Consider the following 127,578-nt stretch of genomic DNA (forward strand, 5'->3'; position numbering starts at 1 on the left):
GCTTCCTGTGCCGTCGCCAATAATGGCCAACTTCTGCGTGCCGGGCCCCGCTGGAGCCCTTGACATGCATCGTCTCGTTCACGGCAGCACGCTGAGGTCAGTGCCGTTTGCACTCCTGCCAGAGGCCGCAGGTGGCCAGGATAGATGAGGGCAGTTTGAGGCCAGAGCCTGAATCATCTCAGGACCGCCCCCCCGGCCCGCCTCCCACCGTTGTTGCTCATTCTCTCTGTCTGGCGTGTCTCTAATCTAATTTGTACTTTTTTTAAAGATTTTATTCATTTATTCATGAGAGACAGAGAGAGAGAGAGAGAGAGAGAGGCAGAGGGAGAAGCAGGCTCCCAAAGAGCAGGGAGCCCGATGCAGAACTCGATCCCAGGACTCTGGATGATGGTCTATGAATAAATAAGGTAAATAATGTAATTCTCTGTAAATAAAAACAAAATTTTGGTCACCATGCCATGTGGAAACAGCTGGGCAGAATTCACCAGACCTGGAGGGTTGGCTTGAGACAGTCTGATCTAAAACGTGAGCAAAGTAGAAAAGACATATTTTGCTTTGAAACAGAGGGACTCCAAAGAGATACACCATTTTCCACTACAGTGGCTGACACGGGGCCAAGGAGGGAACCAGAGGGCCCATGGCACGGACAGCCAATACGAATCTAGCGCCACTGGGTGGGCATTTTGCACTAGAAACATTCTTCTGGGCCCAGTTGTAGCTGGATGACCTATGCTCCCAGGAAAGGAGCGCAGGACTCATCCACATGTACAAAGAAAGAAGGAAAAGAGAGGAAAAGATGCCCTCCAAGAGAAGCTTTATTACCAAACCGAAAGTTAGTACAGATCACTATTCATTATTATAAGTTTAACAAATTATTCTAAGGTTTCAATAAACCTTATTTAACAAGAGGGGCTGTTTTCTGGCTGGGCTACTACTCAATACAATATTGAAGTTCATCAGTGCACCTGTTTCCCTCAGCTGCTTTGCTGTTATAATTGAAAACATTTTGGGAAACAAAGGGACAAATCATCCATAATCCCGTAACCATCCAATCTGGTTTTTTTTCTTATTTTATCTTTTTTTTTTACATGGTATGTATATTTTAAGCTCAAAAATTTTAAAACCACATAAGAAATGTGGTTTCCAGTTTGGGAAAATGGAAAATAAGCAAAACAAAGTTACTGAAAACTCCACCCAGAGATAAGGATTATCATCCATAGATATGAGGTTTTACATTTTTCCTTCAATTGTGGTAAAATACACATAACGGAGCTTACCATCTTAACCATAGTTAAGTGTGCAATTTGAGGCACTGTGACACCCACCCTGTTGCACTACCATCTCCACTGTCCATCCACGGGGCTCTTTTCATTTTGCAAGACTAAAACTCTGTACCCATGAAACACTAACGCCCCATTCCTTTCCCAACGCCCCAGCCCCTGGCAGCCCCCTTCTACTTTCAGTCTCTGAATTGGACTATTCTAGGTATCTCAGAAAAGCAGAATCATACATTTGTCCTTTTGTAACTGGCTTATTTCACTGAGCATAACATCCTCAAGGTTCATCCATATTTTGGCATGTGTCAGAAGCTCCTTCCTTTTTTAGGCTATTATCCCCTTGCGTGTAGACACCACATTTTGTGCCTCTCTTCATCCATCTATGAACACCCAGGTTCCTTCTACCTTTGGCTATTATGAATAGTGCTGCTGTGAACATGGATGTACAAATATCTGAGTCCCTGCTTTTATTTCTTTTGGGTAAATATCCAGAAATGAAATTGCTGGACCATATGGTACCTCTATGTTTAATTTTTGAGGAACCACCAAAGTGTTACAGACTCATTTTCACAGGCAGATGGGTCATCATCTGATCTTTTGCCTTGCTATTTCCTAGAGGGCTGCAAAGTGCCTCACTCTGCAGTTTTGAAAACGTGCTCCATTAAGTCTTGGGAAAAGTCTTGTGAGTCTCTTAGGGGCACAACCGGAGGAGAGTGGAGCTGGGTGGTGAGACTAGGAAGTTGGGGATCACCATTTCAAAACGAGCGTCGCCACGGTTAGGTGTTTTATGTGACGCTTCCTCCAAAAATAGTTGTTTAAGAGGGAGTGTCTCACATTAAAAAAAAAAAAGTGTGAAGGCCACTCTAAACATAGATCAGCCCCAACCAGTACAATTTGTTTTAAGTCTCAATGTGCAAAAACATCAACAAGAGAGTACAATAGTGGTATAGTTTGCAAACTCTACACATGTTAAATGTTAAAGTCCCTCAACTGTCCTCAAATCACAATGGCTCTCAGGAGCCTTCAGCTACACAGCTTGTCCTCGAAGTCTGCAGTTTCTGGAAGGCTGGTGTGTTGGCCAGGGGCAAGCCCCCGGCAGAGTAGGGTCCAGCCTCCTCCGGGTCACTTCCAGCCCACACAACCTCACCTTACACATTTCGGGCAATGTCTGGCCAGAAAGAGCTACTCAAACTCCAAAGCACTTGGGTCCACCAACTAAAGAGACCCAAAGAGGGAGGGAGAGAACTAGGTAGAGACCACAGAGACACAAATAAAATTTGAGTTTGGCCCTACTTGACCTTGAGAGTTTTGCCCTCTAGATGAAGCAGGCATAAACCTAGGCTGGTGGGTGTGCGTCTGTGTGGGTGTGTTTGACCGTTCTGTCTGAACAGGTCAAAGAATGAACTTGAACATCCCATCAATCTCAATCTTAGATTTTTTCTTTTTTAAGATTTTATTTATTTATTTGACAGAAAGAGATGCAGCAAGAAAGGGAACACAAGCAGGGGGAGTGGGAGAGGGAGAAGCAGGCTTCCCGCCGAGCAGGGAGTCCGATGCAGGACTCGATCCCAGGACCTTGGGATCATGACCTGGGCCAAAGGCGTCTAGACGTTTAACAACTGAGCCACCCAGGCGCCCCTCGGTCTTAGATTTTAACTACTTTGACTGCCTTGTTATGGCCTACTTACGGTTTCTCCTGTCTTTTCTTCCATCTTATTTCCTTGGCTCCATTCCTTTTTAGCATCCAGGTGCTGGGCAGTAGCGGCGTTTCCCAACATTATCCACTGCAGAGCCAGGATACACAGGCGTGCATGCACCTTGCACAGTGTGCTTCCAGGGGCATGTCTCAGCTCACACCAATGTCAGCAGGGAGGAGGGAGGGAGCAGAATGACTCGTTCTTCCACTTCTTGGTGCCTCAGTCCCCTTGTACAGTTAAGCTTTTGAGAGGGTTCAAACTTTAAACGACGTGGATCTCTGGGGGCGCCTGGGTGGCTAAGGTGGTTAAGCGGCCCCTCTTGGTTTCAGCTCAGGTCATGATCTCAGGGTCCTGGGATCGAGCCCTGTGGGATTCTCTCCCTCCCTCCCCCTCTGCCCCTCCCTCTCAGCATGCACTCTTTCTCTCTGAAATAAATAAATAAACAACATGGACGCCCCAGCAAAAATCTAAAAAGGCATTCATTTCAACACCACACGAACAACACGTGCGGGCGCCAGGGCCACGTGCCACAGGGGAAAGGTCTGATTTCCAGCCATTACAATGAATTAGCTTCAAACCAGTTGTCCTTTTACAGGTGAACAAATAAGGCCTGGGGCGATTAAATTACTGTCCTCAGACGTGGCAGAGTGACAGAATCTCAAAAGCAAGGTTTCTGCTTTCCAGTATGGAGGAACCCCCCCAGGAGCCTTGTATGCCTGTGAGCTCCCTGCTTCTCTACACACTGCCCTACGTGAGTTTATTCAAAGAACACTTATGTAGAACTTTCCTTATATGGTTTGGGGGATGAAAATGCAAACTCGGTGTTATAGGTTCTCAGCTGGAGCCCAGCCCCCAGGGGAGAAGAGATAACCTGAATGCATGGCTGGCCCAGGAGCCATGAGCTCGGTGACAGCTGCAGGAAGGGCACAGACACACAGGGCCTAGGTGAGTGGGCCTGCAGGGTTTTCTGTGAGAATGTGGTTCGGGGCAGAAAGGGAGGCTACCTCGTGGCAGGTTGACGAGTCTGAACTTGGTTTGGAATGTCATGCGTGGTTTTAAACAAATGTTGGGTATGAGTACTTTGGAGTTTTAGAAAAATCACGTGGCCCACCACCTCCCACGTGGCCGGTGGGAGTCGCTGGGAAGCCCGTGGGGAGGCCACCGCAGCAGACCACCAGGCGCTGGGATGCAGAGATGTCTGTCGGACAAGGAGGGGAGAGAATTGCTGGCCCGCGCGACGGGTCAACTTAGGCTTAGGGAGCAGGGAGAAGTCAAGGATCAGTATGGGTGTGTGGCACACTTCGGGTGAGCCGGGGGCCACGGGGACAGCTGCATGAGGAAGCCGGCTCAGAATGGGGAAGCTGACACATTCCCCATGAGGTTTGTGGGACCTCCCAACTGAGCCCGTGACCAAGGACAGCCAAGGACTGCTGCGCATTCAGGCCGGAGACTCAGAATCAGTAGGGATTCTCCTGTTAGGAGCCATTAGCCTTCCCTATTCCAAGAGCTTCCATGTGGTTGGATGAAATTCCTAAGAAGGTGTAGTGGAGACACAAGGAAAGAAATTCAGCTAGTTCTGGGAACTTTCCAGTATTTGGAGTCAGTAAGAAGAAGAAGAGGTGCCTGTGACTCCTTTATGGGAAATGCGAGGAGAACAGAGAGAAGGGGGGGATGCGTGTGAGGAGGCAGGGGAGGCCGTGGAGGCAGCTGCGTCTGAGTAGGAGGCCTCAGCGGTGGAGGAGGAGGATCTGGGGTGAGGAAGTGAGCTAAGGGGGCTCCTGCCATGTGACCCGAGGGGCATCCTGGTGGAGAAGCATTTTTCCAAGTTGAGAGGAAGCGACAGATGAAGGCAATAAGCTTAAACTGTGTGGTGTGGTGTGGTGTGGTGTGGTGTGGTGTGTGGTGTGGTGTGGTGTGGTGTGGTGTGGTGTGGTGTGGTGTGGTTGGTGAGGTGTGTGGTGTGGTGTGTGGTGTGGTGTGGTGTGGTGTATAGTATGGTGTGTGGTATGGTGCGTGGTATGGTGTGGTGGTGTGGTGTGGTGTGGTGGTGGTGTGGTGGTGGTGTGGTGTGGTGTGGAGGTGGTGTGGTGGTGTGGGGTGTGGTGTGGTGGTGTGGTGTGGTGTGGTGTGGTGTGGTGTGGTGTGGTGTGGTGTGGTGTGTGGTGTGGTGTGGGGTGGGGTGGGGTGGGGTGGGGTGGGGTGTGGTGTGGTGTGTGGTGTGGTGTGGTGTGGTGTGGTGTGGTGTGTGGTGTGGTGTGGTGTGGTGTGTGGTGTGGTGTGGTGTGGTGTGGTGTGGGGTGGGGTGGGGTGGGGTGGGGTGTGGTGTGTGTGGTGTGGGGTGGGGTGTGGTGTGGTGTGGTGTGGGGTGTGGTGTGGTGTGGTGTGGTATGGGGTGTGGTGTGGTGTGGTGTGGTGTGGTGTGGTTTGGTTTGGTTTGGTTTGGTTTGGTTTGGTTTGGTTTGGCTTAATCAGGGCAAGTGCAAGAACACGAGGTCACCAGTAAGCCACTGGCAGAGGGACCAGGCGGATGTGCGGCCGGGATTGGCCCAAGGGAGGCCGTGGCGGCTCCAGGCCTCACTCTCAAGGCCATCAAATCCAATGCAGTGTCACCACCCGCCCACCGCTGCCCCCGGGCCACATGCCCGAGGAAAGACACCTGGGCCCCCACTATTGAAACGCCCAGGCCCTCCGGGCTTCTGCTCCCAGGCCTCCGAGGCCACAACTCCAGCACCACGCCAGGGCAGGGGGGCGGGGGGACAGACCCCCCCATGTGAGACGCCCCCCCCACCCCCAAGACGCTGCAGAGGGCTCTCGGGAGGACCCCCGGCACCCGCACCCATGCAGCTCTCCTCTTTCCCTCCTCCTGCTGTCACCTCCTACCCCCTCTCCCCGTCTGCAGGTCCCCTGCCTGGGCTCTCCCTCCATTCCTCTCCCCCTGCACCCCCCTGGAGCTCTCTCGGGAATGTTCCAGCCTGGTCCCCTGAGGACCTCCCCAGTTCCTGCACCTGGAAGGTCCCGAAGGCCTGGTGACAGGAAGGTCTTGTTGGAAACACGGGTGCCTTTTTATTCGGGCTCACGGAAGTGTGGCCAACTCAACTCTCCTTTCTTGACCTACCGCCTCTCTGCCCCTTCTGTTTCAAGGAAAACAGACCCCTCCCTCTTCCCCAGGACCTAGTGGTTCCATTAATTGCCTTCTCTCCTGTAGGTTTAATTTCCCGTACCGCATGGGAGTCATGTTATTCACGTCTCATCCATGTGCCCAGTCTCCCCCATGTTAAAAACCAAGTAACCACACTTCTCTTACTTCTCATGGGCCTGTACTCTATTTTTCATTCTTCTCCTGACAGTCAAGTTTCTTTAAAAAAGTATACACTATTGGGGTGCCTGGGTGGCTCAGATGGTTAAGCATCTGCCTTTGGCTCAGGTCATGATCCCAGGATCCTGGGATCGAGCCCCACGTCTGGCTCCCTGCTCAGCGGGAAGCCTGCTTCTCCCTCTCCCTCTACTGCTCCCCCTGCTTGTGTTCTCTCACTCTTTCTGTCGAATAAATAAATAAATAAAATCTTTTAAAAAAAAAGTATACACCGTTGCCTTTTTCCCATATTCTGATTTATTCCTCACCCACTGCAGTTTGACTTTCACCCCAATATTCCCTGAAACTGCCCCCCTAAGGTCACCAATGACTTCTAATTGCCATAGCCAAAACTATATCTCCTGGCTCATATTTCATTTTATGTTGGTAATGTCCAGCTCTTTCGCCGTTGCTGCCTTCCCAGGGTTTCCAGAGGACCTTCTCCTGGTTCCTTTCCTTTCTTTCCACATTCTTCCTTCCACCTGAAATGTCCCATCTTTCCATTCTAAGCTCTCTTCTTTTCATTCGGCAATATGCTCTTCTTGGATGACCTCTATATGCATGGATTCAAGTTTTGACAGTTACTGATTATGTCCAAATCTCTGGCCTGTCTCTTGAGCTATAGGCATTCCCAGTCTCTGTACTACTAGACATCTCTCAGAAACCTGGGGTGAGCCTTTTGCCCCACTCCCACAGCTAAATGATCAATGGTCCTGTCACTTCTACCATCTGAGCATCCTTCCTGTCCACCCTCTCCGGTCACCTCCATTGCTTGTGTGAGGCTCTCCTTGTTTCTCTCCTTCATCTGATCCATGCTGACCTGCTCTCCACACAGAAGCCCAAACAATCATTCCAAATCTAATCACGTTACAGCTCAGCTGAAAATCCTTTATAACATCCTCTTACCCCAAAGATCAAGTCCAAACTGTCAATCAAAGAGTGTAAGCCCTTTAAAGTCTTGGCTATGTCTTCGTTCCTTTCGAGCTGTGGTAAACTTTTTGTAGTCCCTCCATATCCTGCATGCACATTCCTCTACATGTACACCTGGGGCACCTGGCACCCTAGCTTCTCTATCAAAATGCAGCTCAAACACTACCTCCTCCAGGAAACTTTCCCAGATATCTCCAAGTAGTGTATGCCTCTTTTGTTCAAAAAATCCCATGGCCATTCTGAACCCCAAATCAATTAAGTGAGGATCGCTTTTGCAGGAACCCAGGCAGTAGGATGGATTCCAGAGTGCGGACCATGGACCACTGAGGGAGAGTTCTCCGATTCTCAATCATTCCCCATGTGATTATGGAGGATGGCAGGTTCAAATTCTGCAGGGCAAGGTGAGTAGGCTGGACACCCAGGGAGGAGCTGATGCCCACCTGGAGGCAGAATTCCCTTTTCCTCGGGGGACCTCAGTTATTCTCTCTTAAGGGAAACTGATTGGATGAGGCCCACCCATGTGGGCAATCTGCCTTACTTGAAGTCTGCTGATTTAAATGTTAATCTCATATTTAAAAATACCTTCACAGCAATATTTAGACTGGTGTTTGACCAAATATCTCAGTACTATGGCCCAGTCATAGGTGACACATAAACTTAACCATCACACCAAGTTTCCTCTTTTGTCTCATGAATTATAAGGGAATCACCAAAAGATCTTAAGTGATGAGAAGCATGGCCATTTCTATGTTTCAGAAGGATCCCCCTGGCTGCATTATGATGCGTATATTGTGGGAGGCTGCCAGTGAGACATGACATGAGGCAAACCCAGCCAAGGTGAGAGATGAATAAGTGTCACGTGGTGGAGGCTGGGGAACACAGAGGCAGCCCTAACCAGGGAGTTGTAGTTACCTGATGAGAAGTTTCCAGACCATGACTCAGTCCCACCTTCTGCCTTCTTAACCTCGACTTCGTTTCTCATACCTCTTCAACTGGTACTTGGAGTTTCTGTGATTCCCAAGTCCCCACTCCTTGATGTGGTTTTTCTGACTGCCTTGGCTCTGGACTTTGGAGACTGGCTGTGTTCTGGCTACGTAATTTGCAGGATCCAGTGCAAAATGAAAATGAAGGACCTTCTGATCAAAAGTTTGAGGTTCAAGACAATAATAAGAGAGCATTAAACCAAGTGTGGGCCTTCTGCCAGGGGCTCAGGATGGCTGCACAGGCCACATGCCTAAGAAGCCACGAGTGCTGGTCAACAGACAAGAGCCAAGGGATGATGACAAGAATTTCAAATTTGTGAATAATACAATGAATGAAAAATCATTAAAAATTTTTAATAAGATCATATTGAAAAATAAATTTTTGAAATAAATACCCGTGACATTTCAGCAGATTCAGCTAAGAAGCAAGTTAAAATATATTAAAAGGTGGCAAGAATAATTATTCTGTTTATTTTTAAAATTTAGATAATCAGGGGCACCTGGCTGGCTCAGTCCGTGGAGCGTGTGACTCTTGATCTTGGGGTTGTGAGTTCAAGCCCCATGTTGGGTGTAGAGATTACTTAAAAATAAACTTTTTTAAAAAAATAAACTCTTTAAAAAATAAGTAAAAAAAACATTTAAATAACATATTTTTTAATTGTGCTTTAATTTATATGTTAAATTTAATGTTTTGAAAAAAATATTTTTAAAGACCATTTTGACAAGAATTACTTTTAGGTCCACTTTAATAAAAACCAAGTTGGCAGTCAGTAAATCAATTTCTAAAAATAAAACAATTATTTTCATGACCTCTTTCATTTTCAGGTGTCCTAGTTTGGATACACTACATACCTAGCAAGTATATTTGATTTCACACTTTAATATTTCATGTTATATAGATGTGTATAGGTGTTACATATGCTTTATAGACTGAAAAAATAATTCTATGTTTTCAGAAAAATGTGTGAATTGTTCTCTAATCTGATTCCAGCTGTGTGTTGATCTGTTTCCTCTAAGGGGGAGGGAAAGGAAATGTTACTTCTAAAAAAGATTTTTTTTTTTAAAGATTTAGTTATTTTAGAGAAAGAGAGAGTGCTTGAGAAAGCAGGAGGAGGGGCAGAGGGAGAGAGAGAATCCTCAAGCGGACTCCACCTCCTGCGGGTGGAGCCCAACTCAGGGCTGGATCCCAGGACCGTGAGATCATGACCTGAGCTGAAACCAAGAGTTGGACGCTTAGCTGACTGAGCCACCAGGTGCTATTTTTAAAATAGCTACAAGTTCACAGAAGAGTTATGACACCTATTTTCAGCATTCATTTCCCTTTATAGCTCACTACCTTTTAGCAAAGTGACATGGGTACATGTGAATATCAAGAAAACTGGTAACATAACTGCCCTTGGCATTCTAAGAAAGTATCTAAAGGACTATAAAAAAGAAAGGGTTTTTAATAATACTGGGAACTCTTTTCTAATGTTGAGAAGAAAATGTATCTAAAGTTTTGTCTACAGATTAAAAATAGCAACAGCTATTTAAGTGATACTTATCTCAAAAGGTATCTATGGAAATTAAATTAGTGTATGTAAAGGGCTCTGCATTTGGTCTAGCTGATTAAAAAATAAAAAATATCAATAAATGGGCCTATTATTGTGTCTCTTAGCCACTGTGTTCTCCTGTAGGGTTAGATAGCTATTTCTGCATCTACTGATAGCACTACACAATTTTGCTCCTTTGTTCTGTAAATGAGACAGATGACATTAATTTGATCATGTTGTATTTACTTTGCATTCCTGGGATAAACTCAACTTTTCCATTGTATCCTTATATTGTCAAGGCTGTGGTAGCCACAAGCAATGAGACTGATTTTTTGTTTTGTTTTGTTCTATTTGGTTTTGTTTCATCCCCCACATATTTTGGCTAAGACTGATTTGTGCCTTGATCACTACATACAGTTTCTCCTGCTGGGAATTTGAACCCAGGTCCCATCTGACTGCAGGGCTTGCCCTGCTCACCAAGATCCAAACAGTCTCAGTGAGGGAGTGAATAAAAAACATGGCCCCCAGTGCGTTCACGAAACAGTTGGGCCTTACCTGATGACTCCATTCTCCTTTCTTCAGACCATGCATTAAAGCTTCAGAAAAAATAATATGAAGTCAAAGTACTTTACTGAAATAAAGATACTGAAGTGCATCCAAAGACGGGCACCTCATTTGGCTCTGGCCACTAACTGCATGACCACTGTAGGCCAAATTCAGAGAGGGTCAATCCAACCAAAACTGTGCTTGCACTGATATTTTAAGGCTGAGTCATTTGAAAGAATGAATTGATATAAGAACTTGAGGAAGAAGGAGGATAAGATGGGAGAAATGTGAGAGAAAATCTTTTTATGACGATTTAAAAGGCATTTATGATGATTTAAAAGGAAAATACATCTCCAAAAAAATATTAGCAAACTGAATTCAACAATATATTAAAAGGATCATACATCATAATCAAATGGGATTTATTCCAGGAATGCAACACCCACTAATCAATCAATGTGATACATCACATTAACAAAATGAAGGATAAAAATCATATTATCATCACAATAGATGCAGAAAAAGCATTTGACAAAATTCAACACCCATGCATGATTAAAGTGCTCTTCAACAAAGCAGGTATAACAGGAACACACCTCAACATAATAAAAGTCACAGCTATGGCAAGCCCATAGCTAAAATCATACTCAATGGTGAAAAACTGAAAGATTTTCCTCTATCTGGTACTTACAAGGATATCAACAGTCAGCACTTTTATTCAAGATAGTACTGGAAATCCTAGCCAAAGCAATAAGGCAGAAATAAGAAATAAAATACATCCAAACTGGATGTAAAGTAGTAAGTAAAATTGTCTCTTGTTACAGATGATATATTATATGTATAAAACCCTGAAGACTCCACACACACACACAAATTGTTACAAATTATAAACAAATTCTGCAAAGTTGCAGGATGTAAAATCAATATACAAATATCACCTGTATTTCTATACACTAATAACAAACTATCAGAAAGGGAAATTAAGAAAACAATCCCATTTACAATTGCATCAAAAAGAATAAAACACCTAGGGGGTGCCTGGGTGGCTCAGTTGTTAAGTGTCTACCTTCGGCTCAGGTCATGATCCCAGGGTCCTGGGATTGAGCCCTGCATCGGGCTCCCTGCTCCGCGGGAAGCCTGCTTCTCCCTCTCCCACTCCCTCTGCTTGTGTTCCCTCTCTCGTTGTGTCTCTCTCTGTTAAATAAATAAATAAAATCTTAAAAAAAAAAACCACACCTGGGAATAAATTTAACCAAGGAGGTGAAAGACCTGTATACTGAAAACTATAAGCCACTGATGAAATAAATTGAATAAAAAGATATTTTGTGCTTATGGGTTGGAAGAATTAATACTGTTAAAATATCCCTGCTACTCAAAGCAATTTACAGAGTCAACATAATCCCTATCAAAATTCCAATGGTATTTTTCAGAGAAATAGAACAAACAATTTGTTTGGAACCACAAAAGACCCCAAATAGTCAAAGCTATTTTGAGAAAGAACAGAGCTAGAGACATCACACTTCCTGATTTCAAACTATTACAAACTACAGTAATCAAAACTGTATGGTATTGGATTAAAAAAAACAGATAAAAAATTAATGACAGAATAGATTAACAGAAGATTAACACATAGATTAACAGAACAGAGAGCCCAGAAATAAACCCACACATATATGGTCAATTAATTCACACCAAAGCAACCAAGACTATATATACAGTGGGGATGTATACACACACACACACACACAATGGGGAAAGGATGGTCTCTTCAATAGAGCTGGGAAAACTGGAAAGCCTCATGCAAAGAATGAAATTGGACCACTATCTTATACTATACACAAAAATTGACTCAAAATGAACTAAAGACTTAAATGTAAGATCTGAAACTACAAAACTCCTAGAAGAAAACACAGGGGATGGGTTCCTTGACACTAGTCTTGACAATGACTCTTTTTAGATTTGACACCAAAAGCAAAACCAAGCAAGTGGGACAACTTCAAATTAATTTTCCATACTATGATGATAAAGGAAACCATCACCAAAAATGGTTTCCTATAGAATGGTATGAAAAGGTATGAGAGGGTAACCTATAAAATGGGGAAAAAATATGCAAATCATACATCTGATAAAGACATATATATAGGGGCACCTGGGTAGCTCAGTTGGTTGGGCGACTGCCTTTGGCTCAGGTCATGATCCTGGAGTCCCGGGATCGAGTCCCGCATTGGGCTCCCTGCTCAGCGAGGAGCCTGCTTCTCCCTCTAATCCTCCCCCCTCTCATGTACTCTCTCTCTCTCAAATAAATAAATAAATCTTTAAAAAAAAGACATATATATATGAACTCATACAACTCAATAGCAAACAATCCAATTAAAAAATGGGCAGAGGAACTGAATAGACATATTTCCAAAGAAGACTTACAGATGGCCAACAGGTACACGAAAAGATGCTCAGCATCACTAATCATCAGGGAAATGCAAATCAAAACCACAATGAGATATCAACTCATAACTGTTAGAATGGCTTTTATCAAAAAGATGAGAAATCCCAAGTGTTGGCAAGGATGTAGAGAAAAGGGAATCTTTGCGCACTGTTAGTGGGATTGTAAATTGGTGAAACCATATCATCCAGTAATTCCACTTCTGGATACATATCCAAAGTAAATGAAATCAGTCTCTCAAAAAGATATCTGCATCCCCATGTTCACTGTAGTATTATTTACAATAGCCAAGACATGGAAACAACCTAAGTGCCCACTGATGGCTAAATGGATAAAGCAAATGTGATACACACACACACACACACACACACACACACACACACACACAGAGGAATATTATTCAGCCATAAAAAAGAAGGAAATCCTGCCATTTGTGACAACATTATGTTAATGAAGTAAGTCAGACAGAGAAAGACAAATACTCTATGATATCACTTGTGGAGAGAATCTGAAACAAAGGGGGGAAATCCAAAATTCATAGATACAAAAAACGGATTGGTGATTGCCAGAGGTGGGGGCTGGAGCAGGGGTGAGTGAAATGGGTAAAGATGGTCAAACTTCCAGGTATAAGAAATAAATCTTGGGGTGCCTGGATGGCTCAGTCAGTTGAAACCCAGATTCTTTGTTTACTCAGGTCATGATCACCCTGACCTGGGACGGAGACCCTAGTCAGCTCTGTGATCAGTGGGGAGTCCGCTTCAGGATTCTTTCTCTGCCCTTCCCCATTCTCACTCTCTCTCTCTCCCTCTCTAATACATTTTTTTAAATCTTAAAAAAAAGAAACTCAAAAAATATTTAATCTTGGGGTATAATGCACAGCATGATAGCTATATTTTTTTTAAAAAAAGGAAAGAACAGACCCCACATACCATACAAACACAATTCCACAATATTTAAATATAACAAAGCCTTTCTTTCCTGTACATAGTATTAAATAATATTTTCCCGATTATATAAGAATACACGTTCACTGTAGAAAAAATTTAAATTACTATATATATCTCCAAATAATAATAAGCAAAACCCACCTAGAATCCTGGAACCTATTTCTTGCAGCTCTTCTACTCACCTGGAGCCAGTGAAAGTTAGATCACTGCTCAAGATGATCTGGAGGGCGGGATTCGGAGTCCTGTCCGTTGTGGACAGGTGTTTAGGAACTCAGTGAAACCAGAGCAAGTAAGGGAACTTAACACCCTCCACAGGTGCGTCCAAATCCCACCTCCTGCGGCCCGCCTGCTGGGATTCCCATCCGCTGGGCCCTGCTTCCCCCTCCACCGGCCAGGATCGCTGAGCGCGAGTCCTGGGGCCCCGTCGGTGCTGCCCATCAGCGGCGTGTAAGATCAGGATCCGCTGGTGCGCGAGCCCCTCGCTCCATCCCCTTCTACCCAGGCTCTGCAGTCCGCCCTCGGGCTCCGGGCGGTTGGCGTGCAGAGGGTGCGGGCCTTCGCAGGGCGCCCCCAGCCGCCACTTCCCTGCGCCCAGGGCCTTTCTCCAGGCGTCCAAGGCCTGCACCCTCAGTGAGGCCGCAACCCCGAGGCCCCTCCTCTGAGAACCGCAGCAGAATCGTGGGGTGGGGGACGTGGGCTCCCCAGCACGTCCCTCTGGCACTCCTGAAGGGGCTGCCACCCCTGCGGGTTCCTAGAGCCTGCTGCGGCACCTGGCCCTAGCTCCACACCCATGGCCCTGGTTCGGGGTCGTTTCGTGTGTGTTCAGGGCTGGAAATGTCCCAGCCCCGCTTTTGCAGATGAGAAAACAGAAGCAGAAGAAATGAGACTTCCTGTTAGAGGCTGGGACATCTCCTGCTCTCCGCCCTGCTTTGCTGATGATGGCTGTCCTGATGGGAACACTGGTTTCCACTCAGCCCCACAAAAGGCGGAGGTTCCGTTGCATCCATCCTACTGACCTTGGAGCTGGGTTCTTGCCTTTGCAGGCTGCAAAAACTTGTTCATGCTACTTAACCCTTTGGGGCTCAGATCCTTCCTGGTTTATTCATTGCTGAGGATCAAATAAAATCATCTGAATCGCTTCTCAAATAAAATTGTTTAACACACTGTAGTGCAAAGCAGGTGCTCTGTAAACATTTGTGAGTGGGTGAGACCAACTCTTTCCTAGAATTAAATCCTGGGGGGATTTTATGTTGTAGATCCTTACAAGAAGCACTGCACAACAGAATAGAAATGTCTTTTGCTAGTCTCATGAGACAGAAGCATTAGTCAGGTGACTGTGCCTTTTACTAAAATTATGTATTGAGTGATCCTTTAAGGGCAACTTGACAGCTAAGTGAAAGAATTCTGGGAGAGCTCTTAGAGCAGCAAGCATGTTTATTCCACATGCACTGTGACTTTTGACGTGGGTAAGTTCTTACTGTGCGATAGGTCTCCAACAGATGGGAGCACTGGTGTTCATTTGTATGACTTACTACTGATCCAGCCTGGCAGTTCTCCTCCAGAGAAAGGGCAGACAGACACCTTGAAACCTGGTTGCTTAGAGACTACCGGCAGCCAATGCGCACAGTGCTGGGGGCAGGGAGGGGGACGCCAGCCACCCAACCAGCAACCCCCTCTCGTCCTCTTTCCTCTTCTCAAGCCACTCATCCTTTCTTCAGTCCCAGCCTCTCCCCACGGCCGAGCTGCTGGCTTGGACACAATGGGGAAAGTGGACCAGCAACTAAAGGGAAATAACGAGTCCCATCAGTTAAGCTCTGATCGCATCAACATAGGTCATGGAGGAAGTCCCTGTGGCTGTCCCCAAAACACAGCACAGGTCTCCTCATTGAACCTCACCCATCAGTAGGCTCGCGTGTCACTGAGCACGGTGATCACGTTTCTAGCACAGAAACCTTGGCCACCTCTTCTCTAATACTTGCAGTGGAACAAAGAATCATCTGGTACTTACAGCTCAGGGAGTTGTCTTAGACTACACCACTGTGAACGGAACCTGTCTAATCATCTCCGGCCCTTGGTCACCATTTAAAGTGTTCAGAGAAACTGGATGGTGTCCATTTGAATGCGCATGTGACCACAGATCCCTGTGATCGTGGACTGCGCTAGAAGAAGCCACACGGGTGGGCAACGGGGCTGGTTTCTCAGTGGTCTGAGTTAACCGCTCTCCCAGCTTCCATGCTGGCTTCTGGAGTACTTGCAACACATTTGGGATAGAGCTCGCCGAGGGGGGTCTCAGAGCCCTGCTCCCCGTGGCGCTCCATAGGCTGTCACCCTGTCCTCTCACTAACGGGGCCACAGAGCAGAGAAGAGACAGGCCCCATGTGTCCTCCTGTGCCTGCAGGAGAGCCGCATTCTGCCCAAAGTGAGGACCCGAGGGCCCAGCAGGTGTGAGGCTGAATGGGACGACACCTCCCAGAGCAACGGGGTTGGCTAAGTGGCCGGTGCTGTCCCTGCCAATGTGACAAAAGAGCTGCCCGAATGGCAGTTTCTGATCTTCGGAAACATTTGGCACGTGAACACACACACATACGGGAGTCCAGAACATGGGGTTTCAAAACTGGGCCTTTTATTTTAGGACTGTCACCCAAGCTCACTTTGCACTGTAGGCACACTGTGAAGAGTCAGGAGAAGTGGGCCAGTAGGAGAGACGAGGACTCCTACGGGGCCGACCATGACCTCATGGGGAGGAGAAGCGGCCACAGAACAGGATGCTGTTGGTCTTGCTGTGCTGGATGAAGAAGAGGAAGGGGTGGTCGGCACAGAACCGGGGCATGATTCTCACACACCGCAACATCATGATGGCCGCCGTGGCGGCTGCGGCCTCCGTGCCTTCCTCGTTGACCTCCACGAAGGCCTTGTGCACCACCCTGGACAGATACAGGTCTTTCCTGGACGATATTCCAGAAAAGTCTGCCTTGGCCTGCTCGAAGGCATCGGTCATGCCCAGAGTGCAAAGGACACTCTCCATGTCGTAATTCTCCTCCAGTTTAAATCTAGGGAGGAACACTTCCGCCTCTTCTTCATCCAGCATGTCTGGCCTCGTCCACTCTGTGAATTTCTCATAAGTGAGTTCTTTCTCCACCTAGAAGAAGAGAGTTGAAGATTTTCAGACCCAGAACAGTGCTGCCCAACAGAACCATCTGCGGGGCTGTGAGTGCTCTGGGCGGTGCAGGACGAGGGGGCAGAACGGCAATGGGACGTCAGGTGAGCTTCAGAGCAGCCCTCGGGGCCCTGCCAGCAGGCGCCATCGCCGCTCAGCGCTCCTTACCGTCCTCAAATCCGTGTTTTCATCTGGAAGCATGATGATCATGTTCAGCTCTTTGCCCACATAGGGAAGCACCAGAATTTGGGTGAATATTTCTCCTATATAGGTCATTTGAAAGGTAGATTTCTTAAACATCATCTGCACAGGCTTCTCCTCGTTCTATCAAGGAAAGAGATAAACGTTAAGTTGAAACCAGACCCATTGGACACACCGGACAAATCGACAGACCTGGCCAGCGCGGGTTCTACAAACACTTCCTTGGCTGGCTTCTGGAATACCGCACCGGCCCCCTCTTCTGCCAACCCATCTCTGTTGCCTCAACCTCTAAACACTGGGGTACGCAGGCCTCAGTCCTTACACTGCTGGTCTCTCGGTGATCTCAATCTTGTGACTTTAAACAGAATTCCCAAACGTATACTTCTAGCCGGGACTTCTCCCCTGTCCTCCAGATAGGTTACACTCCCACGTACCCTACTGCTTACTTGGCCCCTGCATTTGGACAGTAAAGCAACCTCCAATGTCGCATGTCACACTGGTCTCCTAACAGTCCCTTTCAGGTCCGCTCCATCTACCATGTTCCCCAGCTCAGGTGACGGCAATGCCATTCACCCCATTGTCAAAAACTCTGGAGTATCCCTGACTCCTGTCTTTCACCCCACAGTAGACTCATTAGCAAGTCATATTGGCTCTGCTTTTTAAAACATTAACATAAATGAGATCAAATCAGTCTTGAACACCTTTCTGTGGCTCCCCCTCTATTCCAAGGGAGTAAAAAAGCAGAAGTCCTTAAAGCCCCCTGTGATGTGACAAGAGCTTGTCCCCCGTGCTCTCCGCTTCCATCTCCCTTTGCCTGTCTGCTGCAGTCACAGGGGCCCCTGGATGCTTCCAAGGGCAAACCCAGCCCACCCGACCCCAGAACCCAGAACCCAGACCGCACGCGCCCTTGCATTGTTCTGGCCTTTGCTCAGTGAGGGCTGTAACCTGAAACCGTACTCCCAGCCACAGGCTGGATCCTTCCTCTGTGTCTCTCTGGATCACTACCACTGTCTCATACACTCCCATTTTCCCAGGTACGCTCACGGTCTCGCCCCCAGGAAAACGGCAGCTTCGTGAGAGGGACGCGTCACTGATTTTGCACACACTGTGATCGTACCGGGCACCACGCCTGGCCCTCAACCAGCATCTGCTGAATAAATGTATCGACAACTAAAGGACTGGAAGACTGAAAGGACCAGGCAAAATGAACACATCCTACTAGGAGAAAAATGCATTTGTCACCAATGCGTCCCTAGCCAGGCGGTAAGAAAGACCCAGGGACGGTGACTACATCCTAGCCAGCAGCCCTCCTCGGCTCCTGACTGGCATGCAAGCCCCATGCTGCAGTCGCCGGTTCTCTGGGGAAGCACATTACTCTGCGTCACACAGGAGAAACTTCTGTTTTCGGCTTTTCACCTGTGCCTTGCCAAGGCACGTCTGAACTGGCCTCAGCCACGCCTGCCCCCTCGTTCCTCAGCACCCCATTCACCTCCTGGGCCAGGAGTCATCAGCACTCTTTTCCTCTAACAGGCCAGACAGTATATATTTTCAGCGTTATGGACCATACAGTTTCTGTCTCAACTACTCAACTCTATAGTTGTGGCATGAAATACATAAATAAGCATGGCTGTGTTGCATTAAAACATTGTATGTTAAAAAAAAAGAAGAGAGTAGGGAGGAAAGAATGAAGGGGGGAAATCGGAGGGGGAGATGAACCATGAGAGACGATGGACTCTGAGAAACAGACTGAGGGTTCTAGAGGGGAGGGGGTGGGGGGGGTGGGCTAGCCTGGTGATGGGTATTAAAGAGGGCATGTTCTGCATGGAGCACTGGGTGTTCTATGAAAACAATGAATCATGGAACACTACATCAAAAATAAATTAATTTAAAAAAACTTCATTAAAAAAAAAAGTGGTGCGTTGGCTTCGGCCTCAGGCTGCAGCTTGCTGACCCTTGCCTGAGGCAATTTCTCCTTCTACCCAACCAGGACCCAAAGCCCCCAGGCTTATAATATAAAAGGGTCCAATCTCAGTAACTGAATGATTCATCAAGTATACAATTAGCGATGTTTCATTTTACTTAGAAATAAAGGAATTTTAAAAATCTATAGGAACTCAAAATCTGTTTACTTTCAGGCACAATCCTCCAGCCTGATAGGCTGCTGCGCTCAACACCTAGTGCGCTCCTTTTGCCTTTCTCTACTGGAGAGATTAGGAAGCAAGCTGGAAGTCCTCACCTCCCTGCAGCCAGCAGAGGTCAAACAACATAATAGGGCCCCTGAGACACAGAAGAGAGGCTTCTCTTTCTGACTAAGATGTCAGAATCCCGAAGGAGAGCACGTTTGCTATCCCCCCTTCATTCTCGCCCTCCCTCCCGCCTGGATGGCGCATGCCTTGACAGGGCGGGGGGTGGGGGGTGGGGCGGGCCCGGGGGGGGGGGGGGGGGGCGGGGACAGGATGAAGGCTGCCTGCTAAGCATGGCTGAGCAGCAAGACAGGGAGCTGGTCCCCAGCGGCCCCACTCTTGGCCCACCTGCAGGCCTCTGCTAGGGGAGATGAACTTCCCACGAATCGAGTCCCAATATACATCTTGTTAAAGATGAATTTCAAGGAGAGAAATCATTTCCCTGGGTGAAAATAGGGCAGTACATTTCAGAATAAAGCTCAAAGGAAAATGTATTTCTTGAGAAACTGAAAGTTCAGGCTCATGTCTGCTTAGAAGATCTAGCTCATGGTCAGTGACCAAGACTAGGCTGTAACTGATCTATTCTGTCTACTTAGATGTATGTGCAAAAATCTCTACAATTAGAGATTAGTAAAAAAGAAAGAATGTACTAGATTCAGTGACAGAAAAGATATAAGGCCACCAGCAAATAACATCTTCAAAGCTGGAGATAGCTCAACTTGCTGTCTATCCTTATATACATGTCCTTTTGTTTTTTAAACAAAAATTAGTGTTTGTTCTCCTTAATATCAAAAGAAGACTGCAGATCAGTCATTTGTTCAGTATTCATTGAGTACGAACTATATGCCAGGCACTGGTGAGAGCCATCTGCCCTCAGATGGCCTTGGGCATTCAACCACCGCACTGCTGCCCTGAGGACGGGGGAGGACAGTCAGGGAAGGCTTCCAGATGCTGCTGGAAAGGAAGGGGTATACAGGTATTGATGGGAATGAAGATAGAGAAATGGGGATACGTGGGTAGGATCTGGGTCTACAAAGAGCCTTATATACCATATTTTGGAGTTCAAACTTTATCTCAAAAGTTCTAGAAAGCCGAGAAAGACCTTAAGCCTGACAACTGACATGGGATTTATGATTGTAGACAGAACACCTGGCAACAGTAGCCTATGAGTATGTAGCTACCTTTGATGACACAGCAAAGGAGAAGGGCAAGGCACCCTGGGGAGCCCAGCTGCTGACTGCCTGAGGCGGCACAGGGCACAAGTTAGCTTGTGAGGTGAGCTTTCTTGCATGTTTTAAAAACCACTGTGAACACAGGGACTGGTTCCAAGAATCTCCTTTGTTATTCCAAAATATTCACCTTGCTGACTTTAAATGGTCTTTCCATGGTCTGCGTTTTGTTAAACTGATTATCCCAGTTTCCTTTGAAATAGATGGCATTCACGAGAATCAGATTCGTCATTGGATCAACTGAACCTGGAGATAGCAACTCTGTAATTTTACCTGAAAAGAAGAAATAAAGAATCAGTGAGCTAAAAGAATTGCAAGATGGTTGGAGAAAGACAAATACCACGTGATCTCACTCATGTGTAGAATTTAAGAAACAAAACAAATGAGCAAGGGGGAAAAAAAAGAGAGGGAGAGACAAACCAAGAAAGAGACACTTAAGGATAAAGAACAAACTGACCATTACCAGAGGGGACCTGGGGATGGGGAGAGGTTGAAACAGGCGAGGGGGATTAAGAGGGCATTTAACTTGATGAGAGCTGAGGAATGCACAGAAGTGCTGAATCGCTATATTGTACACCTGAAACCAATCTTACACTGTACATTAACTAACTGGAATTTAAATTAAAAAAAAAAAAGTTTCCTGATGCATGCATCAGGGACAATATTTAAATTGGGCAATCTCCTTGTGAAATACACAGATAAAAGGAGTTTACTGTCCCCCAAATATAACCATGTAAGGGGATTCTGGTCCTTAAAACAACAGGACAACAAAAACTTAAAAAGCCCTGGTAAGAAAAATACCATCGCTTGAACAAAACATAAAATGGACAAAGTAGTACGTGCGGGATAAATGCACAACAAGTGAGATAGAAAGGAACGCTTGGCACCTGTGATCAAAGACAGGCACGTAAGGGATTGTCGGAAAGGTGAGCGGCGGTGTGTGCATCCAGGAGAGTTGCAGTGAAGAGCCGCAGAGGAGGAGGGCTTGAGCAAGTGTGCTACTGTAATGTGTGGCAGTCTGGACAGCATGAAGCTTGGATCTGTCTTTTTCTTTACAGTATTTGTGAAAAGAAGGACTATATTAACAACAATGACAACCATATGGATTGGTCTAGAAGAGGTGTACTGAATATTCAGACATCACAGATGCACTGATGAGAACAGGGAAGAGCTAGAGAAAAGAAGCAGACACATCATATTTCAGAGGCAGATTTTAAAAAAGTTTACAGTTATTCAAAGAAAACTGTCATTCCTGTTTGCATTTTGATGGTCTTGTGAAGGAACGGAGAGTAAGATCGATTAAAAGACTATTAAGAAAAAGTAACACTGTCTTTTCACCGTCTGTCTTTTCGGCCACCCAGGTGTTGATGTGTGCCCTGGACTCTTCCGTAGCGTTATTAAAGTCGAGCTCTTCCATCTCTGCTTGGTAGAACTTACGGCAGGAGTCTTTGAAAGACTAGGAGAGACAGAGCAACGTAATCACAGGGCTGCAGAAAGAACCCACACTTACAGCTTACTTCTTCATCGCGCCCAACCAGAATGTTGGCAATGTTAATGATTTACACCGGCAATATACAAGTAAGCGCGAGGAATTAACTGAAAATCCATTTTTCAGCTACATTTAACCTTAGCTTATAAACCAAGTAAAATAGGGGTCTGAATATCAAATAAACATCCTGAATTGCTGGATTCTGTGAGGGATGAGCTGCACATCAGTGAGGCAAGTACAGAGACACGGAGACTGAGGCTAGGAGAGTGTGGTTCCGGGCCAGCCACTGTGTTTGCGTTGTGAGTCCCACCCACAGCAAGAGCCACAGCCACCTCCACGTCCCAGAACAACGGACTGGAAGCCTGCTGCTCCGTACAGCAGGGCAAGTGCGCGATCCCACGCCACTCCTCTTCCACTACAACTTTCTGTGATGAGGTTAGCAATGTTGGAAGTCTGAGCGGTCCCAAGCTGTGCCTTGTGCAGCTTGGAACACATGAAATGTGGCCCATGCCACTGAGGAGCTGAACAGTGAATGGTAACTGTAATTAGTCACACCGAAATGCAAGTAGCTACATGTGTCTCGTGGCTACCGCTTTGGAGGGCTCTGTTTTGGAGGGTGAGCAACTCTCAAAAAAAGTTTAAACTATATCTTGTTAATATAGTCTTTTAAATGATGATGACATTCATGAACACGTACATCATGCCCCATAAAAGCAGGAAACCTGCTAGATAGTAAATGGACTGAAATAATTCATTTGTGGCCAGTGTACTACAGAATGGTTTCCCGATCTTTCTTCTGAACAGCTTATGGCTAAATACTTCATCCCCCTTTTCAGGCCTGGTTTTCTATTACAGGATTTCACGTTTCTCCTTCGAGACAGCATCACGGACGTAACGGGGCACAGTAGCAACCAACGCTGGTCCTGCAACTTACTAAGCTGTATGACCTTAAAAAATCACTTTGCTTCTCTAAGCCTCCTTGTCTTTCCCTGTGAATGAGGATATGGCATTCGTCTGAGGGCTTATAAAAAGATGACAATTGCCTAAGACTGATAAAATAAGACAGGTTGCAAAAAATCACACTGTGGTGAACAAATCTTGCCAATATTTGACCTCATGCTTGACTACATTTACTTTGCTCCAATTATCTTAAAACAATTTGAGTCTGAAACAAGTTTAAAACATAATGAAATCATATCATAGAATAAGATTGATAGCCTGAACATAGAGAGAACTCAAAAAACAGTAAGAAAAAGATATATAGCCTAATAAAAAGCGTGCAAAGAAAATTCTCAGAAAAGATACAAATATTCAATAAACACAAGGAAAGTTGCTCAATCTCATTAATCATCAAAATTTAAGAGGTTAACCACATGAGGTGTTGATGATGGTGAGTGGAAATGAGCACTCTGCTAATATCTCTAGAGAGAATGTAAATGACCACAGCCCTGTGGACAATCTGGCAATATTTGCTATAACTTCAAAGCTTCACTCTCTTCCTCCCTTCTACGAATCCATCTTGGAGTAACACACACACAGAGGCACAGGATCACATATAGTAATGTTCACTGTCTAAATGATGTGTACTATGTATGTTTCAGTACATCCATACTGAAGAATAGCAGATGACAGTGAAACAGAGGTAGATGCCCAAGATGCAAAGACTTTCAGACACAGCGTTGGGTGAAAAGAAACAAGTTATGAAATAATATTATGGTATAACAACGTTAGGTAGAGAAAACCCCCACCAAACAGATTTCTCCATGTGTGGGGGATACACCTCATATCTATAAAAGCTCTTATACTGGGAGGGGAGTGATGAGGTGTGGAAGGGGTTGTGAGGGCTCTTGCTTTGTCTTGCTTACTTGCATCTCTATATAACAAGAACACACTCATTGTATAACAAGAATGTGTTCACATATTACTTGAGTAGTTTTTGAAAAATGAAAAAGAAAAGCCTGAAAGCACTATAAATAAAGAGAACCAGTATAATTAGACAGGTAACTTTGTAAAAATTCTGCACTGGAAAAAAACGATAAAAATATTTACAAGTGTAAAAAGCTGACCGAGTCACAATGCACAAAAAATTATCAATATGTGGAAAACAATGATTAGAAATATTCATTTTGATCACTTCTTTGTTTCAGCCAATTTACTTTTTTTTTTTAAGGATTTTATTTTTAAGTAATCTCTGCACCCAATGTGGGGCTCGAACTCACAACCCTGAGATCAAGAGTCACATCTCTTCTGATGAGCCAGCCAGGCGCCCCTTGGCCAATTCACCTTGAATTGTGTTTGCTCCATGTTAATTCTTTTATAATTATCTCATTTAAACTTCACAAAAATCTGGATGATTATCTGTGATAAGGCTCATTTTACAGATAAAATGGAAGCAGGGTTCAAGGGAATGTATGAAGTTAGTGAGTAGAAAGCCAAGTTCCTGCCCACCGGAATGAATTCATAACCTCCAGGCTTTCTGCTATTACCTCATGACCCCTCCTCTCCACCCCCTTGGCATCTTTACTTCTTTGGTCAAAAACAGCGAGTATGACTTACTGAGAGGAATTCATAAGACTTGTCTCCAAAGAGCCTGTTGGCGGTTCTAAGCAAGTACGCAGCATCGGTCCTGTTGACTTCTGTAAGAAGTGACTGGAACCCCTGGTGGACATCGCCTCCTCCACCGCTTTTACTTAAAGAAAGTGTCTGAAATCCAAAACAGAATACAATCACATAATGTCAGTGTGCCCGGGCTTCAGGAAACGGATATGACACTAAACTCAGCCTAAGAACTGTACAGATCGGGCATAAGAGAAGACTGGCCCAATGGAAGACAAAAGGCACTTCCTCGGGGGGCGGGGGGCGGTAGAGGCAGAGTGGTGGCCCCTCTGCAAGCCATGCTCTGTGGGATCACTACTTGTAGTCTGTCTGCAAATAAGGCTGCCAACCAGGCCTCCCATCTCCACAAACACAGGCCACTCCTGAAACAGAAAGGGCTTGATAAGCCTTTGTGCATTTAAGCTGGTCCTCTTGGAACCTGGGTGCCATCCCATAAGGAAGCCCAGGCTACCCTGCCAAGGAGACACGCGGAGAAGGCCACGTGGAGGAAGCCCGAGACCCCACACTAGTGACCCGGCTGAGGCCAAGTGGAGCAGAAGCATCCCCCGACACAGCCAGAGTCAGGGCCCAGTAAACTGGCATCTTACACTGCGAAGTTTTAGGGTACTGGTTAGTCAACAACAAACTGAAACGCCACTGAAAACATTAGTGGCTGACCAGTGTCATTCTAAGAAGGTTTTACACTTCAGTGACAAAATTAAAATAATAATTTCTAACAACTGAAAAGCAAGTGACAACATCCAAAGAGTATCACAGAACTCAGCATGGGCCCTGTGACTGAATCCCTACTCACAGACTCAAACTCGTGTATAAAGCATAGTCGGGGCTGGTGACTTCACTCATCCTTCTAAATGGCACACACCACTTCCTCCCTCACAGATCCCAGGCCCCACTGCAGGGTGCTCGCTCACTCAGGACTAACGTGTCACCCGGCAACTCTGTCCACATCCCGCAACACCAGCAGAGGGATGTGTCAGGAGCAAATCCTGGAGGTGAAAGTGAAGACCAGCTCAACTGACAAATTAACAGCATTTACTGTTGCCCAGAAATGGCTTCGGGGACGTACCTGGGACATCTGGGCTGCTGTGTTTCCCTTTGCGCCCATGAAGACCATGGACAGGGCAGAAGAGATGCTCATGGGTGAGAAAAACACATTTTTCGAGTTGTCTTCACCCAGCTTTTTCAGAAGACTTAAGGCAAAGGTGCCATTTGCCTCTGAAAGAGTATCCATGATGGTGAGCCTGAAAGAATGGTTTTAAAATCAGTATCACATTCCAAATTAAATACATACATACATAAATAAATAAGATTGGTATCACATAAATATAGGCTTACACGCTGACTATATTTTACTCTTATTAATCGTGACCACTTTGGTTCGGGGGCAAATAGGTACATACACAAAACTCTATTTCTTTTTGGGGCCCTCAAAATTATTTCGTGTGCTTCTAATATTAAGTGAAAGAGAAAACTGAATAATGATATTAATAATCTAATCCTGTCGTGTGGGGGCAAAAGGCAGTGGGGACTGCTACGTACCCCCTTACCTGGGAGCACAGAGGAAGTGGGAAAGGTTACACACCTGACAGCTTACCCAAGTTACTGCCTGGGGGTCGGATTGGGAAAGGAGTTATTATAGGCTTTTGCTTCCATTTCTTATTGTTTGGTGTGTTGTGTGGGTTTGTATGTATCATTTAATCATTTAAAAATCATTCAATCAATCCAACTACAAGGTTACACAAAAAAAGATGGTTGAATGTTTTTATAATGTGGGAGGACTCCATTTTAAGATAACCTGAAGCCTAAAGATAAGACAAATCGAACCACATGGAAAGATGTATGAAAGCCTTAAAAACAAGGACTTTTGACCTTCAATTCTCCTTCCATGAAACCTCTGCTTGTGCCGAGGCCTAAATCTATGGCATTGTTCCCCAGACCCCCTGCTGCCCCAGGCCCAGAACTTCTTGTTCTGGACAACGAGGGCCTGTGGCAGAAGATGCGTGCCCATGGCCACCCCTGCATACAAGCCTCAGGGGCCAGGGGTCAGACTGCACATGTCGGGCATGGAGGGCCTGTGGCCATGACCCCCGTGGCCTAGGCAGGGTCCAGAACAGGAATACTTGTGGGCAGTCCGGGATGGGGTGGGTATGATCTTTAGAAAGACCTATTATCGACTCCCCATTTTACGACAGGGGATCTGAAGGTCACAGAGGTGAAGTGATAAATCCAAGCTAAGGAAATGAATAGCTAAGGCTGAACTCAGGGCCAACACCTGTCTTTGCACTGCGGCTCTGGAAGTCCCTACTTCAGGAAGGACAGAGGAGCAGGAGAGAAGGGAAGACGCAGCCAAGGGCCCCTCCCTCAGATAGCTGCAGACGTAGCAGTAGGCTGGGGGAGGAGCATACTCTGGGGGAAGCAGCACCTGCCTGCTCTGGTATCTTTATAAATATTTACCAGACTCCCATTTCCCCAGTCTCTGACTGGGGAAATGACTCATCTGAGCTGTGAGTGGGAACCAACAGAACAAGGAAAGGGAAACAGGAGACTAGATATTTCCTGGAGTAAAAGGGAGAGGGAAGGACAAATCTAATTGAAAGACCCAGCCAAGAGAATGAGGAGTTAAACCCATTCTTTACCAACCATGCCTTTCCATTTATAACTGTGGTCCGCTGAATACGGGCAGCAAAGATGCCGCCATCCCAACCCTTGGGACAGGCGAGCGTTCCCTTACATAGCAAAGGAGACCTTGTAGATGTGATCAAAGGAAGGATCTCCATATGGGGAGATCATCGTGGATTATTCAAGTGGACCCTAAATGTCATCACGTGTATCCTAATGAGAGGCTGGCAGAGGGGGATGCGACCAATGAGGAAAGCAATGTGAGGACAGAAGCAAAGTGCTACCCTGTGGCTTGAAAACTGGAGGAAGGGGAGACGAGCAAGGGATGGGAGAGCCGCACGTCTAGAAGCCGGGAAGGGCGCAGGACAGATGCTCCTCTCGAGCCTCTGCAGGGAGCAAGTCCCTGCCAACAGCCCAGTGTCGCTCAGTGAAACCTGCCAGCCTTCTGGCCTCCGGAAGTGTGAGAAAATAAATGTGCTGAGTTTGTGCTGCACAAAACTAACACTATAATGAAAATGCCTGATAAATCTTATTTACCGTCCTTGTTTAAACATTTTGTTTTCAAACTCCTCTTTATTCATTATAGAGAAAAGTTGGGGCGCTGGTTTGCTCAGACTTTCCATAAATACCTTAAATTTCCGATTTCTGATGAAAGGACAATAGAACATACACATTACTAAAATTCTCCTGAATACAACTAATTGTATGATGATACAGAAATAACTTCAGGATTTTGCAGGGCTTTGGGAACATCAACATAAACAAAACTAGGGCGCCTGGGTGGCTCAGCTGGTTAGGCGTCTGCCGTTGGCTCAGGTCATGATCCCAGGGTCCTGGGATCGAGCCCCACATCAGGCTCCCTGCTCCGCGGGAAGCCTGCTTCTCCCTCTCCCACTCCCCCTGCTTGTGTTCCCTCTCTCGTTGTCTCTCTCTCTGTCAAAATAAATGGGGGACGCCTGGGTGGCTCAGTCAGTTAAACATCTGCCTTCGGCTCAGGTCATGATCCCAGGGTCCTGGGATTGAGTCCCGCATGGGACTCCCTGCTCAGCGGGAAGCCTGCTTCTCCCTCTCCCTCTGCCCCTCCCCCCTGCTCATGTTTGCTCTCTCTCTCTCAAAATAAAATAAAATCTTTACCAAAAAAACATAAACAAAAGTAGCCATTATATGAAACTGATGTGAAGTTATACTGTTTATTTGGATATTAGCAAATGCTCCCTGCTTACCAATTTTAAATGAAACAACTGTTAAAACAGGTTTAAGAATAAAGAACTAGGTAAGAGGAGGTGCCACGGGACAAGAAGCACAGTCCCAAGCATTCCTGATACAATCAAATGGCAGGACTCAGGTGTCTGTGGGGGCCAGTGTGCCCCCGCCAAACTAATCTTCCTTTTGCCTGGGGACAGGGGCACCTCTGACTTTGCCCCCAAGATGGCTCAGCCCCCACCGACAGGCTACACAGCCCCTCAGCGAATCAAGAAAGCTGAAAGATTTAAAAGTATATTTTTTTAAAAAAAGAAAGAAAGTTGAAAGACCAGTAGTTCCTCAACATAAAACAGCTCCAGTATTTAAATACTGACCCTGGGAAGAACAAGCCAGGACATTCAGAGGAAAAGGCACGAGTCAGGAGGGAGATGAGGTTTACAATCCCAGCTCATGGACTCTAAATATGTTCTTGATTTCTGCTCCCTGTATGAGGAAGGGGATGTGCCAGATAATGTGTTCCCTTCCATCGTCAACACCTACTAATGGTCAGCTAAGTGTGGCTCACTCTTCAAAGCCCACAGTGAAGTCTAACAGCTTCCAGTTCTCAGCGGCAAATGACTGAGAGCCACCAAAGGTAAAATTCCACCCATATCCTGTAAGAATTGCTAAATAAAAAAGAAACATGAAGTCAATGATGTCTCATAGGTTTATCCTAGATACGCAGGATAGTCTTAGAGCAGAAAATATGTCAATCATGAAATAACTAAATTGCCCACTCATAATAAACGTCCTTGAAACAAATAGGAAATGACACTTCCTATACTTCCTTAATGTGATGATCATTGATGATAAAATATTAGAAACAGTTCCTTTGTTCTCCAAACAGGAACAATAACTAATAACTAGATTAAAAAGCTTTTACTTTAGAAAGATTAATAAATATCCCTTTTTGAGTATGTACTACACACTGGGACCTACGTTAGCACTTTTTCTAAAAGACTCTTACAACTCTATAAAGCTGGTTGAGAATATCAGCATTTGACAAGCAAAGAAATTGCGCCATAGCTCTTTTATCTTGCTCCTATGGCCAAAAGGCTATACAAGTAGTAGGGTGGAGGCAGGAAACCAGGTCTGGGTGGCTCTGGAGTTCATTCTCTTAATCACTATGGCATACTGACTTCCAAAAAAAAAAAAAAAAAAAAGGAGAGGTGGAGAGCAAATTAAAGATACATTTTCAAAACACAATTTTTGTAAGTTCAAAAACCATTAATCTCCAACAATGACTAAGATACGTATTCCTTCCTATTCTGTGTAAATGATGCTATAAATTGGTATACCACTATTTCCGGAGTGTAATTTACAATTATATAAAAAATAAAGGAAGGAAGACAAAAATGTCATGAAAACATTCATATTGCCTGAACCAAAAATTCCACATCTAGGGATTTAATTAAAGGTAAAACTCAGAGTTACTGATGCAAATACCATGCCTGGACCAACATGGCAACATAGGTCGTTCCTGTCTTCACTCCCCCTCACAAAAAGAACTAACATCTATTCAAGAACAACTAACATCTATTCAAGAACAAGACACCACTGAGAGAATCCTAGAACATGGGGTGAAGCTGAAGACAGGCTGCATTAGACAAGAGGACCAGCTACACACTGACCATACTGCCCCCCGCCCCCCAGGACAGTGCAGCACCATGTGGAGGGGTCTCCCCCGAGTCTCCAGTTTCTCCAGTGGGAAAAGAGAACCCAGGGGAGACAACCAGCCTCCCCCAGCGTTCGGGTTGTTTTGCAGGAGCCCCTACTCTGATCTCGCACTACAGAGATTGCAGGGGAATCTGCAGGGCTCAACCACTGGGCATCTGTGATGGAGAAGAGGGGAGGGGCTTGCAACAACCAGCACATGACTCTTGGCAGACCAAGTTCATACCCTCAGTGTCCAGCCAGTAGTCCCAGGCAGAGGCTTTGCTCATCTGTAGGACTAAGTCAGGGGTGCGCTCTGACCAGGGAACACGCTGGGGTGGAAATCTGCCTGTCAGATCCTCAAACTAGGAGATTGCCAGCCCTAGAGCCTGGTTTGCCTGTGCCCAGGCAACATGCTGAGTCACAGCCCCACCTGCTGTGGAGAGTGCTTTCCAGCCCCATCTGCCCAGAAGGCCTGACGACAACTCTGGAAGCTGTGTTACCCAGCGGTGCTTGAGCTGACAGGCCGGCAGGCAGAACCGGGTATGGAGGCAGGGGGATTAATTCACAGAGGACTGAGGGTAGCCCCGGGACTCTCCTAACCAGACAGCCTGTTTGGGAAACTGAGAGCAGCTTGGAGCAGCCTTCCCTTTCCCACCCCGCAAGGTAGCTAAACCACAGCCCCACCTGCTGTGGAGAGGGTCTTCCGACCCCATCTGAACAGAAGGCCTGGAGACAACCCCTGGGAGCTGTGCAGCCCAGTGGTGTTGAGCCAAGAGAAGGACAGAGAGAGCTGAGAATTTACAGAGAAAAGCCAGTGGTCCTGTTCAGCAGGGAACTTGGGGTGTGGATCAGTTTGAGTTAAGACAACAAAGAGTTCTACCATCTCTAGAGCTGCTTCTCCCACTGCACTGGAGCAGGGAATCTAATTCATAGACCCACTCATTGCTGAATACAGCCTTCAGCCCATCCAATCAGGGAACCTAACCAGAGCACATCAGAAGCTCTATAGCCCATTCAACATCCCTAAATACAAGGGCTCTTGAACAGAGAGCACAGCCTGTGGCTTCCCCCATCTGCAGAGTGAAATCTGTGGCCTCACCTGAGTAGGGAACTCAGTGCACACTCTGGCCTGATTCAGCCCCCCCAAACAATGAGTTGTATAGGCCCTGGGTTCTGGCCAGCTGCCCTGCCAGCGCAGGAAAGCTAATTCAGAGCCCCAACTGCTACTGAATACAGTACCCACTCCTGACCCTCTAGTAAGCCAGACCAGAAAATCCAAACAACTGCTGAGCCCATCAGATAACCTCACCATAGTCCTACCCAACCATTCTCAGCCAGTGGCACAACCCACCATCTCCACCTTCAGAGCTCAAACAGTTGCCTAACCTCAAAACTGACCATAATAACAGGCCCCACCTCCCAAAAACATCAGCAGCAGATGTATCCAGAAACCCAGCTGTGCAGATGGGTGAAGAACTGTCTCTGCCAACACAAATCTGTAAAGTCTAGAAGAGGAACCCCATTAGTCAAATGCGTAGATACCAACGTAAGGAATCAAGGACCCTGAAAAATCAGATAAGTAGGAGACCACCAAAGGAAACTAATAAAGCTCCAATAAGAGACCTAAAAGAAATGGAGATTTATGAACTGTCAGAAAACAAATTCAGAATAATCCTCTTAAGGTAGCTAAGGTGAACAGGGGCACCTGGGTGGCTCAGTCATTAAGGTAGCTAAGGTGAACTAAAAGAAAGTACAGACATACAACTAAACAAAATTGGGAAAACAATGCAGGATCGAAATGAGAAGTCTGACAAAGAAATAACAACCATCAAAAAAATCCCAAAAAACGGAAATCCTAGAGTTGAAAGTACAATAACTGAACCAAAGAATTCAAGAGTTTCAAAGGTAGACTTGGATCATGTAGAAAAAAGAATCAGTGATCTGGAGGGCACTGGAAATTATTCAGTTAGAGAAACAAAATGAAAAACAAATGAAAAACAGCAAAGAAAGTCCATGGGAATTATAAGACACAATGAAAAGAAACAATATTTGCACTATGAGAATTCCAGAGGGAGAAGAGAAAGAGAAAGGGACAGAGAGTTTATTTAAAGCAATAATGGCTGGAAACTTCCAAAACCTGAGGAGAGAAAGGGATGTCTGCATCCACGAGGCCCAAAGGACCCCAAACAGGTTGAACATGAACAGGGCTACACCAAGACACATCATAATTAAATTGTCAAAAGACAAAGAAAGAATTTTAAGAGCAGCAAGAGAAAAGAGAGAAGTTATATACTTGCAGGAACCCCAGTAAGACTATAAACAGATTTCTCAACAAAAACTTTTCAGGCCAGGAGAGAATGGGATGACATTAAAAATACTGAAAAAAAAAAAACAAAAACAAAAACAAAACCCAAAACCCAAAACCGTCATCTAAGAATTCTATGCCCTGTGAAGCTACCCCTCAGAAACAAAGAAGGGATAAAGACTTTCCCACACAAACAAAAGCTGAGGGATTTCATTACCACCAGACCTGCCTTACAAGAAATGCTAAAACTCTTCCAGTGGGAGTAAAAGAACACTAACATAAAAACACAAAAAGGTAGAATAAATCTCACTGGAAATGGTAAATATATAGTCATAGTTAGCTTCTGCCACATGGTCACAGTGGTACATAACTCACTTACAACCTTAGTTTAAAAGTTAAAAACAAAACAAAAAAAAGCTTAATGTAGCAAAAAAAATCCATAAATATAATAATCTGTTATTAGTTACTCAACATAAAAAATATGTTAGTTGAAACAGCAATTATCTATAATGTGAGAGGGAGAAGAAGTAAAAGTGTAAAGTATATGAATTCTATTGAAGTTATTATCTGTTTAAAATAGGGTTCATAGGGGCGCCTGGGTGGCTCAGTCAGCTCAGCATCTGCCTTAGGCTCAGGTCATGATCTCAGAGTCCTGGGATCAGATTGAGCCCCACATTGGGGTCCCCACCGAGTCTGCTTCTCTGCCCCTCCCCTGGCTCATGCGCAATCTCTCTCTCTCCCTTTCACTTTCTCTCTCAAGTAAATAAATAAAATCTTTAAAAAAAATTTTTTTAAACCAAACCTTAGTAATCATTTAGACTTCTATAAACCTTATAAATCAAGACTTACAAGTCCACTAAGCTAGGATCACCTAAGACTTTCAAACATGTTTAAGAACACACAAAGCATTACAGTGGTTACAAAAATCATTTCTACACCTGTGCTTAAGTCTTGCACAAAGGTATTAACACCATGGATTTAATGTATTTTATCTTTGTTGTATCTTCTTAAACATTTCCTAAGGTGACAGTAATGCTCATTTTAATGGTTCTCTGGGGCTCAATCTTAAGGGACCAGCCCCTCCCCACACAAGGAGCCTGGTTCTTGGTCACTGTGAGGTCCCAGCGGCTCCTTGGAGCTCGGCACTCACTCTTTGGTAGACAAGCACATTCCAGTAGGTGGGGGGAATTTTGAGCTTCATTTTCCCCTTTTCTGGGGTTTTACAAGGCCTAAGCCAAACACCAACTTTCAATTCCTTGTAACCCAGTGTCCTTCCTTAAGATGAGGTATTATTTGAGTTTTCCTCTATCTGGGTTGTATAATTTTTAGGCCTTAGTTTGGCTTGTGTAACTACTGTGCTTGCTAGCCTAGGAACCTAGGATAACAGAACTTTTTACATTAGCAATCATCACACAGCATTTCCTGAAACAATACTGAAATTTCTGTGAGCCTTTTTAAAGCTCATTTTGTCTGCCTCATTTGAAGTTATTAATGGCCTCAGGGATTTTTACAAACAATGCATTAGCTGATCTGAGTTTTCTTCTTGGTGCTCAAACTGCCCTTAACTGGGCTAGTGGGAGGTCTCTTTAAACTGGTTACTTTATCCTGACATGTTGATCTCGAACATCCTTGCTCTAGGGAAACAACCCTAGTTCTTACCAATCCATTTTGATTTTTTTTTCCAGTCCAAAGACCTGAGGTATCAGCCCCTCTCCTGGTTTCTTTTGATGAAGAAACGTTGTAAAGTACAAAATCTGAATCTTCAAGGAGTATGTGAGTTTTGGTGCTGTTGTTTGGGCCACGTCAGCAACAAAGCTGGAGAGATGTTTCCTTTCAGGTCCCAAATGTGCCATGATGTAAATGAGACTGCCACATAAAGTTTTTATACACCTGGCTTTTCTAAAGCATAATCACACTTAGAGGCATTCATCCGGGCTGGCACTGTACCACCCTGCTCTTTCATTATACTCATGTATTGATACCACTGTTTATCAGCCACGTTTTGGACACACCGTTCTCCCGCATGCCACACTGCTATCTTCTCCGAGAGATCTCTTTGCCAATAATATCCTTTGTGTCGGACCCCAATGTCTTCCTACTTCATGGTTTACTCCCTTATTTTGATGAAGCAAATTGTCCAATAGTTTTCCAAAATGGAATACATACATTTTGGCTTCTTGCATGTCCTGAAGTCTTTATCGTTCCATTTAATTGACAGTTTGGCAGGGTCTGGAATGAGCTGCACAGCATTTTACCTCCAAATTTCTGACGCATTGCTACATTGCTTTCCGGCCTTCAGCCTGCTGTTGGGAAGTCTGATGATATTCTGACCCCAGTTCCATCCCTCCTTCCCCATGTCTCCATTCTTAAAAAGCTCATAAAATCTTATCTTTACCCCTGATATTCTAAAATGTCACAATGTGTCCTTAAGATGGGCCCAGTTTATTTATTTTGCTGTGCACTTGGTGGGACCTTCCAATCTAGCAATTCAAATTTTCCTTCCTCTCTGGGGAAAATTTTAAGGCAATTGTTAGTTCCCTCCAGACTGACTCTATTCTCTTTTTTCTGTATCCCCTATTAGTCAGGTCCTAGAAATTTGGACTGATCTCATCAGATTTTGCCTAAGCACCTTCATGTCACAGCACACACAGAAAAAGATATTTGTATAACACTGTGGGATGGGCAAGTCAGCTTACTGCAGAGACACTGCTCTGATCTTCCCTCTCTTGCATTGTCCATCACAATGACATTTTTGTTCCATTTCTTGGAAGAGGTCCATGACTTTATCTTCTAATTTTTCTACTGATTTTTTTTCTAATTTCAGCCATTTTATTTTTAATTTCCAAGGACTTCTCCTTGTTCTCTGCTGTTCCTTCTTTACAGCCCTCTATTCCAATTCCTTGGAGAACATCATTACAGTTTTATTGAGTTATCGTCTGCTCCCTACACCATCTCTCTTTCTCTGGAGTCTTTTTTGTTATTGTGGTTGGTGTTTGCTTTATTTAGGTCTATTTCATACATAGGCTTCTCACAAGTGCCTGGCGATCCTTGGGTATCTGTCACATTTAAGAGGAAAACACAAAGCAATGTTGGAAATTGTTTATAGGGGGAGGAAGTCAGCTGGGGGCTTTGCTGCAGTATGCTCAAGGGATCAGTTGCTTTTGTTGTGGTTGTCCAGCAAATGGAGGAACCCCCTGGTCTGGCTGCTGGTGTGTTCTGGAAGCAAGCTGTGTAGGGCTGGGGAATTTCTGTTGGATCTGTAATCCCCTTGTTTCAACCCAGTGCCTGGCAGTCCCTGAGTTTGAGCATCAAATCCTATATGGGTGAGACCTGATCTCCTGGTGGATGGCTGGTAGGGCAGGGAGGGTGGCTGCCTGGTTGCCAGGGTCAGGGACAGCAGGTGGGGTCTAATAGATCTGTCAACACATGTTCTAAAAAGACCCCGTTTTGCAGCCCTGTACTTCAGCCCTGCCTTTCCAGGTACTGGAGCCTCCAACCTTGAGAATGTGGGATCCATGAACATAAAAACTGGGTATTAAGGTTTTATTAATGAACAATTTCATATATGTGTGTGTATAAAACACGTCTAACAAATCTATTCTCTCACCATTATTTTTCCCTGTAGTACTATCAGTAACTTTGAGCAATTAATGTTCACAATTGATTTGATTCAACGGATCAAGTGTTAATTTTTTAAAGTGTCACTGTTTGTGCTTCTTGTCTTCTTGGATTAAGGATGCCTTAATTTCTGACAAAATCTAACTAATTAAAGATTGGCTTAATGGAGGCCTGGGCTTCTGCTTGGTCCCTACATATGTTATCTGGTGTGCTGTGTGTGTTTTACTTTTCTGAACAGCATTTCTCCAATATGTAAATATGACATGATTCCTTCTATTTACAGGTTTACTGTGAGGATTAAATAATGTCCGGCATCCAGTTGGTATTCAACAAATGGATAGAATTATACACTATTTCCTTTCTTCTGATGTCTAGGCCTGATCTCAGATCAGCAAGCTTGGAAATGTAAGATGTGTGGTCTTCTCCAGATCTTACAACAAACACCAAGTGCGATGTAGGGTGCTTAGTATAAACAGAAAAGGATGGTGATTCCATTCATTCTAATTTCACTCTACTGTTCCAGGTGGAGCTAACTATACAGTATATGCTGAATTATAATAAGATGCCTTGGATTGGAAATGGCCTCATATAATTTTAAATAATCAGTTGATGTGGCCAAGTATGACTAAAATTGTACCCTTTCTCTGTGATGGCATAAAGGAAAGGCTACAATCACTCAAAAGTAGTCATGAACTACTGGATCACACCCCTATAATACTGATAACAGCTTCATTTATGTTAACCACAGTGCACATTTCTTAACTCAGCAATACAATGCTGAAGGACCTGAATCCAAAGGTTACTTTTGCCCTCTCACCTCACCACGTCAGTCCTAAACCACACCAGGGAAGAAGCAGGTAGCTCCGGTCGGTCATAGTCCTGTCCTCAGGTACAGCTGTACTGACCCAAGGAGTAAAAGTGCCAATACTGACCCAGTTCCCCCCTAGCATCTAGGTATTTATTCCTGGCAGCATGTGACTGTTCATTTCCCATACTTCTCTTTTCTAAAACTGAGCTTTATGGGGAGAGAGGGTGAAAGAAAGTAACTTATGTGCCAAGTCCATCTAGCGTACTAGCCCCAAGTATGATTAAAATTTCTACCATGTCCACTTGGCCCCTTAGACACCACATCTTGGAATATTTGGCCTGCGGGGAATTTAATGAAAAGACGCAGAAGTCACAAGATCTGGAATGATGCTCACGAGTATCTCTGCAGGCCTGAGTGACCTGGAAAGCGCTGCGGAATTTGCGAAGCACCCGAGCGAGCACAGGCCACACCCGGTGGGCAGGAAGCCCAAGGCGCAGGTTCAGTGAAGAGGCGCTGGGCAGCCAGAATCAGGCCGCCTTTCGCACCGACCCCTGGCCTCGTCTAGGGCCTCCAGCACCACTCCCCGCCCTCACCGGATTCCCACCGCCCGGCGCCCCGCGGGCCTAGGCCGCGGGGCGGGCGGGGTTCCCTGTAGCCGACAGACGGGCTAAGTCACCTGTGGCGGGGGACGGCGCGAGGTCACCTGTGGCCTTGGGACCCAGCGCAGCAGTTCCGCACGCTCGGCGCTGTCCCCATGCCCGCTCCCGCTTCCTCCACTGCGGGCGCGGGCCTGCGGGTCCCGGTCCAGGCGGCCGTGCACAACTCACCAGATGGCGTCACTGTCCGCCAGACCGCCGGACGTCTCAAAGTAACCCGAACCCAAACGCTCACACCCCATCCCCGCCCAGCCAGGACTGCAAGGGTCACGGCCCCGCCGTCCCCACGCGCGACCCCGGCCCCCGTGCGCGCCAGCCCCCGACCCCCGCGCGACTATGCTCAGCGCCCCCACTCGCCGCGGCCGCTCCACCCTGCCTCCCGCGCTCTCCGGGCCTGGGGGCGGAGGACAGACCCCCGCGTGCGGGGCGGGCCCCACACCAGACACGTACCTCAGAGGGTCGGCGGTCTGTAGGAAGGGGACGGCTCCGGACCTCAAATACCTGCGCGGCCGGAGGGCGGAGCGAGTGCGGAGCAGCGAGCCAGCGCACCGCCCACCCCGGGATCGCCGAGCAACGCTCGGCGGCCGGGGGCGCGGAGGGGGGCGGTGGAGGGAGACGAGCAGGTGAGCGCCGGCGACGCCACTGCACCTGGACCGCCACCCGGGAGCCCGCCGATCCGCGGGCCGCGGGAGGGACGCGGCGCCTTGCTGGGCCAAGTTTCACTGACCTCGCCCACCGGGCCACCCGGGAAGTGAATCAAAGGAAGGCGTGACCCTCCAGAGGTCTTCAGTCGGAGGTCGGCCCAGCGCGGCCACACCAGCGCCTGACCCTGGCTTTGTAGAGACCGTGAACTATGTTCTCGGTGACCAGAAGAGTGCCAGTTCCTGGTACATGGGCATAAGTTGTACAGTGCAGGGCAGAAATTTATTTTTTATGTATTTATTTTTGGGGGGGGTGGGCAGAGGGAGAAGAGAATCTTAAGCAGGCTCCATGCTCAGAGCCCAGCCTGTCCAGGCTCCATCTCAGGACCCCTGAGATCATGACCTGAGCGCAAATCAAGATGGGGATGCTAACCCACAGAGCCACCTAGGCGCCCAGGACAGAAATTTTAAATGAACAAACTCTACGTGATCATCTTGTGTGTTCAAAGACTCCAGTAGTCTTCCGACCCATGCGAATTAACTCCAGGGTATTGACAAATTAAATAAATGAGTAGGAAATCCACGCTTGCCATCTTAGAGCAGCCTTGGAGAATGGAAAGGGCTCAGGTGACTGGAGGAAGGGAAAATGCTAGCCACGTTTTAAAAATGAGTTCAATTTTGGAAACTTCAAACTGTTTTGTGCTTCCTCCATCCTTACCCTAGGCCAGGAGTTCTCAACGTGGACACTATGAACATCTGAGCTGGATAATTCTTGGTTGTGCTCTGACACTGTAGAACGTTTAACAGCATCCCTGGCCTCCCTACCCACTACATGGCAGCAACAAACCCCGCCATCCCTCTCCCAGTTGTGACTGTTTTGATTTTACTTTTGGAGTAATGAAACATAAAGGAATACCCAGAGGTATCACTCCAACTTTATTCTCTCCATTCCTTTTCAACCCAGTTTTATTAGCTTCAGGTTTGTCTTTCCAGCTTGCCCTTTTGCAAACATGTATATGTGTGTGTGCGCTTATCAAAAAGGTGGCATTCTATTACTTACCTATCCATCTTTTATCTATCAGTAGTTCTACAACTTTTTTTTTCCACAATAAACTTTGGAGATCTCTGTATTTGCTACAGAGAGCATCCTTATTCCTTTTCATGGCTACATCACATTTCATCACATGTCACTGATGGGCCATTTGGGTTGTTTCAAACCTTATGTCATTACACATAATGCCACCAATAACCTAATGCTGTGCTTCTCAAGATGTGAACAATCTGAGGTATTGTTAAAATGTGGAGCATTTCTAACAAGCTCCCAGGTAGCCGAGGCTGCTGTCCCATAGACCACACTTTCAGTAGCAAGATATTAGTGTAAATACTGTTGTGGGTTTTTTTTAAAGATTTTATTTATTTCTTCATGAGAGACAGAGAGAGAGAGAGAGAAGCAGGCCCCCAAGGAGCAGGGAGCCCCATGTGGGACTCGATCCCAGGACGCTGGGATCATGACCTGAGCCAAAGGCAGACACTTAACCATCTGAGCCACCCAGGTACCCTAAATACTGTTTTGTATTAGTGGAGAGATATCCATCAATCCAGATTCCTAGATTCCTAGAAATGGGATTGCGAGGTCAAAGGACAAATACACGTATTTTTGTTAGTTATTGTCAAATTCCTCTCCACAGGGATACTTGGACATCTTTGGATTTTTACCAATCTGATAGGGGAGAAATGTTATGTCATGTCATTTTAATTACCATTTCCTTTATTATGAGTGAAGCTGAACATCTCTTTCATATGTTTAAAAGTATTGCCTCAGGACGCCTGAGTGGCTCAGTTGGTTAAAACATCCCACTCTTGATTTCTGCTCAGGTCATGATCTCAGGGTCATGAGATCCAGCTCTGTGTGGGGCTTAAGATTCTGTCTCTCCCTCTCCCTCTGCCCCCACTCGCGTGCACATGCATGCTCTTGCTCTCTCTTTAAAAAAAAAAAAAAAAGCATTGCCTCTTTTCTATTTCCCCCTGTGAACAAAATGACTTTTGTTCATTTTTTAAAATTGTATGGTCTTTTTCTTGTTTTTTTTTTTAAGATTTTATTTATTTATTTGACAGAGAGAGACACAGCGAGAGAAGGAACACAAGCAGGGGGAGGGGGAGAGGGAGAAGCAGGCTTCCTGCTGAGCAGGGAGCCTGATGCGGGGCTCGATCCCAGGACCCTGGAATCATGACCTGAGCTGAAGGCAGACGCTTAACGACTGAGCCACCCAGGTGCCCCTTTTCTTGGTTCTTAAGTGCTCTTTATAAAATAGCACTAGTCCTCTGTGATATAAGTTGCAAATATTTTCTCCCAGCTCCTCCTGTTTTCTGACTTTGTTTCTGGTGGCTTCGGCATACTTTTTTGTAGTCAAATTTAATGATTTTTCCTTTACTGCTTCTAGATTTTTTCTAACTACTAAGACTTTCTAACCCATGAGTCATAGTTAGAAAGTCTTTCTCTAGACTATACAGTTCACCAAGGTTTTCTTCCAGTAATTTGTTTAGTTTCGTTTCAGCCCCAAGTAATGGCCGGAGGAAGATAGGGCAGTGAAGATAGAAAGCAAGACTATCCCAGGGCATATGACGAAGGCCACCCACACAGTTGTTGCTCAGTAGTACTCGGAGATTCGTTGGTGTCTAAAGTTTAGAAAATTCACTCCAAATACAGCAGTGTTGTCAACAAAAAAGATCTGATTCCAGAGAATGTCTTTTATTTCCAATCCCAGTTTAATTGGTCTCTGTTGTCAACCCTGACTGAAAACATATAGCTCTGACTCTTGGCAATAGTGTGGCATTTTATTTCCCCAAACTTCCCTGGATGGGGGATTGGTTCAATTTCAGTTTCAAAGGACTTTGGTACTCCATGTAAGATAAAAGTAAACAGAACTCTTTGGGTGTTTATAAAGCAGTCTGAATTTATAATCAGTAAATTGGAAATAAAGATCAACCAAGAATCTTGATTATGATACTACACACAGCTCATTCTACTTATGAATTTGGGATTATTACAGGTAAATATTTTGCTGTGTTTTATTTTTGAAAATAATCCCCTTTTAAATATTGGAAATAATAGATTGACAAAAACCCATTCAAAAGCATGTGGCAACCTGAATTCAGCTCATTTAACACAACTTGGTTTTGACATGAGTGTACAGAACAGTAACTCACCCATGACCAGATCAAAGAACAGTAACTAAAACATCATCCTGAATAAATGCATTCTGTTCTGCTGACATTTCAACCCTACTACAAAAGGAGAAGAAAGGAGGGTCGCCTGGGTGGCTCAGACAGTTAAGCATCTGCCTTCAGCTCAGTCATGATCCCCAGGTCCTGGGATCTAGCCCCACATCGAGCCCCCTGCTCAGCAGGGGGTCTCCTTTCCCCTCTCCCTCTGCCTCTCCCCCTGCTTGAGTGCTCCTCTCTCTCTCAAAGAAATAAATAAAATAAATATAATAAATAAAAATATAATAAATAAAATCTTAAAAAAAAAGAAGAAGAAGACAGGAAACTCCTCGGGCACCTGCTCAGCAAGGAGCCTGCTTCTCCCTCTCCCTCTCCCACTCCCCCTGCTTGTGTTCCCTCTCCCGCTGTGTCTCTCTCTGTCAAATAAATAAATTAAATCTTAAAAAAAGAAAAAAGAAAGGAAACTCCTCTCATTAACTGGAACCTATGACCATGACATTTATGTTATGTAATACTGTTGTTCTCTATATATATTCTCAGTGCTGTGTGGACTAACTGGAACTAAGTTCCATAAAACGGGTAGAACATTTCTACCTTGACCTCAGTAGTAAAGATGGATTTGTACTGATTTAGCCATGCCTTTTAAAAATCAGATTACAGTAAATGAGCCAAGCAAGACTAAGTGTCTAAATAGTCACCTGGGGCCTTAAATGAGTTTAAAAAAGAAACCCTAATGGATTGAACCATCCCTGATTAGGTCGATTCCTTATCAAACCCAATTTAATTAAATAGATATTTACCACACATCTGCAGTGCAAAACTCTGAGACTGGCCCAGAACTAGAACCGCTGTCCCCCTCATAAAGTACATAATGTAAGTTTCCGGGCAACCATCTAACATCTATTTGGTTTTCCATACAGATCATAAGCATTGCGATGTTTCCTACAAACAATATAAAAGTTATTCAAATAACATGGCAATGGCCTATTAGCAATATCACAATACTTACTAGTTCTGCATACCTAATGTTCTTTCAAAGAAATTGTGGCAGCCGCTCCTAGAGAGTCACTTGACTGACATGTTCAGGTCATAGGTCACTTCTGAAAGACAGACCAGGTTGGCAGCAAGAGAACAGAGGCCATGAACATGGAGAGTGTTGGTGGAAGGTCGATCCCTGCTAAGGACAAAATGTAAACTTGTCTTCTGCCAGTGACAGGTCATCGAAGAGGCCAATGAAACAACACCCTGAAATCAACACTACAATGAGATATCACCTCACCCCTGTCAGAATGGCTAAAATCAACAACACAAGAAACAACAGGTGTTGGAGAGGATGTGGAGAAAGCAGAACCCTCCTACACTGTTGGAGGAAATGCAAACTGGTGCAGCCACTGTGGAAAACAGTATGGAGGTTCCTCAAAAAGTTAAAAATAGAATTGCCCTGCAATCCAGCAATCGCACTACTGGGTATTTACCCAAAGAATACAAAAACACTAATTCAAAGGGATACATGCACCCGTGTTTATAGCAGCATTATTTACAATAGCCAAGATACGGAAGGAGCCCAAGTGCCCATCTACTGATGAATGGATAAAAGGATGTCATGTATATACATACACAATGGAATATTACTCAGCCATAAAAAAGAATGAAATCTTGCCATTTGCAATGATATGGATGGAGCTAGAGAATATAATACTGAGCAAAATAAGTCAGAGAAAGACGAATACCATAGGATTTCACTCTGTGGAATTTAAGAAACAAAACAAAGGAAAAAGAGAGAGACCACAAGAAATAGACTCTTAACTCTTAGAGCAAACTGATGGTTACCAGAGGGGAGGTGTGTGGAGGGATGTGTGAAACAGCTGATGAGGATTAAGGAGTGCACCTGTTGTGATGAGCACTGGGTGTTGTATGGAAGTGTTGAATCACTATATTGTACACCTGAAACTAATACGGCACTGTGTGTTAACTGGAATTAAAATATAAACTTAAGAAACATAAAATAAGACATTGCCCAAAGTGAGCAAAATGTAAGAAGCAGAGATCCAGTCAGCGGGCAGTGGGTGAACAAAGGCCATGCACTCCCTTCCTCCGGGAGCTGGTGACCCCCTTTCCCAGGAGAAAAGCATTTGGAAAACTAAGGTGAGGTCTCGATTTTTTTTCTACCCCAGAAAAGCTTCTGGAACAACATCAAAGGAGCTGAGAGGTAGATGCCCGGCTTCTCTGCGTTTTCTCTTTAAGGAGAGTTTGGGGAGTACCCAAGACTCTGAGCCCTCTACAACCCAGCTTGTGAGTGCTGGCCAGCACTGCTCCCACCAGGCTCCTCGCTCCTCTACTCACCGCAGAGAGCTGGGTCTCCTCCCAGTGCTTTCTGGGACTGAGGCCGAGAACCTAACTGCCTGGAAAAATAAGTAAATAAAACCTATCTGCCTTCTTTCCTCAAATACCTTAGCAGAGGTTTAGGCACCAACACTGGAATATTTTTCAGGGTGAACATCCTCCAGCTTTCTTTCCAGACTCCTAGGGACCCCGTACTAGAGAAGATTCCTTATCCCCCCCTGGCTTTCCTTCTCTAACATGTGACCATAGTCCTGCAACTGAGGTAAATCCATGGTCCTTCAAAATAGACCTAATATTGACTTTCTTAGTCCTTACTGGAATTCTTGGGAAAATCCAGGATGGATTGGCCTCTCCAACTTCCACAATTAAAAGAACTCATCTATGAGGCTAAAGGACTGAGAGATGCAACAGGCAGTACTCTCCTGTGCTCCTTTACAGTTTCCTATCATCCCGTGTTTAAAACTGAGAAAAGGTGATTTTTTCTTTTTAACCACGAACTTCTTTTCACATTCAGATGCCTGTATTTTGTAAGTCCTCCCCCAGTGGATTCATACCCTCGAAGCCCCACTAGATAGAAGAGTTGGAAAACCCCAAGCTTCATTTATTAAACATTTACTATACTGAGTATTGCATTGGGCACTGAAGCTGCAGGAGGTGACTGATTACAGTAGGTTACAGCCTCCCGGAACCAACCTCCAGGAAGAATCAAAACCAGGAAGAACTGGAAACCAGTTCAGCAAAGGCAGGCAAGCAACATGTTTAAACCATCAGCTATAACCGAAATATAATGTGTTTAGAGAACCTAAGGGTCTTTCTCAGGTCTATGTGTAAATCAGGAAACCTTACTTTTTACAACCACAACAAATTATACCTTGTGGTGCACAAGTATTCAGAGCACTGATTGCAAGCAGGTGCCCCTTTCCCCTTCCAGCTAACAAGCTTCGGAGCGGTTCTTCTGAGCAGTCTGAAAGACTGCCTCCTAGACTAGAGTCCTCAAGAAGACAATGAAGAAAGCGTTCGCTAAGCTACTTTGAGGTTGGTTTTCTTTCAGTGGACAGTATCAGGTCTCAAAGAAGTTGAGAAATAAGACTGAATAAAACATGGTCCTTCCCTTTTTCAGCAGTTCAGATGGATGCAAAGGGAGATTGTGTTTGCAACATTCGGTAGTGGTGGGACCTGTTCCAAGGCCTGAAACTGCCTGGTAGCAAATCCTATGTATACTATATGTTTTCCTATACATACATACCTATGATAAGGTGTAGTTTATAAATAAAGCACAGTAAGACATTAACAACTAATAATAAAATAGAACAATTATGGCAATATATGTAATAAAAGTTATGTGAATGTGGTGTCTCTGTCACAGTGAGGGTAAGCAGAATTAGATGGGCAAGGTAGGGCTGGCCTGGAAAGGGTCCTTACAGCATTCTTTTTTTTTTTTTTTAAGGTTTTATTTATTTATTTGACAGAGAGAGGCAGACGCTTAATGACTGAGCCACCCAGGCGCCCCTCCTTACAGCATTCTAAGGAGTGTGGGATTTATTGGTCAGGCAATGGGGAACCATTATAGGATTTTAACTAGAGGAATAACATGATTCATTCATTCCTTTCCCTACTCTCCCTCCCTCCCTCCTTCCCTTTCTTTCTGACTCTAGCATCAGCCTTTAGGATGGTTTGGATGCAGAAGACAGTGGCCCCAGGAGTCTGTTAGGAGTTGGCTTTAGGGATCCAGAGCACAGGCCATTTGGGCCTAAGCCCATGTAGTTGGCAACAATGATGCTGGTGAGGCAGGGAACTAATCAGGAAGCAGAAATCATAGGATAGAATGCCCAAGTGGATTTGGGGGTAAGAGACAAGGAAAATAATGGAGTTCCAGAAGACTTAGTATTCTAACTCAGGTAATCGGATACAAGATGATATAATTAACAGAAAGAGAGAATATCAGGGGAGGAGGATAGGTTCAGGGGTCAAATAAAGAATTAATTTGAGTCAAAAGGGCTTTATAGTGCTTGTGATACATTTAGGTGACGATGTCCAGAACAGTGGTAGAAATAAATACAAAGCTACGGGACCCGGGGGCTAGAAGCCAGAAGAGGGATGCATCGGCCCAGCCAAGCTTGTTGATCAGGAAGGCATCTGTCTGGTGACAGAAGGCGAGGCAATAGCAACCAACATTTTTTTTTTAAAGATTTTACTCATTTATTTGACAGAGACAGACAGCGAGAGAAAGAACACAAGCAGAGGGAGTGGGAGAGGGAGAAGCAGGCCTCCCGCGGAGCAGGGAGCCCCATGCGGGGCTCGATCCCAGGACCCTGGCATCACGACCCGAGCCGTAGGCAGATGCCCAATGACTGAGCCACCCAGGCGCCCGCAACCAACATTTTAAAAGATTGCTAGGGGGAAAAGCACATGGCAAAGAAGACTCAGAAGAGCAAAGGAGGCTGGACATTGGAGAGTGAGGTCAACGGCATTAGAAGCTTGTGTTGGAGGAAGTGGAGTGTTAAAGAAGGGAGAGGCCACTTGTCATTCCCAGGTCAATAGTTACCTTAGTGACAGGCAGGACAACCAATAAAGTGAGTGCAATTCCAGATAAAAAGAGACAGGTGGAAACAGCTGTCTTAGAATACTCTTTGAAGAAACCGCCATGACAGCTAAGAGGGCTCGGTATAGCTGGGGGTCAGCTGGAAGGACGGCTGTGTTTTAAGGACTGAACAGAGTCGAACATGCCATTTGCCTTCTGAATAGTCGCAGTCAGGAATAACCAGGAAAATACTAGGAAATTGTCTGATTTAAAAGAAAACCTAAAATGGAAAAATGATTGTTTGGTCAAGAGTATGAGGGTGAAGCAAAGCAACGCTGCTTATTTCTGTCTTGACAATTATTCTTTGTTATTTTAGGCCATCTTTAATCCAAGGGCTCAGATGAAATTTGCACTTTCCAGCCCAACATGTTAACCTAGTACCTGAAAGACAGGTGTCCCTAGGAAGAGGGGCCATAGGAAGGGCCCATTGGAAGGGGCTTAGAGCTGGTTCATCTACGGTGTGAATGGCTCTACCTGAAGTCCAGAAGGAGTTTTTCAGAATGTATGTTTCAGTTCTCTTACTTCATTCATTTTATTATTCACTTATTTCTTTTGAAATCATGCTTTCTTATTTAAAATCTGAGTTAAATCAAGGGAATCTTATTACTCTGGAGATTTTTTTTTTTAATATTCATGACCATATGATTTTAAGAAATAGCTAAATAACTGAATAGAGGTTCCTCTCCCGCCCCCCTTACTTTTTTTCCCCTTTCTTTCTTCCTCACAAGAGAAGCTTGTCTTCTTAGGTGGTCTGGAATCGCTTGGGTGATACATTTCAGAATGCAAATGAAAAGAAAGGTGAATGGGAACCCTTTGTCCTGGAATAGGGTGCCCCTAGCTCTGGGCCACCTGGACCCTGAGGTCCAGGTCATTGCTGAAAGGAGCTAGATGGATTTGCATGAGAAGCCCAAGGAAATTGTTTCCTCAAATGCCAGGCTAGACAGACTTAGTGTGCCGGGCCAGAGCAGTCCCGACCAGGCCCTATACTAATGAAGCTCCTAAAAATTTTTTAAAAAGCAAGCAAACAAACAAAAACGGCTGAGAGCAGGGCTCAACAGTTATGAGTGTAACTTCAGCCAGTCTGTGGCTTGTGCCAAGTTGTAAAAATCCCCTCCAGACCTGTCACCTATCACAGGGCGTGCTTGGGGAGACCAGCTGAAACCAGGATTTGTATTACTGAGCAGTGACCTTGGAAACTCAGAGGAGTGTCTTCTTGGGCAAGCTTAGTGCTCAAGGAGTGGGATACCCATGATGATGCACTAGACTTTGCACAAAGGGCAGGAGGTTTAATTTCAAAATGCAGGTTTTATCATAGAATGAAAGCAAAAAGGGACACAAGATATGCATTTTCATTACTTATACTTGGTGAAAAGTGGTCAGAACATTTTCATTCTTTTTAAACAAGGGCAAGCAGTTCCATCACGTTCTAGGTGCCCATCCACCTTGAGTTGGAGAACCTCAGTCCCTCATGACGAAGGTAACTATTTGCTGAGCCACAGGGATGAAACATCAAGGACTGAGGGAGGAGCTCTATCACCTTATCACTATCGTGTGACATACATACTTTCTCCCAGGGCCATCACAAATTCCAAAGGCAATAGAAGATGTTCACAAGGACTGTGGGGAGTTCTTATCCTATGAGTTATCTAAGCAATATGATGAGCAAAGTCTTTTAGATCATTTACAATGGTATTCTTTGATAATGTTTGCTCATCAGCCTTAATAACTTTATTATATGAACTACCTGGCATCCATGAAATGGTAAGTGATGTCCTAACTGGTGGTATGACTCATTATTTCATTCACGCCACAAACTTTTATTGAGCACCTACTATAGGCCAGGAGCTACGCCAAGGTCTGGCAATATGATGATAGAAGATAAGGTTCCTGACCTCAAGATATCAAATAGATAATGTGAGATAACAGAAAACATATATATTGGTCTACCCCCTGCTCCTAACAAGGAACCTCCTGAAACCTTTGTAATTTCCTAAGTGATAAGAACACAAGGAACACCTTTTGTTCTAATAGTTGGTCGTTGACTCCAGTTATTGACATAGGGCTCCTGAAGCCCTTGTAATTTCCTGGGTAATAGTAATGTCTTTTTCTAATGAGGCAACTCTAGGTGGGGTCCTGGGTGGCTCCTGGATGAGAGCCAGTCACTGGAGAGACCAAGCCATGATTAGAAACTTGCAGTTTTCAGCCCCACCCCCCATCCTTTTCAGAAGGGAGAAGGGCTGAAAGTGGAGTTAATGACTGACCATGCCTACATTATAAAGCCTCCACAAAAATCCCAGCAAGATGGGGTTTGGGGAGCTACCACATTGGTGAACACATCCACACTGGGAGGGTGGTGCATCCCACCCCCAACTCCAGAAGGACAGAAGCTCCTGCACTCAGGACGCTTTGTATAATTTTTTTAGTATTTTATTTATTTATTTATTTGAGAGAGAGAGAGAGAGAGAGAGGCAGAGCATGAGTGGAAGGGGAGGGGCAGAAGGAGAAGGAGGAGCAGACTCCCCACTGAGCAGGGAGCCCAACCTGGGGCTGATCCCAGGAGTCATTCCCAGGACCCTGAGATCATGACCTGAGCTGAAGGCAGACACTTAACCAACTGAACCACCCAGACGCCCCTATATCTGTTCATCTATATCCTTTATCTATCTTTTAATAAACTGAGAAATGTGTTTCCTTGAGTTCTGGTGAGCCCCTCTAACAAATTAAGCAAACCAGGGTGGGCTCAGGGTAGGGGGACATCATGGGAACCTCCCATCCGTAGCCAAACTGGACAGGAATTGTGGGTAACCTGGGAACCTATTACTTGCAACTGGCATCTGAAGCTGAGGGAGGTGAGGCAGTTTTGTGGGACTGAGCCCCTAACCTGTAGGACCTGACACGATCTCCAGGTAGAATGTGCTAGAATTGAGTTACATTATAGGACTTCAGCTGGTGCTGTGGAGAACTGCTTGGTGTAGATTTGAAATCCCCCACATACATTTGGTGACCAGAAGGGTCAGAAGTGAAGTATTTTTTATGAGCAGTAAAGGAGACACACAGGAGAGAAACACAGGAGGAGGAAAGGACTGGGGTTTTTCTCTCTTCAAGAGGAAGACTGGACTGAGTTTTTTCCTTATACAGATATGCAAACAAATGAAATAGGATTTGGCATGTGCTGTAATGGCCTTAAGTATAAGGGGCAAGAAAAAGTAGGAGCACAACAAGGAGTTTGGCTGGAGGAATCAGGAAAGGTGTCACACACTCCCTAACACTTGAGCGGAGATCTGCAGAATCAGGCTGAGCTAAGCAGAGGAAAGTATTCCAAACTGGGAGACAGGGAAACTTGCAAAAGTATGCATGTTGGAGGAAGCAACTATTACAATGTCATCAAATACGAGGTAGTTTAGACTAGACATCTGTGAAGGGCTTTATAGGTCATGCCAAGACATTTTTATTTTATTTTATAGGCTGCGGAGAGTCTCCAAAGAATTCTGAACTGTGGGACACATAAGCAGAGTTATTTCCTGGGAAGATTGCTCTGCAGGAATGCGGGTAAGTGGGATGCGAAAAATACTGAAGTGTCAGAGCTGCAGTCCTTGAAATGAAAGACCCCCGTCTGCGCAGGAGCAGTGGGGGTGGGCGGGATGGAAGTATTAAAAAACAAAATTCAACTGAGTCTAATTGGTTTATTAAATGACTCCTGACTCAGGCAGTCTCCCATCTAGCAAGTAGAGGGGCGCTCTGAGGAGTTGGACAAAATGGAAAGTTTTTATAGGAAGGAGGGAGGGGTACGAAAGTTAGAAGCAAAAGCAAAAGATCGTTCCAGGCAAGGTTTCTTTCCCTGAGGGGGATGAGCAGGGGGTTTTATCAGATTACCTCGTCTTCCTTCAGAGGGGATGGAGAGGGCCAAGTGACAGACTCATTGACCCCAATCAGAAAATTCCTGACTGACCTGGCTAAAACTGCATTGCTGGAGGAGGTTGAAACTATAATTAGATTAGGTATTTAAGCTTGGTTTGGTGACTCAGCCTGGACTAAGTAACACCATTTGGGGCCTGTGGCTTTCTTTTTAACAGAAGGAAATGCTGTTCAGGAAGAAGGTAGGATAGGACCTGGGGGTTGTTGGTTGGGTAGATAAGGAAGGAGGAATCTAGCTGACTTTCAGATAACTGAGTTGGACCAGCAGGTGAATGGCAATGACCATGAGCAAGACTGGAAGATTGGAAACAGGGAGACAAATGACTTTGGAGAAGGGAATGAATTTTGATTTTGTTAGGGCAAGGTTGAGGTTCCATGGAAGGCTCAGGTGAGAGGTCTAGGCACCAGCTGTCAATGTGGGGGTCATCAGCAAATGTATGAGGTGAAGTTACGGGCTGGAGAGGTTGGCCAGGGAGAGCATCTTCCAACTCTCAGGAATGTCAATACATAAGATGAATAGAGGAAAAGAAGAGCCAGAAAACGACAAGGGAAAGTCAGGCATGAAAAGAATCTGGAAAGGGAATTATTAACAACAAACAAAAGAGAAGAGAGTTTTAAAAAAGGAAGCCAGCAGTGTGTGGTCGAGGGGTATTGTCGTCGTCAGAATTGAGTACGTGTAGGATCTGATGGAGACCCTAATAATGGCTGCGGAGATGTGGACTGATGATTCCAGCGGGATGGGTGGCGGGGAACCTGAGCCAGGTGCTGAAATCCTCAGCCTGTGGGGAAATGGGGCCAGAAAGGAGGGGGGAGGTTGGTGATAGCCGGTGGCTTGGGAGGGGCCCCTCCCTTTCTTCCCCAGCCTGAGCTGGAGGAATCAGAACCTGCGGCGTCTGCAAGAAATCCTGCAGGGAAGGCGAGGCTGGAGAGGGTTGGGGACGCGGCGGTTCCGGGTAACCAAGAAAGCGACAGGGTGAGTCAGGGCAGAGCTCAGGGATGAGTCTCCAAGTGCAGGTCACGATGCTCCCGGAAAGAGGGGAGGCAGGCCGGGAAGGGATCGCGTCCCGCCTGGGAGCTGAGCTGGACTGAGCCCGGAAAGCTGCAGGCACCGCCCCATGGGCCCAGCCCCGGCGAGGGAGTGGCGGGACCCGAGGCGCACCGCGCGGCTCCTCGCCCGCCCGACAACGGGGCGCGCGGGGTGTGCCGCCGGGGACCAGCGAGAGGCGGGCGGTTCCGGGGTGCCTCCCCTGCCGCCTACTCCTGAGGCGTCCCTACCTCCCTGCCACGCCCCCGGCACCCGCTGCGCCGATCTCCGCCGCACCCCGCGATTTCCACCGCACCCCGCAATCTCCGCAGCGCGGCGTACTGCCAGCCGAGCCCCCTGCGCCCCAACTCGCCGCGTCTGGGAGGAGCCAAAGACACCGAGGCAGGACCCGGGCTGGACCCAGGGGGACGGGCCCCAGAGCCAGGGCAGCAGGGTGTGACAGGGGATTGCTTGGGGTGACTCACCTGGGGCCCAGGCTTCGTAGAGGAGGGTCAAGTGACACTTGGGTACACCTTGAGGAGGCCCGTTAGTCTCTCCCACAGCGCCCTCTTTATTTCCTTCACAGCACCAGCCACCGTCTGTAACGACATGCGTTGTCTCATTGTTGGTTGCCCCTAGGTGATTTCCAGGAGAGGCGGCCGGGTCTCCTGGAGCCCCCCACCGCTGGAACAGTGCCAGACTCGCAGTGCATCGGCCGGTGGAGGAGGGAGTTGGCTGGTCAGGCTGGGGAAGAGGAAGAGACCGGCGCTCAGAGTGAGCAGAGCTGGGCGCAGCACCTGCCCGGGCCCGGGTCAGCGTGGGGTGCCCGCATTGACTGTGTCCGCGGTCCAGCAGAAGGGGAGACTCATCACATTACACTGGACCTGCCGGTCCACCTTGATGCCACTCGGACCTCTGCCAGAACCCCCCGGCTTTGCCAAGGTCACGTCCTGTGTAATTGTATACAATTTCTGGACAGGAGCCACTCCATTTTGAAGCTCGATTTCCTTTCTAACAAATGATCTGGAACTGTGCCAGAAGCGGGCATTGTTTTACGAGCAGTTGCTCATAAAATCCAGCAGGATCGCTGGCATTCGGACCACAAAACTGTTAATAGGAACTTTATGAAGACATAAAAGTTAACTAACGCATACCAGCTATAGTTCGTTTGATAGCACCAATAAAAGTCGATTAGATGGTAATCAAAATTAGCACTGAATTAAGATTTTTTTCTCCTTTTTCTCTAAATCATAATGATGCCGTCTTTCTTTCCCATAAAAACCCCTTGCTTTCCCACAGGAATGGGACATTTTTCTGGTTACTCCAGAATCTGTGCTGCCCAAATTGTAATTCTGAGACCTCAAATAAAAGCCTTTGTTCGGTATTAGTTTAACTCCTTTTCTCAGTAGACAGCTCATGGCCCATCAGAGCCTCACCAAGTCCTGCTGCCACCAGGACAGAGTCTGCTCATGGAAGTGCTGAGGCCTAGCTTTGTCGTCACTCTAATTTTTGATTTGATATTTGAGATCTTATCTACACTTTAGACCATTTTTACAGCACTTTCCAAAACAAACACAAGGTATAAATAATTTAACTTCAACCCCAAAGTAGAGTTTTCATTATCCGATGCAAATTCTTAAAATACTAGATGCATCTTGCTGGTCACTTACTTTAGTGTACTACGTGCAAAGTAGTCTGAGTAAGTATTGTCAAGTTTTGCTATTCACGTGGGTGGGCAAGCAGCACTGTTGCTCAAGAGCTGATCTTCCTGATTGTTCCTGCTGGGGTCCCTAATCAATCACCTGTGGTGAGTTGCCTGAGATCCAGGGTGCTGTACCTGCAATTCTGTGTCCCCAGGGGGGACAGGCCTGGGGCTTTCCTGGAGCTGTTCCTACCTTTTGTAACCGGATGCTCTTGTGAATGTTTTGATCAGTGGTGTACTTCTTTGCCAATCCCAGCTTTCTATTTTTTAATCCTTACTAAGAGTTTGGTTTTTTTTTTCCTGATCTCCCGAGGATTCTCTTGTTTTCCAGTGGGACTGAGGATTTGTTTCTAAAATATTTCTATTTGTAGGGATGTGGATGTGAAGCCCTCAGCATGAGCTGTCTGCCCTCCCCCAACAGAATGCTTTCATCCTATTTTAATTCTGCAAATGGTAGCCTCTCCCCTTCCACTCCAAGCTCAGCCCAGATTGTTCTACATATCACCTTACTTTCATAATGTTGCAAAAGCAATATCTGTCGCTGTGACGAAATCAAGCAATCCAGATTGGAGTTAAAAAAAGAAATATTCCTCTCTTTTCTCCCCTAGATGCCCTTGTATGTATGAAAATATGTATATGTGGAAACATCTACATTTACATAATATTTTTACAGTAGAATCATATTACCAATAAAAAAAACCATACTATTAATAAAAAGAAAAATCCCTAACAGAAACTGAGACCACTTCTGTCACTACTCGGAAATTGTTTTGTTTTCCCTGGAAACAAATGAGGTCAGCAGATCATGAATATTATCCGTTCCTAAGGTCTGTGAAAAAGACAGGTTATATATATTTGCACTGAGAGAGAACATGTAATATCAGCAAATAATTCCCTACAGAAAGACTCTTTATTTAAAAATCCTGAGCATTTGGGTGACTCAGTTGGTTGAGCGACAGACTTGCGATTTCAGCTCAGGTTATGATCTCATGGGTTCTTAGACTGATACCAGAGTCCAGCTCCACACTCAGTGGGGAGTCTACTTGAAATTCTCTCCCTCTGCCCTTACCCTCACTAGCATGCTTGTACTCTCTCTCTCTCAAATAAAGAAATCTTTAAAAATAAAATAAAAATCCTGACATAAATTAAAAATACACACACAATTTATTTTGCAATCATTCTCTGTCTTAGCTCCTGTTCAAGTCCATTGCCCCATTAATTTGTAAGCTCCGTGACACTTGGGGACCAGGGAACCAAGGTACCAGGGTCTGTTTTTGCTCAGAATTGAGTCCTCCATGCCCCAAATAGTGACTGACACAAAAAGGTGACCAGTAAACACTTTTTGAATGAATGAATGAATCTTACCACTCTGAAACTTCTAGAATCCCTCTATTTTTTTTAATATATTATGCTTAAGGTCTAATTGTCAGCCTTTGAGATAGTGTTGTGCGTGTCTTCCTTTATTCTGCTTTGGTTTCCATGTGGTCAGTTCGCTTGTTAATCTACTTCTCGTTTGAGTTCACAATAATATACAACAGTTAAAGAGTTTTAATTTACTAGAAAACAAAAACAAAAGATTTCCTTTCATTGATACTTAATGTGAGATACTATGATAGAGGCAAAATGTCTCATAAAGATCTTGTAAAGATGTGATAAAATGTCATAATTTTCTACCTTTGGTGGTAAGGCATGACACCATTCTTTAACCTGTATTACAGAACCAAGATTTGATTCAGAAAACAGATTTGCTTGTACTAATTCATACACTGTTCATGTCAGAGTTCATCTTTCATTTTATTAGACAAATACAGGAAAAAAACAACCTAGAGTGATGAATCATTCTCTAAAATTAACATAACAGCTGATAAGCATTGTATAGCAGGGGTTTTAAAAGAAATTAGGAAAACACATTTTTTTGGAGATCTTTGTATTACTAAGAATATCTTCTTATAATTTATGTATATATGAAATTTACTCTTCTAGCTCATGAGATTTTTTTTTTTTTAGCAAAGCTCAGTTTTATTTTCTGCAGTAACCAACATTTAGGCAACAAACAAAACAAATGGACCCTGAGTGCCCTAGGGCCAGCAGTAGCAGAAGATCAGGCCTCCCCAACACCAGAAGACCAGGCCCCCCTAACACCGTTGCAGCTACTACTACAGGGATCACTGACCCAGGGAAGGACGCAGTGCCTTGGGAAGGGACAAGATAGGCCTTAGCCCCCTCTCCCCAGCCCAGGCTTAGCGGGAAACGGGGGGCCCAAAGCGCCGCATGGTCTGCATCACCAGGGAAAGCTGATCAAGAAAGCTGATGATGGAAATTCGGAGGAGGCGAGGATCTTCACCTCTCCAGCGGACGGCCACGACGCTGCAACTCACTGTGAGCTGCTTCTCAACAGCCCCTCTGTGGAGTTCGGCATCTGGGGTCAGGGACCGATAGGCGATCTCCGCCTCCAAGCGGGACGGGAAAGGCACGCAGAGGGCAAATACGTGTATCCGGCTTTCCGGCCTTAGAGTCGTGGAAGCAGCGTCTCCGCCTGGCCCCGGAACGTGCCGTGGGCGCGAGATAGGCCGGTCCCCGGAGAAGGCAGCAGCCGCCATCGCCCCCTCGCCGCCGGGAAGGCGGAGCCAGCCGCGACCACCACGGCAGTCCCGGCCGTCCCGGCCGGGGTGCGCACCTCTCGGCCCGGCGCCTGCGCCTGCGTCGGCTCCTGCCGCCAGCATGGCCGCCTCGCCCCGCCTCCCGGGAAGACTGGTTTCCGATGCGACCCCCGGGTTCCTGCGGAAACGGGCTTCTAGTGAGGCCGCCAGGCATATGGTCGCTTCCTGCCCAGTCGGCCTTTTCGCCCTTGGGCCCTGGGAGACCCCCTGGCTGCCTAGCCAATGAGCGCTTCCTCACAAAGCTCAGCGCCTTCACACGCAGTGCAACTCGGGCTCCCCGGAGGGCCCGCGACACTCCCCCACCGTCCCCTCCCCAGTGATTCTGCAGGGCCCCTCGCTCATGAGATTTTTTTAAAAAGTAAGGATGATAGTATGTGTAAACTTTGAGATATAATAATTATTTTAATACAATTTTTATTTTGATTCACAAAAAAAGTTGCAAAGGTAATCCAGAAAGTTTACATACACCCCCTAACACAGTTTTCTCTAATGTTAATGTTATATTACCACGGTACGTTTGTCAAAACTAAGAGGCCAGCATTGGTACCTTACTATTAACTAAACTCCAGACACCATTTGGATTTCACTAGTTTTTCCATTGATGTCAGCATACATATTTTAAAAAACAGGTAGGAGAAAAGGGGAATTTAATTTTACAATGGTAATTTATAAACTATCAAATATATTCTTGAGAAACTTCAATAGCATACCTTTAACTATATATTATATTGATATAGCTGACAAATCAGGCCTTGGTAAAGATGTTTTTCACTATACAATGCATATGAAATGTACATGACAATGGTACTTCAAGAATTACAAAGCATTAAATTGAAATACTATTTCTGAAATGTAAAAAGATAAATGTAAATGTCACATTAACAAAAAACTTTTAAGGGATAAAAATTAAATTTGTCATTCTTCCTAGCTATATAGATATGATAATATCTCTAGAGTACATTATTTTAATATTTATGAAAAAAAAACAATAAGTTTGTTTTTTTTAAAATGACATGTTTGTATCATGGTGCATGAATCTACACATCCAAGCAGTTCAACAAACTCCGAGTAGGGACTTAAAGAGATCCACACTGAGACACATTATTATCAAATTGGTTATAAGACAAAGAGAATCTTAAAGGCAGCTAAAGAGATGCAATTCTTTACATACAAAGGAGCCTCGATAAGATTTACAACCAGTTTCTCATCAGAGATGATGGAGGCCCAATGACAGTGGGATGACATACTTAAATTGCTGAAAGAAAAACTGTCAATCAAGAATTCTACACTCAGCAAAACGGTTCTTCAAAACTGAGGGAGAAATTAAGACGCTCCCAGATAAACAAAATCTGAGGGGGTTTGTTACCACTAGATCTGCCATACTAGCAATGCTAAAGGGAGTCCAATTTGAAACAAAATGACATCAGGCAGTACCTCAAAGCTGTATGAATATAAATCTCCAGTAAAGGGGCACCTGGGTGGCTCAGTTGGTTAAGCGACTGCCTTCGGCTCAGGTCATTATCCTGGAGTCTCGGGATCGAGTCCCACATCGGGCTCCCTGCTCAGCAGGGAGTCTGCTTCTCCCTCTGACCCTCTTCCCTCTCGTGCTCTCTATCTCTCATTCTCTCTCTCAAATAAATAAATAAAAATCTAAATAAATAAATCAATCAATCAATCAATCAATCAATCAATCAATCTCCAGTAAAGGTGAATACATGGGAAATATAAAAGCCAGTATTTTTGCACTGTTGTTTTGTGACTACGCTTTTTTATTTCCAAATGCTCAAAAGACAAATGTATAAAATAGAAATCTGGGGCGCCTGGGTGGTTCAGTCATTAAGCATCTGCCTTCAGCTCAGGTCATGATCCCAGGGTCCTGGGATCGAGCCCCGCATCAGGCTCCCTGCTCCGCGGGAAGCCTGCTTCTCCCTCTCCCACTCCCCCTGCTTGTGTTCCTTTTCTCACTGTGTCTTGCTCTGTCAAATAAATAAATAAAATCTTTTAAAAAAATAAATAAATAGGGGTGCCTGTGTGGCTCAGTCGGTCGGGCAGCTGCCTTCGGCTCAGGTCGTGAGCCTGGGGTCCTGGGATCAAGCCCCACGTCTGGCTCCCTGCTCAGCAGAGAGCCTGCTTCTCCCTTTCCCTCTGCCTGCCACTCTGCCTACTTGTGCTCTCTCTCTATCTCTCTGTCAGATGAATAGGTAAAAATCTTTAAAAAATTAAAAAATTAAAAATAAATAAAATAGAAATCTATATTAATAGGCAAAAAATGTATAGAGATGCAATTTGTGACGATAATATAAGGGAAGGAGAGAGAAGAGTTTAATTTAACTACTGAAATTAAGTTGGTATCAATTCAAATTAGATTGTGATAAATTAGGATACTAAATGTGATCCCCATGGTAACAACAAATATCTAAAGAATACACACAAAAGGAGATGAGATGGGAGTCAAAATGATCCATTTAAAAAAAATCAACTACATGCAAAAGAAGACAATATGGGAAGAAATAAGGGACAAAAGCCTGTAAAACACACAGAAAACAAACAGGCAAATGGCAGAAGTAAGTCTTTCCTTATCAGCAATTACTTTGAATGTTAATGGATTAAAGTCTCTAATAAAAGGCAGAGATTGGCAGATTACATTAATAAAACATGATCCAACTATATTCTATATCCAAATATGCAAATAGGTTGAAAGTGAACAGCTAAAGAAAGATATTCCATGGAAAATGTAATCCATAGAGATCTGTGGTGGCTATGCTAACATGAGGCTAATAGATTTTAAGTCAAGAACTGTAACAAGACAAAGAAAGCACTATATATTGGTAAAAGTTTCAATACAGCAAGAAGATATAACAATTTAAAACATTTACACATACCTAAGAACAGACCCTCAAAGTATAAGAGGCCATAAATGACACAATTTAAAGGAGAAGTAGATTACTGTACATTAATAGTTAGAGACTTTAATACTCCACTTTCAATAACAAATAGAACATCTACACAAAAGATCAATAAAGAAGTAGGGAACATGAAAATAACTATACACCAACTAGGCCTAACAGACATGCTACATTCAACAACAGCAAAATACACATTCTCCAGGATAGGCCATATTTTAGGGCATATAACAAGTCTTTGTAAGTTTTTAAAGATTGGAAACATAGAAAATATATTCTCAGACCACAGTGGAATGAAGCTAGAACCAATTTTTTAAAAAAAGGAAATTGAACCACACACTTTTAAATAGCCAATGGATCAAAGAAGAAATCATAAGGGAAATCAGAAAATACTTAAGAGATGAATGAAACAAAACAACATACCAAAACTTATCGGATGCAGTAAAGGCAGCACTCAGACAGAAATTTCTTGGTATAAATGCCTACATTAAAAAAGAAGAGAGATCTCAAATCAAAACCTTAACTTTACACCTTGAATAATTAGAAAAAGAAAATGAAACTAAACACAAAGCAGAAGGAAGGAGATAATAAAGACTAGAGATATATAAAATAAAAAATAGAAAAACAATAGAATCAGTGAAACTAGAAGCTGTTTGAAAAAAACAACAAAATTGGCAAAACCTTAGCTAGACTGACAAAAAAGACAGATGTAAATAACTAAAAGCAGAAATGAAAGTGGTAACATTATTTTGATCTTATAGAAATAAAAATGATGACAAGAGAATACTATGAACAATTAATTATATGCCAGCAAATGTAATAACCTAAATAGAACAAATGAGGTTCACAAATTACATAAACTGACTGAAGAAAAAATAGGAAACCTCAACAGATATATAACAAGTAAAGAGATTAGATCAGTAATCAAAAACCTCTCATCAGGATGCCCACTCTCACCACTTTTATTCAACGTTATATTGGAAGTCCTAGCTAGAGCATTTAGGCAAGAAAAAGAAATAAAAGGCACCCAAATTGTGAAAGAAGAAGTAAAACTATCACTGTTTGCAGATGGCATGATATTATATACAGAAAATCCTAAAGACTCCACCAAAAAACACTGGAATAAATAAATTTAGGAAATCTGCAGGGTGCAAAATCAATATACAAAAATCTGTTGCATTTCTGTACACTAATAATGATAAGAAAGAGAAATTAAGAAAATAATCCCATTTACACTTGCATCAAAAAGAATAAAATACCTAGGAGTAAATAAGAGCAAGGAGGTAAAAGGCTTTATGCTGAAAACTATAAAGACAGTGATGAAAGAAATTGAAAAACACAAATAAATATAAAGATAATCTGGGCTCATGGATTGGAAGTATATTGTTATATGTCCATACTACCCAAAGCAATTTACAGATTCAATGCAATCCCTATCAAAATTCCAATAGCATTTTTCACAGAAATAGAATAAACAAATCCTAACATATATATGGAACTATAAAAAGCCATGAATAGCCAAAGTAATCTTGAGAAAGAAGAACAAAGCTGGAGGCATCATGCTCCCTGATTTCATATTACAAAGCTATAGTAATCAAAAAGTACGGTATTGGCATAAAAACAGACACATAGATCAACAGAACAGAATAGAGAGCCCAGAAAAAAATCCACACATATATGGTTAGTTAATTTACAACAAGGATATACAATGGGGAAAAAACAATCTCTTCAATAAATGGTGTTGGGAAAACTGGACAGCCACATGCAAAAGAATGAAACTGGACCACTACCTGACACTACACATAAAAAATAACTCAAAATGGATTAAAGACTTGAATGTAAGACTGAAACCATAAAACTCTTAGAAGAAAACCATAAGGGCACTAGGGTGGCTCAGTTGGTTAAGCATCTGCCTTCAGCTTAGGTCATGATCCTGGAGTCCTGGGATTGAGTCCCACGTCAGGCTCCCTGCTTACCAGGGAGTCGGCTTCTCCCTCTGCCTCTGCTCCTTCCCCCACTCATTTTCTCTCTCAGTCTTTCTTTCTTTCTAATAAATAAAATCTTTAAAAAAAGAAGAAAACCATAAAACTCCTGGAAAGCTCCTTGACATAAGTCTTTGCAGTAAGTTTTTGAATCGGACACTAAAAGCAAAAGCGACAAAAGCAAAAATAAACAAATGGGACTTCATCAAACTAAAAAGCTTCTCCACAGCAAAGAAAACCATCAACAAAATGAAAAGACAACCTACTGAATGGGAGAAAATATTTGCAAATCATATATCTGCTAAGAGGTTAATATATAAAATATATATGAAGAATTCATACAACTCTACAGCAAAACAAACAATTCAATTTTAAAAATGTGTAGATCTGAATAGACATTTTTCCAAAAGAGACACGCAGATGGTCAACAGGTACATGGAAATATGCTCAACATCACTCATTATCTGAGAAATGCAAATCAAAACCATAGTGAGATATCACCTCACACCTGTTAGAAATCTGTATCAAAAAAACAAGAAACAACAAGTTTGGACAAGGATGTGGAGAAAAGGGGACCTATGTTGGTGGGAACATAAGTACAATCCCTATGGAAAACAATATGGAAGTTCCTCAAAAAATAAAAATAGAACTACCATACGATCCAGCAATTCCACTTCTGGGTATTTAATCCAAGAAACCAAAAACACTGATTTGAAAAGTTATCTGTACCTCATGTTCACTGCAGCATTATTTGCAATAGCCAAGACACAGAAATAACCCAAGTGTCCACCAATAGATGAATGGGTAAAGAAGGTGTGTCTCATATATAAAATGGAATATTATTCAGCCAAAATCTTGCCATTGGTGACAATATGGATGGAGTTTTAGGGCAATTATACTAAATGCAATGAGTTGGTCAGAGAAAGACAAATACCATATGATCTCAGTTATATGTGGAATCTAAGGGGAAAAAAAAAACCCTCAGATACAGAGAACAGACTATTGGTTGCCAAAAGCAGAAGGTGAGGATGGGAAAAAATGGGTGAAGAGGGTCAAGAAGTACAAACTTCCAACTATAAAATAAGGAAATCATGGATGTAATATATACCATGGCCCCTATAGTTAATATTATCATATTGCATATTTGGAAAGTTGCTGAGAGGTAAATCTCAAAAGTTCTCATCACAAGAAAAACTATTTTTTGCAACTATGTATTTTGACACATGTCAACTAGATATATTGTGGAGATCATTTTACTATGTGAACAGATATCAGATCATTATGTTGTAAACTAGTATGTCAATTATATCAATAAAAAATTTCACATTTCTCTGTATATCATTATAAGAAAATAAATAGCGTTGGGTATGCACAAAGCATTATGGAAAGTGTTAGCACTACTAATTTATAGTAATCAGACATGTGCCCTGCCATCAAGGAGTTTACCCTAAAATTTATTTTGTCTTTTCCAATTAGAAGGTAAATATCTTCAGGACAGTGGCTATATCCTATCCATTTCTGTAGTTTCATATCCAGATCACCTGCCGTCATGATTTATTATCTTGTACATTTTTTCAGGTTAGGAAATTAATGCTCAGAAAGCTTTTAAAACTCTGGCACAGAATCACAGCTTATAATTGGTAGAGTTTTTGCTCTAACCATTTTTTTTTTAATTTTTAATTTATTTGAGAGAGAGCACGAGCAAGGGGGAGGGGCAGAGAGAGAGGGAGAAGCAGACTCCTCGCCGAGCAAGGAGCCCGATGTGGGACTTGATCCCAGGACCCTGGGATCATGACCTGAGCTAAAGACAGATGATTAACCAACTGAGCCACCCAGGTGCCCCTAACCATTTTCTTACTTCAGGTTTAACCAAAGGGAAGTAGATACGGAAGTGAGAATAAATAGACCATTTTCTCTGGAACATAGTTTTTTTAAGGGTAGTAGAAGCAGTTTATTTTAGAGCTTGGGTGAGAAATAGTCAAAGCAAAAACTGAGTGGAATGCTAAGTTTTTTAAAAAAAAATCATTCCCTAGGTAATAGAAAGACATTCAAGCTTTTGGAGTATTGTGTGACAAGGAAGCAATGATTTACAAAACTGTATATGGAATTGCCAGGAAATGGGAAAGTCTTTTGCAGGGAAGTGAATTAAGAGACTGTAACAATATATCACTTGTATTGAGAAGTGGTAAGGACCTGATGAAAATATACAAGTTTCTTAGCCCCTCCCTTGCCCCTGCCTACTCCCTACAAACCAAATATTCCAATTTAATGTTAACTTAAAAAGAAACAAAGAAAACCTCTCAACAAAGAAATGTCCAGAACCACGTAGCCTCATAGGTGAATTCTATCAAACATTTAAAGAATTAACACGAATCCTTTTCAAACTCTTCCAAAAAATTAAAGGGAGAACATGTCCAAACTCAGACCTTGATAACTAAAGCAAAACAAAGACATTGCTAGAAAATAAAACTGTATGTAGACCAATATCCTTATAAATATTGACGTAAAAGTCCTCAAGAAAGTACTAGCAAACTGCATCCAACAGCATTTTAAAAAGACTATACATCATGACCAAGTGGGACTTAGTCCAGGAACGCAACATAAGAAAAATCTATCAGTGTAATACATCACCTTAATAGAACAAAGAAAAAAAAACACATGATGGTCTCAACTGACACAGAGAGGACATTTGACAAAATCCAACACTATTTCATAATAATAATTTTAAAACACTCAGAAAACTAGGAATAGAGGGAACTTCCTCAACATGATAAAGGGCATTTATGAAAAACCTACTACTTCTAGCTAGAGCAATCAGATGAGGCAAAGAAAAGTCATCGAAATTGGAAAGGAAGACGTAAAACTATTGCTATTCACAGATTACATGATCCTATATATAGAAATGTATCAAATATATAAAATATCTAGAAAATCCCAAATACAGAAAATTCCAAATGCATAAAATATATAGAAAATCCATAAGAAAGCTACTAAATCTATGGAGAAATGTCTGTTCATGTCTTTTGCCCATTTCTTGACTGGATTATTTATTTTGGGGGTGTTGAGTTTGGTAAGTTCTTTATAGATCTTGGATACTAGCCCTTTATCTGATAAGATATTTGTAATTATCTTTTCCCATTCTGTAGGGTGGGGGGATGGGGCAACTGGGTGATGGGCATTAAGGAGGGCACAGGATGTAATGAGCACTGGGTGTTATATGCAACTTATGAATCACTGAACTCTACCTCTGAAACTAATAATACATTATGTTAATTAATTGAATTAAAAGAAACGAAAGGAAAGCTACTAAATCTAATATACAAATTTAGCTAAGTTGCAGGATACAAGATCAACATGCAAAAATCAGTTGTGTAGGGGTGCCTGGGTGGCTCAGATGGTTAAGTGTCTGCCTTCGGCTCAGGTCGTGATCCCAGGGTCCTGGGATCGAGCCCTGCATCAGGCTCCCTGCTAGGCGGGGAGCCTGCTTCTCCCTTTGCCTCTGCCTCTCTCTCTCTCTCTCTCTCTCTCTGACTCTCATGAATAAATAAATAAAACATTAAAAAAAATCAGTTGTGTAATATGTGTATATGATGTAATATGATGTAATATGTGTATACTATATATGTGTAATGAACAGTATGTAAAAGATATTAAGAAACTCCATTTACAATAGCATGTAAAATCATAAAATACCAATAAAATAAAATAACAAAATACCTAGAGTAAATTTAACCTAGAGTAAAGTTAAACTACAAAATATTTCCGAAAGATCTTTAAAAAGAGCTAAATAAATGGAAAGACATCTTGTGTTAGTGGATAAGAAAACTTAATTGTCAAGATAGCAATACTACTCAAAGCAACCTCCAGATTCAGTGCAATTCCTATCAAAATTTCAACCGCATTTTTTATTCTGCAGAAATGCAAAAGCCAATTCTCAAATTCAAATGGAATTGCAAGGGGCTCTGAATAGCCAAAGCAATCTTGGAAAAGTAGGACGAAGTTGGAAGACTCTCACTCCCTGATTTCAAAACTTACCACAAAGCTACAAATATCAAGACAGCATGGTTTGGTATTAGCACAAATACAGACATATATGTTAATAGGATGGTGTTGAGAGTCCAGAAGTAACCCCACACCTCTGTGGCAATTGATTTCAATAAGGGTGCCAAGTCCACGCAATAGTGAAAAGAATGGTTTCTTTCATATGATGCTGGGGTAAGTGGATTTCCACATGCAAAGAAGAAGCTGTACCATTACTTCATACCATACACAAAATAATCAAATCAATCAACAATCTAAATATAAGAGCCAAAACTATAAAACTATTAGAAGAAAACACAGGAGTAAATGTTCATGAACTTGGATTTTGCAATAGGTCCTTAGATATGACACGAAAAGCCCAAGGAGATTATGCTAAGTGAAGTAAGTCAAGCAGAGAAAGACAATTATCATATGGTTTCACTGATATGTCGAACATAAGCAATAGCACAGAGGACCATAGGGGAAGGGAGGGAAATCTGAAGGGGGAGAAATCAGAGAGATGAACCATGAAAGACTCTGGACGCGGGAAACAAACTGAGGGTTTCAGAGGGGAGGTGGGTGGGGGTATGGGGTAACCAGGTGATGGGTATTAAGGAGGGCACATGTTGTGATGAGCACTGGGTGTTATAGTCAACTAACGAATCACTGAACATTATATCAAAAACTAATGATGTACTATATGGTGGCTAACTGAACATAATAAAAAAAAAATAAATTAGATAAATTGGATTTCATTAAAATTAAATTAGTTTTGTGTATCAAAGGACATTATCAAGAAAGTGAAAGACATTGGAAACCAGGCTTGAATGAAGAGCCAGCCAAGAGGCATGAAGACACAGGTGTGCTGTAGACTCACCACTGTGCGATGACTTCAAGTCAGGTTAATGTGCTTTAACATGTTGCTACCCAAGAGCGTTCTGGGGCTACCCGAGAGGTTGGTGAGTTCTTTCTAAGGTCGATGCTGTTGTTTGCTGTTGCCCTACAAAGCTGAAAAGTTAGAGGATATAAAGAGTTGTACTTGGGGTGCCTGGGTGGCTCAGTCGTTAAGCGTCTGCCTTCGGCTCAGGTCATGATCTCAGGGTCCTGGGGTCGAGCCCCGCGTCGGGCTCCCTGCTCCACAGGAAGCCTGCTTCTCCCTCTCCCACTCCCCCTGCTTGTGTTCCCTCTCTCGCTGTCTCTCTCTGTCAAACAAATAAATAAAATCTTAAAAAAAAAAAAAAAGAGTTGTACTTCCCGTGAAGCCTTTAATTCTCAGATCCTTTGGAAATAGACTCCATTTTTTATAGGGTTTGTGGTTCTGATTTTTGTTTTAATCTTATGAAAAATTAATAGTTCTGACTTCCCCACAGCCCCGTTATCCCATTGGGGGTATTTTCATTCAGTATCATCGTTAAAAGATGGGCTCTGGAGCCAGGTTGCTTTGCATCTTTAACTAAACTCTTTGGACCTCAGTTTTCTCATCTGGAAAATGGAAATGATAATAGAAACTGCATTTTGGTGCTGCTGTGAGGATTAAATCAGACAGTAAAGAACCTAGCATACTGCTAGTACGTAGTAAGCCCTCTGTAAATGCTAGCAATTCTTATCCCACACTATCCTTATTTCTAATAATTACCCAGAATATTAAGTTGCCTTTTTAGCTTAACCTTGAATAGCAGGGAGCACTTATTCAATTCACATTCCCTCATCCAAGTTTCATTACGCTGAGTCATGAAGAAAGTTGGGGGAAAAGTCATAGAACAGAATTCTGGCTTAATTACATTTGCAATTCCCATGGTACAATCTTTAAAGTACCATTTATCTACAATTTTAAACCAAAATTTTACCCACTATACATCAATGTGTACAGTGAAAGCCTAATATCTCTATTCATACAATTGCCAGAAGGTTCTGATTGATTTGGGGTGGTGATACAAAGTTTAAGGTTTGGTTGGGCCCAAGTACACACAGCAGTCATTTCTAAAGGCATGTTGAATTTGCCAGTATTTGGCTGTCAACTAAATCCTTAGTTACAATAAGTTAAGATATGAAAGGTTTGTGTTCTCATATTTGAGTCATCAATTATTCATGGTATGAATGGCCACTTAACATCAAAAACCTATTTAATACCACTCTCACTCTCCCTCACGTGTTCTCTCTCGCTCTAGCTCTCAAATAAAATCTTTAAAAAGGGGGGCGTGAGCGCCTGGGTGACTCAGTTGATTAAGTATCTGCCTTCGGCTCAAGTCCTAATATCAGGGTCCTGGGATGGAGGCCCAGGATGGACTCCCTGCTCAATGGGGAGTCTGCTTCTCTCTCTCCCTCTGCTCCTCCCCCTGCTTATGCTCTCTCTCACTTGCTCTCTCTCAAATAAATAAGTAAAATCTTTAAAAAAAAAAAACAATTTAGGGGCACCTGGGTGGCTCAGTTGGTTAAGCACCTGCCTTCAGCTCAGGTCATGATCCCAGGGTCCTGGGATGGAGCCCCGCATCGGGCTCCCTGCTCCGCGGGAAGCCTGCTTCTCCCTCTGCCACTCCCCCTGTTTGTGTTCCCTCTCTCGCTGTGTCTCTCTCTGTCAAATAAATAAATAAAATCTAAAAAAAAAGTTAAAAAATAGACCTAATAACAAAATTTGAATGTAGTCTCTACCGTTTTGTTTAGATGCTATCAACTGACTACTTATTAATGCAAAAATTTAAATAATACCCTGTTGCCATTAGAATTCCACCCATAACTTTTGAGGAATCAAGATTGATCACTCTTGACAAACAGCAGACCTTTCCAAAGTACCACAGGGAGAGAAACTTCTCAGAAACCAGGGGTTCTGTAAGGAGACGGACATAATAGCTCATTTCCCAATGAAACTGGCAGGGGTCAATGTCTTCCAGTTAAGTTTGAGGAAAAAGCCATTAGATTTCTTCATGACATCTCAGAGTTTGGATGATCTTCAATTAGAGACAAAGAACACCCTCAAAATATACAACATCTACTCACCCTGAAATATCCAAAGAAACCTGAAAATATTCAGAACTACCAGTATGTTCACTGAATAAAGATTATACCTCCATCCCACCTCCAAGATCTATTTCCTGAGAACTCAGCAGCAAGATAGAAATAACAATAAAAGGGAATTAAGAAAAAGAATAACTGGTTAATGGCTTACAGAGGAATAGGACCTCCCCCAAAAAAGTGAAAGATGATGTACAGAATGGGAGAAAATATTTGCAAATCATTTACCTGATAAGTTACAGAATATATCAAGAACTCTTACAACTCAACAAAAAAATAGACAAGAGACAATTAAGTGATGAGCAAAGTACATGCAAAGACATTTCCCCAAAGAAGATCTACAAATGGTCAATAAGCACATGAAAAGATGCTCACCTTCATTAGCCATTAGGGAAACACAAATCAAAACAAGGAGATACCACTTCCCACCAATTAGGATGTGTGAAAATTAATAAAAGGAAATCCCACTAAAGTAGAGTCCTGAGCCTAGTAAGGGGAGCCATACAGAGGCAGTACAGGGGAAATGAGAGAGACTTCATTCCTGTATAGTCACTGGTGGGAGGCAAGGGTGCAAAGTTTCCATATGCTTAGAGACAAACACATCCTTCTCAGAAAGAGAACAAAGGAGAGAGAAAAAGTTGTCAGGGAGTAACGGTTGTTTGAGCAAAAACAGAAGAAACACTCTACCCAGATATAACAATTTAAAGCCTGTCTGCACAAGTATTTCTGTTTTTCAGGTGCCCTAAAATATGTCAGCCATTAAAGAGCGACGACCAGAAAATAACGACATTTTTCTTGTCAGCTCCCTTGTATACAAGCTATCTCTAAAAAACTCCACCTGTATTCTTTCTCTCGAGTTCAGTGTTCATTTCTATGCCATTGAGACTCAAGAATCTGGTTTTGGGGGTCCCATAATATACCAATTACAAGCAGAATTATTAATTACAGACCCCAAAAGAATAATCATCAATTACAGGCTCCAAAGGGAAAAGATGTACCTTGCATTTCCTACAAGAAATTGACCACCCCTGCAACTCAGCCAATGAGAAATCATCATTGCCCTGAACTCTTGCTCTTCTCCAATGATCTTTCTTGCAAAATAATCCCTCCTAATTTCCTCCCTCTTCATAAAATAACATTCCTCTCCTTTATTGGATTTGCCTATGGTTTTGTCATAGCTTTCATGTCCCAAATTGCAATTCTCTGTTATTCCTAAATAAACCCATTTTGCTGGTAAAATAACTGTTTTATTTTTAAGGCTTGGTTATAATAATTTTTCAAAGGAACATCACAAATGTTGGTGAGAATGTAGAAAAATCCGAACCCTTGTATGGAGCTGATGGGAATATGAAAGGGTGGAGTCCCTGTAGGAAAGTTTGCCAGTTCCTTAAAAAGCTACACAGAGGGGCGCCTGGGTGGCTCAGTTGGTTAAGCGACTGCCTTCGGCTCAGGTCATGATCCTGGAGTCCCGGGATCGAGTCCCACATCGGGCTCCCTGCTCAGCAGGGTGTCTGCTTCTCCCTCTGACCCTCTTCCCTCTCGTGCTCTCTATCTTTCATTCTCTCTCTCTCTCGAATAAATAAAAATAAAATCTTTAAAAAAAAAAAAAGCTACACAGAATTACCCTAAGCCCCAACAATTTCACTCCTAGGTGTATATCTAAAAGAACTGAAAACAGGGATTTAGACACTTGTACAGCAATATTTTCATCAGGATGATTCACAATAGTCAAACGACCCACGTATCCAACAGATGAATGGATAAACAAAATGTATTTTTTTGTGCCATGGCATATGATTCAGCCATTAAAAGTAATGAAGTTCTGTCTGGAGCTGAGACCGTGCCGAGAGAGCGTCAGGAACCCACACCTGTCATGCCTGCTTTGGCCTCAGCTAGCCTCTGACTTGGTGACTCAACCTGTGACTCATTTCTGTCTCAAGGACAGCCTCAGGGCCTGCTAGCCTCCATGGATCACAGTTCAGCAAGCTCCACACACTTTCCATGCAAGCAGCATCCTTGGAATGCCGCTTCTCATCACAGCAGTGAGGGGCAGGGATCCCTTTTAAAAAAGAAACGAATGCCGTTCCAATACGTGCTATACTATGGATGAACCTTGAAGAGGAGATAGGGAAGCTAGGAGGACTCCATTTTTAGAAAGGCTCTATCTCTGCTGTTTTTCTGTTAGGCCCCATTTCCTCATGTTCTGTATTTTGCATCTGCGTAACCCAAAGAAGCTATGTTCCCACTCCAAGGGGGAAGCACAACAGTTAGTTATTCTCTGAGTTTTTCCCAGGCCCCCAAACACCTGATAACATCTAAGAAGAACCGGGTCCCAAACATGTGCCAGGACACTGGATTTAAACAAACCTCAGCCAACGCTAGCATCAATACCCTCTACCTTTGATGACCTATGAAATAACACTTATGATTCACCTGTCACTCGCCTTTGATCAGACCCTACCCTGGATTCCTGAAGGAACACGTACTCTGGACCCCTTGCCCCTAACTCCAAGCAACAATGGAGATTTGTTCTCCTTTCCTTCCCTAGTCTCCCAGACATTCTGTCTGCCATAATTGATCACTAGTCAGTAACCTCTGCTTTTACTTCCTCCAGCTCGAGTTTGATTTCTGTCCTGTGCAAAGCCAAGGACCCTCCTGGCTGGTCCTGTGGGACCTGCCGCTGGGTCCTTGGACCCAACTTTCCTGCATCAAAAACACTATGGTAAGTGAAAATAAACCAGACACAAAGGGCCACATATTGTATGATTCCATTTGCACAAAATATCTAGAATAGGCAAATTCATGGAGGCAGAAAGTAAATAGGTTACCAGGACTGGGGGGGGGGGGGGTAGGGAGTGATTGCATAATGCTTACTGAGTTTCTCTTTGGGGTGATTAAAAATTGGGGGATATATATAATGGTGTTGTTTGCACAACATTGTGAATATAATTAACACCACTGAACTGTGTGCTTACAATGGTTAAAATGGCAAATCTTATATACATTTTACTACAATTAAAAAAAAATACGTTATGAGAAAGAATTCTTTTCCCAAAGGAAAGGGGATGCTGTTAGCAGAGTGAAAGAAAAGTCATTAAATAAAACCCAAAGTAACTACTCCTCTAGGAGATAGTTCAAACTGCTTATATTAGCTTTAATGTAGCCCTCGATAGTCATTTTCACCAGAAACATGAGTATAGGGAGCTGGGGAGAAGACGAAGTCTGTAACTGGCTTAATTGCCTCTTTGCCTAGAATGACTAATTCAGTTCTTGCATTTCTTCATAGCAAGGGGGAAAGGAAAATGGAAATCTCAGAAACCCCTCGAGGTGATGTTTATTGTTGCTGCCAAATGTATTTATTTTGTTTTAATAGCACCACCTTCTTATTAAACTCAGAATATACATATGGTCATATCTTATTTGCTTGCGGTAAATGCTCAGCTGCCCATACCAGATTCACAGGAAATTCTGTTATTTTCTCTTGGCAGATGGTCTCCTACTGAACTGTGCTAGAATCAACCACGGGGGCTCACACTGCTCCAAACCCAAGGGAAGGCCAGCTTCCATTCTGAAGGGGGTAACTAGCTCCGTCCACATGTGTGATTGCTCCTCACTACCACAAGATGGTGCTGTCAGATCACACAGAAGCATAATGAACGCCGAGCTCCAATCCTCCGTGTACCTGCTGTTTTTCAGAGGAGAGGATGAGTCTTGGTCTCCCTTAGGGCTCAATTCCTTTCTTTCAGTTCCCATACCAGGAACTAAGATGCTCCTAAGACTGGTTCTGATACTTGCTATTCCACAGTTCCCTGGTCTTCCCATGGGATCTACATCACCCAGAGCTCTTAGAAGTCCTCACAGCATAAGAGACCTGACAATAGGGTTACTTGCGCTCCTTGTAAGGAAGCTTACCTTCAGTTATACCAGAGGGCCTGCACCTTCCTTTTAGGATGACTGGTTTTTTCTGTGACACAGAGATGATTAGAGGACATCCCTTCAGTGAGTCAACAGAAAGGGGGATAAGACAAAACGAATTTTGCCTTTGGGGACATTCTAGTCCATGAGAAAATGCCTCGAGCATGCCTCTAGGATCTCCTGAGCTCACAAGACAAGGCAGCCCTGTTCCCTGCCGGCACGAGGGCATCTCAGAGAGGCCATGTTCTCATTGCTGAATACATCAACAGCAGAAAACATCCACAGCAACCCAGCTGGTCTACAAACAGCTGCAGTTATTTTCATCAGGAACATTATGAACGCAGGGGAAAACTTACTTCTGCTTTATATGGTCATCTGAAGACACCAAACATCAAAGCACAGAATGTGGGGTCCTTAAGAAGGTCACAAAAGTAGGTGGGCTATCAAATGAAGTAACATCAACCAGAAAGTGCTGGGAAAAAGAAAAAAGATAATTAGCCCATACTGCTCACCAGCACCCCCCCCCAACACACACACACAGTACCTCTCAGGTACCTCTCTGCCTTCTAGGGGGTATTTTTGGCCTAGAACCTTCTCCCCCTCTCCTCCTCCTCCTTTTTCTTTGAATAAGCTTTTTCTTTTCAGAAAATTGTAGACTCACATGCAATTTAAGAAACAAGCCAGAGGGGCATACGGGTGGCTCAGCTGACCCTTGGTCTCAGCTCTGGGCTTGATCTGAGGGTCGTGGAGCCTACAAAAGAGAAAGAAAAGAAAAGGAAAGGAGAGGAGAGCAAAGAAAAGAAGAAAAGAGAAAGAAAAGAGGAGGGAGGAAGGAAGGGAGAGAGAAAGAAAAGAAAACAAAAGAAAGAACAGAGACATCCCCTGTGTCCTTTATTCAGAATCCTGCAATGAGAACATCCAGCTAAACTACAGTGCAATATCACAACCCGGATATTGACATTGATACAGTCCCATACGGAACATTTCCATCACCACAAGGGTCCCCGTTGCCCCAGCTACCCCCTTCCTAAACCCTGGCAACCACTAATCTGTTCTCCATTTCTATAATTTGTCATTTCAAGAATGTCACATAAGTCATACTGCATGGAAACTCTTGAGATTGGCTTTTTTCATTCGACATACTTTTCTGGAGAGTCTCACAGGCTGTTGGGTTTTCGATCCTTTTTCTTGCTAAGTATTACGCCATGGACCTGCATTTTTTAAAACTTGGATACGTAACCAGGGTTGGAGTAGGGAAGAAGCACAGAGCAGGAGGACTCCCCGCCACCTGCAACCCCGGTCCAGGGCAGGGCCAGCGCCAGAGGTGTGGGGCGGGCACAGGTCAGGACAGCCCGGGCGGGGGCGGGGCGGCGCGCCGCGAGACGGGAGGGGGGAGGGGGCGGGGCGGCGCGCCGCGAGACGGGAGGGGGGTGGGGGGCGGGGCGGCGCGCCGGGAGACGGGAGGGGGGTGGGGGGCGGGGCGGCGCGCCGGGAGACGGGAGGGGGAGGGGGCGGGGCGGCGCGCCGGGAGAGGGCCGGGAAGAGAGAACCGCTGGGCTCTGGGGACCTGCGGGGCCGTGCCGAGGCAGCACCAGTGCACGCGGCCTGGCGGCACAGAGCGCAGTCGCAGCTCTCCGCCCGGCGGACAAGTGAGAGTACGGGGCCCCGGGGGGCCGGAACCTCGCGCAGACGCCTGGAGCTTCGCTTCCGAAGGCGGAGGGCTGAGTCCTTCCGCTGCTTCTCCCCAGGGCCTGCGCTGCCCGCAGTGTGAGTGCCTTCCCTCGTCGGGGTGCGGGGGCTTGGGGCGGGGGCACTTTCCGGGGCGCTGCTGGCCGCACCGCGGGCCATTTACCGTTTCGACCCTGGGATTGTACTTACCTCTTACCGCGTGCTAGGTCCGGATTGTACTTACCTCTTACCGCGTGCTAGGTCCGGTTATAAGTGCTTAGCGGAATCGTCTCCTTTAATGGGCCCTCTGTCTTAGGAGGTCCGTGGTGTGATTACCCTCGTGTTAAAAATGAAACAGGGCAGTCCAGGGTCAGTTTGGACAGGGGCTTCCATCATTTAGGCCTGCGGGACACCGGCCAGGGCTATGCTGGTCGCAGGGAGCCGCCTGTTTTGGCTCATGGCAGTCTGTAGCAGATCCTAGAAAAATAATCTTAAGCCTTTTGTCTTAATGAGAATATTAGCTAAAGAAGCACATGAAAAGGAATATGTATTAAACGAGACATCGGCTAGCAGTGCTATATATAGTTGGGGGGAAACAAATACCTTAGGTGCCCAGGAAGACAAACGGTCACAAATGGGCATGCGTACATAGTGAGATGTTGTTTAGCTGTTGGAATAACTGGCTCCAGGGCCTGTCTACATGGAAAGAGGTATTGGAAATGTTAACCTTAAAAATAAAAGTGACCGTTATTTAACCAGCAAAAAAGGGGGCGGTTTTTTTGGGAATTGCAATCTGGGACAGGCAAGCTTAGGTAAAGCCATAGGCAAGTGCCCAGAAGAAAGGGGAGGAACACTGGGAGAGGGGTGGTTGGGAAGCCTGTAATAACCAAAAAGTCCATTGGAGTAAAAAAGCCGGAGTTCCAAGTATACTGGCTTCTCATTGGGCTGAGTTTCACCGCCTCCCATTGGCTGGGCTGTTGCTGGGGCAGGAGGAAACCTTTCTACCTCCTGCTGGGACAGGAGGTGCAAAGTGCGTTTGTCACTTCCCCTGGGGGCTGCAGTTGACCCCCCCCATAAGCGTGCAAGAGCTACTCCTGCTGGCCTCCGACTCCGAGTGACTTTTCCTTTTATTAATTTTCACAGAAATCAAATGACAACATTATAAAGTAGTTTCTGCATGCTGATTAGGATGAAATAATATGATAAAAATATCAGAGCCCGTTTGGTGTGACATACATTATTTAATAACCTGTTGACCTAAAAAAAAACAAAAAAAGCTAGTTATTTTACCAGCAAAATGAGTGTATTTGGGAATAGCAGAGGAATTGCAATTTGGGACCTGCAGGCTATGGCAAACCATAGGCCAGTCTGGAGAACAAAGGAGAGGAACAGAGGAACATTATTTAAAAAAAAAAAAGAGGAAGTTGGGAAGGGCTGCTTTGAACCAAGGTCTGTTGAGCCTGTTGGAGGAAAGCAAGAGTTCAGGGTGGTGATGGTTTCTGGTGGGCTGAGTTGTGATAGTTTCTCACTCATTTCTACCTGCTGGGGTTGTAAAATGACCTGTTCAGGAATGTGAGGTAAGCTGTGAGGGAAAGTGTGGGTGAGAGGTCCCCCTACAGGGTGTCCTGACTCCACTTCAAATGAGATTTCCCTTTATCAACTTCCACACACCACGTGGTTCCTTTTTCTTATTGAGCTGGGCAAGTGCCTCCTTCCTAACAAAACTTGGCTGTGCAGCAGGTTGTTAGGGAAGGTGGGGTTGGGGGGGGACAGCTAGTAAAGAGCCTGGCTTGGAGTCTTTTCTCTGATTTTGGACAAGTCGTTCATGTCTTGGGCCTGTGTCTTTGTACAAATAGGAGAATGGACGAGATGTGGAGTCACAAACTCAAATGCGTCAGGTGGCCGGGTGTGTGATGTAATTCCATAAACTGGGCCAAGCCAAACAGCAGGGAACGGTGAGGCGTGGGGATGCAAAAGAATGCATTTCTTGTCGTGGGCATTAAAACTAAAGCATTTTATCCGAACCAAAATGGAGTCTCAGGATAAGGTGTTCCCGGAGCCCGCAGTGACACTGATAACCTTTTTAAAAGGTAATCAGATCCTATCATTCTCCTGCTTAAGATGCTCCAGTGGCTCTCTGTCAGGCTTAGAATAGGGTCCTTGCATTGTCCTACAGACCCCACCCCACCTCTCTGACCACCATCCAACTCTTTTTTTTTTTTTTTTTTAAACCACAAGGCCAGTCAAACAGGCTTTCTGAACACTCCAGGCCAGTTCCTACCTCAGGCCTCGTACTTGCCATTGCCTCTGGCTGAACCTCTGATCTTTGCATGACTGGGTCTATATCATTCACATCCCTGTTCCCCAGATACTTTCCTGGACTATCAGATGTACCCCTGGCCATTTTAGTCACAAAAGTACTTTATTTTCTTATCACTATCACTATTACTTAGCGTTATTATTAGTACTTAGTCACTATCTAGAATGTTATGGTTGCCTTCTTTGCCAGCTGGTTTTGTCTGCCTAGCCCCCGGCCGAGAGTATAAAGTTCCATTCTAGCCTGTCTTGTTCACCACTGTGGCCTCCCCACCTGGCCACAGTACCTGGCCAGAGGGTGAGTCCTCCTGCGCAAGCCGGTGACCCAGCTGAATGAAGGCATAGATTGGAATTGTGTCCCATTCACCGCTGTTCGTGGAGAGTCAACTCCACACGGCTTAACCACAGTTCAGAGGTCGCTCTCCCATATAAAGAAGTCTGAAGGTTGGCAATTCAGAACCATCTCACAGCTCCAGGGAAGCATCAGGAATCCAGGTTCCTTTTGTATTTGTGCTCTACCATCCTTAGTCCAGAGCTTCTACCCCCGTGGTAACAAAATGACTGACCGAGCCTAGCTATCATTCCACAGTGCAGCTCGGAGGAAGGCCAGCGGCAGGGGCTGAAATGGTACCTCCACCCTCCTCACACCCTACCCACCCCCAGGTCAGCCCTTAAGGATATGTCCTAGGAGCCACACGTAATGACTTCTGCTTCACCTCTTTGGTCACCCCTGAGTGGAAGACTGGGAAATGGAGGGATTAGCTGCGCACACTGACACCTGAATAAATTCAGGGACTGTTCATAAAAAACAAGAGGGGATGTTGGGTAGCCAAAGAGGCAGATTCCTAACTGTTCAGTCAGTAGTCAACTCAAGCAAATGGGCAGGATTTAAACTCACATTTGAGGTATGATGGTGTTTGGAGTTCCAACCGTCTGTCTGACGAGAACTGTTTGTGCCCTCTCCAGTTTAAGTGTCCTGCCTGCCCTCAACTCACCTCTAGCCACAATTATGTTAACCTCTTTTTCTTTCTTCCCTGGGACACCCAGCCTGGGCCAGAGCCCATTCCCCTGCAGCCCACCCTCATTTCTTGGCAGTATTCTGCATACCTTAGCCCTGTACCTGGGGCTCCCGGACAGCTGGAGGTATGGAGGGCCCAGGAAGAAGCTAATTCAGGCTCTGCTCCAGATTCCAGTCATGGCCATGGATAAGCCTGATTTCTGTCTCTGTTCTTCTTGTTATCCAATAAAGATGCACTGATAGATGTTAAAGTTGTCATTTGGATACAAAGGGCATCATACAGCATCTCCACACTGACCCTGAGTCACAGGCTCTGGGCTGTTTTTTTTTCTGGCAGAGGAAGCAGGTCTGTTAGAGGTACCTTGTCTCTCCCAGAGTGGAGCAAATTTCAGAGTTGGCTAGCCAGCAGTGAGGATTCAGGCTTCTCTTGTGCCTTTGAGGCCTTCTCGGGAAAACGAACATTTTTTCCAGAGCCTTATTAATGTGCAGGCCACCATATGTATGTCTTGTCTGTCTTGTTCTTCTCAGCCATGCTGGGATTTGCAGACTGCAGTAGACATGGTAACTGAATTTCTTACCAACACTCCTGACCTTTGTCTCTTCAGCTGTATTGGGGGCAGAGTGAAGCACGGAAACGTGGGAGAGGGAGGAAGGACACAGATGCATGTTTCCTGCTTATCTCATTTTCTAGGACTTCTTCATTTTGGCTGCCTTCGTGGAAGGTTCTGAGTCCTCTCAAAAAAAAAAAAAAAGTCTTGGTTTTGGCAACCTGCCTGATTTGTCCTCTGAGGCTTAAATCTCCAAGTGGTTCCTTGCCCCTCAAAGCTTTTTTCAGACATGTCTGCATATCCTTCCTGAGGCCTGCAGTTGGTACATTGGCCTCACCACCACATCTCCCCCCTTCCCTCAAGTGTTTGTGTTCTCTTCCAGATTGTTGGCGTTGCTGAGGAGAGTGACCACAGCTGAAAGCCTGCAGCTCGCCACGCTGAATCCTGTGCCCATGATTAACAGCAGACCCTCCCTCTGGTAGTAGTCAGAAGGGAAGAATCCATCTTCTTAGAACATGGCAGGTGACTGTTACCTATGGGGAAGATAAACTTTTCTAAATAAAAATTTTAATTAGAAATTAAATATGTTATAAAAACCCGAACAACACTGGACTGTATTAAAACTTGTTTTTAACATGAATCACTATTTGGAATTATCTTATTTTGTATTTTCTTACTTGTTTTATTGTCCATTTCAACCTCACCAGGTTATAAGTTCCTCAAAAGTGAGAGCCATGCGTATCTTGTTTTGCTCTGCCTCTAGTTTCTGGAATGATACCCAGGCTATAGTAGTGCTCCATAAATATTTATTGAGTGAATGAGCCCCAGGAGTAACTGTGGTTTAAAATTCAGCATGACTTGGGGCGCCTGGGTGGCTCAGTCTTTAAGCGTCTGCCTTCGGCTCAAGTCATGGTCCCAGGGTCCTGGGATCGAGCCCCGCGTTGGGCTCCCTGCTCAGCGGGAAGCCTGCTTCTCCCTCTCCCACTCCCCCTGCTTGTGTTCCCTCTCTTGCTATGTCTCTATCTGTCAAATAAAAAATCTTAAAAAAAGAAAAATTCAGTACGACTCGGGGCACCTGGGTGGCTCAGTCAGTTAAGCGTCTGCCTTCAGCTCAGGTCATGATCTCAGGGTCCTGGGATTAAGCCCCGCATCGGGCTCCGTGCTCAGCTGGGAGTCTGCTTCTCCCTCCCCCTCTGCTGCTCCCCCTGATTGTGTGTGCTTCTCTCTCTCTCTGTCAAGTAAATAGAATCTTTAAAAAAATAAAATTCAGGGCGCCTGGGTGGCTCAGTTGGTTAAGCGACTGCATTCGGCTCAGGTCATGATCCTGGAGTCCCGGGATCGAGTCCCGCATTGGGCTCCATGTTCAGCAGGAAGCCTGCTTCTCCCTCTCCCACTCCCCCTGCTTGTGTTCCCTCTCTCACAAACTGTTTCTCTCTCTGTCAAATAAATAAAATATTTAAAAATAAATAAATAAATAAAATTCAGTATGACTCAATTTTTACTCTTGTCCCTGTTCTGCATATACACAAACACACACAAACACACACCCCATGCTGCAACTTTTTTTCCTCTCAAAAATATGGCATAAAAATTGTTTCATTTCAGAATATAAAAGTCCACCTTATTTTACACAGTATGCTGTAGGGCTTCTCTGAACCTCAGCACTAATGATATCCTGGGCCAGTAATCCTTTGGTGTGGTGTGTCCTATTCGGTGCAGGATGTCTAGCAGCACTTCTGGTATCTGTCTACCAGATGCCAGCAACACCCTCTCCCTAGCTGTGACACCCCAGAGTGTCTCCAGACATTTTGAGCTGTCCCCGTGGGAGGCGACACTGCCCCCACCTGAGAACCACCGATCGATGTAGATGTTTCATTTGTGTCCATTGGTAGATTTCCTGTGTCACCAATGAGTCTGAGAAGTTAAAATAAAAATGTTAACCCTTAACCTAAGCCATGGAATCCAACCTTTACATCCAGTTGAGTGCCCAAAACTGTTTGCTTCAAACGAACATTGGTATTTCCTCCTTAGGGGCCTAAAATGAAAAATTAAAATCAAGAGTTCAAACATTTTAGTCTTAGACATTATTACTAAGGGCGAATTTAAGCAGATGACCAAAGCTGCCTCCCAGAAGAAATCAGTACGTGATCTTCCAGAATCTTCTGAACGAGGGAAATGTTACTTCAGAAGCTGTTGGTATTAATGGCACAGCCAGGTCCTGTAAGACCTGACTCTTAGAATTTCTTTGTCATCAGCCTTGCCACGCAAAGCGGGGCTCCATCTAGGCCCTGCCAACCCCCAGGATTAGGGGTCTGATTTTCCCTATCTTGTTTACTTGTCCCATTTCAATGGGCCTGGAGGAGGAGGCAAAGATGTATGTCCCGTACCTGATGCCTGCCAAAGTAGGGTTAGCAGGAGAGATTAGTTATGGTAGCTTTCAATTTCGATGTTCGTCAACAGGGCAGAAACCTCTGATAGAGAATATCCACGATAGCTTGGGCTTTTCAAGAAATTCGTGGTGTTATTTTTGAGGAATCATTTGACCCATTTTACATTTGTGCATTAGTAAACTCAGGCAACAATGAGCTATGTTATAACTGGATTTTTAGGAACGTTCGTTACGTTAAAACTGTCACCCATGACAAAGGGTGGTATTTCTTAGCTTGAGCCTATGATGCACCTACGCATTTCGTTGTTATCTTAGTCTTCATGGAATTTTGACAAAGAGGAATTGTTCTTCAAGAGACATCATTTATTTTCTGATACAGGCAAGAAAGTGCTCATTGTCTATGCTCACCAAGAACCCAGGTCTATCAACGGCTCCTTGAAGAAAGTGGCAATGGAAGAGCTCAGCAGACAGGGCTGCACCATCACCGTGTCTGACCTGTACGCCATGGACTTCGAGCCGCGGGCCACCAGGAAAGATGTCATCGGTGAGTTGTGGGCTAAACGGTTGCGTTTTTGTTTTTTTTTTTTTACTTTTTTAAAGATTTTATTTATTTACTTGAGGGAGAGACAGAGCATGAGCGGGGTGAAGGGCAGAGGGTGAAGCAGACTCCCCGCTGAGCAGGGACCCCCCCCCCCCCCAACGACAAGGGGCTCGATCCCAGGACCCCGGGATCAGGACCTGAGCCGAAGCCAGACACTTAACCGACTGAGCCACCCAAGTGCTCCTGGTTTTTTAACTTTCTTCTTTCTAGTTTTTTAATGGAAAAAAAGTTATGAAAAAACTCACCATTGCACATGAGACGCAGTTCTCAAGTCGAAGGAGTCCACGTGACAAGTCTTTTTCCCATCCCTGTCCCCCAGCCACCCGTGTCCCTGCCCGCAGGGTCACCAGGGTGCTCACTTGTCTCTGTGTCCCTCCAGAGACGTCCGTGCTATGGAAAGCAATTACGGGCATATTCTCCATTTTCTCTCCTTTGCTTCAAAATGGTAGCCTATTTTACATGTTTTGCACATTGCATTTGTTTTTTACTGCCCAAAGTATTCATTGTGTGGAGGTGTCATAGTTCAAGTAGCCCCTACTGAAGGGCATTTCAGATCATTCCTGATCTTTTCCTATTACAGAGCTGCAAGGAAGAATCATGGCCACGCGTGTTTTCCTACATATGCGGGTGTGTCTAGAGGTGGAATTGCTGGTCAGAGGGAAGGTGCATTTTTGATTTTCATAGATAATATCAAATAGTAAATGGACCAGTTTACACTCGCACCAGCATGTTTGCAAGTGCTCATTTCCTCTGCATGGCCAATGTTTGATAATTGCCAGTCTGTCAGGTGAGAAATGGTCTCCCAGTATAGTTCTGATTTGCCCTACAGTGAGCTTCACTGTCTTTGTGTTTATGTAAGAAGCATTTTCTTTTTTCCAGCTGCATTAAGACATAATTGACAAAAGTTATATATATTTAAGATATATAACATGATGGGGGTTTTTAGTTTTTTCCCCTAGTATTTTTTTTTATTAGTTTCAGAGGTAGAGTTGAGTGATTCATCAGTTGTATATAACACCCAGTGCTCATCACATCCCATGCCCTCCTTAATGCCCATCACCCAGTTACCCCATCCCCTCACCCCAATCCCCTCTGGCAACCCTTAGTTTGTTTCCTAAGATTGAGAGTCTCTTATGGTTTGCCTCTCTCTGTTTTTATCTTATTCCATTTTTCCGTGCCTTCCTCTATATCCATCTGTTTTGTTTCTTAAATTCCACATATGAGTGAAATCATATGATAATTGTCTTCTCTGATTGACTTATTTCGCTTAGCATAATCCCCTCCAGTTCCATGCCACCTTCACTGTGATTTAAATTCCCATGTACATTTGATTCTGTTCTATACCTTGTATTCTGTTGGTTTTTTTTTTTTTCTTTTCTATCTGTTACGGATTCAGTACCACATGGCTTTAATTATTTTGGCAAGTGATAGAATATCTCTGTGTTTGCTTTATTTTCTATTTTTTCTAGCTAATTTTACTTTACTTTTCTATAAAATCTTTTGAATTAACTTTCCAGATTCAAAAAGTAACCAGATGATATTTTTATTGAGATTCCATTAAATTTACAGATGAGCTTTTATTATGCTGATGCTACCCAGGAGAATGGTATGGCTTTTCATTTGCTCACATCTTCCTTTACAAACCCTGCAACTCTTACAAGTTTTCTTCATACAGATCTTGAATAATTCTTGTGAATTGGTTTTTGTTTCTCTACGTGAAGAGGGTTAATCTCTGTTTGTGTGCCTGCGAGTGTGTGTGTGTATCCAGCCATGCCTGATTTTCTTACTGTTTGTAGTAGATTTCAGCTGATTCTCTGGGGCTTTCCTGATAGACAATCAAATCATCTGCAAATAATGATAATTTCACTTCGGCCTTTCCAGTATTTAATACCTTTAATTTCCTTCTGTTTGTAATTGTGTGTGTGTGTATATATATATATATATATATATATATATGCCAAGGCTTTATTTTGTTAATGATAATCCCAAGGTTTAATATTTAATATTGATGGTAACAGCTGACATCCTGTATCTTCTTGTCTTTCTTCCATTTTAATAAATCAGTCAACAATTTTCACTTAAGAAACAACAGAGCAGGGACTGGGAAAACAGACTCTTATGTTAAGGAGCCACTGGTTTTTAAGTGGATGAGTCTGTTGAAGGACTGTGGATTCAGCTCTCCTTTCGGATCCTCTCCACGTGGCTGGGGGTTTGTCGGCTCCTCTCCAGACCCCGTGTGGTGGGGTGGGGTTCACACCTGCTCCCACCTCTGCTGCTACCAAGACCTCTGTGGTGTTGGCACTTGTCACTCAGCCTCTCTAAAGTCTCGGTTTCTTCTTCGGTAGACTTGGACTTAAACTTACCAGTTGCTATAAAGATAGAAGAGGTGATGTGTGATGGAACACAGCACCTGATAGGTAGGAGGTCCTCAATAAATGGTAAGCTATTATTAATACTGATTAATGTCTTTGATGAATCCTTTTGGTTGATAAGATCCCAATGGACGGTATAGATCAAAATAACTTCTCTTTCGTTTTAGTTGCCGTGGGCAGTGCTGTAAGTTCTAGCCCAATCCCCCGCCTCCCACCACCCACTGCTGCTGCCTGACTGAGCCCGTCCCCCCACACGCTTGCTCTCGAATCCCTGGGGCTACAGTGAGCTCGTCCACACCCACTTCAGAGCATTTATGTATTTCCCTGCATATGCCACATGGCTCACTACACGCAGGAAAAATTCAAGCTCTTTAAGAAGGCTTACAAGACCTGGCCCATCTCTCTACTCACATCACCTGCAGCCCTCCTGGCCTTTCACCCATTGCCCTGGAGGCGCTCCTAGTAGCCCTTTCCTGGGTGGCCTGTTGTCGGACACCCAGCCTTCTCTGTGTCTTACGCCCAGAATGTCCTGTCTCTTCTCTCCAAGGCTCCAGGTGGCCTGGTGAACTCCCGATCCATCTTCAAAGCCTGGTTTACAAAGCTCATCACTAACCCAAACAAGCAGAGCCAGGCACTGCTGTACTGAGTTAGACCACAAGCATCTTGATTTTAAGACAGGAGGCTTATCTGGCCGTAACATCAGACTGAGCTACCTACCTATTGTTTTGTATGTTAATCATTTGATTATTTATCTACTCTTACTGGACTTTGAGTCCCTCCGAAGGTGAGAACAGTAGCTTCCTCTCTTTTTATTACCATGGCCTGACCCCAGGGCCCAACACCTGGTGGGGTCTCAGTGAATGGGGACTTTAGGGAGTCCAGGTAACGGGGATGCTAGTGGGATTGGCCAGGATGGGCTGTGGGTGTGCATGTGGGAGTGTGAACATTTGGCCTGTTCTTCTCCAGGTGCTCTCTCTAATCCCGAGTTCTTCAACTATGGGGTGGAAGTATATGAAGCCTTTAAGAAGAGGTCTCTGGCCAGTGACATAACTGACGAACAGAAAAAGGTTCAGGAAGCTGATCTAGTGATATTTCAGGTTTGTTTTGCCTCTAATTATTATAACAAATTAGATTTATTCCATGTACAAGCTCCTTCCAAATACTGAGTCGCACACTTCTAGAAATGGTGTTAATGTTAGCACATTTGCACACTTATTTGTGTCTAGTTGGGTAAGGAGATCTGTGTAGCCAATATTCATTCAAAATTCTGACTCCCAAGCAAATAATAAGGAATTCTCCATTAGCCCAGTAGTCCAAGAAACATCTGCATCATGCCCAGGGGATTGCCTTCATTTCTTTCTGATCCCCACCCCACATAGGCAGAGGCTGCGTGAAAACCAGATTTGTCCACATGAGTGTTTATCAGGGGTATTTGGGCTAAATGTAACTCCTGCCCTAAATATCCTAATCAGAGAGGAAAGTCTTCTTTTGATTCCTTCCTGTCACTGGTTGAGTCCCCAGCCCACCTTCTGTGCACTCATTCACAAGTTGCCCCAGGCCAGGACTCGCTGTGGAGAGAACTGGTCCAGGACCCTGCTTCTGTGGGCTCTAGCCCTAGCTAGACAGGCATGTGTACCCACAGAGGAAATCGTGAGCCTGGCAGCAAAAGAAACATGTGCTTTTGGGGAGCTGTTGGGTTGACAGAAATCCAAGTCAACTAGAAAAAAGGGATTTATTCTCAGGGCCCTGGTCCCTTGGGTCTCCTGAAGCCAAGGACAGGCTGGTTGGGCTTCAGGGACCGTGGAACCAGAGGCTTGGACCCCTCGGCCCTCTCCCTCTGATTCTCCTCTGCTGCTCCCTGCATGCCGGCTCTGTCCTATTGCTGCACACCAGGGCCTGGGGGCTCTAGATCTGGAACCTCCAAGATGGATCCGATTGGTCCCGATTGTCTCTGTTTCCAACAGGGCGTGAAGACGGGGAGAGGGTGAGAGAACAAGACCCCCACGTGTGGGGGAGGGGTGAGGATGCGACCAGTCTCCCGGTGAAACAACGTGTCCAGAAGGGAAAGTTCACGAACCCTTCATAAAATAACCCTACCCCTTTGGGCGGAGGGAATGCTTCAGTCCTCCTCTTCTGCCCCACCCAGGCTACCTCTAGACACCCCTTCCCGTTCCTTTCTTTCCCAGGCAACCTGGAGCTGCTATCTGATCAGAGTACGAGATGTTCTTCCATCCTAATTCCACGTGGCTGGATCACGGTGCCACAGAGCTCACTCGCCATGTGCTTTGTCATCCACAGAATAATAGCCACACCAGGACAGTGGGGCTGTATCAAGACTGGCCAGCAGTCTGGGTCCGTGGTCCAAGCAGAGCCATACTTGGCTCTCTCGATCTTCTCTTCCTGCCCCTTGGGGCAGGTGACCACAGGGAGCCCGGCTGTCCATTCTCCTTGCTCCTGCACTCTTGCAGCTGGAGAGCTAAAGCAAGCCAAGGCGTGTTCCTTCTGTAATGGTCTTTCTTTTTCCCTACTCCATCTCACAGCTCTTTTCCCGCTGCCTTCCCTCTTTTCCTGGTACTTTGCTCAGAGGGTCTGCATTATAAGTTTATTGTTTTTCATTCAACACTAATAAGAACTTCATTCCTCACTACTACTTAGTCGTGATCACTGCTCCCCATCACTCACTGAGCATTTACTCTGTTCTAAGCACTGTATTGTCATGGAATCCTCCCCACGATGCTGTGACCTAGTAACTTGTACTAGCCCTAATGGCAGATCAGGAAGAGGGGACACAGAGAGGTTAAGTAACTTGCCAGCATCACCCAGCAGTGGGTTGTGGAGCTTAAATTTCAATGCCAAGTCCTGTGTTAGATTTATAGCAAAAGCACATGAAACATGGGCTTCCTTCTGCCTTTGGTAACATTATTATCGGTGTTCATCTCCTATCATTGATGATGGTTCTGGATATAGTGTTAGGGCTTCTGTGGAGACCAGAGTAGACTTTAGGTAGATCTTATTGCTGGTGTGTGCAATCTGAGGATAAGGCTTTAGTTTGTGTCAGAATCTGGAGCTTCTCAGAACTTAACTGAGTCTGACTTCCAGAAGGCAGCAACTCACGCCCGGGAAAGGGGCAAAATCTTTTCCACACCCTTCCTCTCGTGCCCCTTGATTGGATCAGTCACAGGGACTGCTGCCGCTGAGCCAATGTCCAGCAGAACTTCCTAGCACCCGCCCCCCACACCTGCTCAAGGACCAGCCTAAGGGGGCCGTCCCTGGGGGACACAGAGCCACCTGTAACGGCAACCAGGACGGTGGTCAGCTCTGCCCCCTCACCCCACCATCACCCTGTCCACACTGCATGTCCCTGCTCGTGCCACTCCCCGGCTATACTCGCCTGCCCAGCACCTGGGAAGAGGAAGACTGTGGGATTCCTTCTGGATCAGCAGACCTGCAACCTGAGGCAGCCCGCAGCATCTGTCCCTCCCTGGTCTTATGTCCCCAGTTCCCGCTGTACTGGTTCGGCATGCCGGCTATCCTGAAGGGTTGGATGGACAGGGTGCTGTGTCAGGGCTTTGCCTTTGACATCCCAGGATTCTACGATTCCGGTTTTCTCAAGGTACGTACCCTGGGATAAGGATCCCTGTGTACTGGTGGGGGGCAGCTCCTCGAGTCCTATTTGTAGTTTGCTTCTTTATCAGCAAATAATGATTGAGCCACCAACTGTGTGCAAAGCCCCGTGTGCTGTACTTGGTTAAGAAAAGCATTGTTTCTGAGGTCACGGGGCTTTTGTCTGGTGAGGGAGATAGATGCACCCACCACGAACTACACGAGTGGCCAAGAAGGGCAGGGAGTTGGTGTTGCGGGAGGGTTGCACTGGGCCCCCACGGTGTCCACTCCGGCTCGGGAGAGGGCGTCTGCACTGTGACGCAGAACTGAGCCGTGGTCTCACACCACTTCACCTCGCAGCTTCACGTTCCTCCTTGAAAAACAGGATGACTTGCGTGCTGCAGGGTGAGTGTTGCACAGAACCCGGTGGGTGCGCTGTGCACAGTAGCTCTGAGTTGCTTACTAAGTTCATTCCTTACTGAAATAAATAATGTCTTAATTCTGAAAGCCTCAGAAAGTAAGTACACGTAAGGAAACCGTAGAGTCACACGGTCCGTCGTGGACGGTGAAGTAAGGCCACCATTCCGTGAGAATGGTCCTGGACCAGGGGCCGTGCACTGCCTCGGTCGCCCTCACAGCAGCCCCGGCCGTCGGCACCCGGCACCACACCCTGCTCTCTACCAGCAGTTGGGGCGCACCAGAGCCCCGTGTTCACTCAGGCCAGTCCCTTCCCTGTCCCCGCCGGCTGTGGCTGCCCCCTGGAGCCGGGCGTGCCGAAGGAGAGTGTTCTCACGTGTCCATCTCTGGAGGGACTGACCTCAGACTCTCCCTCCTGGTTGGTCTAAAGCTTGGGGCCGGAGTCACATGGATTTGTTTGCTCCTCCGCAGAATAAATTGGCCCTCCTCTCGTTAACCACGGGGAGCACAGCCGAGATGTACACGAGAACCGGAGTCAGCGGAGATTTCCGGTACTTCCTGTGGCCCCTCCAGGTACCCCCGGCACCCCCCACCCCCTCCGCTACCCCTGCAGCTCCCCCGGGTGTCAAATAAGATGTGATGTAAGCCTGAAACCCAGACTATTTTGACTCCACCTGAATACAAGAAGTTAGAATGTTTTGCCCTTTCAGATGCCTTACTTAGCACTGAAAAAGTGGGCCAATAGGGAAAACACATATTTATTATAATGATAGCCTTTGAATTTGTTGCATGGAAGCTAAGCCGAACCTGGTTAGCGGACATCTGCTCCGTGGTGGCCCTGCGTGTGTGCCGAGCACCAGGGACCCCGTCCACACTGACTGGCAGCGCTTGGTGAAGGCGGCATCCCGAACCCTGGCAAGAGGTGCCCCAGAACCAGGAGTCCAGATAGTCTCACACCTCCCACAGGTGATGGGTTCTGGGAGCCAGGGGCTGTGCCCCGTCCCCAGAGCCCACACCCCTCCCCGGGTTCCCAGGACTCTGGGTCTGCTCTCTCAGGTAGACACCGTACTGCCTCTGCGCACCCCTGGGCCATCTGTGAAGGGGACAGCAGGGGGGCAAAGCATATGCAAGCAGGCTGGGGTGCCCCCGTGTGAGGCACCCCTTGCTGAGGGACCGAGCTGGGGGTCAGGGCAAAGGGAGCAGGCTCTGGGTCAGGCGGCCACATACTGGCTCCGAGCTTCCAGGAGACTCAGAAACCTAGATGCAAACCATTCTTCCAGGCTGTTATGAAGGGACATTTGTCCAGGGAGGAGATCACATATTCAGCGGTTTGTGAGCTTGCTTTAAAGATATAGACAGTGAGGGCGCCTGGGTGGCTCAGATGGTTGAGCGTCTGCTTTCGGCTCAGGTCATGATCCCAGGGTCCTGGGATCGAGTCCCGCATCGGGCTCCCTGCTCCTTGGGAGCCTGCTTCTCCCTCTGCTTCTTTCTCTCTCTCTCCCCCTCTCTTCTCTCTCTCCCTCTGTCTCTCATGAATAAATAAATAAAATCTTTAAAAAAAAAAAAAAAGATATAGACAGTGACCCCTCGTAGGGCAAGCCTGGACAGAGGTATGGGTTTTAAGGGAAGGAGTGCAGAGAGGGGAGGGTGATACTTGTAGTAAGGTTGTCTTTGAAAGGATAGTGATTCAATTTAGTGATGTTCTGCGGGAGAAAGAGTGATAACTTACAGGCCCGAACTTCCCTTGCCCCAGGTCAACTAGTCTCTTAGGGGTCATGAGCCAAGCTTAAGTTCTTCTGGTTTTTTAAAAATCTTTATATATTCTTTTCAGTTTTCAGAAGTATATATTATGAAAAAAGAATGTATAAAATATAAAAATAGAAAGTCTTCTTAGTCCCCCCTTAAAAATAATTGCTTTTAATAATTTGATGTATTTCCTTATGGCCCAGACGTATTTTTATATGTATATTTTTTATTATTAGGGTTATTATGTTTGTTTTTACATAAATGGTGTACCACGAATACTGCTTCAGATTTCTTGTTATTTTTACTTGACACATCTTGAACAACCATACGTGGATATACATATACTATAGCTGGAATAATGTCACATTGTTCTAGAATAATCCATTGTATGAATCTACCATAATTTGCCTAATCAATCAAAACGGTAAGGTTTACTGTCTGAATCAGAAGTGAAGATTACAGATGAGTTTCAGTTAGGATCTGAAGTTTCCAGTTACCTGAAGTTCTTCATCTCACTTGTCAAGGCCCGCATCTTAAGGTTATAGGGCAGTTCAGTTGTCTTCGGTGACCTAGTAGCAGTGAAGTTGTTCTTTTATTTTTTGAAAGCTTATTTCAGGCCATTTGCCCCCTTTAGTTGTTTACCCGAATGACAGAAAGGATGCAGCTTCTAATCAGCTCTCTGCTTTTTCTGTGGCTGCAGCATGGGGCACTGCACTTTTGTGGATTTAAAATCCTCGCCCCTCAGATCAGTTTTGCTCCTGAGATTGCCTCAGAAGAAGAGAGGACGGCTATGGTGGCGTCCTGGGCCCAGCGGCTGAAAACCATCTGGGAGGAAGAGCCCATCGACTGCACGCCTCCTTGGTACTTCGGGCAATGACACTTCGCGCCTTATCCACGGCACAGGCACTGCCTGCACATGCAAAGAGATGATCCCGTAATAAAAGGAAATTACAACAGAGTGAGCTGGAGGTAGTTAATGTCGGGTAGGACCGGGTGTCCTACAGCCGATCCAGCATTTCAGCCGTCCGCTGGTTACCCGGAATTCTGTTCCAACGAGGCCGTTATTCACCCGGGCTTGCTTTTCTCTTCTGATGTCTTTCCATCTCCCTGTGTTCAACCTTTGTGGGTATCTTGTTCTCAAACAGTTCTCCTGGTGTGGCATAGTTTTTTCCTTTTGTTTTATTTCATAACTCAACTTGGGAATTTCTGTTTTTTCATAGGAAGGTTGAATATTTGATAGCCAGTGTTGGAGGGCTGTGTTTGGACTTCTTTCTTCCATCTCTCTCTCTTTTTTTTTTTTGTACGTGCATGCATGATGGCTTTGAAGTTAATCCATTTGTAAAGTCGCTGCATGGAGGTTACCGTGAAAGTCTCCCAGCGTCACTCTGATGCGTTCACATGACACTACCAGTAATTACCCTGAGTGGAGGCACCTGTAGCAGGAGGGGTCTCCCTGAAATCAGGTTTAAGAGATTAAATCTCCTCCTCCTCCTCAATCATCACTTCCGAGGATGGAGCCACTGCCTGCGCACAGGGACCATCCTTCCTTAACGTCCCCAGTGCCACCCACAGTCCCCTTGTTGGACTGGCCACACAGCTTGTACCTGGACTCTGCTCATCACACTCCTTCGAGCTGGCACCCTCATCCTTGAGCAGCCTGTCCCCTGCTCCGCCACCGCCTCCCTCTTCCTTAGCATCTCCAAACCCTTTTCCATCTGCCTTTTCTTCCTCCTGTTTTCCACCTAGTGCATAATCACACACTTTCCTGTGTGCATCTCCTTCCTCCTCATCTGAATCCCCACGGCCTTCCCCACCAGACACTCCCTCAGAGCCACCATCCGCAGATGCTCAGCTTTCAGGACTGTTCCTTCCTCTTTTTTTTCAACACCATTTTCCTCTAGTTATTTTTTTGGAGCCCTCTTCAAAATCCTTTTCAGAGCAATCTTCCAATTCTCTTTCCAAGACGTCTTCCTTTTCAGATTTTCAGGGTCACCTTCAGACTTTTTTCAAATTCTTCAGTCTTTTTTGAGGTATTCTTTCGAGACCATGATTGGAACTGCCTTCTTCAGATTCTTTTGGGACTGCGTTCTTTAGCATTTTTTTCAGAAGCATCTTCAAAATCTCCCCATCTTCTCATTTTTCGAATATCTTTCCATGTCTGGATTCTTTACATGCCATGTTAGTTGTGGCTTCTTGAGCATTCATCCTAGATGTGCTCGGGTGCTCTGGAAATGCCTTACTTTAGAAAGCCTTGCCTTTTGGAGCAAAGATGGAAGTTGAACACAGAATGCCTCCTTGGCCTCAGGACACTGAAGAAAGACTTCCCTTCTCTCAGCCGTTCCTCCCTCCCTCTTGGGGTCTTCTCAGCCTGGCCATCCTTAGTCCCACCCCATGTTTCGACAGGGATTCAGTGGCCACCAACACACCTTCCATCGAAGGTTTGAGTGCACAGATAGTTTCCTCAAGACATCTGGGTGTCTCTCTAAGAGAAGGAGCTTCCTGACTGGCCCAAGCTTTGAACAGTCTCCAAAGTCTTCTCCTACCTTGATCAGCACCAGCTCAAAATCCATGGGATGAAACATTTTGGTAATGAGCACTCCCCCTTGGGGCATTCCACAAGCATTCCAACAGTCCAACTGCTTTTATTACAGAGCCAGCCCCTACCTGTAGTGCCCCCTCTTCGAAGACCCTTCCGTTGAAACTGAGCTACCTCACTATGCGATTTCTAGCTTCTAATTTCATCTTCATCCAAAAGCATTATTGCACAATCCAGAGTCCCTCTTCAAATAACTGCAAAGCCCATCTGCTTTAAGATTCCCTTGGTTTATCTTTGTAAAACTTGACCATAAATTCTGTCTGGGGATCTCATAATCATGCAAAATTAGAAGCTGTATAAAGGCCTCCGCTATGATGTCAGTAGGCAAACCAGTTGCATTTACATTTGTAGTTCTGTCTTCAACGTGAAGCCTTCCTTTTATCTCCTCTTTTCAAGATCAGTGGGTTTGAGGCTCTTTTCTGCAGAGTTTCTTAGCATTGCCGGCACCTCTCGTATGTTGGCCACAGACCAGATGTGCCGGTGCTGAGAAGCTGTACGTGGCCCGATGCGCGGTGATCTCACACCTGCCACCTTGCCCAGGTGCCAGCCGGCCGCTGCCCGGAAGATTGGCTTTCTCCACTGGGATTCTTGCTGTCTCTGTACAGTTCATTCACAGTTGCTCATTTGCAGATTCCTCAGCCAAGTACACTTGACCTGTGAACGACATGGGCTTGAACTGCAGTCCATTTACACGTAGATTTTTTTTTTCCATAAGTACATTGGAAAAATTTGGGGGGAGTTCCAACAATTTGCAAAAACTCCCAGGTGAACCCTGTAGCCTAGAAACGCTGAAAATTTTAAGAAAAATATATTATTGTAAGAATACAGTAAATGCATATAGAAAATATGTGTTAATGGACTTTATATGTTATCAGTAAGGCTTCCGGTCAACAGTAGGCCATTAGTAGTTAAACTTTGTGGGGTCAGGAGTTACACACAGACTTTCTGGGGGTGTGGCTGGTACCCCCAGCCTTGCATTATTCAGCTATACTTGCTGCCTGAGTTTCCCCGCCTAGCCTGGAGCAGGCTCCAGGCGAGCAAGAAGGGGCTGGCTCGCTCTGCCCCGCCTCAACGCTGCCTGTCAAGGTTCAAGGTCTGGTATGTTTTTTGTTATTTTAGCTGTGCCCGGCTTTCTTTTTTGGCACTATTTCCCCATCAGACTCTGCCTCTGGAATCTCTCAAAGTTGCTGATCCTTGGATAATTCTACTTGACTGTCTTCTGGCACTTCTCATTCAATATGTCGTCACTGAGTTTGTCCGCCTACCCACACCCCCCTTACCACCCCTTATCTCAATAAGTGGCAGGAACATTCCTCTGATGTCGGGCCCCAAACCTGGGCCTCACCTGGACTACCCACAATCAAGCTTCATGTCTTGCTGACTCCACCTTCTACCTACGATTCATTTGCCCATTATTTCCATCCACAGTTCTAACATGCTCATCCAGGATACCACCTTTTCTGGCCTGGATTATTGCAACAACCACCTGGATAATTTTCCCTTATGCATATCTGTCCCTTCCAACCCATTTTCTACAGAATGCTCAGAGCACTCTTTTGAGTGTGCACACACACGCACACACACACAGAGCTTATGCCATTCTTGAGGCCTAGTCATCCTTCAGGGGCTTCTCATGGCTCTTAGGAAATGTCCAGAGTCCTTGAGCTGGTCTGTAAGGTACAGCATGTGATTCTGTCTCCTAATTACAGGCTTTCTGGCTACTCTGTCTACATCCCAGCCATACTGGACTTCTCACTCCTCGTCTTGTTGCAGGGGCTGCTCCCTGTGGCAGCAGTGCTCTCCCCATCTCATTGCCCAAGCCACCTCCCATGTCACTTAAGGAAGCCCTCCACAACCTCTCGGATGGAGTTGGATGTCCTGTCCTATGCCCTGTACTTCTGCCTTAAAAAAAAATTCTCAGTGTGCGGCACCTAGATGGTTCAGTCGGTGAAACGTCCAACTCTTGATTTCGGCTCCGGTCATGATCTCAGGGTGGTGGGATCGTGCCCCACGTTGGGCTCCATGCTGAGCATGGAGCCTGCTTAAGATTCTCTCCCTCTCCCTTTCCCTCTGCCCGCCCCCCTCATGTGCATGCACGTGCTTGCTCACTCTCTCAAAAAAATCTCTGTGGTATTGTGTTTACTTGAGAAACACAGGAGGACATTTTCATACACATTTCAAACACTGGAGCCATCTGATTAATGTTTGTTTCCATCACTAGACTGTTGGCTCCATGAAAGCAGTCTTAGACAAGGCTGTGTCAGTGTGGGGAGCCCCTACCCCAGGAGAAATGAGGTCTGCACCCTGCCCAGGGCCCCAGGTTGGATTGCAGGCTGCAGTCTGGCTCTCAGCAAGACCAGCTTCCCCGTGGTGAGTGTGCATCCCTGTGCACACCAGGTAGAAAGAATGCATGGATACCTGACTGGACCACATCGCTCACTCCCCGGTTTCTCTTCTCCTGTGCTTGCTGAAACTGGCCCCTGGCTCTTGATGGGGGTTGTAGTCTGGGGACGACTGGCAGCCCCAGGAGAAATGCCCCGGAGAGCTGTCATCTTTGTTTTCACTGATGCCTCTGGGATGCATTCAGGCATCATGAACTCGGCTCCTGCTCCCTCATGCCCAGTGGGCTGCTGCTGCCACAAGCGTGCCGGGTGGACAGGGAGCAGTGCCAGGCTTTAGAACCTCATCCTGCAGTCTGCGTGGGGTTGCTGGACTTCAGGATCCCTCAAGGCAGGAAGCAGATGCCACACTGCAGGGTCTCTGAAGTCACCAACTCTAAACGTCAGAGGGTGGATTCTCTAGCCAGGGGATGCTGCCTCTTCCCACAGGGGGGTTAGAGGACCGGAAGTTCAAGGGGAAGACTCCTCGCTGTCTTTCCAGGTTCTCGAAGCCCAACTTCCCTGGGAAAACTTGGCCTCCATATGCCAAGGATGTTAATTCTGCCTTCCAACCAAAATTGTTAGCACTTCAAGGGCCAGGACCTTATTATATAGCTCATTAGCTCCCATAACACTGGGTTCCCTTGGACATTGCTGAGTTTTAAAACCTCATTGCTGAAAGACTTAAAATAAAAACACACTCAGCATCAGCAGGGCAGCGGGAATTGCTAATGAAAGAAAAAACAGGAAATGACACATCTAAGTCACATCTAAGGTAAGACAACATTTTTCTTAGGAGCGTGGGGCCTGATTTGGATTCGGGAAGGTAGTTCTCTTTGGTCATGCAGAGGTAGGTCCCACACCCAGTTTGGGTGGAGGAAAGAAACATAACGTTGCTCCATGTAAGAAAAGTGTCAGGGTATTCGGAGTAGTTCTGGCAGCTGGAGAGCATGGGAGAGGGCACTAGGCACAGGTCTCAAGAGGGGAACCTGAAGCCCCAGAAAAGGCAGCAAGATGGGGATGGAGGGGAGAAACGGCGCATGCGCGAGCAGCTGGCCAGTGGGAAGACGGAGGAGCCTACGTGGGGCAGCGTGGCCAGTCCCAGGCTGCTCTGTGGTCATCCCCAACCCGTTTGTCTGTTTGCCCTGAAAGGAAAGTGCTTCTCCAGACAGGACTAGAGGGCTTGAGATCGCTAGGATCGCAGCACCACAAGGGCACGCTGTTGGCTCTACGCTGCTGAGAGCTCCCCGGCAGCAAATAACAGGAGCTAGAAGCACAGCGGAGCTTTGACCAGAAAATTCCACCTACAGGACTGTAGTCTAAGGAAATACACTGAGAGTGAACTTAATTATCTAAATTAAAAGTTTGCTTTTTTAGCAATGCTCTTTATAGTAATGAGTAATAGTTGCTAACATTTATGGATACTTAATATTTGCCAGGGGCTGATATAAATGCTTTACATGTATTATTAGCACCTCTAATCCTCATAACATGCCTATGAGCAAGTACTGTTGCTGTCTCCACCTCACATCTGAGGAAACGAAGGCAAAGTTAGATGAAGACACTTGCCCAAGTGTCACAGCTATAGAGAAGCAGATGTGGGATTTGAACCCAGAGCATCTGGTTCCTCTTTGGAAGCAGCCTAAGTGCCAGGGTAATGATGAAGAACGCCAGGGTCATCCACAGAGCTACTAGGATGGCAGGGGTCACAAACGGTCACCTTTGCCTGTCCCATATCTGTTTCTGTTTTTTCTGTTGGCAACACCCTGATTTTCCTTTGGGAATCATGCCCTTTCACCAAGCCATGTGGTCTCGATAGGGGTGACATCTCAGTACCCAGGAACGTGGTACCTGACTGACCTGATCGATCAGTGTTCCGTGCCCAAGACAAGCCAAGCCAGGCAATGAGATTACACTCAGGAATTCACTGATCTCCTGGGAAACAGGACACTTGTTTTGCTTCTGGACTCGGAACTGTGACCATGTAAATCGGCCAAAGGCCATGACATAGAGAGCATTGGCCTGCAGGTGAAGCCAACACTGAGGGAAGCTCATCTCCGCTGTATACAGAGACAGCTTCCTAATTATATCTTTTGAACACCTGGAACCATCTTTGCCTGAAGCTGAAGTTTCTTCAGTTCTTCAGTCATGCAAAATACATCGCCCCTTTTGCTTACATGGTTTTATAATAATTGCAATTAGTACAATCCTAAAGAATCCAACAAGCATGGTTAGTATCTTCATGAAAATATGAAATACTCCAGGGGAAGGAAAACACAAATTCGTTTTGGAATCTGATTACAATGACATAAGAACATACCTAGAGTCATATAAGATTAGAATAAAATTTATACTAATATATCACATTCTTTTCCTCACCAAATGGGTTAAGTATATATATATAGTTCCTGATGAACAAAGAAGATGTAGAATCTGCCCTTGTGGAGACCTGAGTGAGGCAGCAGAGGGCAGGACCAAGTCCTGATTCCAGGCCCAGTTCTGCCAGTAACTGACAGAGTAGCCTTGAACAAGCTGATCAAACTATTTGGGCCTTAGTTTCCCCATCTATGAAAAAAGGGGAGTCTGGCTTCCAAAGTTACTCCACCTGCTGTACAAGATTCCAGTAGACCCTTAGTCCTGTCAAATTGTAATCTTTTTTCCCAAGGTTCCAGAAACAGTCTGAAATACTGTCTGGGATCCCCAGTGGTCCTGGGGCTGATCCAGACTCAGACTGGTATGTCTGATTTCTATTTGTCTCTCACTGTTTCTTTCCATAAAGTGGGATGGGTGCTTTGAAATGTAAATCCACTCAGTCATTTATTTCATTAAAATGTATTAAGGACTGTATCAGGAATCTGATCCTGTCTCACTTGAATTCCTGAAGCACTGATGGAAGGACTGTATTTTGTCTGATTTCTCCCAGCATGAGCTGGCGGTATGGAAGATAATTATTATTATGTCCATTTTACAGATGCGCAAACTGAGACTTACAAAGTTGAAGCAATTTGACTAGGGTCCCACCACTGCAAGGGCAGAGCTGAGACTCAAACCAAAGCAGCCTTTTTCAGACTTTGTGCTCAGAACCACTCCAGTTGGGGAACTCCACCCAGGGGGTCAGAGTTGGGGGAAAAGCAGCACCGAACAGAGGCCATTTTAAAGAAATGACCCTCAAAGACTCCAGAGAGGAGTTCATAGTGGGAAAAGGAGAAGTGTGAGCTGAGGCCTCCTGCTCAATAAAGACCTAATGTTTTTTGGGCCAGGGATCCTTTTGCCAAGTGTCTGGTTGAGGTTGAAAACCCGACCTAGACTTTCATTTCCTGCTCTGTGGCAGATAAGATTTCTGAAGAGCTCTCCTGCAGCAAAACTTCTAGAGGCCAGAAAAATCACAACAAACATACTTTTTTAAAAATTTAAATTCAATTAACATATAATGTATTATTGGTTTTAGCGGCACAGGTCTGTGATTCATCAGTCTTATATAACACCCAGTGCTCACTACAACACATACCCTCCCCAACATCCACTACTTAGTTCCCCCATCCCCCACCCCCCTCCCCTCCAGCAGTTTGTTTCCCAAGATTAAGAGTCTCTTATGGTTTGTCTCCCTCTCTGGTTTCGTCTTGTTTCATTTTTTCCTCTCTTCCCCAATGATCCTCTGCCTTGTGTCTTAAACTCCACATATCAGTGAGATCATATGATACATGTCTTTCTCTGATTGACTTATTTCGCTTAGCATAATACCCTCTAGTTCTGTCCATGTCGTTGCAAATGGCAAGATATCATTTTTTGATGGCTGCATGATATTCTGTTGTACATATACACCACATCTTCTTCATCCATTCATCTGTTGACAGACATCTGGGCTCTTTCTATAGTTTGGCTATTGTGGATGTTGCTGCTATAAACATTGGGGTGCAGGTGCCCCTTCTTTTCACTACATCTGTATCTTTGGGGTAAATACCCAGTAGTGCAATTGCTGGGTCATACAGTGGCTCCATTTTCAACTTCTTGAGGAACCTCCATACTGTTTTCCAGAGTGGCTGCACCAGCTCGCATTCCCACCAACAGTGTAGGAGGGTTCCTCTTTCTCTGCATCCTCACCAACATCTGTCATTTCCTGATTTGTTAATTTTAGCCATTCTGACTGGTGTGAGGTGCTATCTCATTGTGGTTTTGGTTTGTGTTTCCCTGATGCTGAGTGATACAACAAACACACTTTTAAATGCATTACTGAGATTGTCAGAGACTAAGGGAAATGTTCAAGTGCATCCCCAGCCCTTTCTATCCCTACCCCCACCCACCAACCTTGCCCCCACAGCAACAAAAAAACCAACTAGTTGCTGATAGTAGGATGATGAACAAATGCAGAGCCTTAGGCTATCTCAGGGTCAAATGCTGATGTCAATACTCTAGTGAGAAGGAGCAAGAGACCAGAGTTGGGTCCATGCAACCTGGGCAACTGTGCTGAGACCTTATAAATGGGGCTACTTGTGAGAAGGTGGGTAGAAGATGACATCTGCCTTTAACAGGAGACAGGGAGCTAACCTGTCTATCTCCATCTCACCTCTGGGCTGAAAAAAAAACAACTCTCCTATACTATAGGATTTGGGAATGGAATTTAGTTACCCACACTTACAGAGTAGGGGAAAGCTATATAAATAAAGTGGCCCGAAATGATGAGAACCTTCAGTTAGGGAAGAAGTAAATATAAATTTGCCCTGGAGGAAAAAAAAAAAAAAAAAAAAACCATCATCTCATACCTGTCAGGATTCTCCCTGGTTACAATCAGCCTAGTATAAGCCCCCCAAAATTGCCAGACATATGAGGAAACAAAATATCACAGCTGAGAACAAGCAGAAACACCAGGCAATAGATTTTATCTTCCATAGTTTCAAATATCAGCATTATGAAATACATAATGCAAAATAACAAAGTATAAAATCTTTATTTTTTTAATTTTTTAAAGATTTTATTTATTTATTTGTCAGAGAGAGAGAGTGTGTGTGCACAAGCAGGGGGAACAGTAGACAAAGAAGCAGTCTCCCTGATGAGCAAGGAGCCCGATGCAGGACTCGATCCCAGGACCCTGGGATCATGACCTGAGCTGAAGGCAGAAGCTTAACCGACTGAGCCACCCAGGTGACCTGGTGTAAAATCTTTAAAGAAGTAAAAATGGAATCAGACACTGAACGATATAGAAGAGACATTCAAAAGTGACCAGATAGATTTGAAAAATCAGTGAAGAGGTTAAACAGTAGATTAGACATAGCTGAAGAGAGAATTAGTGAACTAAAAGATAGATGTGGACAAATCAGGAACGAAATGGAAAGGATGAAAGATAGACTCACTAGGCATAAAGAACAGAGTAAAAAGACCTTCCATATTTTTAATTGGGTTTCTTGAATGAGAAAATGGGGAAGTGTCATAATTTCAAAATATACAATATCTGCAAATGTCCCAGGGTTTATGAAAGATATTAGTACCACTGATTTAATAAGTACCACATGTCTCAAGCAAGCTAAAACAAAGAAAACCTTTTGCTTAACACAAAAGAAAAATGGAAAGAACAGACATATCACCTATAAAGGAACAACAACTTAACCAACAACTGATTTCCCAATAGCAGCAACATAAACCAGAAAATGATGAAATAGTATCATCAACACATTGGAAAAAAAAGATAACTATAAATCAAAACCTCTATTTCAATTATTAGAGTAAAATGAAGACATTTCACAAAATCAAAAAATAGATTGCTGTGAACAGACATTACTAAAGAAATTTCTGAAAGTTGCATTTGTTTTAGGTCAATGACTCCAGAAAGAAGGAGGGAAGGCCTGAAATGCAATAGGAAATGGGGAGCAAGGAAAATGGCAAACTTGGGTCAATCTAGACAAACAATAACTATAAAATCAATAACCATACTGTCTGACTTATAGGGTTAAAAAGCAGATAGAACCAAAATGCTTGACAAAAATAACGTAGAGAGAGTAAAATCTAAATTAAAACAGCCAACTTTAGAAAATGTACCATGTAAATCTGAGCATTTACACATTTTACTACCCATTAAAAAATAATTAACTATGGGTACCCACATCAAGGTGTATACATTTCATAATCATAAGTCGCGTTAGGGAAAAAAGTCACAAAGTATCACTTAAACTAAGTATAAAAACATGACAAATAAATTATTTGGGGATACATACTGAAGTGGAGGATTATAATGGAATATTCAGAATAGTCATATGATGGGAAGGGACACAAAGGTCCTTAAGGGTGTATTAATGTTTGTTAAATTAGAGGGTAGTTACTTATTCATTTTACTGCCCTTTAAATCATATTTATATAACACTTACTTTTATATATGTGAAATTGTTTGTTTTTAAAAGTAATAATAATAAAGTAATCTAAATCCTTATTTAGATTTGTAGATGCCAACTGCCCAGGCGGGATGCTCTGCACTGGGGACAGTGGCTGAGGGAATGGAAGCTGAATGAGTTGCCCCTTAGGAGCCCACTGCAGGGAACCTGAGGACCATGAATGCTCTGAACCATCTAGGAACATGACCATCCCAGCAAACAAATGTCCATGAGGCCGTGCAGGTCGTAAACTCAGCAGTGACCCCAAAATATCATGGTCAGAAGCACCAGTGCTGGTGGACAGAGCCTACTTCCCAAGTCTCTCACATCTAAAGGTTTGGAAGCAAAAACCCTGAGAAAACCCCCAAGGTTCTTGTGTAATGTAAGGGTAGTGGGTGGGGAGCCTAACTAATAAGGGCATTTAGGGACCCATGGGTTAACTGGAAAAAAATGAAGCCTTTGTGTGCCAAGCTGGTGCAGGCAGATGACTCTAGCCAGGTGCATTTGAGGTAGGGCTGGCTCCCTACAGCGCCTCTGCGCGGGCTTGGGCAGCAGCTGCAGCATGGCCAACCTTTCTTGGCTCCTCCTTGGCTGGGAAGGGCCACATCGGGAAATGAGGGGTTAGGGCAGGTGGATAATTCAGAGTTAACAGAGGTTCCTCCTTTCCGCAATATCCAAATTGGAGCCATATATTATTCTTCACGGGAAAAAAAAAGGACAGGTTCCTATTCTTGGGAGAATGGCCTAAAGCTGGTAATTTTAGCATTACGTATATATTCCCTTTTTAAGGCCTGAACAAACCCTACAAAATCAAGGATTTATTATTTTAATTGTAGTTGCTCTGGCTCACACTTTAGTGTTTGGCCTTTGTTGCAATCCATCCCGCACAGAGAACATCTGCCATTTTTGCCTTCCAGAAGGATAGAGTCTCACAGGGACTTCTGAAATGCTAGCACTCTGTACCAGGGGTGGTGAGGTGCAGGACATAAGCAGAGCATGTGAGCCATCACCAGTTTGGATTCCTCTCTGCTGCCTGTATCACCACCCAAAGCAGAATCAGTCTCAGGCTTGCTGAATCTTAGGTCAGTTCTTTCCGCGGTGGGTTGAGCGTGGGCTTGGAGAAGAAAACATAAGTCCGTTCTTACAGTCAGACTGATATTTATCAGGGTGTGGTCATGGCTGAAGGCAAAATGTTAGAGCCCCTGTCATTCATCATAAAGCATGAACCATATTTATTTTTCCAAGAACAGGGTTAAAATCTCTCACCCAAAATTACCAAATTATATGAGACTTTTAATAAAGTTCTTCCTTCATCCTGATAAGACATGATTTATTCCACCCTATTTTCTAATTGTAAAATCCAGTGAAAGTGAACCTTGCAAATTACCACTTTAAACAATATAAAATGATCACTCTTTTTAAGAAGTATGCACTAAAAATCCTATTTCTCTGCTTTGAATATGGTGATGCACTTAAATACAGTATTTGTTAATGGTTTTCTTCTTCCTTGAATCATGGCCAAGAAGAATTTTTTTTTCCCAGAAAGTTTTATTTTCTTCTTCAGATTTAGGTGAGAAAGTGCTCACCTGGGGAAGTGAATCACAGGGATGAAAAGTGCAGCCCAGGGAATAGAGAACATGGTATTGTAATAGCCAGGTGCGGTGACATGGTCGCTACACTGTGGTGAGCACAGAGTGACATAGAGAGTTGTGGAATCACTATGCTGTACATCTGAAGCTAATGTAACATGGTGTGTCAGCTATACTTCAAAAAAAGTAGGAAAAAAAGAAAGTGCTCACCATCTATGTGCATCAAGAACCCAGGTCTTTCAATGGAGCCTTGAAAAAGTGGCAGTGGATGAACTCAGCAAGCAGGGCTACTTCATCGCTGTTTCTGATCCGTATGCTGTGGATTTTGAGCTGAAGGTCACAAAGAAAGATATTGCTGGTGAGCTACTAGATCAATGTTTTAATCCCCTATTCAAAGGTTTCCTTTTTTTCTTCATAAGAAATTAACTATGACCATATATTGAATGCCAAGATAAGGACCAGGAATGGGATTTAGGGAAAGGAACTAATGGTACCCCCTTAAAGATGTCAAAGTTATAAACAGACACCCATAGTCCGAGGGCAGACAAATGAGCCTTCTGAGCCACTGCCCAAGAGATAACCAGATGAGCTTACGAGCCTGAGAAGTTAGTCAACCTTACTAGACTCTACCAGTCCCATTTGGCCCCAAAATTTGTATTGGTTTTTGCTTTTCTCAAAGAGTCTTTCAATGTCTAGTATAGATATCTAAATAGAATAAGTGTACAAAATATTTTTGATTGATTACTACAACATTATCTGATATCACTAGATAATAAGTCGTAAGTTACCAAAAACAATTATACTGAGAGGTTTTCTCACAGATATGCTCTTATACACCATCGGTCTTTCCCTCTCTTTTCCACCCAAACAATAGTAGGTTGAGAGACAGAGAGAGAGGTGGCAAGTAAAGTTTAAAAACAATTAGGACACCAGGACAGATGCTAATTTTTCTTCCGTCAAGACAAATCAGTATTTGAAAACTTTTTTTTAAAGCTTTATTTATTGCAGAGAGAGAGCATGAACATGGGGAAGGGCAGAGGGAGAGGGAGAGAGAATCTCAAGCAGACTCCACGCTGAGGATGGAGCCCGATGCAGGCCTCAATCTCACAACCCTGAGATCATGACCTGAGCCGAAACGAAGAGTCAGTTGCTTAAGAGACTACAGCACCCAGGTGCCCCAGTATTTGAAAACTCTTACACACACGGTAGCTTAGTGGTCTGATCTCCAACGCTGTACAGATTGGCATCTGAGTCCCAGCTCTGCCACTAACCCCTGACATCAGGCAAGTCACCTATATCTTCTCAGTGCCCCAGTTTCTTCATCTGTAAGACATAGATCACAGTGAGCTAATGGGGGTTATGCATATGATTTCAAAAATGTTTTTATGCCAAAGGCATTTAGTGTAGTATACTGCCTGACATGTAGTATGCTCGGGTTCAGGGTGGATACCTGTTATTGGAGCCCACATGCATGTGCAGAGAATAAATCAAAGTAGTCCTCCTTTCAGTCATGATGACACTCCAGCTCTCTAGTCCACAGGGAGGCAGTTCTGTGGACGCTTCTCTGTAACATCATGGGTCCTAGCCATCCTTGCTTTCCTCCCATTACTAGCGCCTGGGTTCAGGTCCTTATCACCTCTCACCTGGAATATCCCTCCTGGGACGGACGCACGAGTCATTCATATCTAAGGGTTCTCAGCCTCTTTTCCATAAAAGGCTCTCATCTTTATCCCCAAAGCTTTATACCAGCCTCCAAGCAGAGCAGACTGCCAGGTGAGTGCCCAGGCTTGTGAGGCGCCAAGGGAGGAAATGGGAGGAAGGAGATAGGCCCCAGGGGCTGAGGGTGGGAAGAGCTGGCTTTGGAGTATGAGAAACTCCACAGTGGAGTCAAAAACTACTCACACAGTGTCTGTGAAGCTCCAAATGCTATTCTAAAAACTACAGATGCAAGAATGAGCAAGATAGAATCCCTGCTCTCCAGGCGCTCACCTTTAGGGGGTGTGGATTGCTGAAGAGAAAGAACTGCCAAGTTGTGTTGCTATTCCCTTTAGCAGTTTTGGAAGCACAAGGAAAGATTGGAATTGCTTTTTATTGTTGTTTCTTAGAATATGAGACCCTCGGGTTTCATAAGGCTGGGCCACATGCTGCCCTGGAATTTTTTATGATTATATAGTCATCTCTGAACTGGTTGCCAGACCTCCCACCTTGCCCTTTTCTACATTGCTACCAAAGGTTGTCTCTAAAACACAAATCTGATCATGCTCTAAGTTAACCTTCCAGCTTAAACGCCTTCCATTGTTGCCCTTTGCTTCCAGAAGAAAGTGCAAGACTTTATTGATAGAGTCCTACCGACCCCTAGTCTGCTTTCTTGTCCCAGCTCCCTACACCTCCCGTGGCTGCCACAAACTCAGGCATAGCCCAGCCCTGGCACACACAGACCTCACACTCCAGCAGAATGTTCTCAACACAAACGCTTTGCCCACAGTGATCTTGTTCCTGCCATCTCTTGGACTCTCCTCTCTGGAAAAGCGTAGTCATCCTTCAAAATTCCATTCAAGAATGCCCTGTCTGGGAAGTCTTCCTGACGCACCCTAAGTGGAGCTAATCTCTCCACCCTCCCAGACTTGCTGTACTACTTAAATACACATATTGCCTTGGGTTTTGATTATTAATTCTGAATGATTCTGGCTGAAATCTCGGTTTTCCAGGGTTGATTAGACAGGTATAACTGGTTGAGCAGGTAGCTTCTTTTTTCCCCACATTGTTCCATATATTTTGGCTCCTTTTATCCATTTGCTCCCCCTCACACACTGTGCACCTCATGAAAATGAGAACCAGGATTGGAAACCCCATGGTGCCCAGCACATACTAGAACTCCAAAGAATGAATGCATGTAGAATCAAAAAGAGACAGGAATATTCTAACCCTGTCTGCTGGGGATGATCTCTGATTTGCGTGAGCTGCCCGCTGAGCTCAGGAGTGAGAAGACCTAGGTGTGGCATATTTCTCCCCAAGATCTCTCTGCAGCCCCAGAGTCTACAAGTATGAGTTGAAGCAGGTGGAGCCTATAAGAAGAGGTCTCTGGTCAGAGATATGATTGAGGAGCAAGGGAAGATTCAGGAAGCCAATCTGGTGATATTTCAAGTTTGTTTTTTCTCTTATTTAATATGTTTAATATTTCTTTTTTTTTAAGATTTTATTTATTAGAGAGAGAGAGAGCACAAGCAGGGGAAGCAATAGGCAGAGGGAGAGGGAGAAGCAGACTCCCTGCTGAACAGAGAACCCAATGCGGGACTCGATCCCAGGACCCTGGGATCATGACCCGAGCCGAAGGCAGACACTTAACTGACTGAGCCACTCAGGCACCCCTAATATGTTTAATATTTCTTAATATCACATAAGCCAGGCATCTTCAGAATGCAGTGTAGTGTAAGTGCCACACATAGACTTAGCAAAGGGCACCAGGGAATGGCACTCACAACACACATCTGACTGCTGTAGCCAGAACTGCACGGAGCACAAATTGTAAATGCCGAGGCTCCAGGCTCAATATGGCTCGAGGGCCCTTTGTCCCCCGTGGTGGCTCCAGGATGTTCTCATGTCATCCCTGCTCCTTCTGTGGGCCAGGCTGCCGGCCAGCTTGGACCTGCCATTGCCAAGACAAGATTATCAAGGTCACTTAGCTTCACAACAAGCAATCCGCCTGACAAGTAGAGAATTGACGGAAAATCCTCATTGTCTTTGTTTACCCTGATGATTGTCACATGCTCTTCTTTTGTTTTGTTTTAACATGGTTCACAAATTGATCGGGGGGCCTGAGTGAGTCAACACTTTCCCAAAGTATTGATTCTAATCACATGGCTTGGCCGGTTCTGAGTGGTGAAGCCACTAACTGTGTACCGCGGGGTCCTCAAGCATTGTGCGCCTATGCCTGCAGAAAGTGATTGGGGCTCCCAAGACCCTCTGGATCCACACTGACACAGAGTGAAGCTCCTAGACCTGACCATTTGATGCTCCCAAGTACTGTGGTCGCGACTGGAGTGGGCAGAGACAGCAGGCTGTGCATTTGCTTCCCTCTGGTGTCAGGTCCTGGAGTGAGCCTCCGGACTCTGTCCTCTTACACTAGATGAATGGGTGCCTTCCAGCTTCACTCCCAGACCATTCCTGGACACCTAGCCCAGAAGGTAAGCTCATTTTTTCATTGAACACTGACCAAAACCATGGCTAAAGTTTATAGAATGCATACTCGGTGTTGCACACCGAGCAACAGACTTTATAGAAGTGTGTCATTTAATCCGCACAACAAGTAGGTACCATTAGTAGTATTCCTGTAGAAGATGGGGGGGTGGGGGATCCATGCTGGAGAGAAAGGAAACAGCCTAGTTAATGAGTTTCGGAGCTGGGATCACAGCCCAGATCTGCTGCCAAAGAGTGCAGGCTCCTAACCTTTGTGCTGCACGGCCTTCCTCACTGCAGATGAACTCATATATGTTCAGATCCATGGCCCTCACCCGCAGAGGACCATGCCTGGCATGCTCCCAGTATCAAAGCTGTAGGCTGGGCAGTGTGAACACTTAGGTGGAGGCCTCTGTGGGCATATGAAAAAGTTTCACACAAGTATATAAACACAGTATAGGAACATCGCCTTTAGCATGGGTCAAAACCATAACGCTTTAGAACCTTACTCCGATCAAGTCCAGGATGATCGGCAACATATTATTCCAGGAATAGAAAAGGGAAAGACAGTTTTGTACTCTGTCATGGGCTCTCCCTTCACTGGACCTTTGATTTGTCCTGTGCTTGAGCAGAGAACAGACCTTACAGAGCCAGTGCCCAGCATAACTACCCACAGTCTTCCTTGAACGCCATATAAAGAGGCTTTTGCAAGGGGATCGCATTACTATGACCACATAGGACACGCCCCCCATAGGACGGGAGGAGGAAAATGGCCCAATTTATGTTAAACCTGTCTGATCTGCTTGGTGAAGGAGGTTGGCTGGATTGATTCTGAGTAATTATCATTCATGTTTAGATAGACTAAAGATGAGCTGTGTTCAGGGTTTCCCACCAAACTCAAGGGTTCATTGCTGTTTGGCTCACTGTGGCCCTTTGGTGTTGCCATGGCCAGGGCCCTCGGGGCTAGCTCAGCGCACCAGCTGTCCTCAAGGGCTGGTTGGACAGGATGCTTGCGAAAGATTTTCTTTCAATCTACCAAAATGCTGTGAATCTGGCTTCCTTCAGGTTTGTGCTCAGGAATACTTGGGCTAGAAGGTCCATGAAAATTTAGATTTCCTAAAGTATTTTTTTCATCTTATCAAGTTAAACCTCCAATCTATTAGATATGTTTATTTTTTATTCCATAAATGTTTATCAAGCAGTTATGTGCAATGCTGTACCTTAAGTGCCTACAGATGGGGAGAACACAGGCCGCATTCTAAATGAATTGTTAAACTAGAGCGGGCACAGACTTGTACACAAATAACTATGACACGTGGCAGGGAATGTCACATTTGTCTCTGTCCCCGGAGGACACTGATTTGGATTTGACCTCCAGGGTTGTTATGAACCCTTCATGTTGGATGTCACTTCTACTCTTCACCCAATTATTACTTTTTCCGAGGATAAATTAGCCCTCTGTTGATTCACCACGAAAGGAGCAGCAGAGATGTCCACACAAGCAGGACCCCGGGGAGACTAGGGTCACTCCCTGTGGTCCCTGCAGGGATTTAAGCCCTGGGATTCTCTCGTACAGCTGTGAGTCCCTGCATCTGACCTTCCTCCACTTCCTGCCCCACCTGCCGCAGCAAAGTGGCAGCCACTGGGTCCTTAATGGTCAATCATTAGTTAGTAAGAGCTGATTGAGGGGGTGCCTGGGTGGCTCAGTCGTTAAGCGTCTGCCTTTGGCTCAGGTCATGATCCCAGGGTCCTGGGATCGAGCCCCACATCAGGCTCCCTGCTTGGCAGGGAGCCTGCTTCTCCCTCTCCCACTCCCCCTGCTTGTGTTCCTGCTCTCACTCTCTCTCTCTCTCTCTGTCAAATAAATACAACCTTAAAAAAAAAAAAAAGAGCTGATTGTGAACAGAGAGAGAAAACCAGGCTTGGGGGATGATAGGCTGTCTCGCCCTAATTGTTCTCTCTCTGACTGTGTGAAAAAGCTTGATGCTTGCTGACCGTGCCTCCTAACGAGGCCCCCCGAGAGCTGACTCACTGAATCCTTTTGGATGGAGTCGAAGGCAAACCTTCTGCACTGTACTTTCGGCTGTGTGTCTGAGGTTGCAACGCAGGTGGTGGATACCAAGGAGAGTCCGGTGTCTCAGGGTGTCTAAAGCAAAGTGCACTTATCCTAGAATTGCTTTCATGAAGGATGGTCTTACAGAACACAGGGCAGAAGACAGGCGTTCTTTGTCGGTGCAGAACGTGCCTGCTTAGAAAGGAGGTGGGTTCATGGTTCTACGGACTGAAACTCATGCAGAGTAAGGGGGCTTTAGGCTCTTCACCACAGGGACTGGCTTCTCTCCTTACTAATGCTGACACCAGGATTTGTCCCTGTCACAGTCAGAAATGAAAACTGCCTTACAGGAAAATTGCTTTACAGAAATCAAAATTGCTTACTTACTTTGTTTACTTACACAATTGCTTACTTACAAAATTGCTTACCTTACTTACAGAAATCAAAATTGCCTTTTTTTTTAAGATTTTATTTATTTATTTGTCAGAGAGATAGAGAGCAGCACAAGCAGGGGGAGTGGCAGGCAGAGGGAGAGGGAGAAGCAGGCTTCCTGCTGAGCAGCGAGCCCGATGTGGGACTTGATCCCAGAACCCTGGGATCATGACCTGAGCCGAAGGCAGTCACTTAACCGACTGAGCCACCCAGGCGCCCCAAAATTGCCTTATTTACAGGTGTGTTACTTACAGGAAAAATTGTATATCCAGCATGTTTTGACCTTACACTGAGGGGGAGTTTGTTTTTAGCTAACTGCCAGTGCTTCTAGAAAGGCTTTGGGGTGTTTTTTTCTCACAGGACTTGTGAAGGGGCAGCTTCTAACCAGTTCTTTTCTTTCTTTTTTTTTTTTAGATTTTATTTATTTATTTATTTTAGAGAGAGAGTGCAAGCAGGGGGAGGGGCAGTGGGAGAAGGAGGGAGAGAATCTGAAGCAGGCTTCCCGCGGAGCACAGAGCCTGATGCGGGGGCTCGATCCCAGGACCCTGAGATCATGACCTGAGCGAAACCAAGAGTCTGATGCTTAACCCCCCAGGCGCCCCCTCACCAGTTCTTCCCGCCTCAGAGGATTGTTGCTCCTGAGGCTGCGTCAGACAAAGGAAGGCAAGCGGCGGTAGCACTGGGGGCCTGGAGGCTCGCAGGCTCCGGGGAGGAAGAGCCCACCCACTGCCCACCTCCTTGGGACTTCGGAAAGTAACACGCAGCCCACTCAGCCCACTGAAGTCAGATGGGACTGTAGTTAAATAAAACTTACAGAAAAGTTGGCTGAATAGACTTAATGTGTCCATCATCAAGTTATTACCTCTTGGCCCCAAATGCCACCTCTCATATTTGCTGCAGGATGAACACAAGACCCTTAAGCATTTCTCCTCTGGAGCAAGCATGATGTTAAGCTTCCTTGGTGGAGGGCTCTGGGAGGACAGGCCAGGGCAGAGGAAGAGGCTCTGCGGTGCTTTATCGTGAGGGCCACGGCCCATGGTGTGGCATCAGGACCCCCTGTGTAGCGGGCCCAGCCACAGACCAGACACACTGCCAACTTGCAGCCTTGGCTAGGCAAACCCCGAATGCAGTCTCCCCTGCAGGGAAAGCAGAGGCCCCTTTTGCAGATGCTGCCCATTTGCCTGCACCCCCAGGATGGCCTGTTGCTCTCCCAGCAACTCCAGTTCAGCTCCAATGAGAGCAAAGCAGTGAATTTCTTTGCCATGTGGGGACTGAGCCACACTTTCCCCAACAGGTCTGAACCCAAGCACTATGTGTCTTTCTGTGGCACTCTCTCCCAGCCCAAAGGAACCTTACGGAGTTGTTTTCGATCTTATGTTCGCTCTTTTATCAGAGTTCACAGTTCTTTACATTAAGCTCCTGTTTGCCCTACTGTGTGCTCTCTATCTCCTGATTAGATCCAGATGCTATATTTAATAATGTGCATAAAGGTTTCATAGTAAGTAAGTAATCCAAATGGTAAATAGCTCTCATAAATTAGTATGTTTAATATTTTACAAAATCAAATCTTTCTAAGTCTTCAAAAGCTACTCTGAAGATACCTGGATTCAAATCCCTGTAATAGAATTTGTGCTTTCATGGAACATATTCACTTACGATTATTATTAATCATAGAGCTGTATTTTCTTCCCCTTCCCCTTCCCCTTCCCCTTCCCCTTCCCCTTCCCCTTCTCCTTCTTTTTTTGAAATCCTACCTAGTATATTTTCCGACCATAATGGTACAACAGTAAAGATCAACAATAAAACAAAGCTAGAAAATCTATGATGAAATATTTAATGTGTAAATATTAACACAGTACTGCACAAGCAATGGGCCAAATAAGAAATCAAACAGCAAATCAAAATATGTCTCAGAACAAGAGAAAAGAAAACACAATATTCCAAAACCTATCCAAAAAACAATAACCTTGTTATTCCAAAACAAAAGCAGATGTTATAGTGAAATTTATGCTATCAATGCTTGTATTAAGAAAAGAAGTTCAAATTAAACAACTTAACATGACACCACAAGGAACTAGAAAAAGAAGAACCTTAGCTGAAATTTAGTAGAGGAAGAAAATGACAAAAGTCAGAAATAAATAAAATAGAGACCAGAATAAACAATGACATAGCATTGAAAGTAATGACTAGTTTTACCAAAAAATAAACAAAATTGGCAATGCTTTAACTAAACTAAGAAAAAAAAGAGAGAAGACTCAAAAACCAAAATGAGAAATGGAAAACAATACAACAGGTACCACAGAAATATAAACAATTATATACAAACAATTCAGATAACTTAGGGAAAAAACCCAGATAATTCCTAAAAACAAAGTTACCAAGTTTAAATCATGGACGTGGAATCCAAGAAATAAGAAATCTTCTTAGACCAATAACAAACAATTCAATAACAAAGTTGAATTAGGAATCAAATTTCTCCCAGCACAGAAAAGCCCAAGACCTCATTCTACCACAGTGAAAAAAATAATTAACAGTAATCTTTATCAAAATCTTACAGATAATGGAATAGAGAGAACTCATTCAAAATCATTCCATGAGGCCAGTACTACCCTGATACCAAAGCAGGATAAAAACAATACAATAACAAAAACAAAAATGTCCAGTGTGTCTAAGTATTGCTACTGTAACTTTCTTTTGACATCCATTTGCATGCTAAATGTTTCTCCACCCCCTCACTTTCAATCTGCCACTGTCTTTAGGTCTGAAATGAGTCTGTTGTAGGCTATATTTTCTTTTATTACTATTTTTTTCTTTCAGGAAGTAATGGGACAATTTATGAAGAAAATATTCATTACATTTAATATTTTAACTTCATTCTGGAGAATTTATCCTAAGAAATTATTTTAAAAATCACTAAGTTATAGATTTTTTTAATAAAAAGAATCATAAATATGGGTTTGATTAAGCAAATTATGTCGTATCACTTTGATGTAACATTATACACCTAACAGAAAAATTATGTGTTGTTATGCACAACCTATAAAACCTGGTCATGGAAAGTGTTGCACACAAGAAAATATGTTAACTAGGACTACATAATTGTCAAGAGCTGTGCAGGTTCTAGGATTTTTACCCTACTTACAAGCTAACAAGTTAGTCTATTGCATCCTATTTCATGGATGCTGACAGAGACGTGAGACTTCTGAACCAGAGACAAAGGACTTCATTCATTACTCATAGCGAAAGCAGCAGGTAGAGCTTTATCATATTCTTTTGTGTTGGTTCCCCATGCCACCCAAGTTCCCATGAAGGCAATGCAAAAGACCCTTCATGGATGCCTCACACCCAGAGGATTGCAATTCAGGAAAGGAAAACTGAGCTTGGGGGATTCACTGCTTTTACAGAAAGCAGAAACAAGCTTGCTTTTTCCTGGGAAGAGATGTTAACTCATCCACTGAGGCTGCCCACTGCAAATATAACACTGAGAAAGAGCCCAGACAAAGAGCATTCAAGCATTCTTGGTATACTTGGCAGGAACCTGCAAGGAGCTCAACACCTTTGATGGACTGCCTTCCCCAACAACAAAGTAAAAAACTAGGCATAAGCATGAAGACTGAAAAAGGCATGAAAAAATAAATATAATTTTGTTAGTGTGGTAATATTTTCTTTAGGATTGTTCTGTGCTCTTGTTATCTACATATGTATATGTGTGTGTGTGTGTGTGTGTTCACATACAAACATTGGGCAGAAAATGCAATCCATTATCAGTTTTTAGAAAACTAAGGAAGATAATTCTCCCCTCTTCCTGCTGCTACTATCTCTGTTTCTTTCCTTTGTCAGAGATGCCTCCCAAATTCTCCCTGTCCTTCCCACAAATCAAAGGGACTGTAGAGGGGGCTCTTACGTCCATCAGGCATCACTCATCTGTGAATAATGATCATTTGTACTTTCTTTTTCAATTCTTATACTATTTTTGCCTTTTTTTTTTTTGTATTTAGGGACACCTCCTGTACAAAAAATGGGCACCCTTATCTTATTACTGATCTTAATGTGAAAGCTTTTAAGGACTCACCTTTGGTATGATGAATAGTTGTTGAATTTATCAAATACTTGTATGCATTTATTGAGATAATCATGTTTTTAATTTTTATCTGTTGACAATAAATTTCAGTGATTGCTTTCCTAATTTTAAACTAACGTTGCATTCCTGGAAAACTTACTTTGGCCACTATGTATTATCTTTCTTACATCTTGATGAATTCTGTTTTCTAGTGGTTGGTTTTAAAGTTTTACTTTTATGTTGATGAGTTAGATTAGCCTATAATTTTCTTTCTCCTCCTGTCTGTATCAGATTTTCTTATGAGCTTAATCTCAAAAAAGTAAATTGGGGAGTGAACCCCTTCTCTACACTATGTATTAACTTGATTAAGAATGAAATTATTTGCTCTTTGAATGGAATCATTTGCTTGGTAAAACTCTCCAGTAAAACAATCTGGACATGAAATTTTGTTTGGTTTTGTGGTTCTGAATTAGATAAAATAAGTGCAATCCACCCCATCTCTCCCACCGAATGTAGTATAAGGCCTGGAAAAATGCTTAAAGCAACTATTATAGGAGTCTAAAAAGTAAATAGTAGCAGGTGGGATGGGGAAGACCAGAATTCATAGTACTACCAACCTGACAGTGATTTTGCCCTTTTTTTCCCCCTACAGTATCCCTCAGCCTGAACTCAACACAGCCTAAAATTCTGAAGTAGGCATAAGTCGAAGAGAGAAACATCTCCAGAGGAGCCCTTTAGTTCTGACTTGACTGGAAGGAATGGGAATTGTTAATGTTCAGGGAAAGTGTGAAATCCCCCATTTTTTCTTTTTTCTCTGACAATCCAGCCTGCAAGCAATCCTGCAATGGTGACAAATGGAGCCTGCAACTGCCAAAACCCTGAAGAAATAAAGCATCCCTGTCCAATCAGTGGCACTGTGGTCCCCAGAAGTTGGGGCCAAATCCTGTTGCTTTCTTTTTCTTTCTGTTCTCCTATTTCTTGGCTCCAGACGGGTGCATTTGGAGAAGCATGTGGCAGAATGGGGCAATTAAAGCCCCAGCTTCCTGTCTGCAGACTGGAAATAGAAGTCCCATAGAAACAGAAAGTACTGGGGAGATCCTGGAGAAGCAGAGGGAAGCACAGGGAAACCACGCCATAATGTTGTGTTTGAACTCCTAAGCTCACCTTTAAGGGGCAGACGTATGGATCTGATCCCAATCAGCATACTAAATACTTTGGGAAATGAACTAAGATAGACTACTACTCAGATCATAGACTGGCCCCTGGATATGAAACAGATCCAAAGAGCACTGCAAAGGACTCGAAAACTGAAACAACATAGGAACCAGGACCCACTGAAAGCATATTGAAACTAGTGGCCTGAACCTAACTGTATTGATTATCTACTAAAACGAAAATAATAACATTCTTTGTGAAATTTAAATAAGACCCAGAATTTCATTGCATAATCTTCAAAGTTGCCAGAATACAATCCAAAATTACTTGGTATTCAAAGAACCAGAAAAATCTCAACTTGCATGGGAAAAGAAAATCAGGAGATGCTCACACCAAGATGACACAGATGTCAGAATGATCTGACAAAGACTTCACAGAAGCTGTTATAAAACTGCTCCAGTGATCAATCACAGATATTCTAGAAACCAATAGAAAAGTAAAAAGTCTCAGTAAAAAATGGTAGATATAAAAAAGAAACAAATGGGTATTTTAGAACTGAAAAATATAATAACCAAAATACTATCTCAGTAGCAGACTGGAAAGACAAGGAGAAAGGAGAAAAGTCAGTGACTTTGAAGATAGATCAATAGAGAGTATCCAATCTGAATAACAGAGAAAAAAATGATTTGATTTGATTTGATTTTTTTAAAACATTTAATTTATTCATTTGATAGAGAGAGACATAGCGAGAGAGGGAACACAAGCAGGGAGACTGGGAGAGGGAGAAGCAGGCTTCCCACCGAGTAGGGAGCCCGATGCAGGGCTCAATCCCAGGACCCTGGGATCATGACCTGAGCCGAAGGCAGACACTTAATGACTGAGCCACCCAGGCACCATGAAAAAAATGATTTTAAAAAAATGAACATAGCCTCAAGGACACAACCTGTGGCACAATAACGAAAGGTCTAAGATTGGCGTCATTGGAGTCCAGAAGAAGAGGAGAATGAATACACTGCTAAAAAATATTTGAAGAAAAAATGACTAAAAACTTCCCCAATTTAGTGAAAGATATAATGCAACTAATTCAAACCCGAACAGCATAAACTGCAATTCATAATCACACTATTGAAAACTAAAGACAAAAAAAAAAATCTTGAAAGCAGCCAAAGGAAAAAATGTATTACGTATGAGGGAACAACATTTCAAATGACTGCATATTTCTCATCAGAAACCATTTACCTCCGTAATAGAACTAGAGATTGAAAATTAGCAAGGAGATGAAATAACTGAAAAAATATCAATCAACTGGATCTAATCTACACATATAACACTCCATCCAACAACATCAGATTACACATTCTTTTCAAATATACATGGGCCATTAACTAAAATAGACCATATCCTGAGTCATAAGAAGTTTGAAATAAATCATACCAAATATATTCTCTTCAGAGAATATAATGGAATTAAACTAGAAATAAATAGAGGAAAGATAAAAAATCACTAGACAGTTCAAAATTAAGCAACACACTTATAAATGATCCATGGGTCAAAGAGGAAGTCTTGAGAGAAATTAGAAACTATTTTGAATTGAATAAAAATGAAAATCCAACATATAAAAATGTTTGAGATTCAGCTAAAGAAGTGCTTAGAAGGAAATTTTTAGCATTCAATTCTTATATTAAACATAAAGAAAAGTTTTGAATCAATAATCTAAGCTTCCATCTTAAGAAATAAAAAAAGAAGAGCAAAATACACCCAACAGAGGAGAGAGAAGGAAATAATAAAGATAGGAGTAGAAATCTATGAAACTGAAAACAGAAAACAATGAAAAAAATTACTTAAATCAAAGCTGGTCCTCTGAAATGTCAATAAAATTGATAAATCTTAAACTGATGCATCAGAAAAGGAGAAGACAAATTATTGATGTAATTATTAAAGAGGGGATATCACTACAAACCTGTAGACATTAAAAACTAATAAACCAATAACATACTGTAAGCATCTCTATATACATAAACTTTAGATGAAATGGACCAATTCTTTGAAAATACAAACTACTAAATTGTGCCCAAACTGAAATAGATAACTTGAATAAAATCAAATTTATAGTTAAAAGCCTTCTGAAAAAGAAATCCCTAGGCCCATGTGGTTTTACTAGTAAGTTCTACCAAACATCTATATGATAAAAAATATCAATTCTACACAATCCTTTCCAGTAAATAGAATAGGGAGCATTTCCCAACTTATTTTATGAAGCTAGTACTATCATGATAGCAAAAGCAAAGACAGTATAAAAAAAGAAAATCTTAGACCACTATATCTATAGACCACTATACCACTACATGTTTTTGTAACATAAATGCAAAAGTCCTCAACAAAAAATTAACAACTCATAGAATAAAAAAGACAAGAAATAACAAGTGTTGCAAGGATGTGGAGAAAAAGGAACCCTCACCCACTGTTGGTGGGAATGCAAATTGGTGCAGCCATTGTGGAAAACAGTATGGAGGTTCCTCAAAAGCTTAAAAATAGAAATACCATATGATTCCTAGTAATTCTGCTACTAGGTATTTAGCCAAAGAAAACAAAAACACCGGGTGCCTGGGTGGCCCAGTCAGTTGAGTGTCCAACTCTTGATTTTGGCTCAGATCATGATCTCAGGGTTATGAGATTGAATCTTGTGTCAGGCTCTGCACTGAGTGTGGAGCCTGCTTAAGGTTCTCTCTCTCTCTCCCTCTCCCTTTGCCCCTCCCCTGCTCATGCCCTCTCTCTCTCTCTAAAAAAGAAAAAAGAAAAAGAAAACAAAAACACTAATTTGAAATGGTATATGCACCTCTATGTTTATTGCAGCATTATATATGACAGCCAAGATATGGAAGCAATCTAAGTGTTCATCCATAGGTAAACGGATAAAGAAGATGTGGTATATGGATATTGATATAATGGAATATTACTCAGTCATAAGAAAGAATAAGATCTTGCCATTTGTGACAACATGGATGGACTAGAGAGTACTATGCTAAGTGAAATGTCAGATGGAGAAAGACAAATAACCATATCATTTCACTTACATGTGGAATCTAAAGAATCAAATAAAAAAAAGCAGAAACAGATTTATAAATACAGGGAACAAAATGATGGTTACCAGAGGGGAGGAGTTGGGGGGGCGGTCAAAATGCGTGAAGGGGAGTGGGAATTAGAGGTTTCCACTTATAGAACGAATAAGTCATGAGGATGAAATGTACAGCATAGGGAATGCAGTCAATGGTATTGTAAGAGCATTGTATGGTGATAGGTGGTAACTATACTTGTGGTGAGCATAGCATAACATATAAAGTTGTGGAATCACTATGCTGTACACATGAAACTAATGTAACATTGTGTGTCTGCTATACTTCAATTTCAAAAAATCAAAATATTAGCAACTCAGATCCAGGAAAGTATAAATAACATGACAAAGTGGGGTTTATCCTAGGCATGGAAGTCTGGTTTAATATTTGAATATCAATGAATGTAATCCATAATACATTAATGAAGAAAAACACATGATCATATTTATTGACACAGAGACAAAATTTAATGTCTATTCACAAAACAAAAAACAAAAAAACCCCATAAACCTCTCAGCAAGCTTGGAATAGAAAGAAATGTTTTCAATCTGATAAAGAGCATCTAGAAACTTATAGCTAGCCTTATACTTTCCCCATGAAATCAGGAATAAGGCAAGGATATCCACTCTCACTATCCTATTCAGCATCATACTGGGAGACATAGTCAGTGCAATAAGACAAGAAAAAAAAAGCTATACACATTGGAAAGGAAGAAATAAACCTGTCCCTATTTACAGGTTATATGATTGTCTAAATGAAATATTTCAATGATCCTCCCAAAAACATCCTCTAAAACTAGTAAGAGTTTGGCAAAGTCACAAGATCAACAAGCAAAGACAAATAGTATTTTTATACCCCAGCAATGTACAATTATAAACCAAAATTAAAATAAAATTTATGATAGATACAAAAATGGAGTAATCTCACAAAACATGTATGCAATCTCTGTTACAAACTACAAATGGCTGGTAAAAAGTTAAAATAGTTCTAAATAAATACAGAAACACACCATACTCACAAATTAGGAGAATCAATATTGTAAAGATGTCAATTCTTCCCAAATTTATACATATGCTTAATACAATTCCAATCAAAATCTCCAAAAATTTTGGTAGATAAGACAAGTTAATTCTAAAATTTCTAGAGAAAAGTAAAGAAGCTAGAATAGTTAAATTTTTAAATAGCATACAGTTGGACCCATACTACCCAATTTTAAGACATATTTTAATGTTTCAGTAATAAAGTGTGGTATAGCAAAGGAATACATACAAGATCAGTGAAAGAGGAGAGAGGAATAGACTCACACAAGTACAGCTAACTGATTTATTTTTTTGGCTTTTAAAAATTAATAGACAACAGGTTAGATTTATCAAAAAGTTGAACAGATAGTACAGAGTTTCCATATAATCCACGGACACAGTTTCCCCTATTATTATCTTACATTAGTATGGTACATTTGTTACAATTAATGAACCAATACTGATACATTATTATTAACTGAAGTCCATAGTTTATTCAGATTACCTTGGTTTTTATCTAATATTCTCTTTTCTGTTCCAAGATCCCATCTACAATATCATGTTACATTTAGTTGTCACATATTCATAGGCTCCTCTTATCTGTGATAGTTTCTCAGATTCTTATTTTTAATGACCTTGGCAGTTTTGAAGAATACTGGTCAGGTACATTGTAGGATGTCCCTCTAATGGAACGTGTCTGATTATTTAAATATTGTTTCGGGGCGCCTGGATGGTTCAGTCAATTTAGGGTCTGACTCTTGGTTTCAGCTCAGGTCATGATCTCTGGGTCATGAGATTGACCCCCACGTCGGGCTCCATGCTGGGCATGGAACCTGCTTAAGATTCTCTCTTTCTCTCTTTGCCCCTCTCCCCATTCTCCCTCACTCTCTCTCTCAAACAAATAAATAAATAAAATCTTTAAAATCATGATTAATTGGAGTTATGGGTTTGGGGTGGAAGACCACAGAAAGAAAGTGCCATTTTCTTCACATCATATCAAGGACACATAGTATAAATATGACTGATGTTGTTGACCTTGATCAACTGGATTAAGTAGTTAGATTGTATTTTCTCCCTTTTTACGCTGTATTATTTGGAAAGAAGTCACTTTGTGGAGCTCACACTTAATGAATGGGAGTTATGCTTCCCATCCTTTAGAGTGGAATATGTACATAATTTATTTGGAATTTTCTGCATAAGACATTCATCTCTTCTCCTTTATTATTTATTTATTTATCATTTATTTGTATCAATATGGACTCATGGATATTATTTTATGCTTTGGTTCTCATCCAATTATGTTATAATCCAATTCATTAATTTTCTTGCTCAAAGTGTTTTAGCTTTGGCCATTGGGAACTCTTTTAGAAACTTATAAAACTCAACACCCCAAAACCAAGTAATAAACAGTTTATATATTTTGGATACTAACCTTTACCAGATATGTCATTTACAAATATCTTCTCCCATTCTGTAGGTTGCCTTTTAGTTTTGTTGATTGTTTCCCTCACTGCGCAGAGGCTTTTTATCTGATGAAGACCTCAATGTGAGAGAGGAATCCATCAGAATCCTAGAGGAGAACCTAGGAATTAACCCCTTTGACATTGGCCACAGCAACTTCTTTCAAGATACATCTCCAACAGCTAGTGAAACAAAAGCAAAAATGAACTTTTAGGACTTCATCAAGATAAAAAAACTTCTGCACAGCAAAGGAAACATCAACAAAACAAAGAGACAACCCACAGAATGGGAGAAGATATTTGCAAATGACTCTACAGATAAAGGGCTGGTATCCAAGATCTATAAAGAACTTCTCAAACTCAACACCCAAAAAACAAATTATCCAGTCAAAAAATGGGCAGAAGACATGAACAGACACTTCTCTGAAGAAGACATACAAATGGATAACTGACACATGAAAACATGTTCATCATCATTAGCCATCAGGGAAATACAAATCAAAACCACATTGAGATACTACCTTACACCAGTTAGAATGGCCAAAATTGACAAGGCAAGAAACAACAAATGTTGGAGAGGTTGTGGAGAAAGGGGAACCCTCTTACACTATTGGTGGGAATGCAAGTTGGTACAGCCACTTTGGAAAACAGTGTGGAAGTGCCTCAAAAAATTAAAAATAGAGCTACCCTATGACCCAGCAATTGCACTCCTGGGTATTTACCCCAAAGACACAGATGTAGTGAAAAGAAGGGCTATATGCATCCCAATGTTCATAGCAGCAATGTCCACAACAGCCAAATTATGGAAAGAGCCGAGATGCCCTTCAACAGATGAATGGATAAAGAAGATGTGGTCTATATATACAACGGAATATTACTCAGGCATCAGAAAAGATGAATACCCAACTTTTACATCAGCATGGATTGGACTGGAGGGAGATTATGCTAAGTGAAATAAGTCCAAGCATAGAAAGTCAATTATCATATGATTTCACTTATTTGTGGAACAGAAGGAATAGCATGGAGGACATTAGGAGACATTAGGAGAAGGAAGGGGAAAATGAAGGGGAGGAAATCGGAGGGAGAGATGAACCATGAGAGACTATGGACTCTGAGAAACAAACTGAGGGTTTTAGGGGGTGGGGAGATGGGTTAGCCCGGTGATGGGTATTAAGGAGGGCACGTACTGCATGGGGCACTGGGTGTTATACGAAAACAATGAATCGTGGATCACCACATCAAAAACTAATGATGTATTGTATGATGACTAATATAACATAATAAAATAAAATTTAAAAAAAAGAGTTTTTGTATTCATGTTCATCAGGAATACTAGCCTGTAGTTTTCTTTTTTAGTGAAGTTTTTGTCTGGTTTTGGAATCAAGGTAATGCTGGCTTCATAGAATGAGTTTGGAAGTTTTCCTTCCAGTTCTATTTTTTGAAATAGTTTGAGAAGAATTGGTATTCACTCTTTTTCAATGTCTGGTAGAATTCCCCTGGGAAGTCCTGTGGCCCTGGACTTTTGTTTGTTGCGAGATTTTTGATTACTGATTCAATTTCTTTGCTGGTTATCAGTCTGTTCAAGTTTTCTATTTCTTCCTACTTCAGTTTTGGTAGTTTATATGTTTCTAGGAATTTATCCATTTCTTCCAGATTGTCCAATTTGTTAGCATATAATTTTTCCTAATATTCTCTTATAATTGTTTGTATTTCTGTGGTATTGGTATTATTTTTCCTCTCTCATTTGTGATTTTATTTGGGTTCTTTCTCTTTTCTTTTTGATAAATCTGACTAGGGTTTATCAATTTTTTAAAATTTTTTCAAAGAACCAGCTCCTGATTTCATTGATACTTTTTTTTTGTTTCTACATCATTTCTTTCTCTTTTTTTTTAGATTTTATTTATTTATTTGAGAGAGAGAGAGAGAGAGAGAGGCAGCATGAGTGTGAGGGAGAGAGGGAGAGGGAGAGAGAGACAATCTCAAGCAGACTTCATGCTGAGCATGAAGCCTCATATGGGGCTCGATCCCAGGACCCTGAGATCATGACCTGAGCTGAAACCAAGAGTCAGACACTTAACCAACTGCACCACCCCAGGTACCCCTATATCATTTATTTCTGTTCTAATATTTATTATTTCCCTTCTTCCGCTGACTTTAGGCTTTGTCGTTCTTTTTCTATCTCCTTTAGGTGTAATGTTAGGTTGTTTGTTTGAGATTGTTTCTTGCTTCTTGAGATAGTCCTGTATTGCTGAGATAGGACTGCTTTTGTTGTATCCCAAAGGTTTTGGACCATTGTGTTCTCATTTTCATTTGTTTTGGCGTATTTTTTAAATTTCTTCTTTGATTTCCAGTTGACCCATTCATTCTTTGGTAGCATGTTGTTTAGCATCCATGTATTATTATTATTGTACTTTCCAATTTTTTTCTTGTGGTTGACTTCCAGTTTCATTGAATTGTGGTCTGAAAATATGCATGCTGTGATTTCATTCTTTTTGTCCTTGTTGAGGCCTGATTTGTGACCTAGTACGTGATCTATTCTGGAGAATGTCCCATGTGCACTTGAAAAGAGTGTGTATTCTGCTGCTTTAGGATGAAATGTTGTGTATATATCTGTTAAGTCCATCCGGTCCAGTGTGTCATTCAAAGCCACTGTTTCCTTACTGATTTTCTGCTTAGATGATCTGTACATTGATTGATATGAGTGGGGTGTTAAAGTTAAAGTTATGTTATGTTATGTTAAAGTTATTATACTATTAATGAGTTTCTTTATGTTTGTTATTAATCATTTTGTATATTTGGGTGCTTCCAAGTTGTGGGCATAAATATTTACAATTGTTAGATCTTCTTGTTGGATAGACCCTTTAATTATGACATAGTGCCTTTCTTCATCTCTTGTTACATACAGTCTTTAGGTAAAATCTAGTGTGTCTGATATAAGTGTTGCTACTGTGGCTTTCTTTTGACATCCATTTGTATGATAAATGGTTTTCCACCCCCTCACTTTCAATCCGAAGTTGTCTTTGGCTCTTAAATGAGTCCCTTACAGACAGCAACCCCTGCTCTATCTTTCAGGCCAGTCCTTCAGAGGCTCTCCTTGCCTGCAGTGGACTGTGTTTGGCCCTTGTCCAGAGTGTGGAGAGTTTTAATGAGGTGTCCTCTGGTCTGCATGTCAAATGAGACCTGATGCTACTTCCACTAGAAATGAGGCCTTGCAGAACTCTATAGTAGATAGATGTGGTGTGTGCAGGGGTTTGCTTGTCTTCTAGGGAAGTGGTCCACTGTCCTGGGCCTTAGGCACACTTGCCCAAGAAAAGCAGTACCAACAAAGCGCAGGGAGGTGGGACTTGGTGTAAGCAGGTTAGGCAGCTAGTGTTGGCGATGTGCTGTTTACTGATGTTGGTTTATGTTGAGAGGTGGGGGAGGGAAATGGTGCCAGCCAGCTCCCTTGTTCCCAGAGAGGGGGCTCTATGCTTGCTGCTCTCAGGGAAGCACTCCCAGAAGAGCCAGTAATTTCCCCCTCGTACATCCCAGGCATTTTTCACATCACTGTTTTCTTACTGTCTTTGGGTTGCTTGTCTGTCTGGAGCACTGCAGTTCACTTTGGGCTCTATCCCAGCCAAGTCTGCTGACTTTTAAAACTCCTTAGAAATGCTTTTGCTTTATCCCAACGATTTTGGACCATTGTGTTTTCATTTACATTTGTCTCCATTTATTTTTTTATTTCTACTTTGATTTCCTTATTGACCCTTTGGTAGCATGTTCTTTAGCCTCCACATGTTTGTGTTTTTTTCTGGTTATTTATTTTTTTAAAGATTTTACTTATTTGAGAGAGTGAAAGTAAGAGAGATCACAGAGGGAAAGGGAGAAGCAGACTCACTGCTCAGCAGAGAGCCTGATGTGGGGCTTGATCCCAGGATCTGGAGATCATGACCTGAAGGCAGATGCTTACCTGACTGAGTCACCCAGGTGCCCCTTCCAGTTTTTTTTTCCTTGTGATTGATTTCTAGTTTCATACAATTGGGGTAGAAAAGGAGCATGATATGATCAATCTTCTCAAGTTTATCAAAACTTTTTTTGTGGCCTAACATGTGATCTATCCTGAAGAATGTTTTATGTGCACTTGACAAGAATGTGTATTCTGTTTTCAGATGGAGTGTTCTGTATGTATCTGTGGAGTCCATCTAGTATAATGTATCATTCAAAGACATTGTTTCCTTATTGATTTTTGTCTGGATGATTTATCCATTGGTGTAAATGGGTTGTTAAAGTCCCCTACTAATATTGTATTAATCAATTTCTCCCTTTATGTATGTTAATATTTGCTTTATGTATTTAGGTGCTCCAATGTTGGGCACATAGATATTTACAGTTCTTACATATATTGTTGGATTTATTCCTTTATCATTGTGTAATGCCCTTCTTTGTCTCTTGTTACAGTCTTTGTTTTAATGTCTATTTTGTCAGAGTATTGCATTACCACTCTGGCTTTTTTTTTTTTTCCACTTTTGTTTACATGGAATATCTTCTCCCATCTTTTCACTTTCAGTCTATGTGTCTTTAGATCTAAGTGAGTGTCTTATAGGCAGCATACAGATGGTCTTGTTTTTTTCACCCATTCTGCAACTCTATGTCTTTCAGTTTGAGCATTCAGACCATTTACATTTAAGGTAATTATTGATGGGTATTACTTATTCACATTTTGTTAATTGTTTTCTGGTTGTTTTGGTAGTTCTCTGTTCCTTTCTTCTCTTTCTCTCTCTTTTTTTGTGACTGATGACTTTCTGTAGTATCATGCTTGGCCTTCTTTCTCTTTATTTTTTGTGCATCTATTATAGGTTTTGGGTTGTAGGTTACTATAAGATTAATATTTAACATCCTAAGTATATAACACTTTATATTAAGTTGATGGTTACTTAAGTTTGAACACATTCTTAAAGACCTTCTTTTTACCCCCACCTCCATATTTTATGTATATGTTGTCATATTTTACATCTTTTTATTCATAATTTTCTTACTGCTAATTTTGGCCTTTTTTTCTCACTTGAAGAAGTCACTTTAACATTTCTTACAAGGCTGGTTCATGGTGATGAACTTTAACTTTTTTTTTTTTTTTTTTGGTCTGGGAAACTCATTTTTTCTCCTTCAATTCTGAATGATAACCCTACCAGGTAGAGTATTCCTGGGTGTAGAGCTTTTTCTTTCAGTGCTTTGAATATATCGTTCCTCTCCTTTCTGGCCTGCAAAGTTTCTGCTGCAAAATCAACTAAGAGCATTATGATGTTTCCTTTGTATGTAACTATTTGCTTCTCTCTTACTGCTTTTTAAATTCTCTATTTATCTTTAGTCTTTGACATTTTAATTATGTGTCATGGTGTAGACCTCCTTGGGTTCATCTTGTTTGGAACTCTCTCACCTCAGGAATCAGGTGATTCCTGAATCTGGAAGTCTGTTTCTTTTCTCAAGTTAGGGAAGTTCTCAGTTATTATTTCTTCAAATAAGTTTTCTGACCCTTTCTCTCTATTTTCTCTTTCTGGGAACTGCATAATGTGAATTTTTGTTCACTTGATGTTGTTAAAGATATTTCTTAATCTATCCTTATTTTTTATTTATTTTTTTATTTATTTTTTTAAAAGATTTTATTTATTTATTTGACAGAGAGAGACAGCGAGAGCAGGAACACAAGCAGGGGGAGTGGGAGAGGGAGAAGCAGGCTTCCTGCTGAGCAGGGAGCCCGATGTGGGACTCGATCCCAGGACCCTGGGATCATGACCTGAGCTGAAGGCAGGTGCTTAATGACAGAGCCACCCAGGCGCCCTATCCTTATTTTTTTTAAATTCTGTTTTCTTCTTGCTTTTCAATTTGTGTCCTTCCATTACTATGTCGTCCAGATTGCCAATTCATTCTTCTGTATCTGCTAATCTACTGTTGGTTCTCTCTAGTGTATTTTTCATTTCAATTACTGAATTCTTCAACTCTAATTGGTCCTTTTTTATATTTGCTAAAATTCTCACTGAATTCTTTCACTCTTCTTTCCAGTCTGGTGGGCATCTTTATGATCATATCTTTAAACTCTTTATCAGATATAGTGCTTATCTCTGTTTCATTTAGTTCTTTTTCTGAGGCTCTGTCTTGTTCTTGCATTTGGAGCATATTACTCTGTCTCTTCATTTTGCTTGACTTTTTGTTTTTGTTTTTATGAATTAGGTGAGATAGCTACTTCCTATAAACTTGAAGGAACGGTCTTGTTTATAGTTGTCCCTTGTGTTGTCTGTGTGTGTCTGATTACTTTGATGGTTGGCTGGAGCTGAGGCTGGCATGGGCTGGGTGTCCTGGGCCACTTCATGTTGGGGCTACCTGCTGGTTTGGCCAGAGCTGAAGTGGGTGTGGGCCAGGGTGTTTACAAAGCTCCCCATGCAGAAAGTTACCTGGCAGGACAGCTGAAGCTGAAGTGGGTGCAAGTCAAGAAGTCTCAAGTCTCTCCATGCAGAGTGTGCCCTAGCAGAACAGCTAAAGTGGGCACGGTCAGGGTGCTCTTTGACATTTTTGCAAGTGGACACCCTTGTAGGACAGCTAAAGCTGAAGTTGGCATGGGTTAAGGCTGTCGCTAGGCTCTCTGTATAGAGAATGCTCTGGCAGGACAGCTGAAGCCAAAGTGGGTGCAAGCTGGGGGGTTCTGGAGCACTCTACAAGGAGCACCCTGGTGGGGTGACTGGAGCAAAGGCAGGGCATGGCCAGGTGGTGACAGTATCCCCCACCCAGGGGGCAAAGGGCCCTCTTCTTGATTCTGTGCTCACTTGGATGCTATAAATCTGTCAGTTCTTATAAAATTGTTTCTGATCATTTCTGCCTGTTTTTTAAATGGTGTGTGTGTGTGTACGTACAAGAACCTAGAGCTTCCTACTCTGTCATTTCTCATATCATTCCAGATAGAATTCTTATGCTTGTTTCTCTATAGGTAAGGTTTGCCTTTCTTTCTTTCCTTTTTTCTTTCTTTCTCTCTTTCTTTTTCTTTTTTAAGATTTTATCTATTTACCTGACAGAGAGACACAGCGAGAGAGGGGAACACAAGCAGGGGGAGTGGGAGAGGGAGAAGCAGGCCTCCCGCGGAGCAGGGAGCCCGATGCAGGGCCCAATCCCAGGACTCCGGGATCATGACCCAAGCTGAAGGCAGACGCCCAATGACTGACCCACCCAGGCACCCTCTTTCTTCTTTAACTTGGACTCCTTTCAAGATTTTCTTTTGATTTTTGGTTTTCTACATGTGAATATAATATGTGTACATGTATAATTTTTAGTATTTACCCTGCTTGGAATTCTCTGAGCTTTCCCGGATATGTGCTTTGGTGTATGCAACTAATTTTGGAAATTTTTCTGTCATTATTACTTCAAATATTCCTTCTGATTTTTTTCTCACTTTTCCTTCTGGTGTTCCAATTACATGTATATTACAACTTTTATAGTTGTTCCATCGTTCTTTTCTTAGATATTTTGTTCTGTTTTATTATCCTTTTTTCTTCTTCTTCTTCTTTGCATTTCAGTTTGGAGAGTTTCTATTGATATATCCTCAAGCTCACTTTCCTTGGTCATGTTCATTCTGACGAGCCCGTCAAAGGAATTCTTCATTTGTTAGTGTTTTGACTTCTAACATTTCTCTTTGATTTTTTCATAAAGTTTCCATCTCTCTACTTAAGTTACCCATCTGTTCTTGCAAGTTATCTACTTTACCCATTAGATACTGTAGCATATTAATCATAGTTATTTTAAATTCCCTGGCTGAGAATTCCAAAACGTTTTCATATCTGAGTCTGGTTTTGATGTTTGGTTTATCTATTTGGACTGTTTTTATTCTTCACTTGTAGCATGCCTTATAATTTTTTGTTGACAGTGGACATATGGACAAGGTGTAAATTATGGACAGTATTAAATTATGTAACTATGTCATTAGTAAGACGTTTTATGTTAACCTATGAATTGGGCCATGTTTAATGTTTGCTGTAGCTGTAGGTTCCAGAGGTTCAGTTTCCTCTAGTTTCCTTTTCTCCCTTCTCCTCTATTGATTTTGGATTTTCCTAAGTACTCTATCTCAAATAGCATTAGTATCTTGTAGGTCTCTCCATTATATCCACTGGTATTACCCTGGAACCCCTTTGATGTGGTGCTAATGTGTGAAGGAGAGGAAGCATCCTATAATCTTATGATTAAATCTCAGTTTTATAGTTTTCAGTGGCTTGATTTTCCTTCCCCCATGTAAATAAGGTTCTGGTAAAGTTTTTTTCCTTTAGAGAGCAGTTCTCGGATATTTGAACTCCTTGGGTGTATTTCAAAATGGTTTCTTTCCCCTTCCTTCTACAAAAAACAGGAGGAAATTCTTGTTTCTTGTTGGGTTCCTCACCTGAGAACGTTGTGGAGTTCCTGGTGGTAAAACTGATGAAAGTGTCCCCTAAGACTGGGTCTTCAGTAGTTTCTCACTCTCAAGGTAATGCACATTTATCCCCTAGCAATTCACTAAAATCACCATTTAATGGTTCTGACAGTTTATCTTTCCAGTGGTTTCTGCTCCAGGTATGCTGACTGTGATCCTTTGTATTTTTTGTTTCCACAGATTTCTGGGTAGGGGTTTGCCTTTTGACCTCAATTCTCTGTTGGGTCTAAAGAAGTTACTGATTTTCAGGTTGTTCACACTTTTTTCCTACTGCAGTGATGGGAGTAGTGACTTCCACACTGTTTACATGTGGAACTGACACTGGACAAACCAAGTGAATTTTGATTAATGTGCCAAAGCAATTCAGAGGATAGTCTTTACAACAAATTGTGTCGAACAATTAGACATCCATATTCAGAGAGAGAGAGAGACAGAGACAAAGAGATTTGATCTAAATTAAACATCATGCCCTGTATAAATATTAACTCAAATAAATCATACCTCTAAATGTAAAACATAAAGCTATAAAACTTCTAAATAGAAAATACAGGAAAATATTTTCATGACCTGGGCTGAGACAAAGAGTTCTTAGACTTGATATCAAAAGCACAGTTCATAAAATTAAAAAAAATGATTTAAGGAGAATTAGCATCTTAACAACATCAATTCTGAGTTGAGAAACAGAAAA

The 127,578-nt window shown here is 43.7% G+C and overlaps 4 protein-coding genes and 1 long non-coding RNA gene across 10 annotated transcripts; 2 read left to right on the forward strand and 3 right to left on the reverse strand.

The window, feature by feature from the left end:
* Positions 1–16,305: 16,305 nt before the first annotated feature.
* SERPINB6 (serpin family B member 6) lies at positions 16,306–51,815 on the reverse strand. Of its 4 annotated transcripts, none has more exons than XM_027602765.1 (7): positions 51,695–51,815; positions 25,646–25,820; positions 24,520–24,666; positions 21,813–21,930; positions 20,605–20,747; positions 17,030–17,185; positions 16,306–16,843 (listed from the first exon to the last, which is right to left on the reverse strand). In XM_027602765.1, the coding sequence occupies exons 2-7, from the start codon at positions 25,808–25,810 to the stop codon at positions 16,439–16,441; spliced, it is 1,134 nt and encodes a 377-aa protein (XP_027458566.1). In that variant the 5' UTR covers positions 25,811–25,820; positions 51,695–51,815; the 3' UTR covers positions 16,306–16,438. The 4 variants fall into 4 exon arrangements, with proteins under 4 accessions (XP_027458566.1, XP_027458567.1, XP_027458565.1 ...); XM_027602766.1 differs by lacking the exon at positions 51,695–51,815 and adding an exon at positions 37,934–38,198; XM_027602764.1 differs by lacking the exon at positions 51,695–51,815 and adding an exon at positions 37,655–37,733.
* LOC113927998 (translation initiation factor IF-2-like) lies at positions 49,814–52,586 on the forward strand. Its single transcript, XM_027604099.1, has 4 exons — positions 49,814–49,819; positions 51,048–51,138; positions 51,276–51,611; positions 51,849–52,586. Exons 1-4 carry the CDS (start codon positions 49,814–49,816, stop codon positions 52,229–52,231), a joined length of 816 nt encoding a protein of 271 aa, XP_027459900.1. The 3' UTR covers positions 52,232–52,586.
* A 2,100-nt stretch (positions 52,587–54,686) lies between these two features.
* On the reverse strand, positions 54,687–77,323 carry LOC113927120 (EKC/KEOPS complex subunit LAGE3-like). 3 transcript variants are annotated; one of them, XM_035728658.1, is made up of 5 exons: positions 73,313–77,318; positions 72,544–72,611; positions 72,062–72,151; positions 71,757–71,872; positions 54,687–55,689 (listed from the first exon to the last, which is right to left on the reverse strand). In XM_035728658.1, exon 5 carries the CDS (start codon positions 55,632–55,634, stop codon positions 55,152–55,154), a length of 483 nt encoding a protein of 160 aa, XP_035584551.1. In that variant the 5' UTR covers positions 55,635–55,689; positions 71,757–71,872; positions 72,062–72,151; positions 72,544–72,611; positions 73,313–77,318; the 3' UTR covers positions 54,687–55,151. The 3 variants fall into 3 exon arrangements, 1 of the variants encoding a protein (XP_035584551.1); XR_004820229.1 differs by lacking the exon at positions 54,687–55,689 and adding an exon at positions 65,403–65,484 and having other exon boundaries at positions 73,313–77,323; XR_004820228.1 differs by lacking the exon at positions 54,687–55,689 and adding an exon at positions 70,682–71,170 and having other exon boundaries at positions 73,313–77,323.
* NQO2 (N-ribosyldihydronicotinamide:quinone reductase 2) lies at positions 72,915–91,298 on the forward strand. The gene is made up of 7 exons (XM_027602767.2): positions 72,915–73,167; positions 77,333–77,472; positions 79,719–79,883; positions 83,279–83,409; positions 85,812–85,925; positions 86,804–86,905; positions 88,779–91,298. Exons 2-7 carry the CDS (start codon positions 77,466–77,468, stop codon positions 88,953–88,955), a joined length of 696 nt encoding a protein of 231 aa, XP_027458568.1. The 5' UTR covers positions 72,915–73,167; positions 77,333–77,465; the 3' UTR covers positions 88,956–91,298.
* Positions 91,299–100,050: 8,752 nt separating this feature from the next.
* LOC113927121 lies at positions 100,051–118,502 on the reverse strand. Its single transcript, XR_003521507.1, has 4 exons — positions 118,441–118,502; positions 102,203–102,323; positions 101,211–101,330; positions 100,051–100,590 (listed from the first exon to the last, which is right to left on the reverse strand). It is a non-coding gene; the product is annotated as an uncharacterized LOC113927121 (long non-coding RNA).
* Positions 118,503–127,578: the final 9,076 nt, after the last annotated feature.

The sequence above is a fragment of the Zalophus californianus genome, chromosome 7 (assembly GCF_009762305.2).
Source record: "Zalophus californianus isolate mZalCal1 chromosome 7, mZalCal1.pri.v2, whole genome shotgun sequence".
NCBI classification, from domain to species: Eukaryota; Metazoa; Chordata; class Mammalia; order Carnivora; family Otariidae; genus Zalophus; species Zalophus californianus.

Coding starts and splice junctions, on each gene's coding strand:
- SERPINB6 (XM_027602763.1), bottom strand. CDS start 34,254: ATGGCACATTTGGGACCTGAAAGGAAACATCTCTCCAGCTTTGTTGCT. Junction 21,931..24,519: donor AGTCTTATGAATTCCTCTCA/GTAAGTCATACT, acceptor TGTCTCTCCTAG/TCTTTCAAAGACTCCTGCCG. Junction 17,186..20,604: donor GACCATTTAAAGTCAGCAAG/GTGAATATTTTG, acceptor TTTCCTTGATAG/AACGAGGAGAAGCCTGTGCA.
- NQO2 (XM_027602767.2), top strand. Junction 79,884..83,278: donor CACCAGGAAAGATGTCATCG/GTGAGTTGTGGG, acceptor GTTCTTCTCCAG/GTGCTCTCTCTAATCCCGAG. Junction 85,926..86,803: donor ACGATTCCGGTTTTCTCAAG/GTACGTACCCTG, acceptor GCTCCTCCGCAG/AATAAATTGGCCCTCCTCTC.
- LOC113927120 (XM_035728658.1), bottom strand. CDS start 55,634: ATGCTGGCGGCAGGAGCCGACGCAGGCGCAGGCGCCGGGCCGAGAGGT.
- LOC113927998 (XM_027604099.1), top strand. Junction 51,139..51,275: donor TGGGGACGCGGCGGTTCCGG/GTAACCAAGAAA, acceptor AGCTGGACTGAG/CCCGGAAAGCTGCAGGCACC. Junction 51,612..51,848: donor GAGGAGCCAAAGACACCGAG/GCAGGACCCGGG, acceptor GGTTGCCCCTAG/GTGATTTCCAGGAGAGGCGG.